At 40.7% G+C, this 144179-nt stretch overlaps 1 protein-coding gene across 1 annotated transcript; it reads right to left on the reverse strand.

Moving 5' to 3' along the window:
- Positions 1–29161: 29161 nt before the first annotated feature.
- On the reverse strand, positions 29162–101096 carry LOC124804720 (microtubule-associated protein futsch-like). The gene is made up of 8 exons (XM_047264996.1): positions 100967–101096; positions 92952–93170; positions 88210–88392; positions 84685–84968; positions 70498–70750; positions 44119–58485; positions 39861–43164; positions 29162–32604 (listed from the first exon to the last, which is right to left on the reverse strand). Exons 1-8 carry the CDS (start codon positions 100997–100999, stop codon positions 32435–32437), a joined length of 18813 nt encoding a protein of 6270 aa, XP_047120952.1. The 5' UTR covers positions 101000–101096; the 3' UTR covers positions 29162–32434.
- Positions 101097–144179: the final 43083 nt, after the last annotated feature.

Here is a 144179-nt window from a genome sequence, read left to right on the forward strand (position 1 = left end):
TTCGACGGCCAACACCGCGGTTCCTGGTGTGTCCGCTGTGCCGTGCGTGTGATCATTGCTTGTACAGCCCTCTCGCAGTGTCCGGAGCAAGTATGGTGGGTCTGACACACCGGTGTCAATGTGTTCTTTTTTCCATTTCCAGGAGTGTATTTAGTGTGTAAGTTAGTCTACACCTCTTCTTTAGTTTTGAGTATGGCTCTATAACTGACATTTCCTTCGAGGAATCCCAAACATGTGTTGGATTCTAGTAATAATAATAAGTTAAGGGTATCGCTGCATTAAGCTGAAATGTATCTCAAGAACTATGTATATATTGCACATCGCGAACTAAATTGTATTCTCAAGAATTGAATTGAAATCAATAAAGGAAAAAAATTTCGTTACCCTACATCCCTGTTCCTATTTTTTTTTAAAAAAAACCTTATCATTATTTTTTTGCTAAAACATATCTGTGAACATTCTGCAGCAACATCCGCATCGCACGCACGTCTACATGACGTAGCACCTTTAACACACACATTTTCAGAGAATTCACTGCAGGTGACGGGCGAGGAATGCAAAAACGCACCTATTAATAGCACAGGTAGCGCTACTCCCCAGGTGACAGCGCACAAGGCTGTGGTAAGTGAGACACACACAGTTCCACTGGAATGCAAGTATTGAAGGATGCAGGTATAGTGACATGGATAAACTTACATGCTAAGGATGCAGGTGTCAAAAAGAAAAAGTATACATGGATCGTTAGGCAAGAAAAATTATTTATTTCTCATCCAACTTAAAAGTAATTTTACATTTTCATAAGCAGATACATCAGCACTTTTTTGATACATGTTCTTGAGTCAATGGAGAGAAGGACAGCCATAAAATTCCAGGTCTTGAATAGAAGCAAATTTAAAGATTCGACATATCCGTGAGATCTTCTCCTTCCCCTTCACGTAGATGATGATATCTGCATGGTCGAATAATTTAAGTGCATTCACCGTATCTTTATAGGGTGTGCCGGGATCATCCCAGTGAATTCCGTGGTAGAAATGTGTTAACCACTTTGCACTCTTCCATGTCTTTAGCCCATCTCACATACTTGAAAGGTCTCGGTGATGCAATGTTTGCTGAGAATGTCTCCATTATTCCAGCATCCTGTGTGTACTTTACAAATGCAACATCTTTAAATACGAACTGTCTACACTCACTGTCATATAAACCCTGAGCGTCCGCAATGATGTTCACACCATGACACGTCATCGTGAAATGCTTTGGTACAGTGCAGCACCTATTCATTTATACAGCTCATTGCACAACACCTGTGAGCGGGCAGTAGTTGAGCACATGGTCATGCAGAACTAGATCATGCGTGGTAGTGTGTTCTGGGAAATTCCGTTCACACATCTATAGGTCCAGACTTAATTATCTCATTCTATTTTGAGCAGTTTATTACAATGATCAGTGAAAGCTCCTCGAACTTACGCTGACCGAGTAGACGCCCTCCTCCCTCTCCTTTGACAATTTAATAGTAAGAAGCGCGAAACCTTGCATACATGTCATATGCTAGACTCTACACATTTTGATTCCAATGCAGATGTAGATTGTCATATGGGTAGAATTCAGAATTTGGCATTAGTTAACTTGCAGTTATCAAACAAGGTGGAATCATTTGCTATATTAGTGTGTCAAAGCCATTAGGAAGACTGCACAATGCTTCCTAACAACAAATTGCCCACTTGAGCATGACGTGACAGCTGTTTACATTAGATTCATTTGAGCAGTTGCAGGTGGGCTCTTGTGCAAGTGCAGTTGAGTTGTGTATGAGTAGTACCTTCCCCCACTTCTAGCTTTAGATGTGTGGCTGGGCACCACTATCTAATGTTGCCCCAGTTCGGAACTGTCATAGATTTGGGGCTGATGCACAGAGAGAGTCTGAGTTGTGTTCTTTTGCCATGAGTTTCATTTTCTAAAGCGACAGGAAATTCTACATCAGTGTATAAAATCATAAACATTCACAGGATTGATAAGTTTTATGGTGACAAGGAAAAGTATACTGTCACATAACACGGAAAAAGTGTATTTTCACCTGGGAGAAAGTGTATTTTCCACTGGGAAACCCGGGAAAAATCCAGGAATTTTTTTTCCTTGTTCATGTATACATGCTGTTCTTCCAAAATTACTTCATCAACAACATCATTAACAACACAAGTCTCATCTCCATCAACACCTAGATACCTTTGCAATAAGCTATCAGTCTCTTACCAATCTCAGTTATTTCACAGCTCTCATTCACATCTATATAAAAAGTACCTCCTAATTCAGATACAATACAGTCATCACCTGATTTACATACATCAAAAACACTGTTTTCTGACCAAGAGATGAAATCATTAGTACATACTACATCAAAATTCTCATTACTATCGCATTCTAGTTTGTGATTAGCACCCTCACCACTGTAATTAAAAATAGTACCCCAAAGCTTTTGATCAAAACATAAATGTGAAATCTGATATTCCTTCTGTTCAACTTCACATACCGGTGCCATATTATTAACACTGTTATTATTGTCTAATTGCAAGTGTAAATTAGAGTTTTTGTGCTTGTTGTGTTTCCTCACCCCAAAACTGTGGACCTTCATTGAGGCAGACTGCCATTTCCCAAGTAGTTACCTCTATGATTGCTTCTTCTATTAAAATGCCCATGGTTATACCCATTATTCCTATTCTGCTGATGTTCAAATTTTCTCTCTCTATTAACATTTTGATCCTGATAGAAGTTACCATTATCTCTGTTTCTGTAATTATTGCCATTGTGATCTCTATCATTTCGATAATTATGGTACATACTTCTTTCTACTGACCTATCTAGCCTGTCAATGTATCATAAAAACTGCAAGGCAATTGTCAGGTCCATGTACTAAATCCCACTGCAGCCTTTCTTGTAATCTCTTTGTAAGTGCATCAACCACTGTCATTTCGTCAAATGGTTTGTCGAGGTGTGTTAATTCCTTAAGTTGATTCTTACAAAACTCTTTCAGGATACCATCCCTATTCCTATAATTAGGACCATTCAAAAATTCGCTTTTAATTTTCCCCTGTTCAGCTTCCAATCAAAATTTATTTAAAAAACTTTTTTCAAAACTTTGATAAGTTTCACACTTACTTAAATTTAGATTTACCCAAGGCAGAACTTAGCCTTCAGGACATCTTTTAACAAATTTAATTTTTTTTATTGTCGTTCATGCCTGACACAAAACTATTTCTACAGTGGTGTAGAAAATCCACTGGATGTAAATTGTCTGACTGAAAACTTTTAATAGGAATGTTGAACCACACAATACCATTGTTTGAATACAGATATTTGTGAATGCAGTTTTCCTGAACTGCTGCAATTTTTTGATCTAAAACATTTACATTAGTTTGCATATTTTTTTAACATTTAAAATTTTTTGATCTTAACTACTATAGTTTTGTTCCATTATTTCCATTACATCCTTCTGTTCAACTCTGACGTTATTAATATTCATTGTCTGTCTTGCAGATTCAGCAATAAACTCATTTTCCAAAACAATAAATTTATTTTCTAGGACATCAACATTTTTATTCACAATTTTTATCCCGCTGAGAACCCATTTTTTAGCTCTGAAACCTGATTACTAAGTTGGACTATTTGGTATTGTTCCCTATCCATTTTCCTATTGTTTTCAGTTTTCAGGTCATTTAATTGACCTTATAGTGAATTAAATTTTTCGGTTAACTTATTATTAACTGCACTAAATTTGCAACTGTTATCTGTCTTCATTTCCTCTAGTTTTGCCAAAATTAACTGCAAAGTATCAGCTTTTATTGTTTCTTTGCTGACTACATTTTCACTTGGTTCAAACATGTCCTAACTGAGTCCAACAGCTTTCACTTCAACATCACCACTACCCTCATCTCTATTCATTTTGTTAACAATCATTTAAGTCCGAAAACAGATTAATTTCACGAATAGTTTGTACTTATCTCTCCTTTTTGATGTCACTCATCATAGTTGTAAAGTTCTCTTTCATTCAGTCCAGTCCATCATTGTTGGTAATACCTTGTCACTGTTGATACAATTTCGTTGGGCAGTCCTCAGTCTTCTTTCTTCATATGATCAGAAATTCATTTTTACATAACTGCAAATGGCGCAAATTACTCTCCCTTCTTCTGCAACAGACAAAATTTCATTATCAGTCAACTGATCCCGGATGACTACACTAATTGTAATCTTTTCCACACTCACATCATTTTCGGTAGTCACTTATTTTAAAACAAATTTCTTTTAATAAGCTTCAAGAGGAGTAAGGTGTACAGATAGCTTCTTTTCTCGTAGTTGGCTCCATTTCGTCACGTCTAGGGGTTGATTCTCGAGGCTAAAATTTTTGACATTGAAGGTTGCAAATGACACGATAATTGCTGAAGAACTGCCTCTTCTTATCTTGATGTTTATTTTTTTTACATTTTTCTATATCTTACCATCTTTACAATCTCCACTTTTAAATTGAAAATTACATTGTTATTGCCAAAATTAAAAACATGGTCAATTTCATCAGAGGCTTGCCCACTACTACCTCACTCCGTGGTACTGACAATATTCCAAAGCGCTTATGAATTTTCTTGACAGTTGAATATCCATCAATTTATATCATTATTTTATAAATGAATCCAGATGTAAACATAATAAATGTCCTTAGATTGTGCAATTAATGATAGGAATTTTTAAGTATGCCAATATTTCATAATTTCAAATGTTTCTAAAAGAGAAGTAATTTTAAGTGTACACACAGAGCTAGTACATGTTGACTGTAACAACAAAAATAAATTAATTTATTTTTTTACATTTTAGCCTGAAATATACCACATCATGTACAAAATCATATGAAATTCTTTTAGAAAAACAGCTGAGATAATATTAACCTGTTTAAAAGGTAGAAAGTATTTTTGTTATCGATAACTTCTGTTGAATAAAGATAATGTTAGAAGTGGGTGTCCCTTTACAAGTACCAAAATGTGGCAGCTAGATGTTTTGGAAGTAGACACGATATCTGAGCAGTGTGTTACAGGCAGATGTGTAGTCAACAAGGCAGCACATTTCATGTTAACCAATTTGATTGTGGAATGATAATTGGTGCAAGACGGATAGATCATAGCAGAGCAGAAATTACAGAATCATTCAGATTTACAAGCTCAGCCATGTGTGGGGTGGTTTTTGAATATCTGAGGGAAAGTGTTTCCATGTGTGTAAGTCCACACACAGAATGACTACAACTATTAGATGAACAAATGCTACTGGTGGCTCCTCAGAGCCATATGGGGCAACTGGTGGTCTTTTGCGAATCAAATTGCTTCTGACTTGAAAACAAGTCATCAGGAACCAATTTATATGTGAACTGTGCAAAGACAAATTCACCACATAGGCTTCAGCAGCGAATGACAAACTCATATCACACTGCTTTCCCATGGTTCTTGGCCACTCAGCATATTATTTCAGTTTTCTGTTCAGCTTAGTCATATTAGAAATTGTTCCAGATATATATAAGATATAACTACAGAAAGAATATATTTATCAAACATAAACATTGTATATTAAAATCTGTCAGCATTGTATACTGTAGCTGCCATTGTTATTTTCCAAGAACCAAGACTGAATCCATGTAAATCAAGGGTTCATGACATCATTCACTGTGTACTTCGTTCCTACAGTTTTCATACTTACAAATTGTTCTGGCTATTGTGTGAGACATGGGTACAACATTGTATTGTGATAGCATCTAGAAGTCACACAAAGTTCACATTTTTTCAAAGAATTCTTCTTAACCTAATTCTTCGTGGGGCATCTAAAATGTTGTACAAACACTAAAAAATCAGTAGTAATTGATGATACCTTTGGTCCTCAGTGAGATACGATTTAAAGGGCACCAGACTCACATGATGTTGATAACAGACAAAGACAAATTGGCTGTTAATCTTTCTAGAGTCAAACTTCAGTGCAAATGACATGTTTATTGTTTGGTATATTCCAGTGGATGTTAGTTTCTGTATCAGGAGAGTTATTGACAAGTGGTAACTAATGTAACTTTTAGGTATGTAAGTATGATGGAATTTTGTTTGATGAATTCCTTGTGCATGACAGTTGGTTAGCGTTCTTTGTAGTGGGCTTGAGTACAGCATCCAGTTCTTGAGGCAGCTTTCCACAGTTCAGTTCTATATTTCAAAAAATTCTTCCTTTACACCTGAATAAACATGAACAAGACAAAATTTCTTATCTATATAATAAATGTAATAGAAGCAGGAAAAGAGGAAGAATGAGTGCAAATATTAACAATATTATCACTCATTTATCATTTTGCGTCGGGCCACTATCAAAATAAAGGCATGTAGCAAAAATGAAATATCTTTTATCTGATTGATGTTGTTGTGAATTCTGTACTTGCACTATCCTAAGACCACAGTTTTCTTCATGTGTGTGATTAGCTCTTTGTTACAATCAGGTAGAGAAAACTACAACAACACAATGACATTACATTTGTATGTCTGTGACTTTGTATCGTCCATTTTCGATACAGTATTATCAAAGATATCTGTTTCAATAATATTTTCAAAGGCAGAGTTCACTCAGTACACCTGTGGCTACCTAGCTGTCATCTCTTCAAGAGAGAGATTTGTCAAAGCTTTCGTCATTTGGTTGTTCACTCGTAGGATTTCTTTTCACTGTAGCTGATATGTTCAGTTTCTGTTTTGGATGTATCTTCACATTAATTACTATCATTTACTTTGACACAATAATTAGAAAAGTATTGGTGTGCAGTCTCAAACAGATAGTTCAAACTGATTGGAAGAAATATCTGGCAGTACAATTCAACTAACTTTAAGTGCACCAACTTACATGGCTACAACACTAGGAGAAAGGATGACCTTCACTACTCGAGGTTAAATATAACTTTGGCTGATAAGGGGGAAAATTATGCTTCCACAAAAGTCTTTGGTCACTTACCTAATAGCATCAGAAGTTTGACAGATAGCCATATAACATTTAAAAGGAAATTAATAGAATTTATTAATGGCAATTCCTTCTACTCATTAGATGAATTTTTGGATATAGTAAGTGGGTAATTTCCCCAACCACCACAAAAAAAAAGAAAGAAAGAAAAATTAAAAATATTAAGTGTCATGTAATATTTTGTGTAATGTAATATCTTGTCTAGACACCTTTTATTAACCACCTGACACGGTCCACATCATTACAAAGTGTTGTATTCATGATCTATGGAACAAGTACTAATCTAATCTAATCTTACAGGTTAGCTGAAGAGACAAGCATGTTCAGTATGGCAGCATAAGTGTCCAGGAGTTAAATAAAGCATTCTCCTGTTAACTGTATGGCCACATTTTGTGAATTGCTGTTGACTGTTTATGAAGTACTCTGTGTTTTGTTATTGTCTATTTTTACGAAATTATCAATGTTTCTTTTGTAAAAAGGTGATCTGTTCACACAAAATGTGAAGTTATATATCACATTTAAATACATGCAAGATACAACTAGGAACAGTACAAGCTATCTTAACCCTTTGTTGCCTGACGGTACTTAAAAGTACCAGTAAGTTTTGACTCTCATTATTTTCTCGTGGTGCAGTTTCGTGATCTGAGAGCCTGTCGGTACGTAACAGTAACTCTGCTCTACTGTTTCATAGATGTTATTATGCAATACATAGACCTCTCTGGCGGTCAGAGCTTGAAATTGTTTTTCGCGCGCTGCTGTGAAAACAGAAGATTGTATGTGCTTGTTTCCATGGTGTTGCCTGAATATATTCGCAATTTATTGAAACTTCCGTTGAGTTTTCCATTGTACGTACTTACCTTCTTTGTTTTTTTATAACAGTTTGAAGCATTACGTTACAAGTGAATGAGATAAAGTGGAAAATATAAGGCGGACTTATTAGTACCGTCAGGTTGTGTGATCACTTTATTGTAGCAACAACGCGTTACCTCTCACTAGTTGTTCTGTCCACTTTTTCTCACACAGAAATCCGTAAATATATTTGCCTGTGGAACAATTAGAACAAACAGGAAAGGTTTGCCAGGGAATTTACCTAAAGAAAAATGTCCAAATCAAATCACAGAGAGTCATCTTTAGACCTAACAGTATTTCAATGGAAGGAAAATAAAGTACTGTATTTTGCGTCAAACTTCCATGGCATTGAACAGAGCGTAGTGACAAGAAAACAGAAAGATGGAACTAGTATGACTATACCATGTCCAGTTATTGTATGTTATTACAATAAAAACATGGGTGGTGTGGATCATGCAGACAGATTACGTTCAACTTATGGTCTTGACAAGCGATCAAGGAAATGGTGGCACTGTCTCTTCTGGGGAGCAATAGAAATCGCTTTTGTCAATGCTTATGTCATTTTCAGTGATCTGCAAGGGGCACTGCCACTGCTGGAATTCAGGCGTGCTGTGGCACTAGGGCTAATGAATGAACAGCAAGTGCCAAATCTCAAAAAGAGAAACTCTGGTAAAGATGAAATAACTCTCCCAAAGAGAAGGAAGGATAACTTTTCTGTTCCGAAGGATATATGTCTTGGCAACCAAGGAAGCCATTTTGTAGTGTTCAGTTGTAAAAGAGGACGATGTGAAATGTGTGCAAAAAATAAAATTCAGTCGAGACCACATTCAAAATGTAGTACATGTAAAGTGTATTTGTGCTGCAGTGAGAAAAAGAACTGTTTCCTACAATTTCATGAGGTATCACTAAATATGTGTTATGTATATACTGTCAAAAATGTATAGCTAAGTTACTATATATTGTGAAGTTGCTCTAGAATAAATCTATGCGAAATTTAAAAAACAAATTCAGAAATATCATATTTCTGTTAATTAATTTTCTAATGTAAAAATATTTAATATTTATGTGGAATAAAGTACAAGTTATAAAAATTGGAGCATTTTTCTGCGCATGTTGTGATTCTGTCCATGGAGTCTGACGGTACTTCTGAGTACCAGGAGAGAAAAAAGTTGCAAAAAAGAAAAGAAAATTTTACAAAAACTCCTACCATCATTTGAGGCCACAATAGCATAAATTCTGCATGTTGTTGTTGTTGTGGTCTTCAGTCCTGAGACTGGTTTGATGCAGCTCTCCATGCTACTCTATCCTGTGCAAGCTTTTTCATCTCCCAGTACCTACTGCAACCTACATCCTTCTGAATCTGCTTAGTGTATTCATCTCTTGGTCTCCCTCTACGATTTTTACCCTCCACGCTGCCCTCCAATACTAAATTGGTGATCCCTTGATGCCTCAGAACATGTCCTACCAACCGATCCCTTCTTCTGGTCAAGTTGTGGCACAAACTTCTCTTCTCCCCAATCCTATTCAATACTTCCTCATTAGTTATGTGATCTACCCATCTAATCTTCAGCATTCTTCTGTAGCACCACATTTCGAAAGCTTCTATTCCCTTCTTGTCCAAACTATTTATCGTCCATGTTTCACTTCCATACATGGCTACACTCCATACGAATACTTTCAGAAATGACTTCCTGACACTTAAATCAATACTGGATGTTAACAAATTTCTCTTCTTCAGAAACGCTTTCCTTGCCATTGCCAGCCTACATTTTATATCCTCTCTACTTCAACCATCATCAGTTATTTTGCTCCCCAAATAGCAAAACTCCTTTACTACTTTAAGTGCCTCATTTCCTAATCTAATTCCCTCATCATCACCCGACTTAATTAGACTACATTCCATTATCCTCGTTTTGCTTTTGTTGATGTTCATCTTATATCCTCCCTTCAAGACACCATCCATTCCATTCAACTGCTCTTCCAAGTCCTTTGCTGTCTCTGACAGAATTACAATGTCATCGGCGAACCTCAAAGTTTTTATTTCTTCTCCATGAATTTTAATACCTACTCCGAATATTTCTTTTGTTTCCTTTACTGCTTGCTCAATATACAGATTGAACAACATCGGGGAGAGGCTACAACCCTGTCTTACTCACTTCCCAACCACTGCTTCCCTTTCATGTCCCTCGACTCTTATAACTGCCATCTGGTTTCTGTACAAATTGTAAATAGCTTTTCGCTCCCTGTATTTTACCCCTGCCACCTTTAGAATTTGAAAGAGAGTATTCCAGTCAACATTGTCAAAAGCTTTCTCTAAGTCTACAAATGCTAGAAATGTAGGTTTGCCTTTCCTTAATCTTTCTTCTAAGATAAGTCGTAAGGTCAGTATTGCCTCACGTGTTCCAGTGTTTCTACGGAATCCAAACTGATCTTCCCCGAGGTTGGCTTCTACTAGTTTTTCCATTCGTCTGTAAAGAATTCGTGTTAGTATTTTGCAGCTGTGACTTATTAAGCTGATAGTTCGGTAATTTTCACATCTGTCAACACCTGCTTTCTTTGGGATTGGAATTATTACATTCTTCTTGAAGTCTGAGGGTATTTCGCCTGTTTCATACATCTTGCTCACCAGATGGTAGAGTTTTGTCAGGACTGGCTCTCCCACGGCCGTCAGTAGTTCCAATGGAATATTGTCTACTCCGGGGGCCTTGTTTCGACTCAGGTCTTTCAGTGCTCTGTCAAACTCTTCACGCAGTATCATATCTCCCATTTCATCTTCATCTACATCCTCTTCCATTTCCATAATATTGTCCTCAAGTACATCGCCCTTGTATAGACCCTCTATATACTCCTTCCACCTTTCTGCTTTCCCTTCTTTGCTTAGAACTGGGTTTCCATCTGAGCTCTTGATATTCATACAAGTCGTTCTCTTATCTCCAAAGGTCTCTTTAATTTTCCTGTAGGCGGTATCTATCTTACCCCTAGTGAGATAGGCCTCTACATCCTTACATTTGTCCTCTAGCCATCCTTGCTTAGCCATTTTGCACTTCCTGACGATCTCATTTTTGAGACGTTTGTATTCCTTTTTGCCTGTTTCACTTACTGCAGTTTTATATTTTCTCCTTTCATCAATTAAATTCAATATTTCTTCTGTTACCCAAGGATTTCTACTAGCCCTCATCTTTTTACCTACTTGATCCTCTGCTGCCTTGACTACTTCATCCCTCAAAGCTACCCATTCTTCTTCTACTGTATTTATTTCCCCCATTCCTGTCAATTGCTCCCTTATGCTCTCCCTGAATCTCTGTACAACCTCTGGTTCTTTTAGTTTATCCAGGTCCCATCTCCTTAAATTCCCACCTTTTTGCAGTTTCTTCAGTTTTAATCTACAGGTCATAACCAATAGATTGTGGTCAGAGTCCACATCTGCCCCTGGAAATGTCTTACAATTTAAAACCTGGTTCCTAAATCTCTGTCTTACCATTATATAATCTATCTGATACCTTTTAGTATCTCCAGGGTTCTTCCATGTATACAACCTTCTTTCATGATTCTTAAACCAAGTGTTAGTTATGATTATGTTGTGCTCTGTGCAAAATTCGACCAGGCGGTTTCCTCTTTCATTTCTGTCCCCCAATCCATATTCACCTGCTATGTTTCCTTCTCTCCCTTTTCCTACACTCGAATTCCAGTCACCCATGACTATTAAATTTTCGTCTCCCTTCACAATCTGAATAATTTCTTTTATTTCATCATACATTTCTTCAATTTCTTCGTCATCTGCAGAGCTAGTTGGCATATAAACTTGTATTACTGTAGTAGGCGTGGGCTTCGTATCTATCTTGGCCACAATAATGCGTTCACTATGCTGTTTGTAATAGCTTACCCGCATTCCTATTTTCCTATTCATTATTAAACCTACTCCTGCATTACCCCTATTTGATTTTGTGTTTATAACCCTGTAGTCACCTGACCAGAAGTCTTGTTCCTCCTGCCACCAAACTTCACTAATTCCCACTATATCTAACTTCAACCTATCCATTTCCCTTTTTAAATTTTCTAACCTACCTGCCCGATTAAGGGATCTGACATTCCACGCTCCGATCCGTAGAACGCCAGTTTTCTTTCTGCATAGAAAATGTTAAAAAGTAAATTTTTTCTTATGTCAGGAAACAAAGGGTTAAGTCCATATTCCCAAGCAAAGTCCAGGCTATAGTTGTTGTAACCCAAGATCATTGTAATTCATTGCTGGAATAGTACACACACATGGAAGAAAGGGTACAATAAATTAGTAATAAACAAGTGGCTGGCAGAGGCGTGCACTCTGGCTTATAGAGACATGAATTCCAACTGGGGGCACAGCTGACAGTCTGCGCACAGAACTGCTGATACATTAGCATGCCAGGTTGCCTCTAGTGGCCGAATCAAGCACAAACTTCATGCCTGAATTATAATGTGGCACACACACCAAATTAGTGGTTACAGCACTCCTCATCCTTTGTGAAGAAGTGTGCACTGTGCTCACATCCGTCTCTTTTGTGGTCAACATAGGATGTTGAGTCATGTGATGCAGTGGAAAAGCACAGACAGGTGCAGCACCATCCGCTATGTGGGAGGCCATATGGGAGAACAGGGGATGCTGGTGTAGCTTCCATTTCCATGCCCAAGTCCAATACCAGGGAAGGAGGATGCGGTGTAGGTGACAGAACAGGTGGTGCTGGCTGATTGAGATGTCAGAATCAGTGGCATTAGCTGTGACTGCGTAGGAGCTGGGATCCCACTGTGGCCCCTGACAGCTGAAGGGGACACCTGTGGAAGAGGAGACAGTTGTGAAAATGTTGGCAGCAGTGGCGGAGAAGAAGAGGGTACCAGCCACAATGTAGGACATGGATGGACAGACAGAATATTCAGGGGTGGTGGGGTGCACCCTGTGCACAGTTGCCCACACAGGGTTATAACTGCTTGACATGTTGCGATGCCCTCCCCTCAGCCATGTGGGTGATGCATGAGCACTCTCAGTGACCACCGGTGCCCATTTTAACTAGCGGTCAAACCTGCAAGCCCAAACAGCTGTACAAGGCCAGAAGCAATGCAGTGATGATGCTGGTGGATGGCCGGGTGTCAGCCGAAGCAAATGTAGCAGAGTATGGGTCTGATAGTTGTGCAAATACTCTGCTGACTCTTATCCACAATAGGGGTGAACATACATGAACTGAAGAACCGGTCAAGAGTTACTTCCAGTGACACAACTGAAATGTATCTTTTCATCTGTGTCTTAAATATTCAACCTAGGTGTTCTGCTTTCCCAGTCAAGTGACAGTGAAAGAAGGAGCCATGACATGGTGAACACCACTTTTTTTACATAAATCTTAAAATTTCTGAGATATGGACTAGGGGCCACTATCTGTAACTAACGTATATGGAAGACCTTCTATTGTAAATTTTTTTTATGTTGCCACCACAGAATTAGACAGACAACACATCACATACAGAAACATATAATACGCACTAGTTACAACAAGCCAGTTGAAATCCAAATAAAGGTTCCACAAAATCTGCATGAATTCATTCCCAAGGCTGCTGTGGATCTGGCCACAGTGACAAAGAAGCACAGGGAGCCACCTGATGGGTGGCACGCTGAGGGACGGCTGCAACAACTCACACTACTTCCCCATCAGTGCGTGGCCAGAAAGCATGTTGGTGTGCTAACACCTTTGTATGTGACACATCCCAGTGGTCCACATGTAATAAATGCATAACCTCATGCTGAAGGGCAGACAGGACTTAAAGCTAGGGAGTGGTGTTCTCTGTAGCTGGTAGCAGCACTCCATCCCAAATAAAAAGATGGTTTTTTAATGCAAAATAACTTCTCAAAGGACCAGAAGCACGGCCTGGAGGTTTGTCCAGCCATCCATGTGGCACAAAAGAAACAACTTTACTTAAAACCGGATCCATGGCTACTGCAGCTACAATTTTAGTGCTGGTAAAAAGAAAACCATCAACAACAGTCTAAATGTAAATGAAGCAATTCCTCTTTATAAAACTCTGGATCTGGACCTGTCAGCAAATGTGATATGCTGGATTTAGAGGCATATGCAATAAGGTGTTTACTTATGAGCAAGAATGGCACCAAGGCCAGACTGAGATGCCTCCATTACTGACACAAGGTGCTGACCCACCTGAAAAGTGACCAAACAAGGGGATGACTGCAACTTAGATTTCAATAAATTGAATGCCCAGTCACCAGCTGGGAATCAGTGGGAAGGAACATCTTTAAATAATAATGCATGTAGTGGTTGTGCCACAGAAGCAGCACCAGGTATGAATTTGTGGCAGTACACAATTTTACTTAAAAGTACCTGTAATTCCTTGACAGACATGGGGTGTGTTTATACAGCTATAGCATCAATATGCTGGTGCCGTGGTTTAATGCCAGCATGTAACACTTCAAAACCCAAATAAATAATGGATGGTTGAAAAAACTGTGTCTTGTCCAAATTGCGCATTATCCCTGCAGACTATACAACAGAAAATAGAGGATGGAGGTCCTGCAAATGTTCCTCTGCAGAGGCACCAGACACTACAACATCATCTAAATAGTTGATGCAGCCTGGAGCTTGTGTAATTAGTTGCTCTAAAAAGCACTGAAGAATTGCTGGTGCACTTGCCACATCAAAAAGCAAACACTGGTATTGATAAAGCACAAATGAGGTATTGATAACTAGAAGATGTTTAGATTCCTCATTAAGCAGCAACTGTAAATATGTATCATCCAAGTAAATCTTTGAAAAATAGTGGCCCACCAATAATTTTGCTAGCAGCTCACCAGGGCACTGCAAAGGAAAGGGATCGACAATGGACTGTGCATTAATTGATTTTTTTAAATCGCTACAGATGTGTAATTTACCTGTAGGTCTTTTTTCTATCATCTGTGGTCTTACCCATTCACTGGAAGAAATAGACTGAATTGTATCAAGAGACTGAAGATAATCTAATTCTGCTCCTGTAATGTTATCAGTAGTGAGCGGGCCTGGGAAGAATGGTGATTGTGACTGTTTCATCATAATATGAGCCCGAAATTCTGATGCACAACACAGTGCTGCAGAAAATAGAGAGGAAAATTTGACACAGAGAGCATCTAATTGTTGATATGGAACTTGATTGGAAGTGAAATGCACTCCATCATCGATGGAGAAACGAAACAATTTAAAAGCATCCAAACCAAACAGATTTTCAGCGTAAGCATTGTCCACAACTGGCAGTGTTAATGAGTAAACTGCAGCCTTATAAGTCACAAATGCAAAAAACCGTCCAAGAATGGGAATCTGTTGTTTGTTATAACTCACCAGCCTCTATGACACTGTAGTCAGAGGGGAAGAACCCAAATCTACATAAGACTGAGAACATTGCTGCTGCATCCATGTTTCTCAATGATTTGTAAACACATGCACTTTAATGTATAACTTGCTTTGTGAAGCCATCACTGCTGATGCACTGTTCACATCCACATTCATTTCATCCTCACTCAGGTTTGGAAAGGAGTTACATACAGAAGCAATGTGTCCTTTCTTGTGACACCTATTACACATTACCCAACATTTGGGATATGCGGTCCATTCATGTTGAATGAAGCACTCTGGGCATGAAGGCAGTGGAGCGTGAGGTTGGTCGCTGTTTCGACGTGGACTGTTGTCATTGCGAATGATTACTACCTACACAAAGCTGAGGCATCTGCTCTGGGCTGCTCAGTAGTGTCTCATTCCCTAAAGTTCTGACTGAAGGCTGGGAGGGACGAGAGGAATTGATTTCTGAAATTTTGGATCCGGCTTCTATCTGACTACCTGCAGCCTGTGAAACTTCAAATGACTGAGCTATGTTCAATACTTCTGTAAGAGTAGAATTTTCACACTGTATAGCTCACTCACAAACTCCCCTATCAGGAGCAAAATGTGTGATTCCACCACAAACCATTCCATCTGCATAGGATTCTTTATGAACATCTGTCACAAAATTACGACAATGGGTAAGTCCATGCAGTTCTACTGCCCATAGCCCTTATGACAGTTTTGGCTGCTTTTGGCAATGGTAAAATTCCACACAAGCAGGAATGACATGACTATGTGTACAGTGATTGATAGAAAGTATCTCACATATCTGAATGAAAGAAAGACTTACAGGTTCTTGTAAGATGGTGAGCTAACATAACAACTAATAGATGCAAGGTGAAATACATGACAGAAAAAGGGCCTTGCACAAGTTTACATCTGTTATGCCAAATGTCTGGAAATGTTACTGCAGACATTTTTTGTAAGTGTCCCAGTCTTCTGCTGCATTGTCATATGCAGGGAACAGTGGCAGATATGTTGTTCGTGAGACCGCAGGTTGTGCCAATGTAGCTGTTAAACTGGAAGTAGCAACTGTCATTTCCTGCCGTTGCTCAACAAGAGACTTAAGCACTGCCTCAATGGAATTTAAACTCAAAGGATCAATGACTGAAGTGGAATACATGGAGTCGAATGTCGAATAGCAAAAAGCATTCTAACCGAAGAACACTGTAATTTATTGCTTGAACAGTTCACACACATGGGAGACAATGTACAATACAATTAGTAATACACAAGTAGCCAGTGAAGCCTTGCACTCCAGCTTATATAGACATGAGTTTCAACATGGGGTGCAGCCAGCAGGATGTGCATGGAACTGCTGTCGTATCAATAGGTTGGGTGGCCTCTAGTGCTCGAATCAAGCACAAACTTCACGTGCAAACTATGAAGCAGGGCACACACAAAATAGGTAATTACAGCAATAGCAGAGTTCCATACATTCTAAATAGAGTCAACCAGAATAACATTGTAGCCAATTTGATAAAACTCTTTCTGTGCACTCCACTGCTTGCATCATAATACTCAGATAAGAGACAAGGAATTTGTCGTGATTCCATCAGATGTCGCACTTGAGGATCAGTGCCATATGGGTAGTGGCACCCCAGTGGTTGATAGTAATGTTGCGCCATCTGCTTGGTTTTCTTCATAATGTCAGGTGATGCCATTACATCTCTTTCCCTCTCACCAGCGACAAATGCAAGGAGAAGAATGTTGGTGGTGTATGGTCCAGAGGAGCCAACACTGGGGAACACTGCTGATCAATGTGTGTGGACTTCACTGCAAAAAGCCAGGACAGTTTGATGCTTGATGGGAGTTGCATGTGTTCCCCTGGGAGTGGAGAGTCCACCAGAGACAGTGAAACCAGTGGCTGCTGACCAAGATAGTAGAGGTGAAGTGGGTTCCAATGGCACTGCAAAAGACCATGGGTGGATGCCACAGGATACAACACAGACCTATGGCAAGCAGAGATTGTCCAGCACTTCCAGGTTGCGTGGTTCTGAGCTCATGGGAATGCACCAGAATCCCCACCTGGAAGGAAGAAGACTTGTTGATGTAAACATGGGTGGCACAGTTTGCATTAGGAGTTGTAAATGTTCCATGATTGAAAACCTGCAATCTTGCCTAATTACAAAAATTTTCTTAGTCTGATTTGCATGTATCACTGGTTCTGAGCATTGCCAATTTTGTAAAAACGCAAATTACTCACATAAAACAACAGAGTTTATTCACAGAGTTACATATGCTGAGGTGACAAAAGTCATGGGATAGTGATACTTACACATACAGATGGGGGTAGAATTGCATTGACAAGGTACAGCATTATTCTAATTAATGGACCCATTCTCAAAACATAGTATTTATTCAAGTACAAATCCAAAATGAACAAGCTTTGTAACAATGAAAACAGGAACTTTCAAAGCTTTTTCTCATAATGTTTTATATCAATTTAATAAATTTAATAATCTGTAATAACTTCTAAAAATGTAACCACCGTTGGTTGCTTAGCAAACATCGACGCGGTAACCAAACATGTTCCACTCACGCAAAAGCGTATCTGCTGTTACTGGGTGCATGGCAGCAGTGATCTGGTTCTGTAGATCATTCAGAGTGGTTAGTAGAGATGGGATGTAAACTGCTCCCTTCACATAACCCCATAAGAATTAGTTGCAGGGTGTGAGATCAGGAGATCTCAGTGGCCTGAAGTGTAGAGCCAGGTCCTCAAGTCCCCTGTGACTGATCTAAACTGAGGAAGAGTGTCATTCAAAAAGCTTCAAACATCACAGTGCCAATGGGCAGAGCTCCATCCTGTTGGAAAATGAAGTCCTGGGAATCTTCCATAACTTGAGGGAACAGCCATTGTTCTGACATGTCCAGGTACGTGATTCCCATTACAATTCTTTCTGCAAGGAAAAATTGTCCATAAACCTTTGTACAGGATACGGCACAGAACACGTTGATCTTCAGTGAGTCTCTTTCATTTTGCTATGGTGAATGTGGATTTTCCAAATCCCATATGCAAACATTGTGTGTGTTGACTTTTCCACTAAGGTGGAATGTCGCTTCATCACTAAAAATTACATGCTGTAGAAATGCGTCATCCTCCATCTTTGCTAGTGCATAACCACAAAATGTGAGATGCTTCTCTTCCTCATTGGGGTTCAGAGCCTGCACAAGTTGTAATCAGTATGGCTTGTACAGAAAACACTATCTCAGAACTTTCCATACAGTTGGTTGGGGTATTCCAAGTTCTCGGCTGGCTCTATTGGTAGACTTACTGGGACTGCGCACAAAACTTTCTTAAATCCATTGGACATCATCCAATGACACATGCGGTTGGCCTGTGCTTTTTCCTTTGCACTCCCTTCCAGTCTGTTTAAATTGCTTAAACCAATGGCTAATGCTTTTGCCAGTTGGTCGTTGGTGGTTGAATACTGAATTTGGTACAAAATGCCCACTGCACTGCAGTTTGCAAATCACTTTTCACGAACTCAAGAACACAGAAAACCTTGTGCTCCACAGTCACCATCTCACTCACAACTGACAGTGAAAAGAAATGACGGCCCTATTGCCACTCAAACTGTACCGGCTGCCTCTGAAACCATCACTGCCCGCTCGCCGTTGCCAGTCAAGAGCTTTGAAACTTCCTTTTTTCATTGATATAAAACTTGTTCATTTTAGATTTGTATTTGAAAACATACAAATTTTTGAAAATGGGTCCATCATATAGAATAACCCTGTCTAAAAGATCAGAGCATTGGCAGAGTTGTCTTTTGTACACAGGCAATTGCGTCTGCACAGCTGGAATTATCAGACTTTGAACACAGAATGGTAGTTGGAGCTTGATGCATAGGAGATTCTAGTTCAGAAATTGTTATGGAAGTCAATATTTTGAGATCCACAGTGTCAAGAATATGCTAAGAACACTAAAGTTCAGGCGTTACCTATCACAACAGACAACACAGTGGCTGACAAGTTTTCACTTAATGACCAAGAGCAGTGGCATTTGTGTAGAGTTGTCAGTCCTAACATACAAGCAAAATTGCATGACATAACCACAGAAATCAGTGTGGGATGTACAATGAACGTATCTGTTAGGACAGGGCAGTGAAATCTGGTTTTAATGGACTATAGTAGTGGATGACCGATGCGAGTACCATAGCTAACAGCACGCATTGCCTGCAGCGTGTCTCCTGGGCTTGTGACCATATCTATTGAACCCTAGACAACAGGAAAACTGTGGCCTGGTCAGATGAGTCTTGATTTCAGCTGATAAGAACTGATGATTGGGTTTCAATGTGGTGCACACCCCATAAAGCTATGGATCCAAGTTGTGAACAATGCTCTATGCAAGCTGTGTTTACACAGAATGGACTGGGTCCTCTAGTCCAACTGAACCAATGATTGACTGAAAGAAGTTGCATTTGGCTACTTGGAGACTATTTGCAGCCTTTATGGACCATGTTCCCAGACAAGGATGGGATTTTTATGGACGGCAACGGCTATGTCACCAGGCCACAACTACTGATGATTGATTTGACAAATATTGTGGACAAATCAGGCAAATGATTTAGCCACACAGATCGCCTAACATGAATCCCATTCAAATTTTATGGAACATAATCAACAGGACAGTTTCTGAAAAAAATCCTACAGTGGCAACACTTTCGCAGTTGCGCATGGCTGTAGCCTCAGCATGGCTCAATATTTCTACAGGGGGCTCCCAATGACTTGTTGAGTCATTGCCACATTGAGCTGCTGCACTACACCAGGCAAAAGGAGGTCTGACATGATGTTAGGAGGTATACCATGAGTTTTGACTCCTCAGTGTATGTCGCAAATGGAGTTTACCAGACAGCTTGTTTGATAACATTAGGTGGTGCTACTACAGGTTCATTTAAATACGTCTTATTTCAAAGGAACTATCTAATTTTTAATGTTCCATAAGGTGAGGTTCAACAGCCATAAAGTATTTTATGAAATACATTTTAACAATCATCTGTTTATTTGTCTCATAAGTCATGTACCAGTTTCAGTTATTAACCATCATCCGGGATGTAGGGTACAACAGATTAGTCAAAAGTATCCTATATTCTTTCAAGATGAACAATATTGAAATTATCTGATGAAATTGTACAAACACCTGGTAATTTGTCGTAACACTGACAGTCACAGCTCATGTCTAATAGACAAATATCACAGAAAAGCAACTCAAACAATTACTGGAAGAATCACTCAGCAGTCAAGTTATATCAAACATAGGCTGATATAACTTGGCTGCTGGGGGATTCTTCCTGTAATTGTTTGTCTTATTTCTCCTGTGATGTCTCTCTATTTGACATGATTTGGCTTCAAGGGAATATAGGATGCTTTTAATTAATCTGTTGTACCCTGGGTGATGGTTAATAAACAGTCATGGCTAATGGGACAAATAAACGGTTGATGGTTAAAATGCATTTAATAAAAAAACTACCGAATTGTCTCCAGTTACAAAATGTAACTTGTTTAGTGCAGATAAACCCTTGTTTTTTTTCATGTAAAATACTGATAATGGGTGTTTCCATCTGTATTACTGTCCTCTACAGTAATATGGTTTACCATATAACAGAGACACTGAGTCGCTGATAGGCAGAACCAAAAGACTGTCACAAATAAATCTTTATGTTGTGCCTACCTGCGACTCAGCATCTCCACTATATGGTGAGTAGCAACTTTCCTTTTCATAATATTGTTGCATTCCACCCTGGATTTTCCATTCTTTGTTATGTGGTTTACCATAGATGCCATTTCTTTCTTTGTGGCTTTATGCACTCACGTTTCCAATAAGACTTATGGAATTTCTTCAGTATTAATAGGAATTGACTAATGAGAGATTGGACAGTTAGCTGAATGTGACAAGGCCCTTTCCACTTCTGTGTCCTGATATTACTATGACAAATTAAGTTTATTAGGAATCATTAAAGCCTCTTTGCTATTGACTTATAAGTTATACAGGGTGGTCCATTGATCATGACAGGGTCAAATATCTCACTAAATAAGCATCAAATGAAAAAACTACAAAAAACAAAACTTGTCTAGCTTGAAGGGGGAAACCAGATGGCGCTATGGTTGGCCTGCTAGATGGCACTGCCATAGGTCAAATGGATATAAACTGCGTTTTTTAAAAGAAGGAACGCCCATTTTTTATTGCATATTCGTGTAGTACGTAAAGAAATATGGATGTTTTAGTTGGACCACTTTTTTCACTTTGTGATAGATGGCGCTGTAATAGTCACAAACATATGGCTCACAATTTTAGACAAACAGTTGGTAACAGGTAGGTTTTTTAAATTAAAATACAGAACATAGGTATGTTTGAACATTTTATTTCGGTTGTTCCAATGTGATACATGTACCTTTGTGAACTTATCATTTCTGAGAACGCATGCTGTTACAGCATGATTACCTGTAAATACCACATTAATGCAATAAATGCTCAAAATGATGTCCGTCAATCTCAATGCATCTGGCAATACATCTAATGACGTTCCTCTCAACAGAGAGTAGTTCACCTTCCGTAATGTTTGCACAGGCATTGACAATGCGCTGATACATGTTGTCAGGCGCTGTCGATGGATCACGATAGCAAATATCCTTCAACTTTCCCCACAGAAAGCAATCTGGGGATGTCAGATCTGGTGAATGTGTGGGCCCTGGTATGGTATTTCAATGACCAATCCACCTGTCATGAAATATGCTATTCAATACCGCTTCAACCGTACGCTCTTGTGCCCAGTGGCAGAACTGTACACGATGTTCAAAGTCATCGCCATGCTATTCCTGGTGCATAGAAATATGATACGGGTGCAATCGATGTTGCTGTAGTGTTCTGAACACTGATGTTTTTGAGATTCCCGATTCTCGCACAGTTTGTCTGCTACTGATGTGCGGGTTAGCCGCAACGGCAGCTAAATCACCTACTTGGGCATCATCATTTGTTGCAGGTCATGGTTGACGTTTCACATGTGGCTGAACACTTCCTGTTTCCTTAAATAAAGTAACTATTCGGCGAACGGTCCGAACACTTGGATGATGTCATCCAGGATACCAAGCAGCATACATAGCACACGCCCATTGGGCATTTTGATCACAGTAGCCATACATGAACATGATATCGATCTTTTCCACAATTGGTAAACGGTCCATTTTAACATGGGTAATGTATCACGAAGCAAATACCATCCACACTGGCGGAATGTTACATGATACCACATACTTATACGTTTGTGACTATTACAGCGCCATTCGGGTTCCTATTTTAAAAAATGCAGTTGATATCTGTTTGACCTATGGCAGTGCCATCTAGCGGGCCAACCATAGTGCCATCTGGTTTCCCCCTTCAAGCTAGATGAGTTTCATTCTTTGTAGTTTTTTTGTTTGATGCTTATTTCGTAAGATATTTGGCCTGGCCCCTATCAATGGACCACCCTGTACTTGTAGGTTTATACCACTTCCAAATGATTCAAAAGTATTATGAACTAATGCTAGTTACACATTTTTGTAACAACATTCTATTAATACATCTTAAATGTGAGGATGAAATTGTAGGATGGAATATATGTGCCTCAAATGTTGGCACCAGTACAATGGTTCAAAAAATTCAAAAGTGGTGATTTTGATGTGAGAAACAACGAGTGCGGGAAACAACCAAAAAAGTTCGAAGACAACAAATTGCAGGCCTTATTGGGTGAAGATGATACTCATACTCTAAAGGAACCTGCAGAACAATTTAATGTGATGCAGAAAGCAATTTCTCTTTGGTTCTGTGGCTATGGGAGAGACACAGGAAGTGGGAAAATTGGTTCCACACAAACTGAATGAAAGGCAGGAAGCAAATCGAAAGACCACTTGTGAAATGCTGCTTGGCAGATAATAAAGAAAGTCATTTCTCCTTTGAATAGTGACAGGTGATGAGAAATGGGTATATTTTCAGAATCCCAAGCATCGTAAATCACAGGTGAAACCAGACAAATCATCGACATCCACTGCAAGACCAAATGACTTTGGAAGGAAGATAATGCTCTATGTTTGGTGGGATCAGAAGGGTGTCATCTATTATGAGCTGCTAAAAACAGGCGAAACAGTTAACACTGATTGCTACAAACAGCAGATGATTGATTTCAATTGAGCATTACATGAAAAAAGACTGAAATATGGAAAAAGGCAACACAAAGTCATGTTGCTCCATGATAATGCTCCATCGCACACAGCAAAATGCATCAGGGAAATGATCGAGACATTCAATTGGGAAATAGGGAAATACTAGGACATTCGGCTTATTCTCCTGATTGTCATCTATTTGCATCACTGGGACATGCTCTTGCTGAACAATGCATCAGTTATATGAAAATGTACGAAAATGGCTCTCCACCTGGTTCGCTTCTAAAGTAGAACTGTTTTTTTAAGAATTCATGGCTTGCTGGAGAGATGGGAGAAATGTATAAATAGCAATGGAGATTATTTTGGGTAAAATATTGTTTATTGGCTTCAAACAACAGATGTGTAATTATTGCAACCACATTCTGGTTTCATACTTCTACACCTGGTAATTTCTTTGTCTTCTGTATGCATATGTTTATCTTTGTTTATGTATTGAGGTATGTCTGTGGCTATTTTCTGGCATTTAGGAGATACCTAAATCCACAACTGTTATGACTATGCTTAGCTTAGCTGATGATGTTTGGCCTAGAGTTGCAGATTCACAGCTTCATTTGATGTCTGAGGTGTTACTGTGGTGTTGGAATAGCAAAGAAAAACTTAACAAAAAGTTTACTCACTCTTAACATAAAAAAGCCTGACTCATATGTTTGCTGCTGCCAACAGTGTTTTCCACCATACATTTATTTGAAACAAGATTATAGTTACAGTCTTTATGATATGCAGTGTGTTTTCACAATCCCTTTGCAGACTTCATGCCAGAGTTCATCAATCCTAGTGGATGGTGAGTGGTGCTGTGCTAGTCTTTTGGCAGCCCATGACCGGATATTTTCATGGATGAGAGTTCTGGTGAAAGTGCTTAGCAGGGCATGGCAAAGGTTAAATGCAAATATGTCAGAACAACATGTGGTCTTTAGTTATGTTGCTGAAAGACGTCATGGGACGTCACATATGGGGAATGACGATTGTGCTGAAACATGTCAGAAGTGTAATGGCTGCTGTCCAAAATATCCACTACACAAACCAGAGCTAATCATGGGGGACACTGTACCATCACACCTGGTACTGAGGTTCTATGACAATGTCTGGCAATATTCATTCATCTCCAACTTGGTGCTGTATGCAGAATTGGGACACATCTTAAAAGATGTGTCCTGTGTTGCTGTTTGGTACACCATTGCCAGCATGCCTCTATCTGCTGCTGCATCAAGAGAACCCAAACAATTATCATTATACTGACAGTTGGTGGTGCTCTAGATGTTGTCATGCTGTCTGTGTGAATATATCTTTTAGCAAGCAATCCTCTTTCCTGCCATAAAGTGTGTGATGTGATTCTGTAATCTGGATGGCTAAACAAATAACTGCTGGTGAGAAATCGGCTGGCCACCTTTATCCACCTCATTACCATCTTGAACTTGTTACACACACTGCTGGCCATTAAAACAGCAACACTAGGAAAGATAGCAGGTAATGAAACTGAACTTTTTGTGTGTATACAGCTTAGTTGGAAGAATACGTAATTAAATTTGGAGGCAGTGCATTTCTACTCAGTGCAAAATTTAGTACACGGAACTGCCACTGCGGCAACACATAACCAGCTTACTTTCAGTGATGAGAGAGATATATGTGCCAGGGCAACATTCGAACGTCCTCTGACTGGGGTAGTTTACGACAGTACTGGCAACAAGATACCTTGCATTATATTGTTAAAAGGTAACATCATAGAGATCTTGAAGCTAGGGCAACACCTGTGTCCGATATATTTTAGAAATGTCCCAATAACAGGCAATTCAAACCAGAGGTGACCATGTTGTGAAGCTATTGGTGCTCCATACCATCACAACAGTTGCCCGTTTTGCTGCAAGTGAGCCCATTACGTGACTCAAGGTCTGTGATAGTCCCGTCTGGTCTTTGCATGGCTGAGCAGACTTGGATGCTAGTCACATGGGGTCACTGGGATCCTGCATGGCATTGACCGTGGCTCTTCTGAACCCATAAATTCCATATTCATATGACAGTTGTTGGATGCCAACCAATGAGAGCAGCAATAATGCAGAATGGTAAAATGCGGTCATGATAGGCCATGATCCGGCCATGTCAAATTTGATACTTGCCGGTAGACATTTCTTCTTCTTCTTCTTCTTCTTCTTCTTCTTCTTAGGCAAGGCATAAAAACACAATCTTCTCACAAAGAAGATTTCTGAATCAGAAATTTGTTCTATAATCTTTACTTATATACATAATTTATATGGGGTTACTGTCTACTTCCTGTGATTGTACTGAAACTGTATTCATTCATATGTCCAAGCATGTAGTGCACTTCATTCCAGCCTGATGTTTGTCACATGCCAATTCATGTTGTTGCAATTTTAATGGCCAGAAATTTATAGGCAAAATGACTAGTACGAAAAAGAGATCAATAATTTCAAGTAATTTTATGTAATTGCCAGAAGAGTCTATTATGTTAAAGCAGAACCAGCTTTTACTATGTAAAAATTTATGTTATGGTGGACAAAGGCCTTTCCAGTAGCAGTATTCAGTTTTATGTAGGCTGATTGCTTACAGTCAATCTTAGATTGATAAAAAAACAGTAAGGAATTCTACAGAATTATATCACAGTATGTTCTCAATAGATGTATGTTGGGAAAAAAGTTCTTGTACCCTAGCATTGTGTGCTTTGTGTTTACTGGATTGTTGGATTAACACACTGACTGTCCTGAGGCCTTTGATGGCCATAGCCATGCCTCCCTACAGGATTCCTGAGACTGCCAGTGGGCCCATGTTCAACTTTGTAATGTGAGTGTTGTCATAGAGGTTGATAATTCGCAGCCTGGGAAATTGTGTTAAACAGTTTTCGTAAATAATACAAAATGTATGTATTATGCATTAATATTTTTAAAAAAAGAACATTGGTACAAATATGAGGCCTCATTGAAACATATATTTTATTTATTCTCTGAAGATGCTGGCTGCTCATTGTTTTCACACAACAAAATTTAAAAACAAAGTAGACATTATGAGAAATAAACAAACCACAAATGAAACTTCGTCCTTCGAATATAAAAGATAAAGAGTAGAGGAGTAAATTTATGATTACAGATACGTATCAATTATAGTGTTTGTGAATAACAAAGAAGGTAGTACTATTTGTCGTCTGTTTTGAAGCATGCAGCTATCTTCTTCACTTGTTTCAAAGTTACAGATCTTCTATGTGTTTTAACAATCTTCTAATAACACTCCTGCTATCTCTTCCACACTTTTGTATTTCTGTTGTGTTTCCCTTGTGTAACTATATCCGTCAGTTAGTGGAACTGCATATTTTTCTGATACTGTACTATGAGACAATAAGTGGACCACATATCCTTGCAACACTTCTTGTTCATTGGATATTTCAAGTAAGTGTTTTACAGTTTCTACCCTGAAGCTCTTTGTTTCCAATATTCTCCCTGTTAGCTTTCTATAAAATGTGTGTGTTTACAACTTTGCCAGACTCACTGCAATGAGTCATTATGCAGTGAGTTTTATGTTCAGCTGTTATTTCATGCTGTTATTGTGTTAAAAATGGAGTTAACATTTCAACAGTTTAGTAAAGAACAGGATGTATCAAAAAGAATCATCCAATTTAAAAAAAAAAATCATACCTGTTATGTTATTTGAGGTAAGTGCATGAACAATGTTCTGCTGGAAAGAGCAAACGCTTGGTTTTACATGGTACAACATGAGAGAGACTCTCCAAAATTTAATGTGTTTTGTGCAGTTCCATGGAAAAGGGTGTATGGCCCATTTTTCTTTGCCAAGAATACTATTACAGAAAGCATATATCTCAATATCCTTGAGAACTTTCTTTGCCCCACAGTTGGAGACTTATTCAAATGCCTTCATTTATGAACAGGATGGGGGCTGCCACACTGGCATCTGAAAGTGTGGGAGTTTTTAAATCAAAGGATTACTGAATGATGGATTGGTCGAACAGGACCAGATGTTCAGCATTCCATTACTGGTCTCTAAGGTCACCAGACCTTACTGTATGGGGTTTACAAATGATTCTGTTTATGTGCCTCTGTTACTGACAACAATTAAGGAACTGAGACATCGCACAACAGCAGCTGTGGAAGCTGTAACTCAAGACACGCTCGCTGTAGTGTGGGAACAATCTGAATACCACACTGACATGCTGTGCATCGCAAGGGGAGCGTACTGAACACTTATGAAAAGGTATGAAAGAAGGCTTTTATGTAGACGTGCCAAATTGGATGATTCTTTTTGATATGCCCTGTACTTTAAAATTACCTAAAAAAAAATCTTTCACATGTGTATTGTGGTTTATACAGAGCAAAACCTTTGCAATGTCAGAGAAGATTCTCATTTTATATTTTCTACCAGTGCAGACAGGGATACAAATATAGCTTTACCCACAGTATATCTTTTTAAAAAACAAATTTTTAGGAACCAGAAATCAATTTTGTACAATGTGCCCATAAATACTGACAAATAATCTTTTCAAATACTTTTGAAAACTGCCATTTTTTTTTTGTCTGACTGTTGCATGTTTCAATCCACTTCTCTGGCTAATCTCAGTATAATGTTTGTGTTTACTGAGTAATAGACTATTTTCTCATTGATTGCTAACTAAGATAAATTACTAAATCTGCACACTATTCCAATACCTAGCTTAATACACCATGAGAAGGTGCTTTTGATGGATTTTAATTTTTTATCTTCAACTCAAAATTATGTATTTAGAACAGAGTGCCTCTAATGATATGTGGGCTGTGTGAGAGCAATTTTACAATTTCTTATGCATATTATTTATGTGCAACTCCTGTTTTTAAATCACGGTGAGGAAAGATAACAAAATCATTATCATTGGATTTCTGGATACCTGAATTGGTGGTGTTTATGCAGTGATTATTGTAACTGCTAATTTATTGTCCTCAAAATAGTAGGGAGATGAATTGGTTGACCAGTACTTACCTACAGGGTGTAAAATTCCAAGTACTGCCAGATGACACATATATCTCTCACAATACCAGGAATTTCACCTCTTGAAGGTAAGTGCCTGTCTCTTCATATTTTATGATTGTCTGATGTGAATTTTTTTCTGTTGTTACATGTGGAACATTACAACCACGAATTTGGGCTTTGTCGGGTTTGCCTCTCTGTAAGTGGAAAAGTCATGTGTTTTTGACAGAGGAACTAATCACTTTGCATTCCAAAGCCAGTAACAGCTGAAATTATGATGTGTCTGTTGGTCATTAAGTTGTTCTATAATATAATTGATTTCCTTAAACAGTGTACAGCTTGTGATGAATAAAGTGTACACAATCCTTTGGTTATAGGTACATCATTATAAATTTAGGTAAAATCTAGTGATAGTGGTACTTTTTTTTTATAAATTAACAAATAATCGATTTATAAAACCAAAATTCCATAATATATTTATCCAGCATTTAGATTTTCAGTTTCATAAAAACACACAGAAGTGCTATCACAATATTCATCATTCTTAAACAATATTGCTATGACCTTTGTGTGTTTAACAGTGAATACCAAGTAAGAAAACTTTTTACAAGAGGAGGAAAAGCAAAAGCAACCATTTAGTGACAACTCAGGAGCTTGTGAGATTGTAGGCAGTATGTCTCTCCATGTCTGAGGTTACAAAGGAGAAGTTATAGCTGAAAAAGGGCTCATGACACAAGACAAAGTAAAAATAAAGTTATGAACAAAAATTCATTTTCACGATTTTCCCCTTTTTAGTTTATTTTTTGGTTTTGATTTATTTCTCATACATTTCCCATACATACACTGCAATGGTATCAGAACAAGCATAGAGCAGACTCTGTGACTAGAAGCTTCACTTTAAGCAAACATGACAAAATATGTTGTTTTGATGAGACAGGAGCCATTTTTTTTTAAATTTCAATTTTCATATAATAAAGATGAAAGCATAAAAGTTTAAAGGTGCAACATTAGAAACACAAATAACTTTTATATGGAAAATAAATAAATAAATAATCGTAAAATGATGTGTCAAATAAGGAAACATTCTTTACAATCACAAGGCCAGCCACAACTGAATCCAATACAAACTTCACTTCTCTGCTTACACTTTTACTCTCAACACACTCTTTTTGTGTGACCTATTAAGTGGTCCAACTGTAATTATTAACAGTAAAGTCACACAAAAAATGTGGAGGTTTGATTTGTATTTTTAACAAGGCATTTGCTAGCACCATTCATAGTTCTACCACAACTTCTCTATCTTACGATAGCAACAGTTCGATTTAACTATTAACAACTGTGTTTCATTTATTCAAGCTCGGTTTCTTGTTGCTGAGATACTGTAGACACTATACATATATAGTTCCATGGCAACAGTCATTTTGAAAAGATCTCATAACAAACATACAAACTTTTGTATGTTAAACTACTTCAGAAAATTATTTTCAGTCAGAAAGTAATAAACGAGCACCTCATTCACACTGTCATATTCAAGTTTACCATCCATTAACAAAAGTACAAAACATGTGGACAAAACAAGAGTAATATTTTCAAAAACAATAAATTAGGCCTTATATAGAAACAGTTCATAACAGGGAGCAATCTATAATAATGAAAGATACAGATGAAGTAACTATTTAAAATTCTACAAAACTAGATTATTGACCAGCACACAAAATGAAATGAAGTATAATACACATTTCTGGAAAGATACACAATATTGTACAAAAAATTAAATGTCCTAATTTTTTACTGTTATAAAATCACACATTCTCAGGTAAGTACAAAATCAGAGGAGGATAAAACGGATTCCTCCATTTGCTACAAATTCATCTATGCTTCAAGAGTTGTGTGTGTGACATGTATGTTGCTGTAAGTCAGATAAACTTCTATATTTCCACAAAATTGTCCATTTTTGTAGTGCTTCAGACATTATTTCATCATGTTTCATGCCTATGAAATATTTTACACTCAACAGTTTTCAATTTGATAGATACTATCTACAACAGTCCATACTCTTCCTTCATATTTCGGTGTTTTGTTCACTTGTTTTAACAATTCACATACACAAAAACAAACTTATAACAACGCAACATCTAGCTGCTCTCTTTTTCTGAGCTGAAGGAAGTTCTATCCATGCCAACACTTTTGGATTTCTTTCTTGTTTCAAAAAACAGTCTGTCTTCTATACTTATACTGTCCCACCTGGGCAGATAAAAAAAATTAAGCTAATGTTTAAATTATGTACCACATCAAATATCATCTGAATCAAAGATAACATAAATGATAAATACTTTTCTGCCTAGCATTCAAGCTTTTACATAAAGTGTATTTTCGTGCACAATGGATGCATAAAACGCTACATAAATACGATGACAGCATTAAAAATAAGACTTATGTTGCTAAGTATAAATATAAAATATTTGCTATGTGTAGGAAGACTTAAATATAGATTAAAACTTTCAAAAACATATATTCTTAAAAACTGCATTGCAGGCAGGAATGAACAGGAGGGTGAGAGGAAGACTTAAATTAATGTGTTTGTAAGTACATGTCACTTTAGGTATGAGGGTGAGCACTTATTGAGTACATACACACAACCACTGCACAATCATGACTGTGAGTAAACACACAGTTTCTAAATTTACAGCTTACAATATTCATAAACAAAAAATGGAACATTTCTGAAGATATGGATAAATTATTAGTTACTGCAGACTCATTTTTCTCATGACACACAAAATATGATCTCAGGATGCACTTTAAACATTCAATGAAGCTTCTGTTACTTTCTAACAACTTTACATTAAGGTAACACTGTTTAGGGAATTAATTTTAATTTCATGATTTTAACATTATTAGTAAAACGTTACATAGATCAAAAACTAGGTCATCTTATTTGGTTTTTCAACACTGTTTAACGGTATCCCTCCAAACGTGAAAATGGATGATACAATGTCCACTTTAGGAACAATAATTAAATCATGTTGATGCTTATAATATAATAAGCAACATAAGACGAATGTGGCATCTTATAATAATGGGATTGTTTTAACTATATGGACATAGGAAATAATTTACTTATGTTCGACTTGTTTTATTATAAAATATTTCTTGTTTTTGTTTATCCTTTCTTGTATAATTTTTCATGTGTTATCACTTGAGGCCTATGGCACAAAAAACATGATTTTTTTTGTTTTGTTTTCTGAAAAGTACTTAATGGTTTGCTCAACTGGTAGTGATTGTATTTAATGCGTGAGACAGTTTAATTTCTACTATCAACAAATATACATTGAACCCAATGGGAAAGTTGTTCTCTCTTTTCACTTTCAATTTCACTTCTCAGGAAGCTTAGAAAAATAAATTTCTTGAATGTGTAAGAGAGATGGGTGTTTCTTAGACTCAATACTTTGAAAAAGATTTTGCTCATTATATATACATATATTTATGGATGTAAGTACCACAGTTTTATGACAATTTGCTTTCAGTAAAAACTGTCTTTTACCCCAGGACTGAAATGTAAACACACACCACATCGTGTCTTACTTTTTCTGTGTATCAATGAAACTGAAAAACAGCTAACATTTTTTGGACATATATCATAAATGTCATATTTATGTGACCATACATCTATTTGAATCTTATGAACTGACAGTATAAATAGAACTGCTGACATTCTGAAAGAACAATCTAAAAATAAATGGTACAACAAAACTGCTGCATTTTTTTCCGTTTCATCATCACCATTTATGTTGAAGGGTCCTCAACATCAGCACAGACTTCATCATACAAGAAAATTTCCTGAAAGACATTTTTAATTTCTCTGTAAGGACATCATAACTTCCTTTGTCTTAGACCACAAAAAGTATCAAGGATGGTAACAAGAAATACTTCAGCTAATGCTAAAAATGGCATCGTCCAAGCCAGTTCATACTATAGAGCAGTAATGGCTTTTATGGGCAGTGAGTTTATTTCTGTGACTGTTTATCAGTCAGCAACAATTAGAACTCCAACCGATATGCTGAACAGCTTGTTTCATGATCTTGCAGATTTATTGTGCAGCGACTTGCAGACGGAGAGAGGTCAATCTTGTATTTTGTAAGCAGATCTTCATTCTCGGCGACCCAGTAACCAAGAGTGTCGGTATCATATGTGGGAATGATAGTTACTTCTGAAATTTAGGAAGAACAACAAGAACATCAATATTTCATTTATCGTTCATTTCTGCTGTGTAACTTCTGATAAAACTCAAAGCAGTATGACCTCTTAAATGACTAAACTAAAAAACTTTAATTATAACATCATAATAATATTAATACGTAATAAAGAAAACACTTTTCAGTCAACAACCTGAAATTTTAGTGAGGCACATATATCACTTGAGAGATACAGTTGGAAACTACTGTACAAGTACCTTTCGACATACTTTATACATATAATGCTTTGGCATCATCAATTTAAGACAGGAGCACAAATACAATCAAAATGGTGGGAAAAATGAGACATTAGAAAGTAGTGAGGATGCTGAACTTCTTCGTGATGAGTGAAATTGGACATGAAGTTAATAGCTTGAGGAGGTAAACAGAGGGTACAGTTCATTTAAAACATATAAGGAGGTATTAAGAGTTGGCATGAGGGGGACATTCAGATGATAATGTCAGTGGTAATATGTTCACAGAACTATAAGTAACAAATTGTGAGTTGGAAGTTCCTGAAACAGAGCAAATGTTTTAGGAGAAAAAAGGGGCTGTACATTAATGTAGAAAATAAGAGTTGTTATAAGGAGGACAGGAATAGATGGTTCAAATGGTTCAAATGGCTCTGAGCACTATGCGACTTAACTTCTGAGGTCATCAGTCGCCTAGAACTTAGTACTAATTAAACCTAACTAACCTAAGGACATCACACACATCCGTGCCCGAAGCAGGATTCGAACCTGTGACCGTATCGGTCGCTCGGCTCCAGACTGTAGCGCCTAGAACCACACGGCCACTCTGGCCAGTGACAGGAATAGAAACCCAACAACTTGATAGAGAGGAAAAGCATTACTGGTTTCCAAAGCAAGGGTGAGTTTTGCACCAGAAATGGATAATTTGGAATATATTTAGCTATAGTATGGTACTACAATAATATCTTACTCTTCCAGGCAGCACAGAAACTTTTTTTTAGGAATAAATATGACAGATCAGAGATAATTTTATGTCAGTGAAATTCAAAACATGAAACTGTATCATATGAGAGTGAACAGGGGTACATGCTGACTGCAGCAGGGTGGCAAACATGTGGGTGGAGAAAACAACAACCAAGAGGTCAAAACACAGAACTTCGGAAGCATTTCATTAATTGAAAGCAAAACACAAACAGCAAACAGAAAACTGTGAGGGAACAACGAACTGGTGGAAGAGGGAAGGAAGGAAAGACAAAGGTCCACATAAGCAATCCGAAATAAAGAAATTCCATCTCCTTTCCAGGAGATGGATAAGTGTTTCCTTTTCTGTTTCATTTTTACATCTTTGCATATACTTCCCCACTTGCCTTTACCTTCTAGCGGACAAACTATTTTTGAAGCTACAGAATTTGTAGGTTAAACTAACTTTTTTTGTTTGCCTATCCTTCTCTGTTTCCTCCTGCTTCATCAACTGGTAAGCAGCAGTTGCTTAGCACACATGATACATGATATAGCTACACTCCTGGAAATGGAAAAAAGAACACATTGACACCGGTGTGTCAGACCCACCATACTTGCTCCGGACACTGCGAGAGGGCTGTACAAGCAATGATCACACGCACGGCACAGCAGACATACCAGGAACCGCGGTGTTGGCCGTCGAATGGCGCTAGCTGCGCAGCATTTGTGCACCGCCGCCGTCAATGTCAGCCAGTTTGCCGTGGCATACGAAGCTCCATCGCAGTCTTTAACACTGGTAGCATGCCGCGACAGCGTGGACGTGAACCGTATGTGCAGTTGACGGACTTTGAGCGAGGGCGTATAGTGGGCATGCGGGAGGCCGGGTGGACGTACCGCCGAATTGCTCAACACGTGGGGCGTGAGGTCTCCACAGTACATCGATGTTGTCGCCAGTGGTTGGCGGAAGGTGCACATGCCCGTCGACCTGGGACCGGACCGCAGCGAGGCACGGATGCACGCCAAGACCGTAGGATCCTACGCAGTGCCGTAGGGGACCGCACCGCCACTTCCCAGCAAATAAGGGACACTGTTGCTCCTGGGGTATCGGTGAGGACCATTCGCAACCGTCTCCATGAAACTGGGCTACGGTCCCGCACACCGTTAGGCCGTATTCCGCTCACGCCCCAACATTGTGCAGCCCGCCTCCAGTGGTGCCGCGACAGGCGTGAATGGAGGGACGAATGGAGACGTGTCGTCTTCAGCGATGAGAGTCGCTTCTGCCTTGGTGCCAATGATGGTCGTATGCGTGTTTGGCGCTGTGCAGGTGAGCGCCACAATCAGGACTGCATACGACCGAGGCACACAGGGCCAACACCCGGCATCATGGTGTGGGGAGCGATCTCCTACACTGGCCGTACACCACTGGTGATCGTCGAGGGGACACTGAATAGTGCACGGTACATCCAAACCGTCATCGAACCCATCGTTCTACCATTCCTAGACCGGCAAGGGAACTTGCTGTTCCAACAGGACAATGCACGTCCGCATGTATCCCGTGCCACCCAATGTGCTCTAGAAGGTGTAAGTCAACTACCCTGGCCAGCAAGATCTCCGGATCTGTCCCCCATTGAGCATGTTTGGGACTGGATGAAGCGTCGTCTCACGTGGTCTGCACATCCAGCACGAACGCTGGTCCAACTGAGGCGCCAGGTGGAAATGGCATGGCAAGCCGTTCCACAGGACTACATCCAGCATCTCTACGATCGTCTCCATGGGAGAATAGCAGCCTGCATTGCTGCGAAAGGTGGATATACACTGTACTAGTGCCGACATTGTGCATGCTCTGTTGCCTGTGTCTATGTGCCTGTGGTTCTGTCAGTGTGATCATGTGATGTATCTGACCCCAGGAATGTGTCAATAAAGTTTCCCCTTCCTGGGACAATGAATTCACAGTGTTCTTATTTCTATTTCCAGGAGTGTATTTTCAGGGGTAAATAGGAAGGAAGATTAAGGCTCAACATTACAGCAGCAATGAAAGGTCATCAGAGACAGAGCACAAGCTGAGATTGGGGAGAGGCAGGGATGGAAATCAATGATGTAATTTTCAAAGAAACCATCCACGCATTTGCCTTAGGTAATGTAGGGAAAGCACAGTATACCTAAACTGGATGGTTGGATGGGGATTTATCACTGCACTCCTGAATGTGTGTCCAGTGTTTTGCAACTGATGGTGAGCTATACTGCTTGATATTTTCAGTGTTAAAACACACACACACACACACACACACACACACACACACACACACACACACACACACACAAACAATGATCAGAATAAATTGTGATGAATGCACACATGTTGTCACATACACTGATGAGCCAAAAATTACGACCACTCGACTACTGTCCACCGTCAGAGTGAATGCCTCCTGGGGTTGTGGTGGGCCTTATTTAGAAGTGGTTAAGGGACTAAACAGAGACGTGAGATGATCAGTCCATCATTCAAGGGCTAGTCCAACTGGAGTCAATGACATCAGTCAGACTACTGACTGAATTGTGACGTATGAGTGTCGAGTCATCAAAAGCAATATTTATCCCATAGTTGATAAATAATTTAAAGAGAGATAAAAGTATATTGGTCAAGCTTATCTGACACTCAGCAGACAAGGGATCCCATAGGGCTCATCAGTGGTGAGAGGCACATCTTCATGTCTGAATAGTGCTAAACCAATGCAAGAGTATGACAAACAGAATAAAAAAAAACCCTTCCAGCCAGATGGAGAGCAGCTCCATAATAGTACAAATGAAAAGGCTAAAAACATAAATAAGACTGATAATAGTAGAATTAGATGAGAGACTAATCAGGTTGGTAGGTAGTTGCTGGCATGTGATGCAGTGTGGAAAGTTTGTATGTGGGGCATAGAAACTGGAAATCACTCCAGTAGTGATAAAGGTTGCAAAGGGGGAAATCCATTGAGATAAATAACTTTGGCAATTGGCAAATTGTTATGGCATGATGCCTGGGAACTAACATCTTGGAAATGGGAAGGCTGGTCAGCTGTTCAGTAGCCACTGTCATTAGCATTTATGGAAAGTGGTTTAAGGATGCTGAAACCACGAGTAGATGACAAGGTGTTGGGCATCCAAGCCACAGCACAGAACATGGAGATCAGTGGCTTGCCTGCTCTGCAAAGCAAGATAGGCATTGGTCTGCAGCAAATATGTGACAGTACAATGCTGGTACAGGTACAAGTGTTTCAGAGCACAGTGTACAGTGTACATTGTTGAATATGGGCCTCTTCAGCAAACGTCCCTACATGTTTCCAAGTTGACCCAACGACACAGTCAGTTAAGATTGCAATGGGCACAGGGTCACTGATATTGGGCCAGGGATTAAATGGAACATGTCAACTGGTTGGATCACTCACATTTCTTGTTGCACCAGGTTTATGGTTGCATCTAGATATGCTGCCATTCAGGTGAACAGTGCTCAAAACATGCATGGAGCCACAAACACATACCAGTGGGGCCTGTTTTGTGGCACGTAGTACTTTCACTAGGGCTTCAGTGGCAACTATAGTAGTAGTTGAAGGCATTATGGCAGCTGTGAGCTACACACACATTACTGGGAACCTCTCACATCCCTTAATGCTCTATGTCTTCCCCTTGGCAATGGAATCATCCAGTGTGACAGCTGTACATGTCACAAGGCCATAAACATGCTGCAGTGGTTTGAGCAGCGTCATACTGTACTCAAATTGCTGACTTGGCCACAAATTTTTTTGATCTGAACATGATGAACCTCTTTGGGATGCCACCAGGTGCCAGTTTCTCACTCACAAACCACCAGTTTATAATTTATCAGAACTGCATGACCTGTGAGTAGATATCTGAAGTTACATACATCCAGAAACCTACCAGGGATTTTTTGGATCCATGCCATGTAGAATTGCTGCTTTATTGCTTTAAAAATGTGAGACAAAACACTGTTAAGTAGGTGGTCATAATTATTTTGTCATGTCAGCATACTGTTGGAAGTTATGTATCAGCAAAAATGAATCACAGTTTTCAACAATAGTTGTTATACAGCTATAGCACACATTTTTTTGATAACTAAGCCTGCCAGTGACTAGACACAAAGCACTACTGATCATAAATCATCTGAGTTCTGTATTTTTGGTGATTTTTGTTCTGTGGGCATTAGGCCATGGTCCAAGGCATATTTCTGTGCTTAACATTTCCTCTTACAATGCTGGAGACATCATCATAGGCTACAATGACTCAGAAAGAAGTTACAGTCTAAAGTAAGCTCAGAAAACCTAGCTGTTTATAATTACCCACCCAATGGTCGATTCATGACATCATCAGGCAGCCGCCTAAGATCATTGAATCAGACTGTTGTGTGTTACAGAGCTTGTAGTGGGGAATAATTGGTGCTTTTTGGTTTATTTAGCATGAAGAACCACAACTTGGCCAATTCCAACAATCTCCCTTTTCTGATGAAGTTGTTTTTGTGCTTCTGAATTTTTATAACATCTGTACATCCTAGCATAGTAATTATTGGATCTAGATGAAACCACAGTATCAGAGAAATGAATATGGTGGTTCCCTTGTCCTAGTATGTTGTCTGCTACTGCCAATTTATCCATCCTGTCAGATGACAATTGTTCTTTTATTCATTAAATTGGATGTTAATGCTTCTTTTTGTAACTCCTATGTAAACTGGATGTGAGTGCAAGGAATTTTATATACTACTGCTGTGACAAGCAGTACAGTGTTCAAATATTCACACACCTTTCATGTTTATTTAATCAAAAATCACTGTGTCAGTATCTTGTCTTCTTAATACTTTACAGAAGCAGTCTGTTGCTGTTTTTACAAGTGCAACACAAACTACCCTTTTAGTCGGTTCTTTTTTCACTAGAACCTCTATATCTTTTAGGGTGTAATGCTGTATTTATCTCTTTGTCAGAGTAGCTATTTCTTCTGAAGGAGGTTCTCAAATGATTTGGCTCACCCTCCAAGCACTGATTTCACAGATTCTTATAGTGTGGTTCACCAATGTTTTGATTGCTTCTCTTTTTTGCTTGGGATGGTGATTGGAATTTCTGTAGAGTGGGCTTTCTGTAGAGTTCTCTCAAGTATTCTAAGCAACAGCACTAATCTTAATATTGGAATTGAAATACTTCAGAAAATGTAGAAATTGCAATTGCTTTCTGAGTCATTATAGCCTCTGATGATGTATCCAGCATTGGAAGACTAAATGTTAGGCAAAGAAATATGCCTTGTTCTACAGTCTAAAACTTGTAAAACCAAAATCAGTAAGTTCATAAATACCAGCTGTGAAAGTCTGTATCATCTGATTTCTACAAGTTTGGAACTATGAAACCCAGAGGCAAAGATAAAGTGTATTCATAGCAAGAAACATTTAAATTCATATCATATTTATTTGTTTAGTTTGTACACTCTATATGCTGTCTCTCTCGGGTGTGGCTCACAATGGTACCAACTCGTTTACTGATTAACGTAAACAATTTACTCTGTCTTTAATAAGGTAAGTGTCTTCAACAGTTCCCTTAAGATATAATGCATACGTTGGAAATTCAAAAAGAAATGATGGAAATCACTGATTAACCAGACCTCCAAAAAAAAATTATAATGATCTACTTTCAAGCATTGATAATTACTGATTGTTCATCAGAAGTAGCAATACTAACTGCAAAAAGGCATTTGTTGTTAGAACTTTATATAACTCATTTTCCACGATACATTACTTTATAGGCATTTAGTTAGCAGTACAAGAGACCCAATCAAGTTGCAGCTCACTCCTTTGTCTGTGTTTGGTTACAAATAGAATTCTTTTTGGACAGCAGTGTTTTCTGGGTGTAACTTATCCAAAAACAAATTTAGTTACTATTTAATACAGCTTAAGAAGTAGTAGCTTTCCTGATAACTGTACTGAATTAAATGTAGCCTGAGTTTGCAAAAATAGTATATTACAGCTCAGTGCTACCTAATTAATGTTTACAGTAACTGTCTCTCTTTTTAATGTATAATTTGACTCATTCCACATCCGTGAAAGTTCTCCACCATGGGATTTAAAGGACACATGGATGAATGGGTGGATGGATGAGGAAGAATTGATCTGGGCCTTGGAATGTTCATCACCAGGAACATAGAAAAGTACCATATATAAAGGCATTAGTATGAGTAGTTTATCTGTCTTAATATAACTTGTAAAATTATAAAACAAGAATTTGTACTGTTTTTGTTAAATACTAAAGCTTGTAAGAACTTACCTAAATCCTTATCTTCCCATGTTTGTTTAGCTTCAAGTAGAGCATTGTAGACATCTCGACTTGGTTCTGTGCCACTGAATACATAGTACCTTGCTCTGACTTTCTTGAAAAATTCTACATTGGTGTAGTATGAATTTCCATGATGTGGGACATAGGTTAGGTCAATATATATATGGCCTCCAGGAACTTTTGTGTTTTTCCCAACATCTTTATTTGACACATTCTTCTGTTTTACTGGTGATTCTGAACGCCTAGATTTTGATTCTTTTGCTGATTGTGCATTTGCTGCTTTGTTGTTTTCATTCATTACTAAGTTCTTCTTCATTTGCATAGCTTTCTTTTCCTTTTTTGGGGTCCCGGGCTTAGTAGCTGTGTTGACTTCGCCATTAGTTGTGATTGTGTTCGCAGGTGGCGGTGCAGGTGCTGGGAGCCCAAGTGGTTTCCCCCAACTGCCAATTGGATCCTTTTGTTTGTCACCCTTTGTATCTTTTTGTGCTGAATGACCATGCTCAGCAGGAAGGTGTGCACTGGTTACTACTGGAGGTATTTTTTGGCTTGTGGCACTCACTCCACTACTGGAAGGAATAATTTTTGTGGTAGCTCCTTTACTGTCAATATCTTCATGCTTTTGGCCATTTATTCCTGATGACAGCTGTTCACCATGTAGCAATCCCTCTTTGTAACCCATTGTTACAGTTTTATGCACAGGTGGGCTGTGGAAAGATGACTGGAGATCTTCACCTCTTGCTTCTCTGTGTTCATGAAGTGCCCTTTGGAAATCCAGTTTCTCATCTGTAGATGTCAACTGCTCTTCTCCAGATGGCAAACTACCATAAAATGAACTAGTCATCTGTGTGGAACTTACTTTTTGTGAAGGAATGACTTTGGGTGAGTAAAGCTCTATTGATGCTGTAGGACTAGCAGATGTTTCAAATCCAAAATGTGATGGTGGAGAATGTGCAAGTTGTGATGTAATGCTTAGTGGCGATGTAGGGTCATCTTCCTCATCACTGTCACACTGCTGTGAGTCATGTTTTCTACCAGTCTTCCAGGCATCTGTGGTCATCTGAGAAGTCGTAACAGTAGTACTAACAGTGGAGTGTGCCAAATGCTCCCCTTTATCACTGCCAACGAAGCTAACTGGTCCTGCAATACTGTAACCATCAATTTCTTTATCTCTGGGGGTTATTGATGTGTGAACTACCATATCACCATGTTCATCTCTCTTTGTGGTAACTGTGACAGTACTTTGTTCTTTTCCATCTTCAGAAGTTACTTCCTCTGTAGTGGCTTCAGTTATTTCTTCTTCTCCATCCTTTGAAGAAATTCTTTTAGTAATTGTAGTCACTGTAGTGGTGGTTTTAGACGTTGCCCCACTGGGTTCATGAGCTTTTCCTAAATCTTCCGAGAAGTCGTCACCATAGTCATCACCTTGTTTTGTTACAGTTGTGTAGGTTTTTGTCATTGTGGTGGTGGTCAGTGGTAAACTTGAGTCAGCTGACCCTGTTGAAATTTTTGTTATAAAATGATGATCATCAGATCCAGCCTCCTGTTTTAAAATGGTTTTATATTGTCTTGTTATCTTCCTGGTTACAACACTTCCATCTTCTCCTGTGAAAGTTTCTTCTATAATGGAATCTTTTCCATCCTCACCTTCAGTAAAATCAAGGGGAATGTCACTTTTGCCTTCAGCAGTAGTAAATGAACTGAAAGCAATGCTTTTCTCTTTTGCATCTGGATCAAATTGTAACTCTGTTGTAGATAATGTTTTATCCGTGATGTCATCAGCTTTTAACACTGTTGTTTTGTAATGCTTCACAATTTTCCTTCTTACAGTTCTGCCTTCTTCATCTGTAAATATTTCTTCTGTGACTGAATCTTTACTGTCATCATCATCTCTCTCTTTCTTGCCATCACTACTAATGTCTCCAATAACATCTTCACCTTCTGTTGTCACTACTGTCTTATATCTTTTCACAATTTTTCTTGTGACAGTTCTTCCATGCTCATCTGTAAATGTCTCTTCAGTGACAGATTCTTTTCCATCTTGGTCATCCAGCTCATCAAGCTGCTCTGTTTCTAAACCATCTTCAGTACCTTCACCATCTTTAGTGACTGTAGTGTAAATTTTCCTCAAGATAGTAGTGGTTGGCAGTTCTGAACCAGTTCCCAGCACTTTTGTTAATTGACTGGTATCTTTTTCGTCAGGTAACTCACTCTCTTTCGTGACCACTGTCTTGTACCGCCTCACAATTTTTCTAGTCACTGTTCTGCCATCCTCATCAGTGAATGTCTCTTCAGAGACAGATTCCCTTTCATCTTGATCATCAAAGTCTGTAAGTTCATCTCTTTCTATGACACCTAGTGCTGTAGTATGTGTATCTGTAGTAAAAGCAGTTGACATCTGTTCCATATCTCTTACATCTTTCTTCTCTATTTCACTAGTGCCTTTATCCTCCAAAGACCCACTTTCTTTCATTACCACAGTCTTGTATCGCCTTACAATCTTCCTTGTCACAATTCTGCCATTTTCATCTGTGAAAGTTTCTTCAGTCACAGATTCTTTGCCATCTTGATCACTTATTTCAATACCATCATCTACACCAACACCTTCTTTTATATCTGTCGTGCAACTTTCGCTGGTAGTTGCAGTTAAGGTTAGGTCTGGGGCACTTATCTTTTCCATTTTTATTGTCGTAGAATCTTTTGCATCTGTGGGTTCACCTTCTTGTCTAATGACTGTCTTGTAATGCCTTATAATTTTCCTTCTTACTGTTCTGCCACCCTCATCTGTGAAGGTTTCTTCACTCACAGATTCATTTTCATCCTGATCATCAAACTCCTCTAATTTATCTGTTTCTACACCATCATCTCTATCATCATCTGATTTAATTACTGTAGTGTATGTTTTCCGGGTGAGAACAGTTGGAGACAATTCGGAAGCAATTGTGTCTGTCTCTCTTATCTGGCTAGAGTCTTCTGCATCCACAGAAGAACTTTCTTTTGTTATCACTGTCTTGTACCGTCTGACAACTTTCCTTGTTACAATTCTGCCATTTTCGTCAGTGAACGTTTCTTCAGTCACAGATTCTTTTTCATCTTGATCATCTAATTCATCCTGTTCTGTTTCTATTTCATCTACAATATCCTTTGCTTCTTTAGGAGCTAATTTCATGGAATCTTTTGTATCAACAGATTCACTTCCCCTTGTGACAACTGTCTTATACCGTCTTACAATTTTTCTGGTCACAGTTTTGCCACTTTCATCTGTGAATGTTTCTTCAGACACAGATTCTTTTTCATCCTGATCATCAAATTCATCTAATTTATCTGTTTCTACCCCATCATCTCTATCATCATCTGATTTAATTACCGTAGTGTATGTTTTCTGGGTGAGAATATCTGGAGACTTTTCTGAAGCAGTTATATCTGTAGCTCTTATTTGCCTAGAGTCTTCTGCACCTACAGAGGAACTTTCTTTTGTCACCATTGTCTTATAACGTCTGACAATTTTCCTTGTTACAGTTCTGCCAGTTTCATCAGTGAATGTTTCCTCAGTTACAGATTCTTTTTCATCTTGATCATCTAAGTCTGTTTGTTCTGTTTCTGGTTCATCCCCAATACTCTTTGCTACCTTAGGAGCTAATTTAGTGGTATCTTTTGTACCAATGGATTCACTTCCCTTTGTGACAACTGTCTTATACCGTCTTACAATTTTTCTGGTCACAGTTTTGCCACTTTCATCTGTGAATGTTTCTTCAGACACAGATTCTTTTTCATCCTGATCATCTAACTCATGTAATTTATCTGTTTCTACCCCATCGTCCCTATCATCATCTGATTTAATTACTGTGGTGTACAATTTCTGGGTGAGAGCAGTTGGAGACAATTCTGAATGTATTATGTCTGTAGCTCTTACTTGACCAGATTCTTCCGTGCCCACAGAGGAACTTTCTTTTGTCACCACTGTCTTATATCGCCTGACAATTTTCCTTGTTACAGTTCTGCCACTTTCATCAGTGAATGTTTCCTCAGTCACAGATTCTTTTTCATCTTGATCATCTAAGTCAGCCTGTTCTGTTTCTATTTCATCTGCAATACCCTTTGCTTCCTTAGGTGGTAATTTAATGGAATCTTTTGTATCAACAGATTCACTTCCCCTTGTGACAACTGTCTTGTACCGTCTTACAATTTTTCTGGTCACAGTTTTGCCACTTTCATCTGTGAATGTTTCATCAGACACAGATTCTTTTTCGTCCTGATCACTGAGCTCTGTGCATTCTTCCATTTCTACACCATCATCAATGTCGTCACCTTCTTTTGTTTCAGTCTTCTTTGTTGCTGTAGTAGTTACCAGTTTTGTAGTTGGTTTCTCATCCACTACTTCCCTTTCTTTCGTTATCACTGTCTTATACCTCCTTATTACTCTTCTTGTTACTGTCCTACCTTCTTCGTCTGTAAATGTTTCTTCGGTTACTGATTCTTTTTCATCGTCGTCATCGAACTCCACAATTTCTTCTGTGCCTGCTTTGTCTGTGGACACTGTAACACGTGTTTCACTTTCAACAACATCTTGAGCTGGTTCAAGGGGAGTTCTGTCATCTGTCTTTATATGAGTCGGTTCCATTTCTCCTGTGGACTGAGTTATGTAAGTTCTGTAGTGTCGCACAGTTCTTCTTGTCACAGTTTTGCCATCCTTGTCTGTGAATGTTTCTTCTGAAACAGCTGCTTTGTCATCTTGCTTGTCAGTGTCTAGTGGATATTCATGACCTTCAATTATTTTTGTTGTTGTTGTTGTTGTTTTTGAGGATGACGGTAGTACCATTGGTCCTGCTTCAGATGAAAATGGGGGCTGAAATTCTTTTATTTCACCCTTCTCATCAGCTGACTCAGTTCTGCTTGTTACTACTGTCTTGTAACGCCTTACTACCTTTCTTGTTACAATTTTACCATCTTCATCTGTGAATGTTTCCTCTGAGACGGATTCTTTTGAGTCATCATCAATTTCTTCCAGATGTTCTTCATCTGATAGTCTGTCACCTTTAACTACAGTTGTATACGTTGTGATCTCACCTGATGAAACAGGTATAAATGAACCAGGTCCTGCTTCAGATGAAAATGAGGGCTGAATTTCTTTCATTATACCTTTCTCTTCAGCTGATTCAGTTCTGCTGGTAACCACTGTCTTGTAACGCCTTACTATCTTCCTTGTTACAGTTTTACCATCTTCATCTGTGAACGTTTCCTCTGAGACTGAGTCTTTGGAATCATCATCAATTTCTTCCAGATGTTCTTCATCTGATAGTTTGTCATCTTTAACTCCAGTTGTATATGTTGTGATCTCACCCGATGAGATAGGTATAACTGAACCAGCCACTAGACTTGAAACTGTCTTCTCATCAGGCTTACCTTCCCTGGTCACAATTGTTTTGTATTCAGTTTTTGTTCTTCTTGTTACAATATGACCATCTTTGTCTGTGATAACTTCTCCTGGTTGACCAGTTTTGTCACCAGTGTCATCCACATACTTTCTATACTCCACCTCTTTTTCCTGGGGAAGGGCTGTAGTTGTTACCTTGGCAGGCTCTTTCTTGTCAGTTTCAGTATGTTCAGATTTAAGTTTTTCTTTTCCTTCCTTCTCTTCAGATTCAGGAAGATGCATTTTTGCAGAGTCATCCTGTGGCCTTAAGGGCAATGCTTTTGGTGATGCAGGTGTGGAGTCAGGAGTAACAGTTACATATTCTGGAAGTTCTGGTGCATCAAGTTTGGTATAGACTGGTTCTTCCTCCATTCCTGAATCAATGTATTCTTCTCCTGGAGATGGAGGTGGTTCACCATCTTCATCATCTGATCTATGGTCAGCAGCTGAAGTTGGTAATTTGCTTGTAATCCCATCATCTTTTACTTCTTTTGAAACTTCTTTCACTTTTGAAACAGCAGTTTCTTCAGAAATTCCCGGCTGCTTATCTTTTCCTATTTCTTGACCTGCGGAAAGTTTTTCTGTGTCTTTGAGTTCATGAGAAATTAGTGCATCTGCAGCTCTTTTATCAGTGTCTTCCACTTTTGGTGATAGTCCAGTCTCTTTAATCTCCACTTTCTCTTGCAAAGGTGTTATTTCAGGTTGCACAGATGGTTGTACAGGCATTTTTCCAGGGGCTGGTACATCTGATGTAACAGAATCCGATGTTATGTGTGTAGTTTTCAGGATATATTCTTTCATTACAGTTGTGGTGATAGTTTCAGCTAAATCTTTTGAAATAATGCTGCCCTCTGTCTCTAAAAGTAACTTTTCTGTCTTTAGTTTCTTTTCCTCTTCATCTGTTAGTTGCTTCTCCTTTTCTGAAGACACTGATTTTGCAAGCTCGTCTTTCTTGTCTTCCTGATACACCTCACTGAACGTTTCTGCTGGTCTGTCTGCCTCATATTTTGGTTGACTTTTCACCACGTCAATTGATTCTTCTATTATTTCTCTTTCTCCAGTTGGCTGCTTCTTTTGGTCAATACTTGTAGGAATTTCCTTGCTAGTTTCACTGTCAGGTAATGTCTTCTGTCTTTCTGTTATGACTGACATGACATCAGTGTCCTTGACAGTCTTTTCTATCTCTTGTTGTTTCTCCTTCACTTTCTTCTCATCAATTTGATCTTCTGTCTCTGTAGCTTTCTTCTCTTTTGTGCTAACAACTTTCTTAAAGATCTCTTCCTGCTCTTCTCCCAATGATAGCTTTGTGTCCTTAACTACACAAGTTAACCATTCTATAGTTGCTGGTGTTTTCTCAGTTTCTAATGAGTCAGCTTCTACTTTCACCTTTTTATCTTCCTTTTCTACTCCTATCTCTGCCTTGTCTTTTTTGCTTATGAGTTCTTGTTCTTGTGGGGATGGTTTTCCTTCTGACGTTTGCTCCTCTTCTTTTCTGTGTGAGTCTTTTGTAATTTCTGGCTGTACACCTTCCTGTGGCAAATGTTTAATATCTGTCATTTGACTAGACGTAACGGATATTTCTTCCAATTCTTCTGTCGTTTTTGATACTTCTTTGCGAAGAGATTTGTCAGCTTCACTAACTTTGAGCTCTTCTCTCTTTGGTGACTCTTCATCTTCCTGTTTATCAACTTCTGAAGGTTCTTCTTTTTGTAGCTTGTCTATAATTTCAAGATACGTGGCAGATAAAGCACTTGGTGCTGTAATTGTTTCTTTTCCAGGTTCCATCTTCTGATCAACCTCATCTTCTGGCTCTCCCTTGATAGCTGTCTCTCCAGGCATTTTCACTTGTGGTACTTTCTCTTCACTCTTTTCAAGTTCACCGTTAGTTTTGATCACTTCTGCAGGCTTAACTTCCTTTGCTGTTGCAGCTGTAAGTTGTGAAGTTTCCTGGAGTGACAAATCAGTTTTAATGTCGAAAATAGTTTCAATCTTGTCTGAAATTTTTTCGTATGTAGTGACAATCTTTCTTTTTTCGAGGTCATCTATTTTTTCTTCAGTCACAGCCTTTGAAATAACTTGGTCTTTTTCCTTTTCTTCAACTACATACTTTGGAGCAATTTTTGCTGTAGTTTCCTCCATTCCGACTTTTTCAATGAATTGTTTTGAAGTAATCTTCTCTGCCTCTTGTTGGCCTTCCTGTTCTTTACTAATATCTGTAATGGCTCTCTCTTTTTCTTTCTCTTCTTTCTTTTCTTCAAGCAGTTCCTTTGAAGCAGCTTTGTCTTTCTTGGGTTCCTCTTTCCCTATTACACTGGTAATATCCTCTACAGCTATTGGTTCTCCTTTTTTCTCATGTTCCACAGAGTCCTTCACAATAATACTTTCTTCACCTACTTCTTTCTTCTTTCCTTCAATAATTTTCTCTGTAACTCTCTTCTCTCTTTCATCTTTTTCCTTTTCTTTTTCTGTATGATCTATATGAATTGTGTCTACTTTCTCTCCTTCTTTAATAAGATCCTTTGGGACAACCTCTTCCTTCTCTTCACTTTCCTTTTTTTCTTCAAGCAGATCTTCTGAAATATACCTCTCTTTTTCAACCATTTTCTCTGAAGGAGGCACATCTTTTACATCATCCTTCTTTTCTGTGATTTCTGGTGTGGAACTCTTCTCTTCTACTTTTCTCCTTTCTTCGACAAACTCTTTGGAAGAGGGCATATCCTTCAGGGAAGGTTTTTTTCCTTCTTCAGCCTTTTCAGGTGAAACAATATATTGCTCATCTATATCCTTTGAAATGAGTTTTTCTTTTTCCAAATCTTTGCTTCCATCTTCTTTAATTTTCTCTGTTGTGTCCTTCAAAACTGCTTTGCCCACTTCCTTAGATTTTTCTTCAACTATTTCATATGGAACAGGTTTCTCTTTTTCTTCTGGCTTTTTCACTTCCGTAATATCTTCTGTAATAACCATCTCTTCTTCTTTTTTCAATACTGTGTCCTTTGAAACTGGTTTCTCAACTTCCTTTGCCTTTTCTTTGGGCAGTTCATGTGGAACAGCTTTCTCTTTATCTTCTGGTTTCGTCACTTCTTCACTGATATCATCTGTAATAATCTTCTCTTCTTCCTTTGTCACTATTGTGTCCTTCAAAATTGGTTTCTCCACTTCCTTTGCCTTCTCTTTGGGTATTTCAAATGGAACAGTTTCCTCTTTTTCTTCTGGTTTCTTCACTTTTTCAGTGATATCTTCTGTAATAACCTCCTCCTTTTCCCTCATCAGTCCTGTGTCCTTTGAAACTGGTTTCTCAGCTTCCTTTGCCGTTTCTTCAGGAATTTCGTGTGGAACAGTTTCTTCTTTTTCTTCTGGTTCCTTCATTTCTTCAGTAACATCTTCTGTAATAATCTTCCCTTCTTCCTTTTTAACTACTGTGTCCTTTGAAACTGGTTTTACATCTTCCTTTGTCTTTTCTTCGGGTATTTCAGATGGAACTGTTTTCTCTTTTTCTTCTGTTTTTTTCACTTCTTCAGTGATATCTTCTGTACTAACCTTCCCTTCTTCCTTTTTCAACACTGTGTCCTTTGAAACTGGTTTTGCAGCTTCCTTTGTCTTTTCTTCTGGTTTTCTGTGTGGTACTGCTCCCTCTTGTTCTTCTGCTTTTTTCACTTCTTCAGTGACATCTTCTGTAATAACTTTCTCTTCTTCCTTTTTCACTACTGTGTCTTTTGAAACTGGCTTTGCATCTTCCTTTGTCGTTTCTTCGGGTATTTCAGATGGAACTGTTTTCTCTTTTTCTTCTGGTTTTTTCACTTCTTTAGTGATATCTTCTGTAATAACCTTCTCTCCTTCCTTTTTCACTACTGTGTCCTTTGACACTGGTTTCTCAGCTTCCTTTGCCTTTTCATCAAGTATTTCTTGTGGAACTGTTTTCTCTTTTTCTTCTGGTTTTTCCACTTCTTCAGTGATGTCTTCTGTAACAACTTTCTCTTCTTCCTTTTTCACTACTGTGTCCTTTGACACTGGTTTCTCAGATTCCTTTGCCATTTCATCAAGTATTTCAGATGGAAGTGTTTTATCTTTTTCTTCTGGTTTCTTCACTTCTTCAGTGATATCTTCTGTAATAACCTTCTCTTCTTCCTTTTTCACTACTGTGTCCTTAGAAACTGGTTTCTCAGCTTCCTTTGCCTTTTCTTCAAGTATTTCTTGTGGAACTGTTTTCTCTTTTTCTTCTGGTTTTTTCACTTCTTCAGTGATGTCTTCTGTAACAACTTTCTCTTCTTCCTTTTTCACTAGTGTGTCCTTTGACACTGGTTTCTCAGCTTCCGTTGCCTTTTCATCAAATATTACAGATGGAACTTTCTCTTTTTCTTCTGTTTTTTTCACTTCTGCAGTGATATCTTCCGTAATAACCTTCTCTTCTTCCTTTTTCACTACTGTGTCCTTTGAAACTGGTTTCTCAGCTTCCTTTGCCTTTTCTTCAAGTATTTCTTGTGGAACTGCTTTCTCTTTTTCTTCTGGTTTTTTCACTTCTTCAGTGATATCTTCTGTAATAACCTTCTCTTCTTCCTTTTTCAGTACCGTGTCCTTCAAAACTGGTTTCTCATCTTCCTTTATCTTTCCTTTGGGTATTTCGTGTCGAGCAGTTTCCTCTTTTTCTTCTGATTTTTTGACTTTTTCAGTGATATCGTCAGCAATAACCTCCTCCTCTTCCGTTTTCACAATAGTGTCTTTTGAAACTGGTTTCTCAGCTTCCTTTGCCTTTTCTTCAGGTATTTCATGTGGAATAGTTTCCTCTTTTTCTTCTGGTTTCTTCACTTCTTCAGTGATATCTTCTGTAACAACTTTCTCTTCTTCCTTTTTCACTACTGTGTCCTTTGAAACTGGTTTCTCTGCTTCCTTTGCCTTTTCTTCAAGTATTTCTTGTGGAGCTGATTTCTCTTTTTCTTCTGGTTTTTTTACTTCTTCAGTGATATCTTGTGTAATAACTTTCTCTTCTTCCTTTATCACTACTGTGTCCTTTGAATCTGGTGTCTTAGCTTCCTTTCCCTTTTCTTCAAGTATTTCAGATGGAACTGTTTTCTCTTTTTCTTCTGGTTTTTTCACTTCTTCAGTGATATCTTCTGTAATAATCTTCTCTTCTTCCTTCTTCACTACTGTGTCCTTTGAAATTGGTTTCTCAGCTTCCTTTATCTTTCCTTCGGGTATTTCATGTGGAATAATTTCCTCTTTTTCTTCTGGTTTCTTCACTTCTTCAGTTATATCTTCTGTAATAACCTTCTCTTCTTCCCTTTTCACCACTGCGTCCTTTGAATCTGCTTTTGCAGCTTCCTTTTCCTTTTCTTCAAGTGTTTCAGATGGAACTGTTTTCTCTTTTTCTTCAGGTTTTTTTGCTTCTTCAGTGATATCTTCTGTCATAACCTTCTCTTCTTCCTTTTTCAATACTGTGTCCATTGAAACTGGTTTTGCAGCTTCCTTTGTCTTTTCTTCTGGTATTTCATGTGGTACTGCTCCCTCTTGTTCTTCCAGTTTTTTCACTTCTTCAGTGACCTCTTCTGTAATAACTTTCTGTTCTTCCTTTTTAACTACTGCATCTTTTGAAACAGGTTTAGCATCTTCCTTTTTCTTTTCTTCGGGTATTTCAGATGGAACTGTTTTCTGTTTTTCTTCTGGTTTTTTCACTTCTTCAGTGACATCTTCTCTAATAACCCTCTCTTCCTCCTTTTTCACTACTGTGTCCTTCAAAACTGGTTTCTCAGCTTCCTTTATCTTTCCTTCAGGTGTTTCATGTGGAATAATTTCCTCTTTTTCTTCAGGTTTCTTTACTTCTTCAGTGATATCTTCTGTAATAACCTTCTCTTCTTCCTTTTTCACTACCGTGTCCACTGAGACTGGTTTCTCAGCCTCTTTTATCTTTCCATCGGGTATTTTGGGCCGAGAAGTTTCCTCTTTTTCTTCTGATTTCTTGACTTTTTCAGTGATATCTTCAGCAATAACCTCTTCCTCTTCCTTTTCCTTTTTCACTACTTTGTCTTTCGAAACTGGTTTCTCAGCTTCCTTTGCCTTTTCTTCAGGTATTTCAAGTGGAATAGTTTCCTCTTTTTCTTCTGGTTTCTTCACTTCTTCAGTGATATCTGCTATAACAACTTTCTCTTCTGCCTCTTTCACTACTGTGTCCTTTGAAACTGGTTTCTCAGCTTCCTTTGCCTTTTCTTCAAGTATTTCTTGTGAAACTGTTTCCTCTTTTTCTTGTGGTTTTTTCACTTCTTCAGTAATATCCTCTGTAACAACTTTCTCTTCTTCCTCTTTCACTACTGTGTCCTTTGAAACTGGTTTCTCGGCTTCCTTTGCCTTTTCTTCAAGTATTTCTTGTGAAACTGTTTTCTCTTTTTCTTCTGGTTTTTTCAGTTCTTCAGTGATATCTTCTGAAATAACCTTCTCTTCTTCCTTCTTCTCTACTGTGTCCTTTGAAACTGGTTTCTCTGCTTCCTTTATCTTTACTTCGGGTATTTCTTGTGGAATAATTTCCTCTTTCTCTTCTGTTTTTTTCACTTCTTCAGTGATATCTTCTGTAATAATCTTCTCTTCTTCCTTTTTCACTACTGTGTCCTTTATAACTGGTTTTGCAGTTTCCTTTTTCTTTTCTTTGGGTATTTCAGATGGAACCATTTTCTCTTTTTCTTCTGGTCTTTTCTCTTCTTCAGTGATATCTTCTGTAATAACTTTCTCTTCTTCCTTTTTTTCTATTGTTTCTTTGGGAACTAGTTTCTCAGCTTCCCTTATCTTGTCTTCAGGTACTTCATGTGGAACAGTTTTATCTTTTTCTTCTGGTTTTTTCTCTTCTTCAGTGATATCTGCTGTAACAACTTTCTCTTCTTCCTTTTTCACTATTGTTTCTTTTGGAACTAGTTTCTCGTCTTCCTTTATCTTGTCTTCAGGTATTTCATGTGGAACAGTTTTATCTTTTTCTTCTGGTTTTTTCACTTCTTCAATGATATCTTCTGTAATAACTTTCTCTTCTTCCTTTTTCACTACTGTGTCAGCTTCCTTTGGCTTTTCTTCACATATTTCATGCGGCACAGTTTCTTCTTTTTCTTCTGATTTTATCTCTGCTTCAGTGATATGTTCTGTAATAACCTTCTCTTCTTCCTTTCTCACTGTTGTTTCCTTCAAAAGTGGTTTCTCAGCTTCTTTTTCCTTTTCTTCTGGTAATGCATGTGGAACAGTTTCCTCTTTTTCTTCTGTCTTTTTCAGTTCTTCCGTGATATCTTCTGTAATAAGCTTATGTTCTTCCATTTTCACTATTGCATCCTTTGTAACCATTTTCTCTGGTTCTTTTATCTTTTCTATATCCATTTCCTTAGGGATAGTTATTTCTTTTTCCTCTGCTTCCTTGATTTCTACAACAGTTGCTGCTGTTACAGCTTCACTTGTATCTTTCTTCTCTTCCTCTATCATCTCCTTTGAAACTATTTCCCATTCCTCCTGAATCATCTCTTCTATTTCTTCCTTTGGTAAACCTGAGTCTTTTTCTTCCTGTTTTTTAACATGTTCAGTGATTTCAGGAACAATTTTCTTTTTGTCTTCTATAATCATTTTTTGATCAATTTCCTTTGAAATTCTTTTCACTTCATCCTCAGATTTTATTTTGCTTGTTTCTTTCGATGCTAGTTTCTCAATCGCATCGAGCTGTTTTATTTCTTTGGTGATTTCTTCTGGAACAACTTTCTCCTTCTCTTCTATCTTTTCTTCAGCCATCTTCTGTGAAATATCTTTTTCTTCCTTTGCTCCCTCTTCAACAATTCTTTTTCCAGCAACTTCAACTTTTGCTTTTTCTTCTTCCTTCTTTTCCTCATCCACTTTCTTTACAGTTATTATCTCTTCTTCTGCCTTTATTTCAACCCTGTCATCAGAGGGAGTTTTTTCTTTAACTTCCAACTTAGTTATATCCTCTGTAATAACTCTGTCATCAGCCTTCTTCTCCACAACCTGCTCCTTTAGTACTACTGTCTCTTCTTTTGTCTTGAGTTCAGAAATTTCTGTTAGAGCAGGTTTCTCTTTTTCTTCTAGTTGCTTTATTTCTTCAGGTATATCTTCAGTAATAACTGTCTCTTTGTCTTCTCCCTTATCTTCCTCTGCTGCCTCCTTAGAAACTAGTTTCTCTTCTTTCATCTTCTCTTCAGCCTTTTCCTTTGGAGCAGGCTTCTCCTTTTCTTCTGCTTTTAACATTATCAATGCCACATCCTCTGTAATAGCTTTTATCTTTTCTTCAGACTCTTTTTCCTTCTCTTCAACTAATTCCTTTGATACAATTTTCTCCATTTCCTGTGGTTTCTTAATTTCTGTGGTGAGGTCAGCTTTGATAGTTTCCTCTCTCTGAATAGCCTCTGCTGAAACACTTACTTCCTCTTTGACAGTAATCTCTTCAGCTACCTCCCTTGGGGAAAGTTTCTCTTTCTCTTCTTGTTTTTCAGTGATATCTTTAGTAATTACTTCTCTCTCGTCTTTCTTCTTTTCATGAATAATTTCCTCTGACTCTATTTTCCTACCTTCTTTTGCTTTATCTTCCACCATTTCCCTTGCCTGAATTTTCTCTTTTTCTTTGAGTTTATCTGTTTCTTCAGTGGTATATTTAGCAACCATCAATTGCTCTTCTGTCTCCTTTTCTGGAATCTTCTCCTTTGAAATTTGGATTTCTTTCACTTCTTTTGGTGAAAGTTTCTCTGTATCTTCTAGTTCTCTTAAAGATTTATCAATCTCTTCTTTCTGTTTGTCCTCCGGCTTTTCTTTAGCTACATCTTTGGACAATAGCTGCTCCTGTTCTTTTAGATCTACAATGTCTTTCTTTATCTCTTCTGCAATTATTTTTTCCTTTTCTTCTTCTTTCTTGTCCTTTGTCTTACTTTCATCAAGTTCCTCCAATGAAACTTTCTGTTTGTCTTCCAGTTTTGGAATAGCTGCTATGATATCTTCTGTAACAATTTCTCTTTTTTTCGTTATGTCTACCAACTCCTTCAAACCCATTTCCTCTCCTCCTTTTGTTTCATCTTTAGCTACATCCTTTTGAGTAGATTTCTCTTTGTCATCAACTTCCTTCAGAACATCTTTGTCTCTCTCTTCCAGCTTTGGAATTTTATCCATGATATCTTCTGTATCAACTTTCTCTTCCTTTTCCTCTACCTCAATCATCTCCTTTGAGATGGTTTCATCTTCTTCTTTAATTTTCTTTTCAAGAACTTCCTTTGGAGTAGACTTCTCTTTACCTTCTAATTGTTTGATTTCTTCAACAATGTCTTCTTTAACAACTCTTTCTTCTTTCATCTCCTCCTCACCCATTACTTTTGATACTTCCTTGTCTTTTATTATCTCCTCAATAACTTCTTTTGGAACAACTTCCTCTTCTTTCAGTTTTTTAATTTCTTCACCTTCTGTGATGATTTCATCTTTCTCTGCTACCTTCTTTGCCCTGACTATCTCATCTGAAATAATTTTCTCATCCTGCATAATTACCTCTTGAATCATTTCCTTTGGAACAGGCTTTTCTTTGTCTTCCACCTCCTTAATTTCTGCTGTAACATCTTTCTTTACATCCTTTTCAATCTTTTTGTCTTGGATAACTTTATCCCCTTCCAGTTTTTCAATTCTTTCAGTGACATCTTCTGTAATAAATTTCTGTTTCTCTTCTCGCATCTTTTCCTGCACAACATCCATTGGAAGTGGTTTCATTTCATCCTTTCCTTTCTCTTCAGGTGTCTCCTTTACATATGTTTGTTGCAGTGTTGAAATTTCTTCACTAATAACTTTCTCCTTTTGTTTAAGTTGATCTGAAATAGTTTCCAGTTGTTCTTCTATGTATTTCTTTTCAGAAGATATGTATTCTGCAGCAATTTCTTCTCCTTCTGTTTCCTTTTCTTCTCTCATTTCCTGTAAGGCAACTCTGTCATGAGCAATGTCTTTTTCTAAAATTTCAGCATAATCTATCTCTTTCTCTACAGCTTTCTTTGCTTCTTCAGAGAATTTTTCTTTTAACTCGTCTACTTTCTCTTTTGTAGCTTTTAGATCTGCATATGTCTGAAAGGTAGCTTCCAGAAGTTTTTCTTCTGATATTACTGTAACAGGTTTTGACTCATCAGTAGGCTTTGCCATGTCTTCCTTTGGCACAGGTTCTTCACGTTGTGCCACAGAGACTGGTTTCACTGATGGTTTTGCTGCATCAGATATTTCTCTTTTTACATGTATAATGTCTTCAATTTCATCAACAAATCTTTCCTCAGGTGCTATTTTGACTTCTTCAACTTCTTTCTCATCTTCAAACTGTTTTAAAGATTCTTTCAATGTGTCAGCCTTTCCTGTATCTATTTTCAGTCTTTCTTCTGCAGCACCTACCTCAGGTATGTAGTCCTTGATCTCTTCAGTATCTTGTTGTTTTTTCGAAAGTTGCACTTCATATTTTGTTTTATGAAAGTCTCTTACAAAATCATCAGCATCATACATACCAGGGTCAACTTCCTCATGGACTGGCAAGTCAGCAACTTCATCAGGTGTTTTAACAATGTCTCTTTGATGAATAATCCCATGAGCAATGTGAGTTTCAAAAATTGGCATTACAACTTGTGGCAGAGTAGTTGGCTGCTCTAGACGTGTTACTGCTTCTGCCACTGGTTTTTCTTTCTCCTTTGTCTCTTCTTTCACATATTTTTCTTCAACAATTTCCTTTATTTCATCTAGAGGTATGCGTTCATCTTCAGGAAGTGTTGGTGCTGTTGTAGCAGCAGATTCTATAGTTGTAGACATCTTTTCATCTGGCTGGCTTTCCTCTGCAATAAATTTCTGCTCTAGAATTTCTTTTGAGGGAATCTCTTTCATTTCATGACCTCCATCATCAAGCTTATGGTCAGTGTCTGTAGTTTCTCGGACTTTCTCTGAAGAAACATCTATTTTCTCTTCAGGACTAATTGATGAAATTTCTTTGAGATCTTCACTTGTTTCAGGTTCTTTCTTGCTCTCAGACAGTTCCTCTTTCTGTATATCTTTATCCGATTCTTGAGACACTCCAGGCTTTCTTTCATCTTCAAATTTTCCTTTAGTTACTATTTCTTTTGCCGATGAAATAATTTCCTCCACTTTCTCCTCAATGTGATCTTTTGTAATTTCTTCCTTCAATGGCTTAGCAGTTTCTTCAGTAACACCTTCTGTTTCTTGCTCTTTTATTTCCTCAACATGTTCCTCCTTCATTTTTTCAGTTTCAGTTATTTCTTTTTCGGCTTTACTTTTAAGAATTATATCTACCTCTTTTTCCTTTATTAAGTGTTCCTTTTGAGATTCTACTTCTCTGTGCATTTTTGTATCCATCTCTTCTTTTTCTATATCTTTCTTTGTCTTTTCTGTTTCAACTTCATCTAATAAGTGCTTCTGAAGCTCCCCTTCATCTTCTTCCTCAACATCAATATCTTTGTTGTCAAAATCATCTGGTAAATGTGATTCAATACTTTCTTGTTCTTGGTAGGATTCCACATCTTCTTTTTCAACGATTAAGTATTCATCCTCCTCATCTTCCTCCCCTTCTTGTTCTTCTTCTTCTTCTTCTGTTCCTCCCCCTTCTTCTTCTTCTTCTTCTTCTTCTCCTCCTTCAATCTTTTCTCTCATCAGTTTCTTTACTTCTGTTTCAAGTTCAGCATGTAATGATTCCTTTATGTCAACAGGTCCTTCCTCATCCTCAATTTCTTCAGTTTGTTCCTCTTCTGTAGCCTCTATATCTTCCTTTTCATGCATAAGTTGCCTGGAATCATCTCCTTCTTCAACTTCAGATTCTTTTTCTTCAATTTCAGACTCCTTCTCTTCAAGTTCGGTTTCCTTCTCTTCTATCTCAGACTCTTTATCTTCAACTACCATCTCTTTTTCTTCAACTTCTACTTCTTTTTCTACAGTTTCTTCATCCATTTGTTTTTCTTTTCCTTCTATAGTAGGAATGTCTTTAATTTCTTTCTCTCTAACTGAAGTTTTGTCTTCTCCTTCTGTAACTTCTTGTTGGTCATCAGTTGGTGACTTTCTTACAGTTTCACTGTCAATTTTTTCAGTCTTTTTCTCAATGTAAGTCTCTTCAAGGGGTTTGTCTAAAAGCTCCTTGGAGATATCTTCCTTTGTTATGATCATTTCTGATATGTGGCCATTTACAAGGGGAGTTTCCTGGACTTTTCCTATTTCCTTTGCTTTCACAACAGTTTCTACTTCAGTAGTTGATGGGGTTGATACTGCAGATGAGTCAGCAGTAATTTTTCCAGTTTCAACCTTTCTTTTTCTGATTACAGCTTCTTTTTCTGATTTGACAGATGGAGTTGGTGTGCTTTTGGCAGAAGAAGACTTGGCTGGTGAACCCGGTGATTTTGCTGCCATCTTAGCAGGTGAGCTGGGAGTTGCCTTTGGTCGCCTGCTCACAGGCTTCCTCTCAGCTTTTGCTGCTGGTTCTTGCACTTCCTTCTTAGCAGCCTTTGATGTAGTCAATTTAGAGGCTTTTGAAATGTGATATTTTGATTCTACGACCTTCCGATTATTGGCTTCTTTCGCACTTTTCGCTGGAGTGGAGGTTGGGGACGGTCTAGTTCTACTCGATGGTCGAGCATGTTTCATTGGCTCTGGCTTTGGTGCAACTCCATTAACTTTATGTTCAACAGATTTTTTAGGTGTAGTAGGAGAAGATTTTATGTCAGTCTTTTTCTCTGTTACACTAGAGGTTGTAATTGTTGTCCTCTGTGCTTTCCTTTCTATGGAACGGGTGGATTTGGTTTCAGTTCGTGTTTTCACTGTGGACGTTTTAATTTCTGTCTTTGATTTGTGTTCCCCCTTCATTCTCACTACTTCTGTCTTGGATGTCTTATCTACTTTTGCACTAACTTTTTCTGTGTCAGCAGTCTTAACTATATCAGTCTTAGTTTTGGGTGGTTCGGTTTTTGCGGGTAAGCGTTCGGGCTTGGCCCTTGACGGCGGCGGAACAGGCTTCACTGCTGGAACCTGAGGAGGTGCAGCTGTGGGGGCAGCTGGGGGTGGTGCGGCACTTGGGGGAACAGTCTTGCTAGGCTGCACGGGTTTCTCCACACCCGTGACGGGGATTGTCGCACTTTTGGGAGCGGCCTTATCCACGGGCTTTGATGGTGGTGAGGCCTGCTGCTTGGCAACTTCTCCTGGCAGCAGCTTATCAATGACCGCAGGAGCAGCTGACCGTAACTGTGGACCAGAAAACTCTGTCTTAAAATATGCCAGAAACAAATAATATATATATATATATGGGATCAGTTTGGATTCCGTAGAAACACTGGAACACGTGAGGCAATACTGACCTTACGACTTATCTTAGAAGAAAGATTAAGGAAAGGCAAACCTACGTTTCTAGCATTTGTAGACTTAGAGAAAGCTTTTGACAATGTTGACTGGAATACTCTCTTTCAAATTCTGAAGGTGGCAGGGGTAAAATACAGGGAGCGAAAGGCTATTTACAATTTGTACAGAAACCAGATGGCAGTTATAAGAGTCGAGGGACATGAAAGGGAAGCAGTGGTTGGGAAGGGAGTAAGACAGGGTTGTAGCCTCTCCCCGATGTTGTTCAATCTGTACATTGAGCAAGCAGTAAAGGAAACAAAAGAAAAATTCGGAGTAGGTATTAAAATTCATGGAGAAGAAGTAAAAACTTTGAGGTTCGCCGATGACATTGTAATTCTGTCAGAGACAGCAAAGGACTTGGAAGAGCAGTTGAATGGAATGGACAGTGTCTTGAAAGGAGGATATAAGATGAACATCAACAAAAGCAAAACAAGGATAACGGAATGTAGTCTAATTAAGTCGGGTGATGCTGAGGGAATTAGATTAGGAAATGAGGCACTTAAAGTAGTAAAGGAGTTTTGCTATTTGGGGAGCAAAATAACTGATGATGGTCGAAGTAGAGAGGATATAAAATGTAGGCTGGCAATGGCAAGGAAAGCGTTTCTGAAGAAGAGAAATTTGTTAACGTCCAGTATTGATTTAAGTGTCAGGAAGTCATTTCTGAAAGTATTTGTATGGAGTGTAGCCATGTATGGAAGTGAAACATGGACGATAAATAGTTTGGACAAGAAGAGAATAGAAGCTTTCGAAATGTGGTGCTACAGAAGAATGCTGAAGATTAGATGGGTAGATCACATAACTAATGAGGAAGTATTGAATAGGATTGGGGAGAAGAGAAGTTTGTGGCACAACTTGACCAGAAGAAGGGATCGGTTGGTAGGACATGTTCTGAGGCATCAAGGGATCACCAATTTAGTATTGGAGGGCAGCGTGGAGGGTAAAAATCGTAGAGGGAGACCAAGAGATGAATACACTAAGCAGATTCAGAAGGATGTAGGTTGCAGTAGGTACTGGGAGATGAAAAAGCTTGCACAGGATAGAGTAGCATGGAGAGCTGCATCAAACCAGTCTCAGGACTGAAGACCACAACAACATCATATGGGAAACATTCCATGCTGGCAGGTCGACACACAAAATTCAAGCTTTCGCAACAAACGGTTGCTTCATCAGGAAAGAGGGAAGAAGAGGAAAAGACGAAAGGATGTGGGTTTTAAGGGGGAGGGTAAGGAGTCATTCCAATTCCGGGAGCAGAAAGACTTACGTTAGGGGGAAAAAAGGACAGGTATACACAGACACAGTGTATGTGCGGATGGATGTGTGTGTGTGTGTGTGTGTGTGTGTGTGTGTGTGTGTGTGTGTGTGTGTGTGTGCGCGCGCAAGTGTATACCTGTCCTTTTTTCCCCCTAAGGTAAGTCTTTCCACTCCCGGATTTGGAATGACTCCTTTCCCTCTCCCTTAAAACCCACATCCTTTCGTCTTTCCCTCTTTCCTGATGAAGCAACCGTTTGTTGCGAAAGCTTGAATTTTGTGTGTATTTTTGTGTTTGTTTGTGTGTCTATCGACCTGCCAGCACTTTCGTTTGGTAAGTCACATCATATATATATAATCTTCCTGGCAGATTACAAATGTCTTCAGGACTGAGATGCTACTTTAGGAAGGTAGAATAATAGTGCTCTCGCCAGCAAATATCTACAAAATGGCGAATAACTGTTATGTGGTAGTGCTGTTAGTTAGCACGATTTTAGTCAAGTGTGTTTTTTTGACAGTTTAGGCCATATGCCACTCACAGTTGGTTTTCAGTGGTGTGGGCTGATGTTATACAGATGCAAAAACAAATTACTGTTATGAAGAGTCAGAAAAACTACTATATATGCTCCACATTATCAAGTTGGGGGTGATCTAGATTACTGTAGAAACACAAGTACAAGTAGCCAAGATTGCTATTGCACAGAATTTATTGTGATGACCAGTTTCAGCAAACTACATTACCATCATCAGATCTGTAAAGCATAGATGAACTTGTTCAAGCACACTGGAATCACATGTAAAAGGGTGCAATACAATTTCATATAAATATTTCACTCAGTCTTTATAAAATGCATTTTATCTCGTGTCGTATTTCAGCAAGTCAAGTATAAAATAGCTATTATATGAAACACAGTACATATTGTACTGATTACACATGCTCAAGGTCATACAGTAGGAAAATGAAGACTGAGATTCTCATGTGAACATCACAAACATTACAACCAGCCACCAATTGCACTGGATAGCAGTTACAAACAAAAATACACAGTGTCCCATAAGGTATAAAGGCAAACTAACAATCCAAGAATGGTACACTGCAGAGATACAATAAATAATCCAAATCACAACACATTAAACTTATTTTTTATTAAAATTTTAAATTCAATTACTTTAAATTTAAAACCACCTTAAAAAACATAATAGAAAGCTCTGCACCTTCAATATATTGTTTAATACACGAGTAGGGAAGCTAGTCATACGGCATTTTTTTACTCAAAAAACAAATACAATTAAAATATACATCTCATAATATGCAGGCAGCAACCATACACTGTTGTTTTCTACCTTGGTGTAGTTAAGCAAACACAAAGGAACTACAAAGGGAACATCAAGTATTCCACTACCACGAACATATCACTACAGGTGTAAAACCACAAAATGAAATCACTTACTTGACTTTATACAAATCACAATATTTAAGCTATCAATATGTAGCTTGATGTTTAAGTACTACCATAGTGCTCGAGGTCTTGTGTGAAAGACATGTATGACAAGACCACAGGAATAAGTAGCATAATCCTGAAACTTGCTATGTTAATACAATAAAAATATACCTCTATATAATATAATCAATTATTTTAGTTGTAAAAACCATGAACAATTCGTTACAGTCATTACAGCTATACAAATAGGGCTACACACAATTCATACTATATTAAGCTATCAACTTGTAGCTCAAGGTTTAGGTACTAGCACAGTGCTTGAGGTCTAAGTGCGAAATAGGACCTGACAAAGGCAAATGGAACCAATAGCGCAGTTCTAAAAATTGTCATTTTGTGATGTTTAATACTTCTATACCTTTTTTAAATTAATAAATACCAAAAATAAAATGTTGTCAGAACTGTCACAATGTACTAATGTGTCACACAATGTCTACAAGATATGTGATGTAAATGCATAAAGCTGATAGCTAAATATACTGTGAATTGTGTATATTTGTACACTTGTTTGTCGCGACTTATTCATGGTTTTTATGAGTATAATAACTGATTATATTATATAGAAGTATATTTTTATTTATTAGTGGAACTTCACATAGTGAGCATAATTTGTTCCAGAATCTTACACGTAGTGTGAAACACTCATGAAGCTAAGCAGTTTATCCCATATTAATTTAATATAAAATACAATAATGTGTTCCATGCAGAAAAATTACTAAAAATTTATCCTATTAATGCCATTTATTCAAAGAAAATTGTACACACAGTCTTACCTACTTTATTATTCATGATACATAACTATTTCTTTTTTTACTAGGAAGCTATCTATAGTCATTTGCTTCTACTGACACTTCAACACTTGGCAAAAATGCAACACAGCACTATTGTCAAATAAATTTGTAGATGCATAGCCACTGCTTTATTGGGGTGATGATTTTCAATGTATCATGCAAATAATTTTCCATGTTTTCAGCATTTCTCTTATTGTGCCAGAAGAGTGCTGCTTTGCTGTTACTGCCTCCTCCTCCTCCTATGAAGAACTCCTATCCACAACTTCCTGCAGTGAAACACACTGCAACTCCATAAACTATTCAATGTTATTTCTTGGCTGGGACCTCCAACAAGCTCATCATTATCATTGTTGTCCACTTCTAGTCCCATGCTCTTGGCCAAAGACACAATCTCGTTGACTACAGGCTCCACAGGTACTGACTCAAATGCCTCAGTCACATTTGACAACACAATCCAGCCAAAGCTTCTTCCAAGCAGAAGTGAAATTTCTCTCGGTAACCCATTCCCACACCTTTTTGGTCCTCCTGGGGCAGGCAACAATGTTAAAGTGATATTTCCAAAACTCTCTGAGAGTGAGATTGGTAGCTTCAGTCAATGTAACACAATGCTGGAAGAGCCCTTTAGTGTAAAGCTTCTTAAAGCTAGAAACACTCTGCTGGTCCATAGGCTGGAGTAATGGAGTGGTGTTGGGAGGCAAAAATTGAATGTTGATTAACTGAATTCATCAAGGAGGTGGTTTTGTAGACCTGGAGAATGGGCAGGAGCATTATCCACAACAAGCAAGATATGGAGTGGCAGAGTCATCTCAAACAAATATTTTTTCACCAAAGGACCAAACATTTCATTGATCCAATCACAAAAAAGATCACATGTCACCCAAGCCTTTTGTTGGACCTCAACGTCACATTTAACCTGCTCTTCTGGACTTTACACTTCCTGAAGGCTTGCTGAGTTGCTGAATGGTAAACAAGCTGTGGTTTAATTTTCAAATCACTGCTGCAATGGCACAGAATACCAGTGTGAGACGGTCTTTCATTGGCTTGTGACTAGGCAATGCATTTTCCTCTGCTGTCATAAAGATACACTTTGTCATCTTTTTCTAGAATAGACCCATCTCGTCACATTTAAAAATCTGTTGTACTAGGCAATCCTCAGAATCTATGAGCATGTTGAAGTTGCTGATGAAGTTCTCTGCTGCCTTTGTCTTGGAACTGGCTTCTTTGCTGTGCCTCACAATGCTGTGGATGCTGGTTCTTCTCTTAAACTTCTCAAACCACCCACAACTTCCCTTAAACACTTCTTCAACTGCTAATGATCCTGGCAGCTACTTAACGAGGTCAGTGAAAATCACTCTCGCCTTGTCACAAAAGATGTTCTCATTAATAGTGTCACTTGCAATTGCTTTCCATTTATCCATATAAGGAGCAACCTTTCGACATTTTCCAGAATATGAAACCATTGTTTAGGTACTTTTGCCACTCCCTTTGAAGCATCTGCCTCCTTAATCTTGTACTTGAGGATAGAGCAAATATTTGATTTTGACCAATTGAAAGCGCGTGCTAAATCAGCAACGCACACATCATGTTTGTGTTTTTCATTGGTTCTACATTTCATTTCTAAGGTCATCTTCTTCCTTTTATGGTTGGTCTTCTTGTGGCTTTATCCTCAGGGACATTTCTACAAAGGTTATTAAAACTAGCACACAAAAAAAAAAAACTGTGTGAACACAAGTTTAGAAAGCTGCAGTAAGATGGTAGCAGAAAGAGCGCTAAACACAGACTGCAGTACATACTAAAGACATTGTTCATATGCCCCTGTCGACAATGAAAGGTGTTCATACTGTTGAATGTTTCCCCTGCCAGACTCAAATGTCATCCATGTGTTTGATACCATGACCTTGAGCACAATGCTAGTACCTAAACATCGAGCTACATGTTGATATCGTAAATATTGTAATTTGTATAAAGCCAGCTAAGTGATTTCAATGTACGGTTACTGCACTTGCAGATGTTCCCTTCCTCTTGTTTGTTAATAACACTGAGGTACACAACAACAGTGTATGGTTGTTGAGGCTTTATGCTGACTGCATATTATGACATGTATATTTTTTTTTGTATTTGCTTTTATATTACAAGTGTGACATTTGACTGGCTTCACTACTTGTGTATTAAACAATATATTGAAAGAACAGTACTTCCTGTAATGCTTTTTAGGTGGTTTTAACTTTTATATAAATTAATTTAAAATTATTATAACAAAATAAGTTTAAGATATTCTGATTCACATTAATTATTGTTTGTCGGCAGTGTAACATCCTTGAACCATTGATTTGTCTTTATATTTTATGTGACATGACATATTTTTGTTTGTAACTACTACCACAGCTGCCACCCGGTTAGTGATTGGGTGTTAACATCTATGATGTTTGCTTGAGAATCTCTGTCTTCATTCTCCTAATGTACGAATATGAGCTAGTATAATCAGTGCAATATGAATGGTGTTTTAAGTAGTATTTATTTTATGCTTGACTTACTGATATACTATCGTTTTCATGTTCACAAAGTATTGTTCTATGATATGATGTGGTATAATACACTTTTCATAAAAAAATCTGTGAAATATACTGCAGCAGGTATGTTATATTCCATGGTATAGTTCATGTTTTGTATAAAATTGTATTATGCCTGTTTATATTTGATTCCAGTGAGCTTGAATATGTTGATTTATACTTTTACAGGTCTGATGATGGCAATGTAGTTTGCTGAAACCAATCATCACAATGAATGCTGTACAATAGTGATCTCAGCCGTGTGAAATTTTACTTCTATTTCCATAGAAAAACTGTTATCTTGATGGACCAAGTGTATTTAGCTTGTGTTTGCGAAAGATGTTTTTGATATTTTGTCAACCAAATTTACCTATCTGCCTTTGCTTTTAAGTCAATGTAGAATGTGTGGGAGAGAGTACTTAACCTTACTTTTTTGTCTCTTCCTTTCCTGTTCCATTTACCAGTTAAGATAGGGAAAATGTTTGCTGCCCTTTATATCATTATTTGCTGTTCTCCTCTGTGAGATATGATGGAAGCATTTCAACAATGTTATGTACATCCTCTCACTTTTTTTTTTAATTTCTCAGTACAGTTTCTTCAAAAAAATGTCATGTTCCTTTCAAAGATTCCCATGTAAGGACTCGTTAACAATATCCTAGTAATTTAATTCAGTTAACTGAATTAATGTATGTACTAAATGATAATCCACCAAGTGAGTGTGCATTCAGCATGGTTTAGTTGATGAATAAGTGTAAATGCCTTTGGAGTGTGAAATGAAAGGTGATACTCGAGACAGGAATGAATCAAGTAGTAAATCTTATAGGAATGTTTATCCTGCAATAGCTGGAAAGAAACATCACAGTGAAAAGAACAGAAACAGGCAAAGGAGTTGTATGCTGAAGATGTCCGCGTAGATGCTCTCCAGAGAATTAATTGCTGAAACCCTGAAAGAAAATTTGTTCTACATTGACATCAGGCAGTTGTCTCAGTTTTCTATATTATAATAAAGTGCAGATTTTGATCCAAATTATTCATACTCATCCAGACTAAACTTATCTCAGCTAAATGGAAGTCACTGCTATATTCTCTTGCTACTGGATGCATTTTATGACTGTGACATTCACCTTCCAACCAAAGAAGTAATCTGTAATGGGCAGTTAATATAAAGCATGTAACTCCTGCTTCACAAAAAAAGGTAATGAATTTGATTGTCTGTTCTTTTGTTTACTATGGGAGACAGTTCTGACTGCCTACTATTAACTTTATTCGATCAACACACTATATCAATTAACTAGCTACATAACTAAATAATTTTGCCTGAATGTGCTTCATCATTAAATCACTAGCCATTGGAACAAATTACTGTCTTTGTGTGGATCAGATATAAGGTCCCCTACTGACAAAAATAGCCTGTCCTAAAAGCAGAATCATCTTTCTGCATTTTCTCTACCTTATTTTGATCAGATCTGCTGAGGATCCCATATACTCTGGCAACAGTCAAGAATAGCTCACACTGCAGCTGCATTCTATTGTATTTTACCAAAAATTATCTCAATAAACTAAAGCTGTCTATTTGCTGTTGCTGAAGTTTACTTTGCGTATTGTCCCACTTCATATCTAACTGCTTCAGCAACATACCACTGAATTCCCACACTACATCATCTTTTGTTTTACTCATGTGCATCCCCCCCCCCCCCCCAACACACACACACACACACACACACACACACACACACACACACACACACACACACACACACACACACACAGAGAGAGAGAGAGAGCGAGAGAGAGAGAGAGAGAGAGAGAGAGAACACACACACACACACACACACACACACACACACACACACACACACACACAGAGAGAGAGAGAGAGAGAGAGAGAGAGAGAGAGAGAGAGAGAGAGAGAGAGAGAGAAGCCCTTGAGTGGAATGCAGGGCAGCACATGTAGAGTGCTCATATCATTCTCTCTGATACTAAAACTCAAGTCCTGGCTTCTCATGAACAAGTCTACCAACTGAGAAACCCAAGAGTGCCCTACACTTCATTCAGTCAGTATATCTCTCCTACATTTTGATCTCTACAGAGGATCAACTTCTGTACTCCATCAAATATGCATCTCTGGTATAAAGTAAATTAGTATAGTCTAGTTCCAAGAAGGATTAAAGTTTGTTGTACTTTTCCTGTTCAAGCAGTAAATTTTGTTGTTTGTTGTGTCAGAAAGCTTCTGGAAATATTTCCATTGTCTACATTCTGAAATAAGATCACTATTCTGCATCAGAGACATCATTTCAAGATTTATTACAGTGGTATTCGACCACACTGAAGCAGTGGAACATGGCAGAAAACCATCTATCAATGCTACCGAACCAAATTTGTATTCTGGTTCTTTTGTAAAAAAAAAAAAAAAAAAAAAAAAAAAAAAAATTACCAGTATAGATATTTTACTTGCAAACTGGCAAGTGCTGTAATATTAAGGTCCAAAAAATTTATTACAGTTTTACACTACAACGATCAGTCTTTCATATTCTTGCTGTATCACTCATTATCCACAACTAGTAAGTAATTTTGAGGCAAAATGAAAGCTTCCACCCAGATAAAGCAGAGAAGAGAAATGTCTTCAATGGGGTTGAAAGACTGAAAGATTATTAGAGGAATCAGAGGAATGAATATTTTATGCATAATGTGTGTGAAACAGTGTCATCATAGCATTAAAATGAATGAAGCAAACTACCTCAAGTTCATTTTTTTATAATTTTACTCCCTCTGTCAGAAAAGTTCCAGGACAGTTTATTAAAATTTTATTTCTAAGTTTGCAATACTAGAAAGGAACAAAGTTGTTTTTATACTATCTGGTATGTATGTAGCTTTGAAATGATATTGGTCATGCGGCTGGGCTGTGCTTAGAAACACACTGTAGTGGTTCTTGGTGCATAGTTATGTTGACACAACGGATGCTACGAGCAAATAGTGAACATTGAGTTCTGAGTTAAGCTCAGGAAAACCCCGATGAGGCATGGACAATGGTTAAGCAAGCATTTGCAGGCAAGACACTTTCAAGAAGTTGTGTTTTCAAGTGGCACAAAAGGTTTCCTGTAGGCAGAGATTCGGTGCAATATGATCCCAGACCTAGTTGCCTTTCTATAGCACGTACCAAGGCAAACATGGAGCATGTAAGGCAGTTATTGCAAAGAAGACCATCATGTAACTGTGCATGTGATATCAGTAGAACTTAATTTGAATCGTGGTGTGTTCAATAAGATTTTGCGCAAAGATTTAGGGGAATGGAAGCTTAATGCAAAACTCATCCCTCACACACTAGAATATGAACAGTAGGAGGAAACATGAATTTCTGCTGAACTACAGGATACAGCCAGAGGTGATCCCACTTTTCTGTCAAAGAAATGATGGGATGAAAGTTGGTGCTACCAGTATGACCCTCACACAAAGTGTCGAAAGAGCTGAATGGCGGAGTCCTGGATCACTAGCCTCAAAAAAAGTCAAACAACATTTGGAAACAAAGACAATGTTGATCGCATTCTTTGATAGTAAAGGATTAGTTCACCATGAGTATGTTTCTCCAGGTCAAACAGTGAACCAAACTCTTTACATCGAAGTCTTGAAACAATTGCAACAAGCTATTTGACACCACCACTTTGATTTGTGATATTCTCAAGACTGGTTCTTATTGCCTGGCAATGCAAGACCCTATACTACTTTATTTGCTACCAAGTATCTGGCAAGACATCTGTTATTGCCATCCCACATTTGCCATATCTGTCAGACCTCCCGCCTTGCAATTTTTTTGTTTTGTTTCTGCGAATGAAAAGGCAACTGAAAGAAAAGCTTCATCATGATACCGCAGGCATCCAATGGGCTGTGACAAATGAGCTTACAAGCATCAATGTTGAAAATTGTCTTGCTTGCTTTCAAGACATCCAGAAACTAAAATTTTATTCATGGCTGACAATTTCCGTTTGTGAAGCACATTTTAAGAATAGAAATAATAAGTAATAATTTAATAAAAATTTGTGCAGCTGATGACTTATTATTTCTATTCCCAAACATCCAGAAATGTTGGCAACTGTGTGTAGATAGCCAAAGGGACTACTTAGACAGCAGCTATGATCATTATTTGGTAAGTGCATTTTCTATTTTTAAAAGAAACCTACCATGGAACTTTTCTGACAAAGAGAGTATTTTGATGTTCAGTAACATGTATCTGTTTTGAGCTCTCTTGGCTCATTTTCAGTAGTGATGTATAAAGTTAATGCAAAAATATTTTCATGTTTATGGGTACTAAGGACAAGTTGTTGATAATCTAAAGGAGAGGTAGCTTGAATGAAATAAAAGGGTACAAAAGGAAACAACAGATAAGGAAGTGTAGAAAGGAATGTTGGAGAAATATGAGTGGGAAGAGAAGAGCAGAGATGATATAACACATAAAGAAAAAGGTAATACCAAAAAGGGAAGTAGAGAGAGAACATGGAGGGGGGGAACTAGCATGGATTAAGACTAAATGCAGCAAGAGCCATATGATGTAACTGGAGTACCAAGTTCATGATGTATTGTCCATGAATATGTATCATTTGATCACTGTTGTAGATGCTTGTCCATTGGCATTCACTGTGAGAGGTCTAGGTAGTTTTTCTTTTAATTTAATTTATTTTTCAATTCATTTTCCATTTTGGCACTTAGTGCGTGTTCTCTTCATACCTCGCATATTTTAATATTCTCTCTTTCTCCTCTCTCTTTCCATTATATGAAGTTGTGTTAATGGAAATGGTTTATGCCAACAATCCAAATTCCACCAGTTCTGGGATTGTGTGTTGACAGCAAATGAATAAAACACCATGAACTGTTTCTATAAATTAAAGAGCATGTTTAAGTTGCATCTTAGCTCGTAAGTGAAATGAAAATCAGTATTTTATGGAAATTGTCTACAAACACCTCTTTGTTTTTCTTTTATCATCATCAGATGTGATTTGCTGTTTTATAGCATATAATTGTCAGTTTTGTTGTATTGCAACATTTATATTAAAATTCGTTTCATTATTGTGTGATTCTAGAGCAGACTGAAAGCTGATTTTGGAAAAATACTTTGCTTTTCATGTGTTAATCCAACAGAATAACATTATAGTGGTATTCCTCACACATACCTATGTCTGTCTTTGTTTTTATATGGCCAGTGAATAGAGTGGTTGATTCTTTTATTCAACTTATCATTCCTATGGCACACATTCACCTTATCTGTTCATTTGTGCAGAATGATGTAAAATGCTGTAAACTTAGTTGTTGAGCAATTTATTTCCTGGTGAATGTTCGTTTCTGTTCTGAGTGAAATCTTACCATTTCTGCACGTAAACATATAAAACAAAACGCATGCACCTGTATTATGCATATTTTGATGTGTGTTTATGTGGGACTGGTTTTTTGAGCGGCAAGGAACTTTAGTCAACACTGATGATATGTTGGTAACAAAAAAGCAAAATATGTGTGGAGATGTTAAAACAAAAATCATGGGCTTAGCTATAAACTGTTTTCTTAATACATGCAAAATGGCTGTGCGCAAACCAAGAAATGTTAACTGTTTAATAATAAAGGAAGTTAGATAACAAAAGCAATTTCAAAATTCTGCTGTCAAACATCAACATGTAATAAGTTAAAATAACTAAGCAGAGTACCACCAACAATAATTAAAAAATGTTTCTTGCTCCTTCCATAATTAAAATGCGGATGTACAAAGCATTACGGAAAGAGGAATAGCACCTGCTGCTTGCGGCTGCTGATAGTAACTGCTGATGTGGACGGTGAGAGAGACTTTGCAGAGCAGACCGGGTAACGAAGGAACTGAAGGTGTCGGAGCTTCTCTATGCCCTCGAAGATCTTGTGCTGCGGTGCAGATCCAGGGAACAGAATACGTGTAATCGTATCGTTCGGGTTCGCCGGCTGCCACACGAGCAGCGCGCATATAGAAACTAGATTTTGCAGTGGGAAAGCGAACTCACTGCCAGAGCTTTTCCTGTGGATCATCATCTTCATATTAGTAACAACATAGTGAAAATCATAAAACAGGCACATGCAGTACATTCAACAGCACCAAAAAGCTATGCAAAGTGCAAATGGGAGTGCTTAATCACATCCTGACTATGAAAAAATACCCATAACAAGTAATTACTGAGGTACTGAAGTTGAAGATACATCAAGAATCTCTTTTATTAAACACAATGAAACAACTGATTGTGGACGCAATTACATGATCTGGCTGAATCATTCTACTGTTTGTCAATGCTGGTCCTGGATCCTTATGGTGGTGTTGATGCTGTGGATATCTTCATCTGTAAAAAACTCATCTGCCAGATCAATGCTGTGCAGATGTGTGTTTATTCACACGATTGAGTAATCTGGACCACCAATTGCACATTTGAAAAGCCACACACATGGACACAGTATCTCATTTCTATACTCCAGTGATTCAATGATTACTGATGTGTTATGCCTCAGGTGCATATTTGAGGTGTCTCCCCACACCAGGGCACCACCAACACTACCACCACCACCATCACCATCACAAGCACATTGTTCTTCTTCTAATATATTCCCAAGTCAGATGTTGCTTTGCACATTGATAGGACCGGAGCTGTTTCTCACTTGTGTCAAATACCACGGCCCTGATACTTTCTTTGAAAAGGACATAACTCATTTCATACATGTGGTACATAAAATGAGTCTGTTGAACTGCTAAAAATCCTCCTCATAATGATATTTATGATTGTTACTACGTGACTCAACTGGAACCATTTATTTTGTGATTCAAGACTGTAATAAAGTGATGGCAAACGTCCTATTATTTTTGTTTGCATAAACGAATGCAACAAATAAAAAATACGAAATTTGACGCTATAATAGGTCCTTGAATCAAAAAATACTAACGTAGTCTTGGAAACTTTAGTTTTAGTTCGGAAAAGCAGTAGAATATTGTGTCTAAAGATTGCATATTCCAGCCCCTAATCTTTTGTGCAATATTCCACTGCCTATGGTGCCAACATTAATTCTGGCCACTGCCCAGGTACGATTTGTAGTTCCCACAGCTGCACGGATCCGTTGCGCTCAGTGATATATAATATTTCGACAGCTTTATACAATTTTATACACACACTTTCTGTAAATTCTCTTGGGACGTACAGTCAGCACGGGCTTAAGACATCGATTAAGCCATGGACGTTACAGTAAATTAGGGGACCAGAAAATGATAAGTGTTGCAGTGATAAAAAAATGGAAGAGTAGAACTTCTATAGTTCAATTCTTTTATCTTGGCGGTTCGCGCATGCTCGCCCAGACGCGGGAGATTGCTGCGTTGCCAGTTGCACGCGCCAAGAGAAGCGGCGCCATAGTATAGTTCACAAACTAACGTTTATGGGGGAGCGCGCAGTTTATGAAGTAAAGCCACCACGGCCGCATTATCCCTTTCGCTGCTACAGAGACGTGCTCCCCGCATTCCGCGCTGTGCGCGATTTTGTCATCACCGCACTGCTCGCCTGTGCAGACACGTGGTGTTTCGACTGCTTTGACACACTTTTATCATTCGATTTCATAAAAACTATTTGGGCCAAAAATTTGATTTTTACACATCTTCTTGACTAATACCTCCCCCCCCCCCCCCCCCCATAAATGACTTAAGTTTGTTTTAATGTTCAACGCAGTTATTGTGCAGCATTAGATGTAGTAAACCATTGCACGAAATTTTGAAGAATTTGCAGAGGTAAAAAGTCCATAGCGTATACTTTCCGTATGGTCGATTTTAGTTGCAAGTAGAAATTTCAAAAAATTACATTCAAACGAATAAAATTCATGTAGTAAGACACTTCGATATTGTTTTTAAATAAAGAAAATGTTAAGCACCAAACAAGGTCAGAACTCGGAACCTTTCATTTAGCATTCAAACATTTTAACCATTACGCTAACGCAGCTCGCCGTACAATTTGTATCCCGCCGGACTTTAAAATATCACGCAAAATACCGACAAACACTGTTGGTATAACTATGAATTACTCACTTTACGTCGAAGTACAATAGGAAATAAACAACTACTGCTGTTCTTTATTGCGAAAAAGCGGTTAGTGAGAATGATACAAACACCTTTCCTTGCTATCGCCTGAATTAGGAGGCTTATTGCTTGTTTGGTTTAATTAATTAATAGAATATAAAGCAATTGGTATAAAGAATGCTTTTTCCAAACTTTCTATGAAAGGAAGTCTGCTATCAAGACATTGATTTTGTTCAATTACTTTATTTATGACTGAACGTTACTAAACCGGAGACCCTCGTCTGTGCTCTGCACTGCAGTCAAGCTCTGGCAATGTCTGACTGTGTTTTGTGACGTCAGATGCGCAGAACGAACCTAAACTCGGCCGCCGTCGTAAATGACGCGCACTTTAGCATTCTAAACTATAAAAGGCGTATTTATTTGGAAGTGCGCCAATTCGGATAACACGAAAGAGGCATAAGGCCTAGTGCATTCAATACTGATGACAAATTTGCGGATAATCGAATACTTTGTCGATCACATACCAGTACAACAACTGTGTGAACATGTCTGATGTGGCAGTCTTTTCAACTACCATTGTAATAAAACACAAACAAAGGCAGTGTTCAGAGGATGCCTTGTCAATATCGTTTATGACGGCCAAGGAAAATTCCTCAGTTCAGTTTTCCAGGACAACGAAGCCAAAAGAAACAACGTTGGGGCAAGTGGGAGAGTAGGGGCGGCGAGTTTAGTGACGAAGGCAAGTATTGGTACTAAAAACTGATCGAAAACACTATTAACTCCTGAACTTAACGATTTTTTTTTTCAAATTCAAAACTAATATTTTTTATTAATGAAAAACACCCTACAATGAATGATATTGCGTGCGCACACATAAAGGCGACTTTCAAAGCTCAAATTAATGAGTTACAAAATTTTGAAAATGCCGAATAATAAAGTCCCGAGTATACTCATACACTGGACTTCGACTAAAATATCCATAAACATTACATCCTTTTGTTCCTGTGTAGCTACGAAGTGTAACCATGTATTTCACAACGATTTCCTATGAACATAAATTTTGGAGGCGCTGACTGGAGCACAGTGGGTGTAGTTATTGCGTGCCACTGGCAAGCACTTGTCGCTCAACTGGCGAACTGTTGTCACTTGCAGACTGTAATGAAGTAGTATCACATTCTTCTTCATTTTATATGCTGCTAAATTCAACATCAAACTCAGTACGGTTATAGTAATCCTTTTTTTTTTTTTTTTGAAAGCATTGCCTAAACGACAATAGACGAGACAGTCTGAAAGCGCGCGTTTTGTTGCCTAGTATCCAAAACTGCACACAGCAGAGACGATATCTAGTGGCAACCACCTCAACCAAAACACGACAACCAGGCAACAAATGTAGAACCAGATGCTCTCTAGTGGCCGGACACGCAACTATCAGTGCTGAAACCGATGTAAGCAGGGTTCAATTTTTCCGAAGGTGACTTCTGAAGTTGATTTTAGGTTTCCATCAAAATAATAAAAATGAGATAACTCGGAATTTTATGTTAAGAACTTAAAAAGTTTGGTTATTTTTTGATAGACCTGTGGTGGTCTGAAAACGTGTCAGCCTGACAGTGAATACGATAATTTATTTTAGCAACATTATCTTCTTTAACACCATTCATCCAGCGGTATTCCAATGCAAGTGTCACAAAGTACTCAGCTACAGGTGCGTCCGCTTGTTAACTGGATGAATAATGGTGACCAACAGTGAAGATTTTGAGTTATGAGAAGGCAAGGAAATCAGAGAGACAAAAATGTGGGGAATAGAGCAGATGTTCCAATATCCCATACTGCAGATCCCTCAGTTTTCCCACTGCCAAGAAAATTTTGTGGGTAGGTGCTTTGTCTTGTTGAAAGACGACTTCTATCTTCAAGAAAACAGATACTATTCCTCAATTTTTTGCAGCCAGATCCGTCAGGTGATTACCTTAATATTCACCATTTATTGTTTCACCTTTGTGAAATTATCCAATTAACAAAACCACTTTCGTATTACAAAACATCGATGCCATTACCTTTTTCCACTAATGACATCATCTTGACCACCTTTGAAGCGAGAGAACTGGCTTCTGCCCACTGTTTCGATCGTTATTTTGATTCTGGTGTGTACCGGTGAATCCGTTTCATCCAGTGCCATATACCGACGCAGAATGTCACCTTTGTTTCTGATTCTCCATGTGCAATTTTTCATGCAAAATGTAGAAGACACGTTCTTTTAAAATCCTGGCAATTTCACGCAGCTTTGTATGTTAATCTTCTAAGATTATATCATGTATTTTTTTCTACAGTTTCTAATGCGCGTGCACTCTTCGGGTGTCCTCCACGTTGGTCATCTTTGACACTCTCACGGCCTGATTTTAATTTGGATGCTCATTTGTTTGAGCCGGAAGTTGTAGAAGAAGTCACCACACTCATTTTTGAATCTCTCATGAATCTAAGTTGGCGTTAAACGTTCTTTAACAAAAAACTTTCCACAGCACGATTTTCTCCATTATGAAAATCCATGAAGTGCACATCGACCAGAAAATGTGTTATCTCCAGAAGTAGCATCGTTTTGTACCTAATTCTAGAATGAATAAAGCTATGCTCAAATGAAAGAAGCAATGTTTTTCCTTACGGATTTGTTCGATACGTCATTTGACCCGCCGTTTCCTTTTGAAAATTACGGATTGTATTCAAGACAGTGGCTTCTAAAATGGTCGTAATGCTAGTAACATAGCTTCTCAGTTCTCCCTGAATAAAGCTATGCTGCCGCGCGGTTTGTCACGGACTGTGCGGTCCCTCCCGCCGGAGGTTCGAGTCCTCCCTCGGGCATGTGTGTGTGTGTGTGTGTGTGTGTGTGTGTGTGTGTGTCTGTTCTGTTCTTAAGTTAGTTTAAGTAGTGTGTAAGTCTAGGGACCGATGACCTAAGCAGTTTGGTCGCTTAGAAATTCACACAAAAATGGCTCTGAGCACTATGGGACTTAACATCTATGGTCATCAGTCCGCTAGAACTTAGAACTACTTAAACCTAACTAACCTAAGGACAGCACACAACACCCAGCCATCACGAGGCAGAGAAAATCCCTGACCCCGTCGGGAATCGAACCCGGGAACCCGGGCGTGAGAAATTCACACACATTTGACATTTGTAAAGCTATGCTCAAATGCAAGAAACATTTTTCTTGTTAAATTTTCTATCCGTTTGATATGATCCTTTCATTTGAAAATTATGAATTGCATTCAATATGGCGGCTTCTAAAATAGTTGCAGTGTTGGTAACGTAGCTTCACAGCTATTCACTCTCTCCTACCTCAAACAATTTGACTTTAAAGTCGTTATTATTCATATGTTTTCATTTTTGAAGAATTGTTCCAGGCTAATGGACCATTCTGTATTAAGGTTAGATTTCGGTTTGCAGTTTATCCTGCCTATCTTTTGCACTTGTGCTACTTTGACAGAAAATTTTATTTTACGCCTTTTTGTGGTGTACATAACCTGCTATCTATACAGAACCGTCGTCCTTCCGAATGCGAGTCCAGTGTGCTAACCACTGCGCCACCTCGCTCGATCAGTTACAAGGCATTCGTATCCTCAGCTGTAATATGTTGTATCTGGGACATATCGATTTCCGGATCTATGTTTACTGGGATTATTTGCTTCTTCTATTGTCCTCTACTCCCCCTTTCATTTGTACCTATAGTAAGTCTAACACGTTGTATTATTAAATGGTTGCAATGGTCACCCGCTTCCAGGTGCTGGCTGCCTATGTAATGACTTTCAGGGGAAACAAAAATTTGATTTTCAGTGTTTAACATAATTATTGACTTTATTTAAAATACCGTCATAATCTACTCGTTAACAGTTCCGGTCTTACGTTAAATCAGTAAGTGGCTCGAAACAGCATATCCAGACACTCCGGGATGATGATGGCATTGAAACAGAGGATGACACGCGTAAAGCTGAAATACTAAACACCTTTTTCCAAAGATGTTTCACAAAGGAAGACCGCACTGCAGTTCCTTCTCTAAATCCTCGCACAAACGAAAAAATGACTGACATCGAAATAAGTGTCCAAGGAATAGAAAAGCAACTGGAATCACTCAACAGAGGAAAGTCCACTGGACCTGACGGGATACCAATTCGATTCTACACAGAGTACGCGAAAGAACTTTCCCCCCTTCTAACAGCCGTGTACCGCAAGTCTCTAGAGGAACGGAAGGTTCCAAATGATTGGAAAAGAGCACAGGTAGTCCCGCTCTTCAAGAAGGGTTGTCGAGCAGATGCGCAAAACTATAGACCTATATATCTGACGTCGATCTGTTGTAGAATTTTAGAACATGATTTTTGCTCGAGTATCATGTCGTTTTTGGAAACCCAGAATCTACTATGTAGGAATCAACATGGATTCCGGAAACAGCGATCGTGTGAGACCCAACTCGCTTTATTTGTTCATGAGACCCAGCAAATATTAGATACAGGCTCCCAGGTAGATGCTATTTTTCTTGACTTCCGGAAGGCGTTCGATACAGTTCCGCACTGTCGCCTGATAAACAAAGTAAGAGCCTACGGAATATCAGACCAGCTGTGTGGCTGGATTGAAGAGTTTTTAGCAAACAGAACACAGCATGTTGTTATCAATGGAGAGACGTCTACAGACGTTAAAGTAACCTCTGGCGTGCCACAGGGGAGTGTTATGGGACCATTGCTCTTCACAATATATATAAATGACCTAGTAGATAGTGTCGGAAGTTCCATGCGGCTTTTCGCGGATGATGTTGTAGTATACAGAGAAGTTGCAGCATTAGAAAATTGTAGCGAAATGCAGGAAGATCTGCAGCGGATAGGCACTTGGTGCAGGGAGTGACAACTGACCCTTAACATAGACAAATGTAATGTATTGCGAATACACAGAAAGAAGGATCCTTTATTGTATGGTTATATGATAGCGGAACAAACACTGGTAGCAGTTACTTCTGTAAAATATCTGGGAGTATGCGTGCGGAACGATTTGAAGTGGAATGATCATATAAAATTAATTGTTGGTAAGGCGGGTACCAGGTTGAGATTCATTGGGAGAGTCCTTCAAAAATGTAGTCCATCATCAAAGGAGGTGGCTTACAAAACACTCGTTCGACCTATACTTGAGTATTGCTCATCAGTGTGGGATCCGTACCAGATCGGGTTAACGGAGGAGATAGAGAAGATCCAAAGAAGAGCGGCGCGTTTCGTCACAGGGTTATTTGGTAACCGTGATAGCGTTACGGAGATGTTTAACAAACTCAAGTGGCAGACTCTGCAAGAGAGGCGCTCTGCATTGCGGTGTAGCTTGCTCGCCAGGTTTCGAGAGGGTGCGTTTCTGGATGAGGTATCGAATATATTGCTTCCCCCTACTTATACCTCCCGAGGAGATCACGAATGTAAAATTAGAGAGATTAGAGCGCGCACGGAGGCTTTCAGACAGTCGTTCTTCCCGCGAACCATACACGACTGGAACAGGAAAGGGAGGTAATGACAGTGGCACGTAAAGTGCCCTCCGCCACACACCGTTGGGTGGCTTGCGGAGTATAAATGTAGATGTAGCTATAATCTTACGTTAAAGCTTTAACAGAATAAGTCAAGTATTACAGTTGGGAACTGCCTCGTGTATGTGTCTCGAGGCAGTGTAACTACGTGCATATTACCCAGACTGTATTCACACAGTATTTGTGAATGAGAGCACTTGGCAACTTCCAACGAACTTTACACATAAATTCAACTCCTTTTAGAAACTTTTCCTCACTCATACCCACTACAAAGTAATAAAAGAAAACGCTTACTACGTTTTCGCTGTTCATGTAGCAAAACTTCATCAGGCACTGCATTTCAATTTATTATTCCTTCAATAATAAATCTGTTTGCAGCACATTTTGCGGACAGTATCGCCGTATACCACTGAACGTGCCTGCAAAAATATGTCACAATACAACACATAATTCAGAAGATATTGAGATGCATGAAAAACTATCTTTTCTTAAAGGGGAACTGTTATACGTTCTTTGAATCATCGGGGTTTGGGCAGTGGAGATTACTGGTAGCATCTAGATCAGTGGCCGCGTGCGGCCCGAATCAAATATTCGTGCGCGTCATGGTTGTCTGGCGTATTTCGTAATACTTTGGCTCTAGCATGTAACAGCTGAATCCAAGAACGTCAAATATTGTTAAGAGACTCTTAATAATCTTGTTTCCCTGCTCACTAACAAACAAAACTACTTACAGAGACATTAATATTTTAAGATGTGCTTAATTTTAATTACCGTCGTAATTTTTTATATTTATGGTACGTAAAGTTCACAGTTCAACTATCTACAAGCCGAAGAAGTTCGATGCAACTCTCAAAAATTCCCGAGAAAATCGACTTTGAATATTTCCGGGGATCTGTAATTTATTACAGTTAAGGCGATTTTGCGATGGGCTGTGTGGTTCACTCGGTAGCGTCAAAGAACGGTAACTGGGTAATTCATGCTTTTCTTTTAATTCAGTTCGAATTCCTGCTTCATTTAAATATGAAATTCATCAAATATATGATAATGAACACGTATCTAATCACCATTTCCTTTTTTACAAAAAATGCAAATCACCTTGTTTCTGATTATAGTCACAAACAATATTCCAGTTTTCATTCCAAGTATAAATTCTTTATTATCGGTGTTCTGTAAAAGATTGTTAATAAATTTGTAATGATTTTTAATTTAAACAATCTTTACTAACGATTTTTTATAGACCGCGCGGCTGTCATTAACAATTTATATTTGCAATGCAGACTATATGTAACTAGAAACAAGATGTGTATGTTTCATAAAAATAAAACTAGGTTACGAGAAGGATAAATTGCTACTGACCATAGCGGCGATGTTGAGTCGCAGACAGGCACAACAAAGACTACTAAAAACGTAACTTTTCGGCCAGAAGGCCTTCTTTCGAAACAGACGTCTCTGGCTGTCGCCAGTCTGACTCCAGCAGCAAGAGATAATGGTTATATGTGTGTGAGCTGCGTTTGATTGAATGTGAGTGTATTTTGTCTATTTCTGAAGCTTATGTGTTTAGTAGTGTTCTTATTGTGCCTGCCTGGAATTCAACATCACCGCTATATCGTGAGTAGCAATCTATCCTTTTCATATTACTGTCATTATTCCATTCCGGATTTTCTATTGTTTGGTTTTTCATAAAAAAGTTTGGATACGTATTAATTAGCGTATATTTGATGAATTTTACAGTTAAATGTTGTAGGTAATTGAACAAAAAAAAATAAGTAAAACGGAAAAAACTACAGCAATATCCGAACCAGTGATATTTTGGTCAAGTGATTACCACTTTCGACACTATCAAGTGAGTCACATGGCTCGCCATGCAAATCGCCTTAAATTTTGTGAAATAAGTCCCTGTTGATCCATTGTGGACGTGGGACAGCGACTGGTCAAATACTTAGCGAAGAAATTCGCCTAAGAGCCGTACAAATTGCATGCCGTTATTCTCTTAATACATCGTCTGCCATTGGATTTTGCGTCAGGTAGCGTTTTTTGATACTGTGACGACCAATTATGATATATGACCAGCAGTGATAATACTTATAAGGCTGTAGATACGCACACTATTGTGTACTTCATAGACTATTGTACGACATTTTACTTTGGCTGAGGATAGGGTCTCAAACGAAATAGGGTTTTTCTCATCTCTAAGAATTATGTAGTATTTTTTATATTAAAAAAATGACAAGCTTTGTTTGGCTGAGATTCTGATTGTAGACTGTCTATTTTTGGTCTTTTTAATGAATGGTATGCTTTCTTACAACTCTACGATGTTAAAATGGTCTCAGTGCTAACCTGTATGTACACATTCTATTTTGCTGTGCTGCATTTTGTAGTTTCAAATGCTTTTATTATTACCCGTCACTTTTTGTAAAGCTTGCTGCGGTACTCCTCGATATACACTACATGTATACTCTTTATTACGCAGGGGCCTGAAGATGGCATATTAAACTGCCGAAACTGGTAGCGAAAATAAAATAACTTCTCAGTTTGCACGGCTGTTTGGCGAATTTCTTGTTAAATATTTGTGAATTAAAGTCCCTGAAAACCTTCCAAAGTCGATTTTGTCGAAAAAGTTTGAGAGTTCCGGAGATTTATTTGGGTGGAGTAGTAGCTGAGTTCTGAACTTCACGTTCCACAAATAAAATACGAAAATCTGATTGCCAGGTGTTCTCCTTGTAAGTTAAGTTACCCACTTACCTTGTGGGCAAAGGGGTAAATAGCGCGGACATTCCTGGGTTGCAGGATGGCAGAGGATAGATGTTTTAGTGTTTTTCTTCCAATACTGACAGCCCATGGGCGTGTGAGATTCCTATCGGTCAGCTGCTATGGTATAAATTTTGATACAGAAATAACAGACAGGGAATCCGCATTGCAGAAATGGTCGTCTTCAAATGTGACATTTGTCGCAAGGATCATTAAACTAATTAAGGCTGTTGTAATAGAACACAATGAGCAGAAGAAAAACGGCATTTAGAGACATTTGTAATGGCGTCTGATATTGTATAATGCATTTAAACATACTAGACTAGTGCATAAGTTCGTAGCGTTTTTGTTGTGCATGTCGGTATGCTGGTTGCTATGGGTTTATTCATCAACTATCATTTTCTATTTACCGTTCACTGCTCCTATTTGAGTTCACACTTTGTCATTTGGAGGTAGTGAGAGGAGCCGTGGACGCTACAAAATGGAGTGCACATGGAGAAATCGGAACATTTCCGATGTATTCTTCTGTTTGAGTTTAAAAGGGAAGTGACGGCAGCGGAAGCAGGCTGAAACATTTGCGCCGTGTATGAGGATAATGCCACTGGACAGAGCACGTAAAGAAAATGGTTTTCTCCGTGTGGCATTAGTGACTCTCCACGAACCCGAAAAATTGTTTAAGAGAGTGTCAAAGAATAAGAAGACGCATAGAATATGGTTGTAGCTCGCTCCTAGAGATCCAAATGATGAAGTAGCCTACTTCCCTATATGATACATCAACGATTTACTTCATAACAAAATTTAAAAAATCGCCTTTTCGAGAACGCGTGCCGAGTGCAGCTATAGAAGTTCGTTGTAGTTCATAACATGCATCTGATGAATCAAAATGTTTCATATATGGTGGTATAATCTGAAAATATTGTGGCGGGAACCTTTCATGTCCGTCTACTGTTGTTAAGGATTCGATAGCAGATAAATACTTGTGACAAGCCAGAGTATAAAAACGATTGCTGCTAGTTTCATTTGCAGTAATTTACGTTGTACTCTTAGATTCCTGTCTGACCACGACTCTCGGAAATCGCTACCTATTCTGAAAAAAAATGGTGAATTATTTGCGACAAGAAATAGTACAAATGTCACTTCAGTTGTTTCACGCGCAGTAATTTCATCTTTCATTTCTTAAAGATATGTAAGTCGCGAAATCGGAGATACTCGTTACTGAGAAAGCGCGCTCTTACGAGTAAATTACAACGAATATTTCAGAAAATGCTAAACTTTGACGATTAACAAAGTCTCAGAATGCGTTGCGAACACGTAGAGGAAAAAATATATTTTGGCATCTAACAATATACGAACCCACGCCCTTTGCCACGGCAGTTCGTCGCCTTAACAACTTCGCTAGTACAACTCGCAAGCTCTCCATGCTTTTTTTTCTTTCTTTTTTTTCTTTTTTAGTAGTTACATTGGAGAGAGGCGCAGGCTGACTTTGTTGCCGAATGACGTGGGCGTAAGTCGTAAATGCATGAAATTTTGGGAGGTTTCCTCTATGAGACTTCACAAAATTCCTTTGCGTTGTTACTTAAAAGTTTTAAACGCGTTTCGATAGTTAATAAGTAAACCATTTGCGGAAAAGGGTAAGCGAAGTCACTAGAAATTTCAGCTAAGTCATGTGATATACGTAAGAAGAGCCGATGTCTTGATATTTAATGATCTTTAAGCTCTTAATTGCATAAAAATAACAGGCATTTTGAGAGAATATTGACCGAAAACCTTTTTTTTTTGGATGTTGTAATCATACACAGTAACAACCTAACTTAACCATATTTCTAACAAAGGGGGAAAAAAATGAACTCACTTTCCAACTGGACGCGTCCTGTGGTGATTCTTCAATAGCACAATCACTAAATCAATAGCTAAAACCGCCCAATATGTTTAAAATAAAAGTTATAAGTGTAAGTAAACCACAGGTACCCGTACGACAGGGCCATACCGAATTCCAAAACCTCTCGGTACAGTTGTCGAAAAATCGGCGGGAGGACTGTCCGGTAACAGGTCTCGGACACTTACTGAACAGGAAATTCGGATAGAGAACCGAAAATGACGTCACTACCGAGACTTGCCTACTGCACCGATCGGCACGAACGATACGGAATAGGGCCCCAGCCCGACAACGCGCAATTTCGGTGATCTGACAGGAACAGGTGTTACCCCTGCGGCAGGGCCGTTGGTGTAGACCCAAATTCTCAACTTGCCCGTACACTATTAATGCACTGCCCCTTGCCCATTATTCTCATTCCTTGCGGTATTTCACACGTTCCCGGAAGAGTTCAAGCCTGGTGTGCATCGGCATTGACGAGATCACTAGCTGTCCTCGCCTCAGACACGTGCGAAGGAATAGACACCACATCTACTGGGTGATCAAGAAGTCAGTATAAATTTGAAAACTTAATAAACCACGGAATAATGTAGATAGAGAGGTAAAAATTGACACACATGCTTGAAATGACATAGGGTTTTATTAGAACCAGAAAAAAAAACTTCACAAAATGTCCGACATATGGCGCTGGACAGCAAACGTTAACTGCTGCCGTGACGGGTGAGAGGTATGCCGATATGTTACAGAATCGCATCATCCCCAGCCTAGCTAATAAACACATGCTGGAACGTACGATGTTTATGTAGGATGGCGCTCCACCCCATATTGCTAGACGCGTGAAAGATCTCTTGCGCGCGTCGTTTGGTGATGATCGTGTGCTCAGCCGCCACTTTCGTCATGCTTGGCGTCCCAGGTCCCCAGACCTCAGTCCGTGCGATTATTGGCTTTGGGGTTACCCGAAGTCGCAAGTGTATCGTGATCGACCGACATCTCTAGGGACGATGAAAGACAACATCCGACGCCAATACCTCACCATAACTCCGGACATGCTTTACAGTGCTGTTCACAACATTATTCCTCGACTATAGCTATTGTTGAGGAATGATGGTGGACATATTGAGCATTTCCTGTAAAGAACGTCATCTTTGCTTTGTTTTACTTTTTTATGCTAATTATTGCTATTCTGATCAGATGAAGAACCATCTGTCGGACATTTTGAACTTTTGTATTTTTTTGGATCTAATAAAACCTCATGTTATTCCAAGCATGTGTGTCAATTTGTACCTCTCTATCTACATTATTCCGTGATTTATTCAGTTTTCAAATTTATACTGACTTTTTGATCACCCGGTATATAATTAAGGCGAGGGTGAGCAGTTATCTCTTCAGTGCAGATGTACACCAGGGTCGAACTGTTATGGGAATCTGCGAAATGCTGCGAGTAATGAGGATAATGGGCAAGGGTCACTAAATTAGTAGTGTGGGGATAAGATCAGAATTTGGGTCTGACGGGAGGGTAGTCCGTGCAGTTGTGATGACCACTGTGTCTGGATGGCTTAGTCATCAGAGCACCTGCCTAGTAAACCAGAGGCCCGGGTTCTAGTCCCGGTATGGCACAAATATTAAACTTTCCCCATTGATTTAAGCCAACGTCCAGTTGCAGGTAATGTCTGTAATTTCTTTGTCTTAAACAGGATATTGTTTTCGGCAGCAGTTGAAAGCTGGCTCTTGCTTCGGCGTGTACTGACCTGCCTCCGCTGGAGAAGATCTTGGACGTGTCGGTGGCGTTCCACCGCGCGAGGAACTCTTTGAGGTCTCGGCTGTCGCGCGCCGGGCTCAGCACGTACATGTCGAGCTTGCCGTGGCCCACCTTGTGGTACAGGTTGATGGGGTCGGACGAGCTGTAGCAGGCGTGCGGCTTGAGCGCCAGGTGGTGCAGGTTGACCACCATCTCGTGCGCCTCCACAGTCAGGTCGATCAACAGCGGGTCGCGGTCCTTGTCGCCGTCCGGAGACGCTGCGTGTTTCCGCTCCTACGCATCGCAACATTTTTCATTTATTCCGCTCTCCGAACAGTAGAGAAAAAGTTAAACTAAAAATTAAAAAACACCTGACACAAAAAACTCTAAAAAGTAAAAGATGCCTTGCTGCTTTAAGTTTAATATTAATAATAATACACTACTGGCCATTAAAACTGCTACACCAAGAAATGCAGATGATAAACGTGTATTCATTGGACAAATATATTATACTAGAACCGATGTTTGATTACATTTTCAAGCGATTTGGGTGCGTAGATCCTGAGAAATCAGTACCCAGAACAACCACCTCTGGCCGTAATAACGGCCTTGATACGCGTGGGCGTTGAGTCAAACAGAGCTTGGATGGTGTGTACAGGTACAGCTGCCCGTGCAGCTTCAACACGATACCACAGTTTATCAAGAGTAGTGACTGGCGTATTGTGACGAGCCAGTTGCTCGGCCACCATTGACCAGACGGTTTCAGTTGGTGAAAGGTCTGGAGAATGTGCTGGCCAAGGCAGCAGTCGAACATTTTCTGCATCCAGAAAGGCCTGTACAGGACCTACAACATGACGTCGTGCATTATCCTGCTGAAATGTAGGGTTTCGCAGGGATCGAATGAAGGGCAGAGCCATGGGTCGTAACACACCTGAAATGTAACGTCCACTGTTCAAAGTGCCGTCAATACGAACAAGAAGTGACCGAGACGTGTAACCAATGGCACCCCATACCATCACTCCAGGTGATACGCCAGTATGGCGATGACGAATACACGCTTCCAATGTGCGTTCACCGCGATGCCGCTAAATACGGATGCGACCATCATGATGCTGTAAACAGAACCTGAATTCATCCGAAAAAATGACGTTTTGCCATTCGTGCACCCAGGTTCGTCGTTGAGTACACCATCGCAGGCGCTCCTGTCTGTGATGCAGCGTCAAGGGTAACCGCAGCCATGGTCTCCGAGCTGATAGTCCATGCTGCTGGAAACGTCGTCGAACTGTTCGTGCAGATGGTTGTTGTTACGCAAACGTCCCCATGTGTTGACTCAGGGATCGAGACGTGGCTGCACGATCCGTTACAGCCATGCGGATAAGATGCCTGTCATCTCGACTGCTAGTGATACGAGGCCGTTGGGATCTAGCACGACGTTCCGTATTACCCTCCTGAACCCACCGATTCCATACTCTGCTAACAGTCATTGGATCTCGACCAACGCGAGCAGCAATGTCGCGATACGATAAACTGCAATCGCGATAGGCTACAATCCGACTTTTATCAAAGTCGGAAACGTAATGGTACGCATTTCTCCTCCTTACACGAGGCGTCACAACAACGTTTCACAAGGCAACGCCGGTCAACTGCTGTTTGTGTATGAGAAATCGGTTGGAAACATTGCTTATGTCATCACGTTGTAGGTGTCGCCACCGGCGCCAACCTTGTGTGAATGCTCTGAAGAGCTAATCATTTGCATATCAGAGCATCTTCTTCCTGTCGGTTAAATTTCGCGTCTGTAGCACGGCGCTGCTACGACTCTGCAAGAGAACGTAAATCTATGAGAGCATCTCCACATAACAGGTGGGAAGAATTCCTACGAGGCAGCTCACAAAATCAGTTCTAGGACAGACTGGCTTAATTATCCCAAAACACGGGTGGGAAAGCGTGGTATACTCTATGCCCCTTGTACCGCCATCTACGGACTCGAGGTTTAGTAGGAGTGGGGTGGTTCTTGCATGAGGGAGTAGGAGATCTCGACCTGTAAGGTGTTGTGACTGTGGCAGAAACAGGTATCAATGTCTCCAGCAGAGGTGGCGAAGGTGAAAGAGAAGGGCGTTGTGAGGAGAGCGAAAGGTCACAAGTTGATGACTTCCCTGCATCGTCACCTTCGGATGGTATCAATTTTTCGCCAGCCAAAAAATTAAGGGTTCAGTTATCATCGAAGTTTACAGCACGTCGGTAACACTACAGATAGATCGAAAAACTGAACTTCTCTTGCAGGAGACATTTGGATGTTTTTTTCCTTACAAGATGTCGCACTTTGTTTTTCCTCCTTCTGTTTTTAATTTTTAAAAGGAAATAGAGCATATTGCTCCACTATCGCCGCACTTCGAAACATACTTCCATGCTAGGTATTGTGCCGTTATGAAATACAACCGATGTCGGAGGATGATAGTGTGGAACTACTGTATAAAGTTGGGAGCAAGTCTTGCACGCTGCACGTACATGCTTACGTTCTAATAGGGCACTCCACAAAAAAATGGTTCAAATGGCTCTCAGCACTACGGGACTTAACATCTGTGGTCATCAGTCCCCTAGAACTCAGAACTATTTAAACCTAACTAACCTAAGGACATCACACACATCCATGCCCGAGGCAGGATTCGAACCTGCGACCGTAGCGGTCACGCGGTTCCAGACTGAAGCGCCTAGAACCGCACGGCCACACCGGCCGGCCCACTCCACACAGCAAGTAGTTATTCATTGTCTTTACAGTGCAATACCGTTTGTTATGTCATGTCTTTGCTGCTAGTTCGTAACTATCGTCGCCGTTATTAAAATAGCATTCATCACTTTTCCCAATATTTTCAAAGCAACGGTAGTTTTACGAATAAATATTACTTGTTTTTTTAGAAAAAAGTTTTATTTAAAAACTAAAAATTTTAGCACTGCTACTATAAGCATCTGATATGCTGGATTTGTACCCGGTTATTACAAAAAAAACCCAAAAAACTTGTAACCGAGAGCAAATATATGCCGAAAAATACCAGTTGCTCAGAAGTAAAATACCTGTTCTGTTTTAACCTGCCGGTTTTTCCAGTGCATAGCACACACGCATGCTGATGATTTGGGCCATCACATTTTGCCTCGCTAAGTATTCTCCATGACACAGCACCCAGCGACTTCTTACTCTTTCCTCGGGTGAAGAAACCATTGCGGGGCAGGCATTTACAGAACGACGAGGTGATTTTCGAAGTCCATTGTTTCCTGAACTGCCAAAATGTACACTTTCACAACCTATGTCTCTGCCAAGTCAACTATAGTTAGGAAAAATGTGACGCATCGAAGGGAGGGTACGTAGAAACGGACTAACACCATCACCCACTGTCATGGTCCCAACTTCATTTTTTTATGATAATGAAATCCTTACGACTACCCTTTGTAGCGTTACATGTGGCTCACATCTGTCATCTTGCAGGTTTGAAGAGCTATTTTGGGGCCGAGCGGCGTTAGCTCCGCCTCTGCTTCTAAGTACCTGCAGGTTGCAGAAGAAGTGTCCGATCTGTGGGTACACGTGGCCGCCCTGCTTACGCCGCAGCACGGCCGACATGCCGTTTACGTTGCCGTTGTTGAGTCGCGTCACCAGTACTGCGTCCAAGCGGTCCAGGTGGCGCACGAAGTCCCAGAAGCACGCCTTGCGCGCGAACCCGCCGTCCACCTGCAACAGCACAACAGGGCGTGACTCAGCATTCTCTCTCTCTCTCTCTCTCTCTCTCTCTCTCTCTCTCTCTCACACACACACACACACACACACACACACACACACACACACACACACACACACACCAGCGAATGCTCCAAATCTTTGCCGATTTGGCCAAATTCTTTACTGCTGCGTCTTCCGTCCAAAACGTTCCGGGACTCATTCCTGGTGTATAAAGGCCATCAGTGCAGTAACCGCGAGGGCAGCTTTAACTAACAACTGTAAGCAACAGATGTGCTATCGACCAGTCAGTAGCGAGCAGGCAGTGTTCAGTAGTGGACGTGAAACCAGTGAGGGAACGACTTGGACTGAAGTATTTTGAGCCCACAAGAGGTCTGATCCACTTTCTCACTGGCCATGGACCCTACCCGACTTACTTACGTCGATTTGGGAAGAGGGCAACACCAGCGTGCGACTGTGGTGATCCGGAAGGCACACCCGAGCATGTGGTTTACGAATGTCCCCTCTTCAATGATATTGCCAACACACTACGTGAAAGACTACCCAACCGAGACACATACCATTTACCCAGACGGGAGGAGACCTTTCAGACCTTAAACACCTTGGCAAACGAGGTATCTCGAAAAGTTCTATATGACTATTTAGGCGAGATACATTAAATAATGACAATTCACCACCGATTGCGTCCAAAAGCCCTATTCCCATGCCGCCTGTGCGCGGACTGGCCGACTACATCTAAGTTGGAATCCGCCGCGTGCAGGACTAGGGGGAGTAGGGAACAACCACCGATTACGACACACACCGAATATGACGTAGGTTCAAGTTAGTTAGTTTGTAGGACTTAGTTTATAGGAAATTACGTTAGGAACTGCAGCGAATTCAACATCGAGGCCTGCCCAGTGCCAGGGGCATGCTCGTCGGGATTAGCTCGAAGAGCAAGGCATACGAAAGTAGGTTTATATCCTCACTGGCACACATGCGACGCTGCAGATTACATATATAAATTAAATTAGTTGTAGGAATTAGGTATAAATAGTATATGTAGATAGTAGATGCCCATTGTTATGTTAATAAATGTAGCTCACATACTAACATTAAACTAGCTGCAAAATTTACATATAAATGTTAGGACCCACTAATGAATTAAGGAAGTGGGTTGATTTGTATAATTATAATGGTTTAACAAAAGATTTTTTTAAAAAAAATTAAAAAAAAACCATAGTGTCAACGACGTTGTGTCAAAAGTAACTGAGCCGTGTGTCGACTCGTGCTACACCTTGTGTTTAGATTGCATTAGCTTTCCTTTTCTTCCCCTGACGTGTTTGATATGTTGTCTGTCATTAAGTGGCTGCTTGGTTGTCTTTTCCCTCTGCTATCGATATCTGCGTTTTTGCTTCCGGAAAACTGCTATGGAGGAAGTGAGATGTTTGATCGGTTGTAACCTCGTGTGGTGGCGCGGAAGTAGGGGCGTTGCGCGCAGAGAGAGTGTGGTGGACACGGGAGGGCAGTGCGGCTCTCCTGCGCGAAGCAGGCGTGGTCGGTTGTACAGACTCGCCACGTGATGTACGTCGGTTGTGTGTAACGAGCGGGTCGAGTTGACGGAAGAGCTCCCCGCGTCTTGGTTGTATACAGAATCGCCCCACGAGTAGTTGCTGTTCATTTCGCCTTGCTGGGACGTTAACAAGCTTCTTTAAATCCTCCGTTCCAACACTGGAGTTTAAAAGTAGACACCTAACATGAAGGAGCGGTCACTACCCATCAACGTTGCAGGGAAGACGTGAACTCCGGTGACTGAGCGTGTTGTCGCGTGACCGTGGCGTGTTGGGTACAGTGGCGACGCGTGCGCGGTCGGATGTGTGGATCCTTGCCATAGGAGGTCGTGTACTGCCTGTTCGAGCACAATTCCAAGTTAAGTTCGTGGAAGCTTAATCATCAAGTAATAATTTTGTGTAACCAGCGTCTCTTCTGCCTTGTGGCCTCCGGCGACCGGATTTCCTGTCCCTGGCACCGGTGTAATTGACGACTGATCTTTCCTCCTCCTCCTCTCGTTACTGTCCGATGGGAGGTGTAGTTTTGACAGTTTAATTGTTTCGCTGTTTTTTCGTGGGTTATGAGTAAATTCATGCTTCTTGTTGATTGATCATATGGTCGCACATTCAGGACTGTGTGGTGTAATGTTTCCTTGCACGAGGTTAGCTCTAATTCTGTCAGCAAGTTAAGCCATCTTATAACAAGTTTTCGCTGGCTAAAAGTCGGTGCAGTGACCAGCCTGAGAGTGGCAATTGTGTTTACGGGCGTATTTAAATTGGTCAGTATTCTGTCTAGCCTGAGCATACCTGAGTGGGTGATTTGTCGCCGCCTTACACGGGTCCGTCACATCTGTTATGTTCTAATGATATTCCAGGACACTTTTGTTTAAAACTTCTTTTTAAAATTCCTCCAAGTTTGTAAATTCCTTTTATTGCCATTAATCGTGTGTTTGCGGAGACCTGTTTAATTTTTTTCTAATGGCGGTGTTGGTAGCTTCACTACCTCACCGTACTTTATTAACAAAGTTCTGTATTTACTTTAGTAGTCTGTTTGCTAATGTTCTTTGAATTTTTTAAAAATTGTTGTATTGCTATAAATTGCTTTGATTGGCGTTAGCGGCGTGTTTTAAAAGATTGTTTATTGCCGTAATGTTAGCTTCTGTGTATTTTTTAAAAAATTTTGTTAACTTGTTGTATTGCTATAAATTACTTGATTCCCGTTAGCGACGTGTTTAAAAGGATGTTTATGGCCGTACTGCTAGTTTCTCTAAGATACAAATAAAACATTTGTGAAAATCTCAACTCGACAGTAAACTACTAGAAATTTGACCCCGTTTCCCAACTTGTTGTGTGGCTTGTAGTAACTGTAACCCCTATGTGTGTCAGTAACAGTGGAGCAACACCTCTAAATCAAGACTTCAAGATATTCTCCAGAATACAGAGTGACCCAAACGTCCGTTAACTTTCGAAATTTCAATACTTCATGGAATATTATTGGTAGATAGCTAAAAGTTAATGCACATGGTTGAAATGACATGGGGTTTTATTGAAACCAAAAACGTGCACGAAATGACCAGCAGGTGGCGCTTCATCTGACATGACGGACGATGTTCTGAACAGCACTGTAAGTAGGAATGGTGAGAACTTGTCACCTACGTTGTTATTTACCATTCCTAATGAGGTCAGACGATCGCGGTAGACTTGCGACTTAGGTAACCTCGCACGCACGAGACCATTTATCTACGATCAGGACATCATTAGGCCAGATCAGTTTGCGTTCCAGCCTTAGCTTTCAGCTCAACTTCAACTACTGCGAGTCACAGAGCCCATCGCCTATAATATTAACGTTTTCAATTATACCGCGGCCATATTCTTAGACGTAGAAAAAGCTTATGACTGGGTGTGGACTGATAAGCTCTTGATGAAACTGCAAACCTTGCCTGACTGTTGTCTATGTAAAATTGGCAGTTTTCTCCAATAATGGCAGATAATGGTTCACATCGATGGGCAACGCTCCAGCGTTAGGCGCCTACAGGAACGTCTCCCACAGGGCTCGGTCCTATCCCCAATTCTTTTCATCGTTGATGTTAACGATTTACCCAACCTCCACCAGGTCGTCCTGGCTCAGTTTCCGTACGACACAGCCTTACTCACCTGTAGCCGGTGGATTACTGCAGCAGTGGGGAGACTTCAACATCAGCTCACGCTGAGGGAACAGTGGACATCAGATAATCCCATTTCTCTTAACGCCGACAAAACTAAGGCTGTCCTCTTCACTCGCAAACGACCCGACTTGCAGGACAGGCTTACTCTTCAACATCAAGAACTTGTATGGATAAACGAAGTGAAATACTTAGGGGTGACCCTTTTGCAGGCACTAAGGGCGTTATGTTCGAGAGAGAATATACTGCACGTTTGGTAGTGGTGGGAGCGACGGAGGCAGAAATGTGCACGTACATAGGAATAAGACAGAATGAGTGAAATGTAGGTGTTGGATGGTGGGTGGGATTGTTGATTGAGTAGAGATGAGAGTAGAAATCTTCGTTGGGTGCAATGGATAAGGGAAGGATATTGGTGATTAAAAGAAGTGGGTAGGTTACACTAGGGTGGATAGTCGGTTTAAAATTAAGTGTGCCTGGTTGAGTGTATGTGAGGCGGTTACATTGAGGTGAAAGACACATTCGGCAACTAGGGAAATTTGTTTAGATTGTGTGGGATTGTTGGAATGCATAGATGTTTTGCAGGAATCCTGTAATAAAGCAGACGTTATCTTTAGATATGAGAAGGGGGTGGAGAGCGCGGTTGGGGAGGATTGGATTGACCTGTCAGCTGGTCAGACGAGGACCGTGAGTTCGCATTTTGTTGGGTCCGGTGTGCTTTGCACTTGTGGGGAATGTGTGGGACTGGGTCATTGAAGATGAGAGGAGGTTTCAGGTTGGGTAAGTATTCGAAGAGATCGTATCATTTCAGATGTATTGTTCAGACTGATTCCTACTGTAGGTGACCTGAAGAGGATCAGCTTACCAACATGTTGAAACCGTTGATGCCGAAGAGTGCCGCGTCCCCCTGTCCGCCGGGGAACACGTAGAGAGTGGGGTGGCTGAACCGGATATTGCCCACCACGTCGCTGGGCTCCAGTAGCGCCTCTAGCGGCGCGGCGCGCACGAACGCCGACAGGTAGTTGATGAAGTTGCCGATGGCGGCGCCGCCGGCCGTCATTCGGTCGTCAGGATTGATTCGCACCTAGATTAACATTACATTGCATTAGATATACTCTACGTTCCACAATCCACAGAGGGAGATCCTCAAGGATGTAAAACGTCATAAAACAAAAGTAAATATTCATATTTACAAAAAAAAGAAGAGCTGTTGATGTTCCCTCCATATAAACTAAGTGAAATGATGCTTGTGGATGTAGAATAAGAAAAAAAAAAATCTGAAACATATTTTCATTTCTCACATAACATGTACATGTACAATACACAGTGAAACATATGATCGTTATTGCCTCTCAACATCAAACAGGAAATTAGTTTACAACATTTACATTGCCGTACTGACATTGATTACACTAAAGGTGCACTGAAGGTATGATGAAGTCAAATATAACGAAATGCTTAAGTCACTTGACATTATTAATGATATATAAATCGATTGGGTTTCGCGAATAAATTCGGAAGTAGAGTAGAAAGTTTGGCTGGCAATAAGTCCTTTAGGCTCGTCTTAAACTGAGTGTAATTACGTAGTAGTTAAACTTCGTACAGCGGCTGGCAAGTTACTGAGAATGTGTGTTCCTTAATAATGGACACATTTCTCGACAAAAATATGTGGCTCTAAATCTTTACAAATTTTATTCTTATTTCTGCTATTGATTCGAAGAACTTAGCTGTAGACTGGAAAAAAGAGATTTATTATTTACGACAAAGTTCAGTGATGAATGCGTATGTTGGGAAGCAATAGTTAGCATTCCCAGTGTCTTGATCAGGCTTCTGCAGGACATCCTTGAGTTCATACCACATATAATTCGTATTATATGCTGTTGTAAAATTCTAGCTGTCCCAAAAAACGACGACAAGCAGTTAAAGTACTAAGTACTCTATATTAAAAAAGAGGACTTACGCACAATATCTCTAAATTCCGGTCCGATCCATCCCCCCCACTTGGCAATGTCATCTCAACTTTCACATTCCCAAAATTCTTTTAAATGTTTGAATACCTTGCCACGCACACCCAGTTTCCATCCCCAATACGACGCCTATGCCAACTGAAACTCCCTGTCTCTGCATTCTGTATGTCCTCCAGACGCGCATCAACCATTCCACTGTTCCTCAACCATCGTCAAATCCTGGTAACCTGTCAAAACTATCCATCACTTCTCTCCAACTGTTCATGTGCACTCTTCCCACACCTTCCAATGAAAGGTGAATCGGTTCCCATGAGTTGGTCACTAAAGATTCTTTAACACGTGCGATATTCTTACTTCAGTCTATTGCTCATGAGATGTGTACTGCAGCACCCGTCGCGTATTATTCCTGTCTGAGACTGACTTTCACGAGCAGTCGTTTCTCTATATACCTTGGCGCGAAAGTTGCGTTTTTTCTCATTGCTGTTTCCGCCGATATCTGTAGACTTAAGGGCAATTCAAATTGGACCTAAATGGAACGTCAAAGAATGGAAGGGACTGTCGACATCGAATGGTGGTGTCTTCACACTAGACGAACGTAAACATAACGTTACGTGGCTTAGTTCTGTACTGTAAGGCGAACATCAAGTTGTGAGGGGTCATCCGCGATACAAAAAACAGGAATATGGTAATCGAAGTAAGGAACTACAAATGATAGTGGAGTTTATTCAAAAATGGTTCAAATGGCTCTAAGCACTATGGGGCTTAACATCTGAGGTCATCAGTCCCCTAGACTTAGAATTACTTAAACCTAACTACCGAGCGAGGTGGCGCAGTGGTTAGACACTGGACTCGCATTCAGGAGGACGACGGTTCAATCCCGCGTCCGGCCATCCTGATTTAGGTTTTCCGTGATTTCCCTAAATCGCTCCAGGCAAATGCCGGGATGGTTCCTTTCAAAGGGCACGGCCGACTTCCTTCCCCGTCCTTCCCTAATCCGATGAGACCGATGACCTCGCTGTCTGGTCTCCTTCCGCAAACCAACCAACCAACCAAACCTAACTAACCTAAGGACATCACACACATCCATGCCCGAGGCAGGATTCGAACCTGCGACCGTAGCAGCAGCACGGTTCCGAACTGAAGTGCCTAGAATCGCTCGACCACCGCGGCCGACGGAGTTTATTAATGACCAAAGGTTGCATATTAGATTCTCCACACTGTTTAAAAGAATGTGAAAAGAGTGCCAAACATTTCGAAGCACCAACATTTAATTACTGAAGATAATATGCACATATCAACACAAATATGCACATATCAACACGCAATATTTAAAAGGCAGTAACACTTTTTGCTTTATGCTTTGTCTGATTTTATGTCTCAGTGTCAAATAATGGTAACGTCACAAATGAATTTCTTCCTTGAAAATAACTGAATTGTTCTCTACTGAAACTACGTTCATGAAAAATTGTTTTTTATGTATTTGTATTCTCATTTATGGGCAATGTAGGCTTCTTCTTTGTCGTTCTTTGTGTTCTGTTGTTTGGTCTCACTTATGGAGGAACAGCAGCGAGGAAAATATCAAGTTTCGTACGTTCTTTGCAACGTGTCATTAAAGCAAAGCGAATAGTAAAGTATAGATTAATAATGCACAAGAGCGCAAACTTCATTAATTATATGCATGCATGGTGTCTGTTCTGTGTCGGACATGTCCTAAAGAACGGACAAGACGCGTTCATATAACTGATTCTTTTAAATGGACAGTTGATCCACTTTCTTCAGTGCTGATGCACAAGTACGTCCGACCTCCAGCGGGATCTCAGATTAGCGAGCATGGATGAGATGCAGAGAGACTGCAGATAGGTGCCGCTCGGTGGGATTGTGTGTCCCGGATGACACAGTCGTTAACACATCTGCGTAGTAAGCAGGAGATCCCAGGTTCGAAACCCAGTCCGGTACACATTTTCACTCGTCGCCGCTGATTCCCGATGCAGCTGACATCTGCAGTAATCCCTTCCCTATCCTTTCACTTTCCTTCCCTTCCTCCCCCCCCCCCTCGCTCCACCTTCAATTTACATATAAATTCCTTTAAGTTACCACAACTGAGAGCAGCGAGAATTGGTAATATTTTTTATTCGCAGAGTCCCGGCTGGAATTCGGCGTGGTAGCTGATGGAATCGACTGTAAGTGAGAAATGCCTTCTAGTCGCTACCATCAGCCACCGTGCTGAGTGGCGGCTTGAATTTCGCGAGTAGTACATTCCGATTTCAACAGTCGAGTTACCGTCTGCCATTTCTGCGCATGCAATCTAATCATGCATGCACGAGGCTTTGGAACTCTACATTGGGAAAAAACAGCAAATTGGCGCTCATAGGAAGAAGAACAAGACCAAAAATGCAACAGGAGCGTAATATGTAAGGAACTGTCTACGCAACCTGTAAGTACAGTTCAAAACATTACTATTGAATAGGAAATACCAACCACCAGAACTGTTTATAACCTATAGGCACAGTGACAAAAATGTAAATAAAATAGCTAACATATGTACATATTACAGGCCACTGATGATGCCTTGCAGAAAATAAAGGCGAAACGCGTATGGCACTAAAATTGTGTTTTATTCAGTTGCTGTCAGACGGTCCATAAGTGAAAATCATCAATATACCGTAGTATTACGCGTAACTGTGGAGGACAGGACCAAAAAATTGAAGATATAAACATATATTTCACTAGTATTTTAGACCTTTCAACATTGCAGCCCAGTCAGCAATCGTGATAATCTAATACATAAGAAACTATCAGCCTCGATTGCGGTAATGAAACCAACCTTTATCTAGGTTTCAGCCCAAGTAATTGAGCCTTCTTCAGAAGTTATACCTGATTCTATAATATATCTACGAGGGCACGGTCTACAAATAAAGGCTGTTTCAGTTTTATTTCTAGACCAAGTCCTCGTAGACATATTATAGAATCAGGTACATTTTCTGAAGAAGGCTCAATTACTTGGGCTGAAACTTAGGTAAAGGTTGATTTCATTACCGTAATCGAGGCTGATAGTTTCTTATATATATATTTCACTAATATTTTAAAAATTCTTGCAGCTGGCTTTGGTCGGCTACAGAGCAGGGGCGATTCAAACACTAACAGTCCATCCAACGCCGATGCTGTGCCTCAAGGGAGAAATAACTCTATATATATATATATATATATATATATATATATATACACACGAGAGTTGGAACTTAAATAGTGGCAACTATTTATTCACAATCGATACAAAAGAATTACAAGTTTGTACCTGTTATTGTCCTTCAAAGTAGTCACCAGCGTTGTGTAGAACCCGTTGCCAGCGATGTGGAAGGCGTAGTATACCGTTAGCAGAGCCTGTTCTGTTGATGGTGCATATGGAGCGGTCTAAAGTTATGGCGATTCTCCTGTACGACTGTGATGGTGTTATCCTAACGCATTACGTTCCTCCACGGCAGACCGTCAATGCACAGTATTATTGTTCGTTTTTGGAGCATCACCTGCGATCAGCTATGCGAAAGAAGCGTCGACACTTTCTGGGCAACCCACCCATCATTTTGCTCGACAGTGCGCGGGCGCGTACAGCGCAAGCTGTGGCTGCTTTGTTCGGTCAATGGGACTGGGAAGTACTGTACCGTCCACCATACTCCCCGGACTTAAGTTCTTGTGACTTTGATTTGGTTCCGAAGATGAAGGAACCACTTCGTGGCATTAGCTTCAGACCTATTGAAGAGATTCGACAGGTAGTAGACCGCTCCATTCGCACCATCAACAGAACAGGCTGTGCTAACGGTATACTACGCCTTCCACATCGCTGGCAACGGGTTCTACACAACGCTGGTGACTACTCTGAAGGACAGTAACAGGTGCAAACATGTAACTCTTTTGTATCGGTTGTGAATAAATAGTTGCCACTGCTTAAGTTCCAACCATTATACAGGGCTATTACAAATGATTGAAGCGATTTCATAAATTCACTGTAGCTCCATTCATTGACATATGGTCACGACACACTACAGATACGTAGAAAAACTCATAAAGTTTTGTTCGGCTGAAACCGCACTTCAGGTTCCTGCCGCCAGAGCGCTCGAGAGCGCAGTGAGACAAAATGGCGACAGGAGTCGAGAAAGCGTATGGCGTGCTTGAAATGCACTCACATCAGTCAGTCATAACAGTGCAACGACACTTCAGGACGAAGTTCAACAAAGATCCACCAACTGCTAACTCCATTCGGCGATGGTATGCGCAGTTTAAAGCTTCTGGATGCCTCTGTAGGGGGAAATCAACGAGTCGGCCTGCAGTGAGCGAAGAAACGGTTGAACGCGTGCGGGCAAGTTTCACGCGTAGCCCGCGGAAGTCGACGAATAAAGCAAGCAGGGAGCTAAACGTACCACAGCCGACAGTTTGGAAAATCTTACGGAAAAGGCTAAAGCAGAAGCCTTACCGTTTACAATTGCTACAAGCCCTGACACCCGATGACAAAGTCAAATGCTTTGAATTTTCGGCGCGGTTGCAACAGCACATGGAAGAGGATGCGTTCAGTGTGAAACTTGTTTTCAGTGATGAAGCAACATTTTTTCTTAATGGTAAAGTGAACAGACACAATGTGCGAATCTGGGCGGTAGAGAATCCTCACGCATTCGTGCAGCAAATTCGCAATTCACCAAACGTTAACGTGTTTTGTGCAATTTCACGGTTTAAAGTTTACGGCCCCTTTTTCTTCTGCGAAAAAAACGTTACAGGACACGTGTATCTGGACATGCTGGAAAATTGGTTCATGCCACAACTGGAGACCGACAGCGCCGACTTCATCTTTCAACAGGATGGTGCTCCACCGCACTTCCATCATGATGTTCGGCATTTCTTAGACAGGAGATTGGAAAACCGATGGATCGGTCGTGGTGGGGATCATGATCAGCAATTCATGTCATGGCCTCCACGCTCTCCCGACTTAACCCCATGCGATTTCTTTCTATGGGGTTATGTGAAAGATTCAGTGTTTAAACCTGCTCTACCAAGGAACGTGCCAGAACTGCGAGCTCGCATCAACGATGCTTTCGAACTCATTGATGGGGGACATGCTGCGCCGAGTGTGGGAGGAACTTGATTATCGGCTTGATGTCTGCCGAATCACTAAAGGGGCACATATCGAACATTTGTGACTGCCTAAAAAAACTTTGAGTTTTTGTATGTGTGTCCAAAGCATTGTGAAAATATCTCAAATAATAAAGTTATTGTAGAGCTGTGAAATCGCTTCCATCTTTTGTAATAACCCTGTATATATATATATATATATATATATATATATATATATATATACATATATATATATATATATATATATATATAGAGAGAGAGAGAGAGAGAGAGAGAGAGAAACAACAAAGGCAGGTTGTAAGACTACAGAAATATGTTCCCATTAAATACTGTATGCGTTAAATTACATTCAGTTTCCATCTGACGATGGCATATTAAGCTGAAAGCCAGTTCATAAGCAAATAAATAATATTTGCCGAACATCAGGCATAGTTTCCTTTTTAAAATGAACTCTAGGTTACTTACATCAAACATAAATTGTTATACGTTTTTCTAACATTTTTACTGTAGGCTACTGTTGCATTTGTCTTTGTAATGATTAGCGGTTTCATTAAAATTTGGCACACCTTCAGAGCCATTACAGTTGCAGCGCAACCTGCCAGTTTTATGTGCTATGCAAGGCCTCTGTGAGTTACTTTTTGTGCCTTACACTCGTCGCCCGCATATAATACGTTATCGCATCACCCTGCCCAACCTCGATTCTCGTCTCCGCACGCTCCGTTGCCACTGAAATGGCAGTCCAGGGGATAGGGGAGGTGGAAGAAGGAGAACTCGTCGAACGAATCGAGTTGCTTGACCTTTGTCGACATTTCTGGTAGCCTCCCTCCTCCGCTCGATCAATTTTCCACGGGTCGCCGTTGAGCTTCCCCCGGGAACATCTTGCCTTTCTGGTCCAAGGGGGTGTAATTCGCTAGAATGTCTTTTAGAGCTGCGGGTCTTCTTAGGTTTTTATCCTCAAGAACGCACCCTTCCTGCTTCATCACGTTAGAGAGAGGCCGAGGGAATCTGCGAGATGTCTCATGTGGAGGGATCGCAACCTCGTCACTGAATTTTCTTAAGGAAAAAGACACACGTGGTACACTTGGAAATCGCATTAAACGGCGGAGGGTGACGAGTCAGACACATTGCTCCACGGCAGCGAACACCCGTCTACATCAACACTGTCTGCGCAGAAACGGGAAATCGCTAGGGGTGGTGTACCATTCTTCTCGTGAGGGGGCGAGTTCATTGGCCGTCTTCACAAGAGTCTCCTTCAGTTGCTCTTTCTACGTATATTTGTCACTGTTTATCAGGATTTCAAAGTTCCTGATCCGTGTGCTTAGTTTTATATCATGCGTATGGCAGGTACATTTGTTTTGCACGAGTTTAGTCTACAAGATGAAGCTCTATATTTGCCTGTTCATTAATGCAACAGTACTCCTGGCTTAAACTTATTAAAACTTCAGAAACTTTCAATGTATATCGCGTTGCGCGTGCGAAAAGCACTACTATTATCACTAAAATTTCCGAGTCAGATATTGTCATCATGGAGTCATGCCTGAAAAGTGTCTGAAAATCGGTGTAAAACTAGTTTCATAATTTTAATTGAACATTTGGCGTAATTTTTTTAAGACTGCGGTAGGCTTTCAAGATGAAGAAGAACATAACTAATGCTTGCAGTTGACCTTGTCCGATCATTGGTTACTCATTTACAAATATTCATTTTGCGGCGGTTTAGCGCCTGTATGATGTTTGGGCAGCTTGTGTAGCAAAGGTGGCCATATGACTTTGGTCGCCGGGCGACGCACTGTACCTTGCAGTATCGGCTGAAGGGCTCTCGCGACATTCGTTCGGAAGTCCAGTCTCCTTCTGGAGCGCAGTGTACGTCGATCGTGATGCTGTGTTCGTAGGCGCGCAGAACTCGCTGCACTTCGGTCTCTTGGAAGGCGTCCGTGAAGTCCGCCAGCGAAAAAGTGCCATCCTGCAAGCACAAAGTCCAATTGTTACTCACTTAACAAATATATAACTCGTATTACAACTCACTGTCGACAAGATGCATTAATTGCTTGGGAAGAAAATAAAACAATATTTGGTGTTATTGACGTTTAAATCACAGGCTAAAACTATATTCTGTAATAACAGCGACTGACTTTTGATTTGAAGTGATGATAAAAGTAGTTGAAATGATTGTCAAATATGTGTGATAATCTTTGCTTAATTTTGGTCGCAAGAGCTACGCATGACATTTAAATGGCCTCAAGTAATTACATCGAATGAAAATTTCACTACTTTCCGCCATATCTGTTAACTATCCTGTGTATCTGGACATTCGAAACTGCTGTATGGCGGACACGATACTTATAAAGGACCTACTACATGGGCAATGTAGCTTAGTACTTCGGACAATGGTTGCTGATGGATCGAAATTAAAAATTTAAAATTTTGTTTTAGTCTACTCATTCGAAGGTATAATTTTACGTTAAAGATTTAACACAATAGGTTAAGTATTAAAGTTTGAAACCATGTACACTCGTATGTTTTGACGCAGCGTAACTCACGGCACGGAAATCACCCACGCTATAATCATGTAGTCGTTCAGAGTGATAGTACTTAACAACTTCAAAAAATGGCTCTGAGCACTATGGGACTTAACATCTATGGTCATCAGTCCCCTAGAACTTAGAACTACTTAAACCTAACTAACCTAAGGACATCACCCACATCCATGCCCGAGGCAGGATTCGAACCTGCGACCGTAGCAGTCGCGCGGCTCCGGACTGAGCGCCTAGAACCGCTAGACCACCGCGGCCGGCGTACTTAACAACTTCCAACAGACTTTAAACGTAATATCAAACCGTTTATAAATAATTTTGGTTTTAACTTATTCATAAGTGTATGGGTGAATAACCCGAAACAAATAAAACCAGGATAATTAGTGTTTTGCATCTACAACCATAAAGGTTTTACATCCTAATCTTTAAAAATTTATCACATTAATTTATTTATAAAGTAATCAGACGTTTGAAGCGGTCTTGTATATAGGAGTTCGATTATTTATAGAATCGGATGTGTGTGTGTGTGTGTGTGTGTGTGTGTAGGGAGTTTACTGGTTCTGTGTATTCCTTTAGTCGCAGATTACCTGCGAGAAGTGGCACGTAACACTGGGCATGCAGTAGCTGTTGCGTTTTGTGATATTTCTGTTATGCTCCATGTCTGTAAAGCTCTTATATGTTAAGAAGTCTCAGTTGTAGGCTGCTACAGGGAAATTATGGTTCTAAAAATTCTGAGTCTAAGGTGATTTACCTGCAGGACCCAGGATCCTGTTCCGGCGAAGGTGTAGCCGGCATGTATAAGGTGTCGGTGCCTGGTGAAGCTCGATAGTAGGTTGCGAACGCACTGCAGCAGAGTGTTCACTTGTGGGTGGATCAGTACTTCAGTTACCAGGTTCTCCGTCGCGTACTGGATCAGTCTCTCTCCTGCAACAAGCCACAACACAACCGATTACTTCACACTACTCGCGAAAAATTAGCAAGGTGCGTAAGTGGTCAATGCTAACATGCAAAGGGGAAGTTAAAAATTTTTCTCCGTGTTCAAAAATGTGTGTGAAATTTTATGGGACTTAACTGCTAAGGTCATCAGTCCCTAAGCTTACACACTACTTAACCTAAATTATCCTAAGGACAAACACACACACCCATGGCCGAGGGAGGACTCGAACCTCCGCCGGAGCCAGCCGCACAGTCCGTGACTGCAGCGCCTTAGACCGCTCCGCTAATTACGCGCGACTTTCTACGTGTTCTTTGCAGACAAAGTAAGATGTTACAAAGGCTTTGTACCTCAATTTGAAACGCTGCTCATCCTTAAAACAGACTTATCTGTTGATGGTTTGTTGTTGAAGTCATCAATCCGAAGACTGGTTTGATGCAGATCCCGTGCAAGACTATCTCGTGCAAGTCTTTTCGTATCTGCATAACGAATGCACTCGGTATCCCTTTGAACCTGCTTACGGTATTCACTCCCGAACACTTCCTTCCATTACCAAATTATTCAGGATGTGTGCTATCAACCTATCCATTCTTTAGTCAAGTTGCGCGGTGATTTCTTTTCTCAAAGACTGAGGTCAGTATTAGTTCATTCGCTACTCGATCTCTGCATCTCCTTCTGAGCATTCTCGTAAAGCACCGCATGTCACGAACTTCCGCTCTTCTGTACTGTTTATGGTCCACGTTTCACTTCCCTATAAGGCTGTACTCCAGAAAACAATTCTTAACACTTAAATTTATATTCGGAGTTAACTTAGTTCTCTGTCAGAAAAATTATTCTTGCTATTGCCAGCCTACTTGTTACGTCCTCTTTATTTACGCCATCAGTTCGTTATTTTACTGCGTAGATAGCAAAATAGTTCAATACTGTCAATGACTCCTTTCCTAACCAAATGACCTCGACACAGCCTGATTTAATTCGAGAACACTCCTTTACCCTTGGTCGATTTTCACATCATAATCTCTTTTCAAGACACTGTCGATTCCATTCGTCTGATCTTCTAAGTCCTTTGACGTCCCTAACAGAATGGCAATGTCACCATATTTTATCGCTTAACGCTGTTCACAAAACTCACTTCAGACATGTTAAAGATTTAGAGGCGCCAAAAGCAGCACTGCCACTTCCATTCACTGCTGCAACTCAGCTGAGAGAGTGGGAAGATGACAATGCGCGTGTATCTTGAGCATATGGCTTTCTCAGAAGGCAATAGACGGCTTCTGTACTCGTCCCCAGCGACTGTCTCGCATAAAGGAGGCTTAGTGTTCCAGAGGCCAATTTCACTTGGAATCTATGCAAGCTCAGCGTATCTCTTTTTTCTATAAATACGTACCGCGTATTATTGTTTTATGAGATGCGCTATATCGTTTATGATATCCTCACTACATATCTATGGAACAAAAAGTACACCTAACCTAATTTTAACGTTGTATTTTTGAGAATGCCATTAGAGAAGGAGCGCAAACTCTAAAAGGACAAGACTGAGGAACAGTCACAGCATTCTTCTAAGGCGATTTAGAGGAATATATGATAACCCTGAGGAGGACCTGAATTCCGCTCCTTCCAAATGCTGGCACAGTATATACTTAATGTCCACGTACAGGTTCATCAACATTGCAACTTAGAGCAAGAAATCTAAATGCATTGTATTTTTAATCTCATCGCTTTTCAGTTACTCCTGCACACATTTTCGTTACCTGTGGACGATAACAGATCTCACCGCCATATTTCAAGTTAAGGAAAGTATATTACTCGCATGCTCCAGAGGACACTGCTTCAAATGCAGAAGATTATGACACTCTTTGGATTAAAAAACAACTATGGATTTAAGAGGTCAGGAAAAAAATATTGCACGTTGCAAACTTAATCGCTAATATTTCCTTTTGCAGTCAAGTTACATCAAAGCGATCCGTTACACATACTGTCACCACAAACGCATTCCTCCAACCGATTAATTTTGCTTATAAAATCATTATGTAGTCTTAATTTTGTCTATAGTGAAATAAAAAATCTGTGGCAGAAGATATTTCGTAAATACCGTATTAAACGGTGGGAAAGGACTATGCTGTCGTCTAAATCATTTGACTTTCCAGTAACAAACCCGTAGAATGCGCTACATTCTGAATGTAGGCACAACACACCATCCATATTTTTTTTCCAACAAATGATGAAAACAACATGGCTGAGAAAATATAAAGTGAAGTAATCACTGTACCGTTAACATGTTAACAACTTCACGCAAGTACAGAAAGAGTGATTTCTCTATTACTTTCTCCCACACATGTGAAACTGACATGCCTGTCAATTCAAAGAAATTCAAGGTGATGCCAAATAACATGTTACACGTTACGAGTCTACTTGTGGAATAATGTACTTATTGATTCTTTAGGGATGAGCTAAGAACGTGTTGTGGTGTTTGCTTCTTTTTTCTTTTTCTCCTTGTTAGTGGTCTACGTAGAAGATACCATGTACTTCCATTCGGCTTAGGAGCATTTCTTTTATGTTGTAAAATATTTGGAGGAGTTATATCAGTTAGCAACAAGGCGCGTACCCTAAAATAATCTTCTTAGACGAGTTTGTGGGATATATAAATGTTAAGACATTAAGTGTGAACGATGTCGAAAATTAACGCTAATGCGACTGTATTTCATTCTTAATGTCCTTGAAATCTGTATCCGTGGGGCGCGTGGCTATTAATTACCGTTGATAACATCGAGATCAGAATTTTAAAGAGCTGAATTTGCTCACGCAGCTAAGGCCTTATGAAAATTACTTTCACTTCCAGGGTCTCCAGAAATATGGAAATTACACTCTCAAAAAAAAAAAAAAAAAAAAAAAAAAAAAAAAAAAAAAAAAAAAAAAAAAACCTCACAAGGCAATTACCCAAATGGCACAGAAATCGGAGGATGTTACGTACACGTACGGACAAACAAATGATTACAAATACAGAAACAATGGATGATTTATTCAAGAGAAAGAGCTTCACAAATTGAGCAAGTCAATAACGTGTTGAAACTTCCTGGCAGACTAAAACTGTGTGCCGGACCGAGACTCAAACTCAGGACCTTTGCCTTTCGCGGGCAAGTACTCTATCATATGGGCTACGCATGCGCGACTCACGCCCCATCCTCACAGCTTTACTTCTGCCAGTATCTCGTCTCCTACCTTCCAAACTTTACAGAATCTCAGAACCTAGGTTCGCAGGAGAGCTGTTACGCAGCGAAGGCAGATACCATTGAGCACCAGCATGAGGTGTCTGACTGTGAACCGTCGATCACCTCTAATGAGCGGCCATCCTGATTTAGGTTTTCCGTGATTTCCCTAAATCTCTCCAGGCAAATGCTGGGATGGTTCCTTTGAAAGGGCACGGCCGATTTTCTTCCCCATCCTTCCCTAATCCGATGAGACCGATGACCTCGCTGTTTGGTCTCTTCCCCCAAACAACCCAACGTCGAATGAGAGTGTCCTCACGTTCTAACACTGCAGGAGTCACAGCTGTGTGCGGTCGGCAGGCATTCGGGAGATCAGACGGGTTTGCGTGACCTTGTTGCGACGACGCCTCGCCCAACGACTCACCGTGGTTTTGTTCACTGCCAGATCTCCTCAGACATTCTGCAAGCGTCTATGAATATCCGAGATGCTCTCAATGACAGCTCTGTGCTTGGAACGCACTTACGTTACAGACGCCGTTGTGAAAGCTACCTAGAACGCCTATGCGAACTTCATGATACTACAGGGGCTGAAGCGAAAATATTCCATGATGTCCCACAACAAATTTCGCACTTTTCAACTGAAATTGGACGAGAAAAAAATTGTGTTGCATTACTTACTCGCCCCTCACCCCATCCACATCGCCGATTCTGTCCGTTTACTTCAACTCAAAGTTTTATGTTATTTCTTTGTAGCTGTAATTATTGCGAGCTGTATGGTCAATGTTGCCTGAAGCGAAAATAAATTAAAGAACAACAATAACAACAAAAATTATGCTATCCTAGCAGTGATTGATGTTCAGTGGAGAGTGAAGTGAAGTATACGAGATATTTAATTTCACGAACCTCCCATCAGGACGGAAGTTAAGGAACCCCTCGTTGCACGGTACTTCATCGAACTATTTTGTGTGCTGTGCCTCCGAGCAGTATGTCTCAGTAACGACACCCGATGTCGGTTCGTGAGTGGATTCGTCGGGACACGACCTCGAGTCATCCGTCCCACGATTCCGCGATAATGGAACGTCGGTAGGGGGAGGCAAGAAGACTGAAGGCGCATCGGGCCACGCCCATTCAGTGTCGGGCGCTACAAAAAGAGGACCCGGGGGGAGACCTCATTCCAGCAGTTGCCGACAGCGGGGGGCGGGAGTTGCAGCCTTTTTGCGCACACATTGAGCCGGCGCTCTTTGTGCGTGTCCCAATTGCCCCGAGCAGCCGCCATTAGCCGTTCGCCAGATGATGGAAGGCCGTTTAATTGGGAGCGCTGACGAGATTGAAACGACGCTGCGCCGCGGCTGGGACACAGCGCGGGCTGGGACACAGCGCGGGCTGGGACGGGGTGCTGCCTGCCTCAACAGGGCCGTCCGTGAACTGTGTCCACCCGCCAGACGCCTGCGGTTAACGAGGCACTGCACGGGTGAACAACCTCTTACACACTAGTTATTACACTTTTCCACGAGGAACTTACTTTATGCGCGCTTAAATGAAAAATCTTTAAATATGTTCCGGAATGGGTCTCGACAGAATTAGACGTGACAAAATTGTACTGATGAAAACAGAGTTACTCCTTGACCCAGCTCTACCAAACAACCGAGGTGTATTAAAAAAGACCGAACTTCTGAAATAGGACGTGTCCGGGAAAGATAATGAGACTGATTTTTTATGTACCAAAGGTTTCATTTCATTCAAACAACAACATTCTCCCCTTCAAAGTATGAGGGTCACTCCAAAAGAAATGGACACTATTTTTTTTAAAATCCATCATTTATTCTACATTCTTGAAAGTTTTACAGTGTGTAGATACATCCTTTAGAAACAATATTTTCGTTTCTCCGCATAATTTCCACCCCTCTCAACCATCTTGGAACCAGCGCCTGTGTACCCGCAGGGTAAAATTCTTACCAACCTGTTGGAGCCACCGTTTGGCAGCATGCACAAGGGAGTCATCATCTTCAAACCTTGTTCTACGAAGAGAGTTTTTCGGTTTCCCAAAGAGATGATAGTCACATGGAGCCAGGTCAGGACTGTAAGGCGGGTGTTTCAGTGTTGTCCATCCTAGTTTTGTGATCGCTTCCGTGGTTTCTTGACTGACATGTGGCCGTGCATTGTCGTGCAACAGCAAAAGATCCTGCTTTTGCCGATGTGGTCGAACACGACTCAGTCGAGCTTGAAGTTTCTTCAGTGTCGTCACATATGCATCAGAATTTATGGTGACTCCACTTGGCAAGATGTCCACAAGCAAGAGTCCTCTGGAATAGAAAAACACCGTAGCCATAACTTTTCCAGCAGAAGGTGTGGTTTCGAATTTTTTTTTTCTTCGGTGAATTTGCATGATGCCCCTCCATTGATTGCTTCTTCGTCTCTGGTGAAAAATGATGGAGCCATGTTTCATCACCTGTCATAATTCTTCCAAGAAATTCATCGCCACCATTCTAGTACTGTTCCAAAAGATCGCTGCATACCGTTTTTCTTGGTTCTTTGCAAGCCACTGTCAACATCCTGGGAACCCACCTAGCACAAACCTTATTTAACTCCAAAACTTTCAGTATTCTGCAAACACTTCCTTCCCCCTTTCCAACGTAGTGTGGCAATTCGTTCACTGTGATGCGTCTGTCAGCAGTCACCAGTTCGTTAACTCTCTGCACATTGTCTGGAGTGTGTGCAGTACGAGGCCTGCCGCTGAGAGGACAATCCTCAATATTGCTGTGCCCGCTTTCATCACGAACCTGCTTGCCCACCGACTAACTGTACTGCGATCGACGACAGCATCTCCGTACACCTTTTTCAACCTCGTGTGGATGTTTCCCACTGTCTCGTTTTCACAGCACAGCAATTCTATGACAGCACGTTGCTTCTGACGAACGTCAAGTGTAGCAGCCATCTTGAAGACATGCTGTGACGGCACCACTCACGGGAACAGGTTGAACTAAGTTTGAAAACACGCGGGAAGGATGTATCTGCACACTGTAAAACTTTCACGCATGCAGAATGAAAACTGTATTTTTACAAAAATAGTGTGCATTTGTTTTGGAGTGAGCCTCGTAGCTCCCTTCGATGGCTATACACCTGCCGAGTTGGTCTTCCCAGCCTTGGTAGTAGCGCTGAAAGGAGTCAGCTGGTAGGGTCTTTGATATATCGTTCACATTCTTTTGAATGTTCTCCAGACTCCCAAAACGACCATCTTTTACGAAATTTTTCAATTTAGGGAAAACAAAAAGTCACAAGGAGTCAGATCAGGTGTAAAGGCGGGCTATGGAAGGAGAGGGATTCTTCTCCATTTTCTGTAATAACGCAATATTTCAAAGCAATGGAAGATTTACAAATAAAATTACTAATTTTTGGAAACAATTTATTTAAAAGCCAAAAATTTTACAATTGCTGGTATTGGTAATTGATTGGGTTTTTTTACCCGGTTATTAGCAAAAAGTAAAAAAAAAAAAACATAAAAATCACCTGTTATATCCGAGACCAAAGAAATACCAGAAAATACCGGTTATCGAGAGCTAAAATGCTGGTATCGGTTTTATACGGTCGCTTTTTCCCATCCCTAGTAATGAGGCGTTTGTTTTGCAGTGTGTGGTGAGTGTTGGTTAATTGGTTGGTTTGGGGAAGGAGACCAGACAGCGTCGTCATCGGTCTCATCGGATTAGGGAAGGAAGTCGGCCGTGCCCTTTCAAAGGAACCATCCCGGCTTTTGCCTGGAGTGATTTAGGGAAATCACGGAAAACCTAAATCAGGATGGCCGGACGCGGGATTGAACCGTCGTCCTCCCGAATGCGAGTCCAGTGGCTAACCACTGCGCCACCTCGCTCGGTTGTGGTGAGTGTAATTAGGGCTGAAGCACGACGTGTATTTGAACATTCTCGGTGCCCAAGTGTTGCTATTTCTTCTACAATTTTATGATGAGCATTCTGTAGACACTCCCGTCTTCCAAGTCGATAACAACTTTGTAAATAGGGCAGCACCCGCGCATTTCTAGTTTCGTGAAAACTCAGGCACTTTATCGCACTTCGACTGGCGCACTAAATCATCCGATCTTTATCCGGTAGAAATACTCGAAACAGCGGCTGAAACGTGGCAATCAACATATCCGCCATTTGGGAACTGCAGGGCTGTCCACGGACCTGCTCGTGCCAGCTGGCTTGCGCTCGCTCCTCAGCATTCAGCAACCGGCTTGTTCACGAGGAATAATGGCGAGGGAAGAGGAGGGAACTGGAGAAACTTGTCAACCAGTCCCTTCTACGGCCGCCATTGTTAGTTCCAAGGAGTTTCTGAACATATAGTCCTGTATATATTACAGGTGGTACTGTTTCCTGTGATTGACCGTTTGTCATGTAATTGAACAGTAATTTGTCTCTCTGACAACTTATGCTCAATGCGTTACATTTATTTATATTGGCGGTGAAGCGACAATTCCAAGCGCCTATACTCTGTAGACCTTCCCATCTTTTCGCTACAATTCTCTGGTGACCTTCATACACAGGGTAACATCATCCACGAAACTGAACGGTAAGACCTATACTACTGGCCATTAAAATTGCTACACCAAGAAGAAATGCAGATGATAAACGGTTATTCATTGGGCAAATATACTATACCAGAACTGACATGTGATTACATTTTCACGCAATTTGGGTGCAAAGATCCCGAGAAGTCAGTACCTAGAACAACCACCTATCGCCGTAATAACGGTCTTGATACGCCTGGGCATTGAGTCAAACAGAGCTTGGATGGCGTGTATAGGTACAGCTGCCCATGCAGCTTCAACACGATACCACAGTTCATCAAGAGTGGTGACAGGCGTATTGGGACGAGCCAGTTGCTCGGCCACCATTGACCAGACGTTTTCAATTGGTGATAGATCTGGAGAATGTGCTGGCCAGGGCGGCGGTCGAACATTTTCTGTATCCAGAAAAGCCCGTACAGGACCTGCAACATGACGTCGTGCATTATCCTGATGACATGTAGGGTTTCGCAAGGATCGAATGATGGGTAGAAACACGGGTCGTAACACATATGAAATGTAACATCCACTGTTCAAAGTGCCGTCAACGCGAACAAGCGGTAACTGTGACGTGTAACCAATGGCATCCCATACCATCACGCCGGATGATACACGACTATGGCGATGACGAATACATGCTTCCAATGTGGGTTCACCGCGATGCCACCAAATACGGATGCGACCATCATGATGCTGTAAACAGAACCTGGATTCAACCGAAAACATGACGTTCTGCCATACGTGCACCCAGGTTGGTTGTTGAGTACACCATCGCAGGCGCTCCTGTCTGTGATGCAGCGTCAAGTGTAACCGCAGCCGTAGTCTCCGAGCTGATAGTCCATGCTGCTGCAAACGTCGTCGAACTGTTCGTGCAGATGGTTGTTGTCTTGCAAACGTCCCCATCTGTTGACTCAGGGATCGAGACGTGGCCGTACGACCCGTTACAGCCATGCGGGTAAGATGCCTGTCATCTCGACTGCTAGTGATACGAGGCCGTTGGGATCCAGTACGGCGTTTCGTATTGTCCTCCTGAAACCACCGATTCCATATTTTGCTAACAGTCATTGGATCTCGACCAACGCGAGCAGCAATGTCGCGGTACAATAAACCGCAATCGCGATAGGCTACAATCTGACCTTTATCAAAGTCGGAAACGTGATGGTACGCATTTCTCCTCCTTACACGAGGGATCACAACAATGTTTCACCAGGCAACGCCGGTCAACTGCTGTTTGTGTATGAGAAATCGGTCGGAAAGTTTCCTCATGTCAGCACGTTGTAGGTGTCGCCACAGGCGCCAACCTTGTGTGAATGCTCTGAAAAGCTAATCATTTGCATATCACAACATCATCTTCGTGTCGGTTAAATTTCGCGTGTGTAGCACGTCATCTTCGTGGTGTAGCAATTTTAATGGCCAGTAGTGTAAATACGAATCGTTATATTTCTTACGATTGGCGCAGCTTTATTTTGAGTGTCGTTTCCGGACGAAGTTTAAACTATCATCAACTTGTATTTTACAAGTACTTCCTTCACTCGTTAAACATAAAGGCACTGTATGTCAATGAGTACTACTTATTTAGATTCTGACTAAGGTCCCTATGTCTGCTACCACTTTCTGAAGATCAGCTTTTAAGTTGAGATCTATCTTCGAGCTCCCGTTGGTAGCTTTCGTTCTCTTCACTGAGGAAAAAGTGCTCGCACAAGTGTGTAGGTCCAAATATGAACATAATCATAGCTACAGACTTGGAAAGTCGTTGAAATTTGTGTTGAGGAAAATTTTGTACACGTCTAAGAGACTTCTGTTGTTACGGAACTTATCAGGCAAGTGCGTTTCACGCTGTAGGTCTGCATGTTCTAACTGTAGCTAGGCAACATGCGCGGACGTGTTTGTTAATCGATATTGGTGTGACTGGCCTTCGGTTTGTAGTTCTTAGCCCGCCCGTCATGCTGATTTTCATCGGTTTAAGATGAGCTCCACTTTAAGCATTATGCCATAAGTATATGCGCTGGCATCTATAGATACCCGTAAGCGGCCAAACTTTTTCGTCAGAGTCGCTCGACTCAACCAAACAAGCCAAATACATATAGGGACAAAGTTTGTCGATTTAACTCCATTTTTGGAGCCGAGGCTGTTCGATGATGATGATGTAGATGGTAGTTGGTTTATGGGACGCTCGACTGCTGGGTCATCAGCGGCCATACGAAGTCCTAATATTTACACTGTCCAGTCTCGCTACATTTCCGAATGATGATGAAATGATGAGGACAACACAAACACCCACTTACCGGGTGGAGAAAGTCCCCGGTCCGTCCTGGAATCGAACACAGCACCCCGTGATCCAGAGGCAGCAATACTAGCCACTAGACCACGAGCTGCGGGCCCGAGGCTGTTCGTGTTGCTGTATTTTGGCAGTATTGGGGATTGCTAAAAGTACAGATGAAACATTTCTGTCATTCACTATGGCACTGTGTTTTTCTAAAAAGAAGAAAACATGGCTCAGTTCCAGGGAATGGTTTTAAAAAAGAGAAGTGTACACATGAAAACCTGTTGAAGGAAATGTTACAATCGGAACCTGATGATTACATCAACTTTCATCGAATGGCCATAAAACTTTTAGTAAAATGTTTAGTTACCTCACCCTCATACGGAAAAAGAACACACAAATATGTGAAAATTTATTCTCTTCTATTTGGTTCTCTAATGACAGTCCATTGAAATCTCACAACGTGGGAACACGTAGCCTACATCGTCCGTGGAAAAAGCTATGAATTTCGATTTTTTTGTTTATTCGATTGCACATCTGCTTATATGTTATGCGTAGAATACCGTCTTCATAACCTAATCCTACATAATAAACGACTAGGAGAGATGTGACACCTCTACCGTTTCAGTAACTGTCAGTGCTAGTTTGTTTTTATCGTTGAGTGTAGTTTCCACATCAGTACAAACAACTTTGGCCGGCATGTGTGGCCGAGCGGTTCCAGACGCTTCAGTCTGGAACCGCGTGACCGCTACGGTCGCAGGTTCGAATCCTGCCTCGGGGATGGATGTGTGTGATGTCCTTATGTTATTTAGGTTTAAGTAGTTCTAAGTTCTAGGGGACTGATGACTTCAGATGTTAAGTTCCATAGTGCTCAGAGCCATTTGAACCATTTGCACAAACAACTTTCTCCATATTGTCAACTTTTCCGTCGGTCAAAATACCATAAAACAAGTCAAACACATTCTGTTTGACACAAACGTCAAACAGCGACGTACACGGTCAAATATTTGGCAAACGTAATAAAAGTTGACAAGTTGTTTGATCGTTTACGGGGGCTTTAGGCTATGATGGAGTTAGGGCACAGTCATTCCTCTGTCTGAAGTCCGCCCCTGGTTTCTGAGTGGTCATCGCGATGGAATGTCATACCTAACGGTCCGGGTTCGATTCCCGGCTGGGTCGGAGATTTTCTCTGCTCAGGGACTGGGTGTTGTGTTGTCCTAATCATCATCATTTCATCCCCATCGACACGCAGGTCGCTGAAGTGGCGTCAATTCGAAAGACTTGCACCAGGCGAACGGTCTACCCGACGGGGGGCCCTAGCCACAAGGCATTTCCATTCGTCTGAAGACAGCGCACAGTTGGCACTTGTCCTGCACGATGACGTCAAACGTCTCACCGGCCCATCTTGCTGCAAGCGATTACTTGCCATGCGGCCTTTCCGTCTCCTGAACAGCCTGCTCTAATGGATATAATCCTCAACGAGTAGTTTCATTTGGATTTGATATTCCTGAAGAAATTTGTGGACTCTCTTCCTCGCAGAACTAAGACCATTAACAAGGCTAAAGGCGGTGTTAAAATGGCATTAGCGTCGTAACTGACTTGTATTTTGTCCTGCGTGTTTTCCGGGGCCACGTGGCTGTTGCACCTACGGACTCTACAACTCAAACGCCGCCTTTCCATTTTCACTCCCTCTCCTCTTTCCAGCAAGCATCTATCGAAGTCGAGAGCCTCTCCAACCTGCAACTAATGAGGAAATCGGCAGAGTCTAGCACCCTTCAGTGGAACCCTTTCACCAGCCAGCTTTCTGCCAGCGGCCCCTTGGGGTGCGTACGTTATAGGAGCGGGAGGAATAGCAGTGATTGTGGCGCGTGTCCAAGTGAGTTCGTTAACGCGCCGACAGGGGGCAGGCGCTTCGCTTCTGCCTGCCGCAGGGCACAGTTCTTGGACCTCGCTCTTCCACGTGCTGCAGCAAGCGAGAATTAGTGCGAGGGGGGCGAGCGAGATGTACTGATTTTTCTGGCGAACAGGATTCTTCGTTCACGTAACGTCACGCCGCACAGTCCCTGCCAAACACGTCAGAGGGGTCAAGCAACTGGCGATTGACGTCAACTCACAATCCTGTTCTGTATCTACTGCATTTAAGTACTGAACTATGGAAATAGGAACGTGTTGAGAGAAACAATTTGTAACATAAAGAACGTTCCCATGACCGGCACTTCAAAGACCGCACAAGGCCGAAAACAGAGAACGAGTTTAGTAGGAATTAATAAGCAATCAATCGGTACCATGAAATGTATTCTCAAATTGCGAATACGGTACCACCACAGCTACACAGCTGACTGGAAATAATTGAAAATTTGTGCCAGATTTTACTGCTGGACTTACTGGAGGATGCAACCATCAATGCTGCGCGGTACTGTGCCACTCTGTTGAAATAGAAAAGAAGTGATTCGGGAAAAGCGTCGTGGTCTTATCAGGTCTGGCGTTCTGCTGTTGGATGACAATGCGAGACCACACACGGCGACGGCAACGCAAAACCATATTGCAGCTCCCATCTCTTTCCTGCTGTGGATAAGACTCTCGACGGAAGGCGCTTTGGCAGCAATGCTGACGTCAAACAAGCCGTTCAACGCTTCTCCCGTATGCAAAGCCCTGATATTTTCCTGGAAGGCTTTTTGAAGCTTATGAAGCGGTATGACAAATGTCTCAATGTACTTGGAAATTATGTACAAAAATAAAGATATATCTCATCTTTAATGACTCATTCTATTTTTTATCCATTTCACACACAACTCTGACCACAGCCGATAGGGAAAACTTATTTTCGAAATCCCCACGTATATTACAGGTGGTACGGTTTTCTGTGATTGATCGTTTCTCATGTAAGTAACAGTAATTTGTCTCTCTGGCAACTTATGCTCAATACGTTACATTTATTTACATTGGCGGTGGACTGACAATCCCAAGTGCCTATAGTCTGCAGACCTCCCCGTCTTCTCGCTACAATTGTCTGGTGACCTTCATACACAGGGTAGCATCATTCACGAAAACTTTTCTAAATACTGTGAACGGTAAGATCTATGTTATGGCACAGAGTAGTAAGGGGTAGGAAACTAGTAATATTTATTAAAACTCATTAACACTGACAAAAGGCAAAATCAGGTCATGCCAGAGAGAGAGGCGGAAGTAATATGCGAGCTGGTATGTTGCAAGACATTAGGAAACCATCTGCTTAATGAGAATATACATTCAGCAGAAAGAAGACTGTGGCAGAAAACGAAAGGAAGTGAGACAAACATGTTAGTTAGCTCGTTGGACATGGTACAAGGAACTCTATCTCTTACGCAAGAACATACGAGGTGCATTCAAGTTCTAAGGCCTCCGATATTTTTTTTCTAATTAACTACTCAACCGAAATCGATGAAACTGGCGTTACTTCTCGACGTAATCGCCCTGCAGACGTACACATTTTTCACAACGCTGACGCCATGATTCCATGGCAGCGGCGAAGGCTTCTTTAGGAGTCTGTTTTGACCACTGGAAAATCGCTGAGGCAATAGCAGCACGGCTGGTGAATGTGCGGCCACGGAGAGTGTCTTTCATTGTTGGAAAAAGCCAAAAGTCACTAGTAGCCAGATCAGGTGAGTAGGGAGCATGAGGAATCACTTCAAAGTTGTTATCACAAAGAAACTGTTGCGTAACGTTAGCTCGATGTCCGGGTGCGTTGTCTTGGTGAAACAGCACACGCGCAGCCCTTCCCGGACGTTTTTGTTGCAGTGCAGGAAGGAATTTGTTCTTCAAAACATTTTGGTAGGATGCACCTGTTACCGTAGTGCAATGGGTAAGGATTACGCCCTCGCTGTCCCAGAACATGGACACCATTTTTTGAGCACCCGAAATTTTTTTGGTGGCGGTGAATCTGTGTGCTTCCATTGAGCTGACTGGCGCTTTGTTTCTGGATTGAAAAATGGCATCCACGTCTCATCCATTGTCACAACCGACGAAAAGAAAGTCCCATTCATGCTGTCGTTGCTTGTCAACATTGCTTGGCAATATGCCACACGGGCAGCCATGTGGTCGTCCGTCAGCATTCGTGGCACCCACCTGGATGATACTTTTCGCATTTTCAGGTCGTCATGCAGGATTGTGTGCACAGAACCCACAGAAATGCCAACTCTGGAGGCGATTTGTTCAACAGTCATTCGGCGATCCCCAAAACAATTCTCTCCACTTTCTCGATCATGTCGTCAGGCCGGCTTGTGCGAGCCCGAGGTTGTTTCGGTTTGTTGTCACACGATGTTCTACCTTCATTAAACTGTCACACCCACAAACGCACTTCCGACACATCCATAACTCCATCACCACATGTCTCCTTCAACTGTCGATGAATTTCAATTGGTTTCACACCACGCAAATTCAGAAAACGAATGATTGCACGCTGTTCAAGTAAGGAAAACGTCGCCATTTTAAGTATTTAAAACAGTTCTCATTCTCGTCACTGGTGGTAAAATTCCATCTGCCGTACCGTGCTGCCATCTCTGGGGCGTATTGACAATGAACGCGGCCTCATTTTAAAACAATGCGCATGGTTCTGTCTCCTTCCAGTCCGGAGAAAAAAAATCGGAGTCCTTTGAACTTGAATGCACCTCGTATAGTGAGGAACTGGCACAGCAATTAACAGCCTGTTAAGTGAATAGAGGTGGATGAGGAGGACACATGCGGTCAATACGAACCGAGCCTCACATCATAGCCTCAAGTCGGTTCAAAATGGTTCAAATGGCTCTGAGCACTATGGAACTTAACATCTAAGGTCATCAGTCCCCTAGAACTTAGAACTACTTAAACCTAACTAACCTAAGGACATCACACACATCCATGCCCGAGGCAGGATTCGAACCTGCGACCGTAGCAGTCGCGCGGTTCCGGACTGCGCGCCTAGAACCGCGAGACCACCGCGGCCGGCAGACGTCAGCTAGAATCCAACACATTGCTGAATGAAGCATCATCTGAGGCTGGTGCTGGAGAACCATGACTTGTAAACATTGTGAATAAATGACTGAACTCTGATAGCATTTTTCTCTCGTCAAAGACGCTTCACAGGTCCAACAGCTATCCTGACCTCATGCAGAGGTGTCGTCCTCTCTGTATCCCTTTGATATACACCAGAAGCTACATCTAATAATTTCACAACATAGTTGGTCCGATATGTTGTTGTATGTATCTTGTTCACTGTGCAACAGTGCTGAACTGTATCGGGTGCCTCAAGGGATTGAAGGAACTCAGCTTCACGCTGGGCACCGTTGCTCCCCTCCTTCTGAATCTGTGTTGAAGAACAGAATTCAACTTTTGCATTACATAAACATCATGGGTTATAGGAACTGTAGATCTAGTAATACTTCCGATACGGAAAACTGGTTTCGAGAGTACAGCTGTTATGATATTTCCTGGGAATCAAAAACTAGTGAGCTGTACTGGATGTGATCTTTTCTGTAAGTGGTTGTTGACAACTGTAAGGTATTTGAGGAATTTCATCGTATTAAAGACTTGAATACACAGTATTAATGTTCCAAAAGGCTGTATTTACAACAAATGTAATTATTTTATTTATTGCTCCACAATTGATATCTGAGCATATTGGAACCTCTTAAGCAATCTGTATTAAAAAAAAAAGGAAAAACATTACAGGAAGTGCATACACAAATGGACACTGACAGCCTGAGAATGGTCGAACGTACACTGAAACTGTTTGCTGAGCAGTATATAAAACACAAGTGCAGCTGTTGCACGTACAATCAAATGCCTCAAACCCTTAGGGCTTTTTGGGACTACTGTAGTGCGGCGATAATATGAGTAGATTATAATGGTAAGAGGCACACTGTCAGAGAGTCTACAGCCCAAATCTCCTGATGAAGTGAAGTAACGGGACGCTGTGAAGACGTAGCGCTCCGGTAAGGTATCCAAGTGTGTGAGTGTGTCTGCGGTGCGTGTGTGTGCGATGAAGGGGAGGGGGGCTCTTTTACGGTAATGCCTCACCCGAGCTTTTTTTGCACAAAACACAGTCCCACATGCTGCTTCTTTGGGCTGTCAAATGCTGCCTCACTGCCTGTATTCTCCCAGTACAGCATCCAGTGACTTCTTCTTTCCTGGGGTGTTATATTATGTTAACCGGGCACCTAGAAACGACGGAGAGGCTCCGTCCCCGCCGCAGCCGCAGTGGTCCGCAACGCCACGACGACTACCGCAGTCCACTTCACCCCTCCGCTGCCCCACACCGAACCCAGGATGTTGGGTGGTTCGGCCCACGGTGGACCCACCAGAGAACGTCTCACACCAGACGAGTGTAGCCCCTGTGTTTACGTGATAGGGTAATGGTGGTGTACCCGTAAGTGGAGAACTTGTTTCCGCAGCAATCGCCGACATAGTGTAGCTGAGGCGGTATAAGGGGAACCGGCCCGCATTCGCCGAGGCAGATGGAAAAACGCCTAAAAACCATCCACAGACTGGCCGGTTCACCGGACCTCGGCACAAATCCACCGGGAGTATTCGTGCCGGGGACCGGCGCTCCTTCCCGCTCGGAAAGCCGTGCGTTAGACCGCACGGGCGGGCTTTTCCTGGAATAATAATAATAATAGTAGTTACACTAATAATAATAATAATAATAATAATAATTGCGTGTGTCTCAACGGCCTGGTGCAAGTCTTTCCATTGGACGCCACTTCGGCGACTTCTTGTTCCTTATCCAATTACGGAATGGAAACTTTCAGTTTAATGTGGAATACGAACCACGTGTTGTTTCTAGCGACGGGAACGACTCCTCGTGTCTTAAGAGGTGAAGATTAAAGGTAGACTGAAAATTTCTATGGTCCGACCGAGATTCGATCCCACGATCTCTCGGTTTCCGGACACGCACTTTTCCGCTAGACCAACATGACCGACTTCCATGGAATAAAGAAACCATTTTGTGGCAGCCATTTCTAGAACGAGTGCGAAGTAGTTTTCCAAGTGGATCGTTACCTTGACAGCCACAATGCGAATTTCTACAACCAAGACCTCCACTAAGTCATCCAAGGTGCTGCACTGAAACGTGAACAACTAGAGAAGATATAACACGATCATCAAGTTTCATGGTTGTAGGCTAGTGTTTTCAAGGTGATAATTAAAACTTTCAGAGTACCTCACAATTACAGTGACGTGCAGACGAATATCGTATAGTGCGGTATTTGTATTTAGCGACTGATTCTTGTCATAGATGGCTGCTTTATAAATCAGATTGAAAGTCTTGAAAACTATGACAGCTGCGCAGTAGCTGCTGTTAGCGGACATACCCATCGCCTTTGGTGTCGGACTATGATACCGACACACAGACACGATGTTGACACTGAGCAGCGCCCAGTTTATCAGACAGCAATGCGCTGTGTGTATACTGCAGGGCGAGGCAGCAGATAACGCAACTGTTATCGCCTCCGATATGGAGATCAGCCGATGCAGTTCCAGGAAACGCAACGCTGGGAGTCGTGCTGGTCGATACACTGCCGGCTCCCTGGCCCAGGTCGCTAAGGCAGTGGCAGAGACGAGCCTCCCACAGGTAATCACTTCCAGTCCCAGCTGCGCAACAAGTTTTCATCGGAATGTAGTCGTTTGTGGGAGAAGAGATGCAGCTATACATTTTATCATAATCAGTAGATTATGTTCCATGGGCCCGGCTTGAATATGAAACCTCTCCGCAGTACCGCATGAAGTATATGAGTGAAGGGGGCATAACACAATCACAGTCCTGATATATCTGTCACTCGGGAACGTGGAATCCACAGTTTCGTTGACGTTTTACAGTAGGGATAGGCTATGAAAGGACACTGGGTGTAATTTCTTCCATTCCTTGTATTGTATACCCATTGTTTCCCAATTAACCACAATATTTTTCAAGATGTATTCGCTGATTCATTCGTTCTCACATCTCTCCAGTTAGTCCTGGCTTGAAGAACATGTATGTGGGACGAATCAACTCCTGCGCTTAACAGTCACAAGAATCCACTGCTGGGTGCTTCCATAATGTTTAGTAAAAACTCTTAGAGCTTACCTACTCACATCACTTGTAACAGGAATGATATCATAATCAACTTTTCCTTTTGTTTCTTTTTGTGTACGGATTAATGCGAAAACCGCTAGCTTAGAAAACGAACAGTCTGTTCTTTCTCTAGCCGGCCGGTGTCGCCAAGCGGTTCTAGGCACTTCAGTCTGGAAACGCGCGACCGCTACGGTCGCAGGTTCGAATCCTGCCTCCGACATGGATGTGTGTGATGTCCTTAGGTAAGTTAGGTTTAAGTGGTTCTAAGTTCTAGGGGACTGATGACCTCAGATGTTAAGTCCCATAGTGCTCAGAGCCATTTGAACCACTTTCTGTTCTTTCTCTTACATTACTCAGCTGCTGTTTTCATGTACTACTTCATACTAAGATTTATATGAATTTACTAATTTAAGTGATCAAAAAGAATATAATAATTCCAATCCCAAAGAAAGCAGGTGTTGACAGATGCGAAAATTCTCGATCTATCAGTTTAATAAGTCACAGCTGCAAAATACTAACGCGAATTCTTTACAGATGAATGGAAAAACTGGTAGAGGCCGACCTCGGGGAAGATCAGTTTGGATTCCGTAGAAATGTTGGAACACGTGAGGCAATAGTGACCCTGCGGTTTATCTTAGAAGAAAGATTAAGGAAAGGCAAACCTACGTTTCTAGCATTTGTAGACTTAGAGAAAGCTTTTGACAATGTTGACTGGAGTACTCTCTTTGAAATTCTGAAGGTGGCAGGGGTAAAATACAGGGAGCGAAAGGCTAATTACAATTTGTACAGAAACCAGATGGCAGTTATAAGAGTCGAAGGGCACGAAAGGGAAGCAGTGGTTGGGAAGGGAGTGGGACAGGGTTGTAATCTATCCCCGATGTTATTCAATCTGTATATTGAGCAAGCAGTAAAGGAAACAAAAGTTCGGAGTAGGTATTAAAATCCATAGACAAGAAATAAAAACTTTGAGGTTCGCCGATGACGTTGTAATTCTGTCAGAGACAGCAAAGGACTTGGAAGAGCAGTTGAACGGAATGGGCAGTGTCTTGAAAGGAGGGTATAAGATGAACATCAACAAAAGCAAAACGAGGATAATGGAATGTAGTCGAATTAAGTTGGGTGATGCTGAGGGAATTAGATTAGGAAATGAGACACTTAAAGTAGTAAAGGAGTTTTGCTATCGGGGGGGGGGGGGGGGGGGGCAAAATAACTGATGATGGTCGAAGTAGAGATGATATAAAATGTAGACTGGCAATGGCAAGTAAAGCGTTTCTGAAGAAGAGAAATTTGTTAACATCGAGTATTGATTTAAGTGTCAGGAAGTCCTTTCTGAAAGTATATGTTTGAAGTGTAGCCATGTATGGAAGTTAAACATGGACGATAAATAGTTTAGACAAGAAGAGAATAGAAGCTTTCGAAATGTGGTGCTACAGAAGAATGCTGACGATTAGATGGGTAGATCACATAACTAATGAGGAGGTATTGAATAGAATTGGGGAGGAGTTTGTGGCACAACTTGACTAGAAGAAGGGATCGGTTGGTAGGACATGTTCTGAGGCATCAAGGGATCACCAATTTAGTACTGGAGGGCAGTGTGGATGGTAAAAATCGCAGAGGGAGACCAAGAGATGAATATACTAAGCAGACTCAGAAGGATGTAGGCTGCACTAGGTACTGGGAGATGAAGAAGCTTGCACAGGATAGAGTAGCATGGAGAGCTGCATCAAACCAGTCTCAGGACTGAAGACCGCAACAACAACAATTTAAGTGAACGCTGTCAACTATCTAAGAGAGCGTGCTGAAAAATAATGCCTTCGAGTATTTTTTGTGATAACTCCTAAAGCTCTTTAAATAAAGCAAACTTTATTGGCAACCTGCATCTTCATTCTTCTTGTCCACAGACTTATTCATCAACACAGTCACCCTGCCGACGAACACATATCTCCCATTGAGAGACTGGTTTGTTCATACTGTAACTGTACAATTTGTTACTTTGCTGATGGAGCTGCAGCCCCATTTCTGCTTGCACCGATTCATCACTATCAAAGTGAGGTCCTTGAAGAAGTTCTTTAAGTTTTGGAATGTGATGAAAACCGGATGGGGCCAAGTCTGGGCAGTATGGAGGATGACCGACGACAGAGAACCTAAGGCATCGGATTGTTATAGATGTTGCAGCGCTCGTGTCTGGTCTGGCGTTGCCATTCTGAAGAAGAGAGTTCTTCATGTGTAAACGAACTCTTCAAAACTCGATTACAGCTCGCTTTTTCTCGCGTACAGACATAGTTACGTTACACACCGACATGTTACGCGCTCTACTTAGGAGGCCTGTAGCGACAGAGTGCTGAAAATAGGTAGACACGAAGATACTGATGTAAGATGGTAATAACATTTGTTTCATTTAAAAAGCTTTAACAGTTTCCTCATAAGATAATCGGAGGCATTAATTTTCAGTACACCCGTATAAAATGGTTCAAATGGCTCTGAGCACTATGGGACTTAACATCTGAGGTCATCAGTTCCCTAGAACTTAGAACTACTTAAGCCTAACCAAAGGACATCACACACGTCCATGCCCGAGGCAGGATTCGAACCTGCGACCGTAGCGGTCGCGCGGTTCCAGACTGAAGCGCCTAGAACCGCTCGGCCACTCCGGCCGGCCACACCCGTATATACTGGAAAAATGAAAAGCTGTATAACATGAACTTTAGTGTCAACTGGAGTTGCATCCTCGTTTCCAAGTATTCCGATAAATTATCGGTGTGGTTAACTAGGTACTCTTCCACTTTATTTTTTAATATTTGGGTATTTCCAGTTTTTTGTGTGATATCTGCCGTCGATCTGTTCTAGATTTTCGCACCAATTCTGAATCCTACAGACACGGGTTCAACATCTACGAATATATAAAAATTGTTTCGACTTTTACTGTTGCGGTTGTGAATTGCTGAATTCATCCTAAATCCACTTTTGTTGTGGAGCACACGTAGTAGTAGGGAGCATGTAAGCGTGAGATTCCTTCGATTCTTGAAGAGGCTTCTGCAAGATGTTCGATAATCAACTTTACATATTACTCTCACTAATTTCTTCTGTATAATGAAGGCTGTATAATGAAGGCTACATTATCCCATATCATTATACCACAGAACGAAAGTACTGAATGAAAGCATGTAATATTTGCCAGAAAGCCTGTCTGCAGGTAAACACAATGTGCAAAGTTGGTTTACTTATCCACGTGCTGGTGCCACTTCAGTTTCTTAGCCATCTGGATGTCCAGGAGTCCCACCTATTCAGGTTCATATAGCGTATGGTCATTGACCTCTACTTCTGGTGTCTATAAAGCAATTTTATTTATATGGAATTGATACTAGTTTTTGTAAGACTGAGATTTAAACTGTTTGTTGCGAACTAGCTGTAAAAGTCTGTATATTTCATCTTTTCACAGATGGCTGCGGGACATCGGCCGTTCAGTGCAGAATGACAATCAGACATCTTTCAGTCTTCTAAATTTCAGAATTGTTATTTTATTGGGCTACCAGTTTCGGCGATATATGCTGTGCCATCTTCAGGCCCAGTCGAAATAGGGGCCAGCATTCAAAGACTGGTATCTGTAGACTTTTCAGACAGCGATCACGTCAAACATCACCTGCCGACAGTCGCTAGTCAGGTGGTCTGAAGATGGCGTAATATAGAGCCGAAACTCATAGCCCAATAAAATAACAATTTCGAAATTTAGACTGCTCAAATGTGTTTGATTTGGCATTAAGTTGTACAACTGCTCCGTTACTCTCTTAAGTCTTATGGATGTATGTGGGACCTTCATATGTAGGCACAAGTATAATTGACAATCACCACCATTGATTCTTACCGCTCGCAACGAGTCAGTGTAAATCTGTCTTTATCAGCATATTCTTCAGAAAATCAATACGAAATTTAAACATTATGCTGTACAGTTATGAAGCATTTACATCCTTGTTGATTTTAGTCATATGACATTTTGTTACTAACCGCTGGAAGTGCGAGTATCAGCGGTATTTTCAGATGATGTTACGAACCTTATGGATATTGAAGTACTCTCTCTGTTGGAGCTTTAGGAAATAGAAGCAGAAAGGTTTTTCTCCAGATTCGAGCGGACAGTGTCGTCCTTGTAAGCTTTCAGTACAGAGTAAATTCTTTGCTCGTCTTTCAAGGCTAGCCCTACCTCCAAACAGCTTCCAGAGAGCTTTCCATGCCGTCACAGAAACTCTGCTGAAAAGACATTTAAGTTACGGATGACTCTACTAGGGGATCTGTACCGAGTAATGGGATGTTATTAGCTGTAAAGAGGACAGATTGAACGAGTATGCCAAGGAACGGGAAACAAAACGTTCTGAAGCCAGAGTGCCGTCTGAGTAAAAGGACTCTAATGCTGAAAACATTTCTAGAGTTGTTCCGAAGATATGGAAAACGGGAAATCTACTGTAGACCCTTATGGTGAGTTGAGGCAGGTCCTGCGGCAATAGAACGCGAAGTGTTACTGTCACCGACGAGGCTTATTACACGACTCTTGCTTTTCTTAGTATAGGTGAAACCAAACGGTTAGTATTATTCGGTGGCAGCGTTAGCGACAACTCTAGCGATGGTAGAAACCTGGAACAGTGGTTACTTAATGTCCCAGCTATGCTGCAACATGAGCAAGTTCATCCTGTGCGGTTGGCCAGTTTCAGTTTATACACGCCTTAAGACCACAGCAGTCTCAAGTTTTTATTTCAGTTTTATTATACTTAAAATTGCTTAATTTAGTGAAATAAAATCTTATTAGATGTTAACTTCACAAAATAGAGCCTGAAATAGTAAATGATAAAAATGTAAGTCCTTATTGCATTACAGAGGACCGCAGTTCATTGGTGCTATAGGCCAAGCGTTAGGAAGAGATTGGAGTGGATTGGATTGGATTGTGGTAGGTTTCTATGGGACCAAACTGCTGAGGTCATCGGTCCCTAGGCTTACACACTATTTAATTTAACTTACACTGAGGACAACACAGACACCCATGCCCGAGGGAGGACCTGAACCTCTAATGGGGCGGAGCCGCGCGAACCGTGGCAAGGCGCCCAAGACCACGTGGGTACCCCGCGCGGCGTTAAGAAGAGAAAGGATTGTAAGAGTTTCTAGAAATGACAATTTAATCAGTAAATTTTCCTGGTGTATAGCGCACTATTATCGACAGCAAGCAAGTGAAGTAAGCTAATTATTCAATAATTTACAGGAAATGATTAGGCACAAAGAAGATAACCGTTGTAAATAAACCACATGATCTTTGGTCTCTCCTCGCGGCCAATGACCTTTTGTGTACATATAGGCAGACGCCACAAACGACTAAATATTTTAAAATCGCACGCTCTTCTGTTTATCGTGAAACTGTTCAACTTTCGCGTCGATGCACACATTTTGTACACCATATGACTGTGAGTCTATTGAGACTTTTTAGCTAGTTGATTAACAAACGTCTCAAACGAAAAACAACCGTAGCTAATTGCTATTTCTGCCATTACTATACCGAAGCACTTCGTATGTTTGTGGAATTATTGTACCAGGAACAGTTTTTCCCCATGTTGCAGTTTCTACTGATGAGAGTAGAACTGGCTGTCGTAGAACTTTGTTCTTTTCAGTAAGATACCACGGCAGGTTGCATCCAGTTCTGGCACTTCCCTGATAACCAAGAAAAACCTCCTCGTCCTGGCCCAGTTCGCGGATGACACCGCCCAATGACGAGCAGTAGACGAATTACCACTGTCATAGGACGATTACAAGGTCAACTCACTTTAATGGAAGAATAGGCGGCAAAGAACCACATTAGACTCGGCGCTAAGAAAAACCAGAGCAATCATGCTCACTTGCCGACGTCCCGACCTGCGTGGACAGATTTATTCTCCGCAACCAACAAATCGCCTGGACCGACTTTGGATAGTAAATTACTTTTCGAACTTCGCTTCCAGTCAGAGAAGGTGCAGTATTCCAAGTCCTGCACCAACTGTACCTCCTTTTGGCCGACGTGCAAATGAACGTAAAGACAAAGCTTAGACTTCATAAGGCGACGGTCCTTCCTCCATTACTCTATGGCTGCTCAAGGTGGGGGATCACTAACACAATGAATCTCAAGCCGCTACAGGTGAAGCAGGCCAGGTGTTTAAGACTCTTCCTTGGTGCCCTGAGATGGGCGCCAGTCAATGACTTACACTGAGAACTCCACTTGCCGCCGATCTGCGACCAAACTAGGATTAAAATCCAAACTCTACTGGACAAATCAAACTGAAGCACACAGGCTCAGTACCCCAGAGCAATGGCACGGGGTAAAAGTGATCGCGCAATTGTGGAGGTCCTCCAATAAAACTACAAACTAATCGCAAAAACCAAAACTGTATGTAGTAGGGCCTAAGGTCCACGGGCCCAAACCCCTGCTCATGCCTAAATAAAGCCAAAATTGAATCATAAACTTCCCTTACCTCAGGAGGGCAGCCTCAGTGGAAGGTAGCACTCTGGATCCGCTACAGACTTTGTTAAAAAAAAAAAAAAAAAAAAAAGGAAAACTCCCGAAAACCTCGATCGGATACAAAGGATTGGATCTATTTTTATATTATACCTGTGACTTATATCTTAGACAAATAAACAAAAATCTCTCTCTCTCTCTATCTATCTATTCGTGTGTGTGTGTGTGTGTGTGTGTGTGTGTGTGTGTGTTGGTTCAAATGGTTCTGAGCACTATGGGACTTAACATCTTAGGTCATCAGTCCCCTAGAACTTAGAATTACTTAAACCTAACTAACCTAAGGACACCACACACATCCATGCCCGAGGCAGGATTCGAACCTGCGACCGTAGCAGTCCCGCGGTTCCGGACTGTACCGCCTAGAACCGCACGGCCACCGCGGCCGGCTGTGTTTGATTGTGTGTGTGTGTGTGTGTGTGTGTGTGTGTGTGTGTAAAACGCACCCACGGATACGGACACGGAAACAGCAGTAATTTTTTTTAAGCGTCACCCTACCTACCATCCGGAAAAAGAGGAATATCACCTGCACACAATTTCTATACTAAGTTGTTAGCTTGTCTAATGAGCTAAAAACAAATCCAACCCTCTGTGAAATAAACTGTACCTGTTTACAACGGTAATATCCTGGCATCACTCGCTTTGGAAGTATACGTCATCTACCGCTCACAGAGCCAACATCCGCCTGTCTAAGGGAGGCTCGACGGAAGTGGAAGGTCCCCCTGGATGCCGGCTTCATTATCAGCGGCAGGAAGGAAAATGCCGGCTGTTACATTTAATAAACATTCCGCATCTGACGGAGACCTGGCATTACTGCAAATGTTTTCCGCGGCTCATTATCTCGGGAATTTCGCCGCAGCATGGGAAAATTAAAATCTCGGCACAGGAAATGTTTACTCTTGTCTTGCTTTTCATTAGTCGTGTCTGGTGGGGTGAAACGGGGAACGCGTGACTACGTGGTAACGTTGCGAGGTCTACATCCACGTCTCTGCTCCGAAAGTCTCCGAGCGCTGCGGTTTGTGGCGGAGGATACATATAATCTACCAGGCCGCACGTTTCTTCATAACACCCCCCCCCCCCCACCCCCTTCACCCGCCTTCACCGGATCGCCGCGTCTGTAAGGACTCTTTGTTCCCCTTTCCGTTTGGTTTGAATTTTTCTAATTATGTCGTCTTGGTCGTTAGGCGAGATGGATATTGAATGAAGTAGTATGACGTGGCATCCAAAAGTTCCCGACATATATTAATAAAAATTATTGTGTCTTACGTGGATCTTGTTTTGTACCACCACCTTCAAAATAGTCCCCTTGGGGGTAAATACACCGATCCCAACGTTTCAGCTACGTTTGAAAACATACATCATGGAAATTTCCTTTTTGGGGTTTTCAAAACGCTTTGCGATTCCGCTGAAATCTCCTCTGGTGTATCAAATCGCCGTCCCCTTCGACTTGATTATCAGTTTGGGGAAGAATAAGACGTAACACGGAGGTAAGCCTAGTCGGTACGGAGGACTGGTGCCTAGTTCTAAGTAGAAAATTTCTGTATAATGTGGGCCATATGCTGTCGTGCAGTGTAATGATGGAGTACCTAGTCGTTCGTATGCCACTTCAGTGGGGGTTTCTACCTCATGTCTGCCGGCCGCTGTGGCCGAGGGGTTCTAGGCGCTTCAGTCTGGAACCGCGTGACCGCTACGGTCGCAGGTTCGAATCCTGCCTCGGGCATGGATGTGTGTGATGTCCTTAGGTTAGTTAGGTTTAAGTAGTTCTATGTTCTAGGGAACTGATGACCTCATATGTTGAGTCCTATAGTGCTCACAGCCATTTGATTTTCTACCTCACGTCCTCCATCAAACGTCTTAGAACATCGAGATAGAAATTATATTGATCGTCTGACCAGAAAGGACGAACTCTCCGTGAACAAAGCCATCAGTTCACAACAGCGGATCAACTATAACTTAATGTTACTCTTGACTTGTTGACCTTATACGGGCGAGGCGAAGAAGGACTCTTCCATTGTGACGTCTTCTGCTTAATGCTAGGGTCAAAGCTATAAACGCAAATATTGTCGTTACAGACAACGTCTGAAAGAAAAGTTTGGATTTTTTTGAAACAGTTGTTTAAAATCTCTTTAGATATCCACACCGCATTGGTTTTTGTCGTCTTGAAGTAGTCGTGACACATACAGTACTTCGCCACATTCCTCCGCATGTTCACTTCGGTTCTACGATATAATACGTTTACATGTAGCCCGCCATAAACAACTCCCAAGGTATTTCAGATGTCTTGGATGATCTGACTATGGCCTTGCAGAATCAAATGCTTCAGTTTCCGAGCATTTTCTGGTACGATACCAGTTGACGGCCATCCGGAACGGTCGTCGTCGTCAGTCAATGTTCGTCCGTGTTTTGAACGCTCAGTCCAGTGGTATGTCTGTTCAGGGACTTTTTCGGGAACTATTTCAAGGACTTTTACACACCACCTCGTATTTTGCTTGACCGATTTTGAGATGATGGTACTCAGAATTTTGTGAATACGTCTCTCAACGATGCAGATCATCTCTCTTCTATTGTTTGTTGCACATTTCCGTGGGACTCTGATCCTGACTAAGGAAAACTCGTGAAGATTCCAGCAGCTCATGTTTGAACCTTCTCTGTCCTTTCCGTTAAACAAACTTGGCAAGTGCGCAACAACAGTGGCGCACTGTCAGAGAACTCTACATGTTCTGGGTTTCCCGCAGAGAAATTTCCGCTGGGATGTGGATAACAGGTGCATCACAGTGTAGGAGAAAAATTGCACGGCAACTGGAAACGCAGTTCAAAGTTGAAATATACTGGACAGTATGATTCTTGTGGGCAAAATGTCTAAACTACACAGAGATTTGCCGTGAAATTCTGACGGTATTTGGACCAAATGCAGCGTCGCTTCCATGTGCAGTGAAATGGTGCCGTGGGTGATGCTGACCGGGAAGGAAGGCCATCAACGTCGGGCACAGACGAGAATGTCCAGATGGTCGATGAACTGATTCGCAGACTTTCCGACGACGAGGACGTCCACACAGCGCTTCTCGAATGGCCCCCTGATAAAAGACCGGGTTTCAGTCCTCGATGAATTACATCTGGTAATAGTGCTGAGGAATAGCGGCACATATCTGTGTCTCATTGAAGTGTAGTGCAGTATTCAATAAAGGTACCCTGCCTGTCATAAATATGTAACTTGTTTTTTAAAGTCCTCTCGATAACGAGCTAGTGGATAACATTACAAGTTCCATGAGCCTTTCGCGGATGATACGGATGATACAGCTGTGTAGAGAGAAGTCACAATACTAGGAAATTGTACCGAAATGCAGGAAGATCTGCAGGGTATCATGCAGGGATAGGCCGTCGAGCCTCAGCATAAAAAAATCCAAAGCAAAGCGCATAAATACGTGGAAAGGTCCATTACTGTGCCGTTACACGATTACAGGACAATCACAGGAAGCAGCCATTAAATATCAAAACACGCGTATGGAGCGATTTAAAGTGGAACAACCATACAAAACCAATCGCAGATAAGGCAGTTGCCGCCGGTCAGAGTGGCCGTGCGGTTCTAGGCGCTACAGTCTGGAGCCGAGCGACCGCTACGGTCGCAGGTTCGAATCCTGCCTCGGACATGGATGTGTGTGATGTCCTTAGGTTAGTTAGGTTTAATTAGTTCTAAGTTCTAGGCGACTGATGACCTCAGAAGTTAAGTCGCATAGTGCTCAGGGCCATTTTTTTAAGGCGGTTGCCAGTCAGATTCATGGGAAGATTCTTCAGGAAGTGTAATCCAGCCACGAAAGAGTAGCTTGCTAAACCCTTGTTCCACCACTGGGATCCATATCACAGAGAATTGATATAGGAAACACAGAAGACACAAAGAATAGAAGTACATTTCGTCACAGGTCATTTGGTAAGTGCGGAAGACTCAAAACGCTACAAGAGAGGCTCTGTGCATCACGATTTGGTTTACTGCTAAAATTCCGAGGCCGTACGTTTTTAGAAGAGTCAAATGATATATTGCTTTCTCTTACATACGAGGGTAATCCCAAAAGTAAGGTCTCCTATTTTTTTATAAGTACATAGATCTATTTATTTCTAAAATGTTTTACATCAGTTTACAACTTGAACATTTAGGTATTTTTGGACGTAATCACCATTTCTGTCGATGCATTTTTGTCGACGCTGTGGCAGTTTTTTTATGCCCATATCATACCATCTCGCCGCCATGCTGTTCAGAAAGTTATGAACCTCTTATTTCACCTCGTCGTCGAAGCTGAATCGCTTTCCGGCCAAATGTTCTTTTAACTTAGGGAACAGGTGATAGTCACTGGGCGCCAAGTCAGGACTATAGGGTGGGTGGGTGATTATGGTCCACTGAAACTGTTGCAGGAGAGCAACGGTTTGCCGAGCGATGTGTGGGTGAGCGTTGTCATGGAGAATGTGTGCGCCCTTGCTCAACATTCCCCTTCTCCGGTTCTGAATTGCCCGTTTGAGTTTTTTCAGAGTCTCACAGTACCTCTCAGGTACTGAGGACCCAGCGATTCAGCTCCGATGACGAGGTGAAAGAAGAGGTTCATAACTTTCTGAACAGCATGGCGACGAGCTGGTATGACATGAGCATACAAAAATTGCCACGGCGTCTACAAAAATGCATCGACAGAAATAGTGATTATTCGAAAAATAGCTAAATGTTCAAGCTGTAAACTGATGTAAACCATTGTAGAAATAAACAGGTCTACGTACTTATAAAAGATTGGATACCTTACTTTTGGAATTACCCTCGTTTATTTCTCGACAGTTAAAGGACTGTATAATCAGGGACAGCCATCTTATAAGGAGGCTTACCACCCAGCCTTTCTTGTCGCGCACCATAGCGTAAAGTTGGGTGGGGGGGAGGGGGTGGAGAGGGGGGGGGGGGGGTAGCCGTGACAGTGGTGCACTAAGCGTTGAATACGGTTCGGATGTTCTGTACGCACGTTTTCCGATTACCCGTTGCTAGGCAAAGACGCTGTTACACCATCGGTCTTTCGGTTGCGTGGCATGAGCCCTCCTGCTATATATGGTTTCGGCTGTGGGAGAAATGGGGATGAGGTGGGGGAGAAGATGAGAGGGTCTCGAAGGGAAACATTTCAGCCGAGGGACGTCCAAGTTTTCCTCGCGGTGTCCCCCCCGCTGCTGGGAGTGGATCGAGAACACGGGCCTGCTGCCACAAAAGACTTGCCTCCCCAAGTCGGCCAGATATTGCAATTGGATTGGATCGACGGCGGCGCCAGCGGCGGTCGTCGAGAATAAGGCGCAATAATGGTCGGGGTGAAGGGGTGAGCGATAAATTTATGGCCCTCCCAGATATCTGTTCACGGTGCGGGGCCCACGACGTAGTGCAGCAGTGCTGGAAGCTCGCACGCCTGCAGCAGTTATCACTTAACGGTATGTGTCCTCTGGCTACTGCTGCAGTCTTCTTCATTTTAACAGCGTGAGTGTCCTTGTATTCTGTATTGTGCTTACTGTTGTAATGCTTTTTCCCCCACTTGTTCTTTATTTATTACCTGGTATGATGTGTCTTTGCAGAAAATCTTTTTTCTCCTTCTCTGTTTCTGTTTTTCCTTTTCAGTCTCGTAAATACATAATCAGATTAGCAGTGCAGTCGTTGTTGTGCATTAAAGAAATTTAGCAGTTATGTATTTAGCAATGCAATTAGTTCAGCTGGCAGTATTACGACCATGTGGATATCTCTTAGGCTGCATCTGATCAGGTTCTTTAACGTATTGTGCTGATATGCAATATGACACTAGATACTAATTAATAAAAATAATAAAGGCCAGAATAAGACTATAACAGAGTCGTAATTCTAGATGTACTGATATTAAGAACGGGAATAATAATAATAACTGAAGAGTCAATAATGCACAGTCAAGAGAAGTGTTACCTCAAATTGCAGGATGTAATCAAAAACAACGACATAAAGCACACATCACTAATTTTAACTAAACACACGAGATGCTAAACAAAATTTACTAGAAACTGGATATGGCGCCCAAACAATCAGCAGTACAAACTTCCGCCAGTAGGTGCCTCTAGTTGTGTCTTTCAACCGTCGTCATTGTGAGTGCGCACGTTGCTTCCCAGTTGTTTACGCTGTGTTTTTCTACGTCTGCGAATATCGAAGTGGCTGAATTGATGGAACAAAGTTTGTCCTTTAAGTTTTGTTTTGTGAGCAAGCTTTGAGCGAAACAAGAACATTTGAGTGGTTGACTGGGAGTCTGTAGAGGACGACAAAACACCCGAGCCGATCTTCATCATGGACAAGTCCTGAAGGAAATGAAAGTGCGTCAAGTGATCCAAATAGAGAGAAACCATGCAATGCATTGCGTCTGTGAAGTCGTTGGAGTTTCATACGCGACATGAGAGAATTACAGCGCCAAGTCTGTTGAGCACCGACCAACGAGACCGTCGGCTGCAGGTTTGCCTAGCACTATAAACAACAGTTTGAAATGACCTAGATTTTCTGTCCGTGGTCATAACTGGCGATGAATTTTAAAGTACGGTTATGACCGTAAAACAAAATAGTCATCTCCGCAGTGGAAAATACTACCCTCTCGGCGATTTAAAAAAAAAAAACAAAAAAGAAAAAACGCGTCAAGTTCGCAACAACATCGAGTCAGTGGATAGTGACTTTTTCCTTTTTATATTCATGAACGTGGCTATAAGGAAATTCTCCCAAGTGGTCGGACCGTCACTGGGAAGTTCTAGTGCGATGTTTTGAGGAGACTCAAGGGAGATCTTAGAAGTAGACTGCCGGAGAAATGGGAGAACGAAGACTGGTTTCTGTATCATGACAACGCAGCTACACACCTCGCTCATTGTGAGGCAATTCCTGTCAAAAAAACAACTTGAAAACTTTCTCTTAGACACCCCACTCACCTGATCAAATCTCTTACGATGTCGTCCCCTTTCTGAAATTGAAACTGACGTTTTCCTCCTTAGAAGACACACAACGGGAATCGCAAGTCATTATAGTAAGATTGAGCCAGCAGATCTGCAACACCGCTTCCAACTATGAGAAAATCTCTGGAAGCTAACGTGAGGGGACTACTTTAAATGTGACGATTGAAATAAAGATTTTAGGTGAGTTTCATGATTTTTACAGGGCTAAGGGGAACGAAGATCTAAATCTGGACTGCCGGACGGCGATTTAAGTCGGTGTTCTCCCGAATAGAAGTGAAATGTCTTAACCAGAAAGACAAAAAGTTAAGGGATCAGTTTAAAAATGGTTCAAATGGCTCTGAGCTCTATGGGACTTAACATCTATGGTCATCAGTCCCCTAGAACTTAGAACTACTTAAACCTAACTAACCTAAGGACAGCATACAACACCCAGTCATCACGACGCAGAGAAAATCCCTGACCCCGCCGGGAATCGAACCCGGGAACCCGGGCGTGGGAAGCGAGAACGCTACCGCACGACGACGAGCTGCGGACAGGATCAGTTTATTTATTGTACTTAATTTTATTACCTATGAAAGTAGTGGGAGAGAAAGAGTCTACGAGAAATTGCCATGTTTGTCATTAACGTGACAAAGATATTGTGATGATACCAGCAAGTGATCCAAAATTGTCGTGATAACAGCAGGATGATACGATCATATGCAACCTGAGATGTAGTTTGTTCTAAAGATGAAGTAGCAACAGTGTAAATGGGCTTCGAAAATGTTTCTGCTGGTCTAAAGGAGCAGTCGTGAACTATACAGATCGAATCTTGCATTGCAGTTACGATGAGGTAATAGGTGTTAAATATAAAGCAAACAGCTAAGGTACTGTGATAATCTGCGTACAAATATACCTCGTCTTCTATAGTCATAGGAAGAGAGGCCTAAGCAGACAGGCAGTTGAAATTACGTCACCGACATCAATCTGCAGAAACAATTATTGAACCACTGCTACAATAGTAAAAGACATATTGCCTCTAAGAGACGTGACAGGCATAAACAGCGATCCTGTTTTCAAACTTGCTTAGGGCCTTGCACAAATCCATGATTTGGAGACGCACTCACCTCTCAAAATGGCTCTGAGCACTATGCGACTTAACTTCTGAGGTCATCAGTTGCCTAGAACTTAGAACTAATTAAACCTAACTAACCTGAGGACATCACACACAGCCATGCCCGAGGCAGGATTCGAACCTGCGACCGTAGCGGTCGCTCGGTTCAAGACTGTAGCGCCTAGAACCGCACGGCCATTCCGGCCGGCACCATTTCTCATTGTCGGAACCTCTGATCCCCATTTTGTGCATATCAGCTTTTGTTCTCCGCTTTATTCTTTATGCCAGTAGTAAATATTCCACTTGAAACTTATTCACCTTTTGCTCTTCGTAGCATGAAACTACAATGCGTGTGCCTTACGGATTTGAAAATTGAATCTAACACACTCTCTTAATAAACGGAAATGCTAGCATCATCTTTCAAAGGGAAGTTCAAAAAAAGGTTCAAATGGCTCTGAGCACTATGGGACTTAACATCTGTGGTCATCAGTCCCCTAGAACGTAGAACTACTTAAACCTAACTAACCTAAGGACATCACAAACATCCATGCCCGAGGCAGGATTCGAACCTGCGACCGTAGCAGCCGCGCGCTTCCGCACTGAGCGCCTAGAACCGCTAGACCACCGCGGCCGGCAAGGGAAGTTACTGAAAATGTGGTTAGTGAATAATGAGAACTTTACGTTGGTCAGTGGGACTACACATGATGGATTTCTGCAGGATCGGAAGGAACGACGGAAACAGCATCGTATTATCGTTAAGGATGTGAAATTGTAGCAGTTAGCTAGTGACATTACTACAGAAAAAGAATTTTTGTTAATTAATGTGACTAAGTGATTTATGAGTGGCTAAATATACAAGGGGTCAAAATGATGTAATCTGGACATGTAGTTTTTAAGGTTTGCTAGCAACGTAAAAAATAGGACAGAATAAAGGAAAAAGGCTTTCAACCGCATGTCAACATTTGTAGAAAAGATACAGAAAACTACAGACTCATGATAGAAATGATGTACCTCTATAGAATTTAGTTGAAATTCCAATTTTGTATGAATTACTTTTCGCATAATAGCCAGTGACACTAGAGAAATAAACAGTACAAGATATGTGATAGTAAAATCGCAAGAATTCTATCATGGAAACTCTATTTACCTTGCAGATAGTCTGAGGTAATTAATGCAGTAGTGTGGGAAGATACAGTAAAAAAAACTAAGTACTGGAACAGAGCAGCTGATACTAGTTTTAAAACTAGCCGCAGAAGAATTGAGAATTAAGAAAGAAATTTTGGTACTAAGTCTGTGATACTGGGTGAAATAGGCTTAACGCAGGCGGATTTAAATATCATCTAGGAAATTCCAAGGCAATTCCAAGCAGAAATTTATTAAGAGGGGGCGGAAAATGTAGGAAATTGAGAGGGCTCGAAATAATTTAGAGCCACTGAGTCTTGAAATACAGAAATTTTCAATTAAGCTCGTATTAGGAAGTGAACAATCAACCAGATCACCGCTGTTAATTGTGGCCTCTAAACCGGCCAATGGGCTCACAGTAAACTGCGTACCCATTGTCCCGTTTATGCGTCAGGTTCAGCTTGGGCGTAGTCGATCGTTCGCTCATCGCGCAGTACCAGCTTTAGAGAGCAATAAATATGTGTAGTAAGTGTAATAACTGCTTCCGTCTGTTGCTGAGGGTGGTAGTTAGTGGAGCAATGCAAGTTTCAATAAGAGAACCAACAAATTGTTATACCTGTAGATTTTTTATTTGGGTAAATAAGAGGAGACAATGAAGTTTATTCGGTAACTTGTATGTTTTAGAGCGTTAGTTGTCCAGCGCCAGGTGTAAATATCTACAATATCGCGTGTTGTCAGGAAGTTCGTTTCTATAATAGTAGCGACTTTGGAAAGTTTTTCAGAAACTGGATTGGAGTGAAAATAAATTTAGCCAAAGGCAGCCAGTTTTGCGTTTTGGGGCACTAAAAACCCAGGTGTCGTGCGTCCAAACAAAGGCATCATCACCATCGTCGTTATCATCACCCCATCATCACCACCACCACCACCACCACCACCACCACTACCGCCACCATCATATATTAGCAATTTTCAAAAATCAATTGAGGGGATGCGTGCTAGAGAAAGCCACAAGCACTTTCTGGTAGTTTTTGTAGTTTTGTTGTTGTGAGATACGACGTTATGTTTTGTGCAGAGTTTGTAAATTTTTTCAAAAATGGTTCAAATGGCTTTGAGCACTATGGGACTTAACAGCTGAGGTCATCAGTCCCCTAGATTTAGAACTACTTAAACCTAACCAACCTAAAGACATCACATACATCCATGCTCGAAGTAGGATTCGAACCTGCGACCGTAGCAGCAGCGCGGTTCCGGACTGAAGCGCCTAGAACCGCTCGGCTACAGCAAATATTTTCACATCTACGTATTTATGTGCTGCAGAGTACATATATTAAGGCTGTTTGAAAGACACTGTTAACTCCTCAGTAATAAAATTTTACGTTGAGCAAAATTCTACATATTTTAAAAACTAGTTGTATAATATGTGGAAGATTAAGCCATATTTCGCTGGTTTTGTACCAACTTCTAGCTTGCAACAGAAGAAGGTTTTCTACACTGGAACAAGTGATATTTGCAGATAACTGATTTTCTTTAAGGTATTAACAATTTTAACTGTCTTCAAAATGGGAACTGATGTTAATTTTAAAAACTTGTATTTCTGAAGTATTTAATTCTTAATTGTTTCTTGATAACACTTTTCCTTAATTTGATTAAACTTGTTGATTATCTGTGTGTAGCAGAGTGATAATGTAATAGAGACTATTAAATACAGTATTGACAGCATTTTCTTGATTACAACACTTTTAAACGTGGATATAATATTTGTTCCCAGGTACATTACCTTGTTGTACCTTGGAACATTTTTTTCCACACTTGGAAAAGCCTTACTTCTCCAGAGTAATTTTTGATCATGTCAGGAAACGACTATAACACACAAAAAGTACTTGTCATCGTTTAACAATGGAACAAGAAAATATACTGAACTTCTGTTACACGGATGGCTAGAGACAAAGACCTGCAATGGCTTCCAAGGTACAATGCTCTCTCCGGTACATTTTCATCTCTATTATAAATACGTGTCTGGGGAGGGCGGGCGGCTGCTCTGCAAACGAAAAAAAAAATTTAATTTAATGTATGATCGCTAACCTTCTCTAGTTTCAGAATGAGATTTCACTTTGCAGCGGAGTGTGCGCTGTTATCAAACTTTCCTGGCAGATTAAAACTGTGTGCCGGACCGAGACTCGAACTCTGGACCTTTACCTTTCGCGGGCAAGTGCTCTACCAACTGAACTACCCAAGCACGACTGACGCCCCGTCCTCACAGCTTTACTTCCGGCGGTGCCTTACTGGTTTAACCCTCAGAGGTCTTTGGAGATGCATGTGACTACGCTAATGAAACCAGGATAAACCAAAACACAAGTGGGTATCGGACGTAAGCGATGTCATAGACACTTTACAATAATTTACAGACCACTGAAATGAGCTTTGACAAATTAAATACGAAGGAAGCGGAACTAAATCCTGAAGTAGAGTGACGAGAAACTGCCAGTTTTACGCACGACACCACATGCTATTTTTTGGCCCTGCGCTGGATGACTAGTTGACAAGCTTGAGTTATTCAGTCTGGTGAGCATGTTAGCATTATGAATATACCGATTAAACATAAAGAAGACAAAACAATACAGTTTGCTGAAGGTTTATCGTGTGCTCCTGTTTCCGCTGAATGTACCTATACAAATAGTATAACGAAAAAAAGCTCGCTAACATAATCATGCTGCCACTGGTCCGAATTCATGCTGAAATTCAATAGATGAATGGATTGTTAGAACAGTGAGTGAGTTCACGTGGTCCATTATCTGTAACAGGCTTCCAGATCAATGTGCAACACAAATTCTTCTGTTCTCTCTGCGCGCATCACGAGCATTGTTAGCGCTGCAGCTTTCGGAAAAAAAGCTTTTGAAAATCACTACACCCGTCCTTTTCAGATTAGCGGCTCTGATTGTCCCTGGCAGATTATAATGGAAACAGCAGCTCTGCTAATGCAGTATTGTCAACTTTCATACATAAATTATGGCGGCAGGAAATGTACATTTGCACAATGCTGGAAGCTTCGATTTCATTTCAGTGAACACTAAATAGTTCGTTCCCAAGAGAACAGAGAAATACGGCGTTGATAAAGAAACCCATCTCACACACTTCAAATAGGCACCTTGTGTTACACGACTGATGACCTCAGATGTTAAGTCCCATAGTGCTCACAAGGGAACCTCCCCATCGCACCCCCCTCAGATTTAGTTATAAGTTGGCACAGTGGATAGGCCTTGAAAAACTGAACACAGATCAATCGAGAAAACAGGAAGAAGTTGTATGGAACTATGAAAAAATAAACAAAATATACTAACTGAGTAGTCCATGCGCAAGATATGCAACATCAAGGAAGATATGAGCTCAGGAGCGCCGTGGTCCCGTGGTTAGCGTGAGCAGCTGCGGAACGAGAGATCCTTCGTTCAAGTCTTCCCTCGAGCGAAATGTTTATTTTTTTATTTTCGTAAAGTTATGATCTGTCCGTTCGTTCATTGACGTCTGTGTTCACTGTAATAAGTTTAGTGTCTGTGTTTTGCGACCGCACTGCAAAACCGTGCGATTAGTAGACGAAAGGACGTGCCTCTCCAATGGAAACCGAAAACATTTGATCGCAAGGTCATAGGTCAACCGATTCCTCCACAGGAAAACACGTCTGATAAATTCTATACGTCACTGATGACGGCATGTGCGTCACATGACAGGAATATGTTGGGCCCACCTAACTTGTATACTTGACAAATGGGTTAAAAGATTCTTCTACCTTGACCGATTTAGGTTTTCTTGTGGATGTGATTATCACTCCAAAAAAAGTGATGAAAACATAAGAGTTTGTCACATAAACTCCAACAAACGAATGCAACAGTTTCACAGTCGCACAGTTTTCCCTGTGCTCTGTTTAAACATATGTTTTTAACGTTTTCAAATTTTTCCGTTTAGGTGTAGCGTCCCCATACTACGGCGCAGTTACCTCGCATCGGACGGACAGATGGACAGATAATAATTGTCTGAAAATAAAAAAATTAAACTTTTCACTCGAGGGAAGACGTGAACCAAGGACGTCTCGTTTCGCAGTTGCTCACGCTAACCACGGGACCACGCCGCTCTTGAGCTGACACTATCCATATGTTGCCTGTGTTGCGCATGGCCTACTCAGTTTGTATATTTTGTTTATTTTTTCATAGTTCCATACAACTTCTTCGTGTTTTCTCGATTGATCTGTGTTCAGTTTTTCAAGGCCTGTCCACTGTGCCAACTTACAACTAAATCTGAGGGGGGTACGATGGGGAGGTTCCGTTGTCAGAGCCATTTTTTTTTATCCTAGCAGCTCTCTGTACCCCGTTCCAGCACAGTTTTCGCTGTGTAACAGTAAGAGCCTTCAGAAAAGCCACAGAAGACATTACATGATGGCGACTCTCTGTCTATATCGAGTAACCCGTGGGCCCCCTGACGTGTGTTGGAGGGCACTTGAGGTACCACTAACTGATCCCACCTATACTGTTCCATTCGCGAATGGGGTCTGTGAAGAATGATAGTCAACACACATATGGATTTCTGTGCTACCATTTAGGAGTTTCAGATCCCAAATTAAAGCATTATGGCTATTAATTATACTGGGAAGAGCAAACGCTGGTTCATAAGACATTACTTGTCAGAAATAACGTGCTCTTCGTATGTTTTAGAAGTGCAGTTTTTATCGCGATGCTATACTTGCAACTTGTGCGGCTTCAAGTGAAGATGGGGCTTGGAACACGCTATGCTACTGTATGAAGAATGTAAGGTTCATTACTTGTCTGTGTTGTAAGTTTTCTTGGTTTCTGTTTGAACATGGCCATGATATTCTCGACGCATTCATTCATCGTGCGTTTACGATTCGAGCGCTATCCTTTGCTTATGCAAGTACTACATCCGAAAATTTCTCTATGACATGAAAGCTTTCAGCTGAATTGACGGTAGAATGTACTGACGATCTACTGACGTTTAGCATACTACAGAAAACAATATGCTTGTTCTAGAGGTATCGTCGTCATTTTCCTACATAAAAGCAAGGATGCCACTGACCATTCCATCGGGAGTAATCTAAATTTTTGAAGCTCATTCTGCGCAGTAAAGAAATTCTGTTTCTATAAATCGTTAGAAATAAAAATCAGGAACATGCTCCAACTGAATAGGATGACATACAAGAGAACTGGCGTACATCTACCTACGACATAGTTTAAAATCATGACTATTCAAACCGTGATCTGGATTTGAGGATTTCATTCGATTTACCCTCCGTAAACTAGTTACGCTCTTACAAAATTAAACACGAAAAATTACATGCACTTCAATAGAAAATTGTATCTCAAGGAGATAGGGTAGAAAATGTAGACAATTCTTTTGTACTATACTTAAGGGGCTCCCGGAAAGGCTCAAAATCATGAAAAGTTCAATTTTTACTTTTTTGCGTTTTCTGAATCTGCAGACTATTACCTTTTAATAGATATATAATTTATTCAATTCCGAAGACTACAACTATTTTTAAATTTTTTTTGAAATGTGTTCTACATGGGCGTGACCCACTGTGGCGCTGTTAAACTGCTGTCAAATGGTGTTATTATTAACGTCCGTGTTCATCAGGTACATTTTAGTCTGCCTCATGCAATAATGGAGGTGATAAAACCTATTTTCAGAGACTTAGCAGCACCTGAACTGTTGAAAAAGTGTATTCACGGAAAAACTCAAAACCCCAATGAAAGTGTAAATAGTGTTATATGGTCGAGAATCCCGAAGACTGTATTTGTTGGAATAGAAACACTTCACTTTGGTGTGTATGATGCTGCTGCGACTTTCAATGATGGCAACATTGTAAGGTGCAAGGTATTTAGAAATATGGGAATGAAGATAGGTTCTAACATGGTATGAGCGATGCTTGCTTTAGACAAGGAACGCCTTCGGGCTGCAGACAGGGCTGTAAAGAGTCTAGAAATACAAGCAAGAGTAAACAGGAGGAGGAACAAGAGGAAGCTGGAGGAGGAGTTTGCAGAGGATGAAGATAATCCATCCTATGGACCTGGAATGCACTAAAAAGTTAATCCAATCTTTGTCGCTCGATTCCCAAAACTTTTATTTTCTCATACTAATTACATGTTTTCTAAGGATCTTCCAAACATATTTGTTTCAAACTTTCAGTAAATGTTACACAGTACCTTCTGCATAATTTAACGCAGCCTTTTTCCAAAAAACTGTATATTTTTGAATATATAAATAAAAAATTGCAAACAAATGTTGTGAATATTCATTACAATTGAAAAAAATCATCTTTAATAACTGAACTAAAATTTTGTAAAATCCCTGTGTTAAGTTGTAGCCCATATTCCAATAAATAATCTGTAAAAAGTTCAACTTCATACCTCAAATACTTTGTGAGGAAGGTGTAATTTATAAGCGTTATTTTAACATTTCAAGTATAGGGCGTTCCGGAGCCCCTTAAGTTTCTGAGCCAAGTTTATTCCTTTTGTTGTTATTTATCGATTGTTCAAAAAATGGTTCAAATGTCTCTAAGCACTATGGGACTTAGCATCTGAGGTCATCAGTCCCCTAGTCTTAGAAGTACTTTAAACCTAACTAACCTAAGGGCATCACACACATCCAAACCCGAGGCAAGATTCGAACCTGAGACCGTAGCAGCAGCGCGGTTCCAGACTCAAGCGCCTAGAACCTTTCGGCCACAGAGGCCGGCTATCGAATGTTCAGTGTAGTTTTACACTGACGTATAATTCAACAGAAAAATGACTTAATACTACTCTCACTTCTATTTTCGCGATTTGGAAATTACAGCAAGCAACAGGAAGACAAACTCGTCAGAGTTATGAAACATAAAAGAAACCCGAAAGTTTTTGTGTCTGCACAAGATAGATTATATGATCAAAAGTATCCGGACACTATTAGTGGACGTGGGCATTAATATGGGGCGTCTCCAATCCTGGCCTTTATGGCGGCTTTGGGAACACTTTCAATGTGGTGTCTGGAAGTTTGTGGAGGAATGGAAGAACGTTCTTCCTCAAGAGCCAAACCAGAGCTGGTAGAGATGTTGGACGCTGAAGTCTGGAGCGAAGTCGGCCAAAGGTGTTCCATTGGGTACAGGTTGGGCAGGGCAGTCCATGTCAGGTTTTATGACAGGGTGACTGTCATGCTGATTCAAACAATCGTCGTCTCCGAACTGTTTTACAGTATGGGTTCACAGTGCCGTAAAACTTGTTCATATCCTCCCACGTTTAGCGTTTTATTGAGCACAATAAGGGGACCACACCTAAACCAAGAAAAATACTCCCGTAACGTAACATTACCTAGTTCGTACTTCACTGTTGGCACTACACACGACGGCAGGATACATTCTCCAGGCATTCGCCAAACATAAACCCTTCCATGGGACTGCCACAGGGTATAACCTGGTTCATCACTCACTCGTTTCCAGTAGTCGACTGTCCAACAGTGTAGCTCTTTACAACACAGCAGTCGCTTAGCACTCGTTACAGAAAAGTGTGGTTGTTCAGGAGCTGCTCGATCGTTGTACCTTATTCTGTTCAGCTCCCTACGAGTAATGATTGTACTAACTGGACTGCGTGTAGCACCCTTTGAACTCACGAACGTATCCTTCTGCTCATTTCATGCGGTTTTTAATAGCCATTCTCTAAAGGGCTCAACTGTTGCGGTCCGTCAGTACAGGTCTACCTGGTTTTGGTTTAGCTGTTCT

This window comes from Schistocerca piceifrons, chromosome 7, assembly GCF_021461385.2.
Source record: "Schistocerca piceifrons isolate TAMUIC-IGC-003096 chromosome 7, iqSchPice1.1, whole genome shotgun sequence".
Taxonomy (NCBI): Eukaryota; Metazoa; Arthropoda; class Insecta; order Orthoptera; family Acrididae; genus Schistocerca; species Schistocerca piceifrons.

Coding starts and splice junctions, on each gene's coding strand:
- LOC124804720 (XM_047264996.1), bottom strand. CDS start 100,999: ATGTCGCGAGAGCCCTTCAGCCGATACTGCAAG. Junction 93,171..100,966: donor CCTTCAGCCGATACTGCAAG/GTACAGTGCGTC, acceptor ATGTTAATCTAG/GTGCGAATCAATCCTGACGA. Junction 88,393..92,951: donor TCAACGGTTTCAACATGTTG/GTAAGCTGATCC, acceptor GTGCTGTTGCAG/GTGGACGGCGGGTTCGCGCG.